Genomic DNA, 144,179 nt, shown 5'->3' with positions numbered 1-144,179 from the left:
TGTGGAGCCACTGTCCTATCCCTATCGAGGCTGAATGGATGGTACAGGCAGATATTTAATAATAATTAGCTCAGCATTTAGATGTCTAAGTCATAATCTTTAATGATATGCAGCATTTGCAGTGCACCCACGAAGCATCTCAGTAAATCTGCAAGCTGTGAACACGTGGCTGTAAAGGTGAAGGTCATTTCACGTCTGATTTACAGCACCTGCATCAGGGTTTGAAATGGCAGGATATTAAATCTGCAGTTCATCAGAATTACAAAGATGGGAGCAATGATATAATATCAAATAAAGCATGAGAGGAGTTACTTTCTCCTCAATGTAGTTTGGCTGTTTTTCAGTAACTGTGCAACAAAATAGATCAAGTTTAATTCAGATGGATGTCAAGTGAACCCCCTTCTCTCTGATTGGACAAACCAATTCATTCACTTTCACAATACTCCTACTAATAATAATAAACAAAAAAAAGAATACTCTTTAATTATATAGCACATTTAAAACACAGTTACAAGGTGCTTTACAAGTTAAAAAATGAAAAGTTGAACAGTTAAAAAAGCAGACAACAGGGAGAAAAGGCAACTTGAGCATCACACAGCATTAGAGCACAAATACAAAAATAAATAAAATGTTACAGATGAGTAAAAACGAGGGGATGACTCCAATTCCCATGTCTTTAAGAGAGATTAAAAAAGAACAACGTACGGATGGATCTCCTCAGGGAGATCTTTCGTCCTGTTGATTGGCAACAGGACCAACAGGGCCTTCGCTGAGGACCTCAGGTCACACCCGGGCTTATAGTGTGTCAAAAGATCTCAATTGTTCTTAATTGCAAGTCCAGAATAAATTAAAATCAATACTAAAATTTACTGGAAGCCAATGAAGAGAAGCTAAAATCAGAGGATTGTGCCCTCTCTATCTTGCTAGATTTGCAAGACATTAAAAACATAGCTTCACACTGGCTCAAGCAGCCAGTTGTTGATCCACTGCTGTTTGCCACTCTTTGTTCACATGGCTGGGAAGGTGACATCAGAGTCTGTCCACTGTCTTTAGTGACGCTAACTGTGGGGTAATTTGTCCTGGGATCTTAAAGCCTCAGTTTTATGAGACGTAAATAAGTTGTTCCAAAGTTGTTAAACTACAGGGTCGGGATTAGAGGTTTGGAGGCCCGGCAATGACAGGCATCTGCAAACACTTCATTCAGGTCCTCGTGTGGACCATAATTTTGTGCTAATCAGTGTGTGTGTGTGTCTGTGTGTGTAATGTCCCATGATTCATAAGGAGCTGCCTGGCACACATCACCATCCGTTCCTGCGCTGCACCCTGTAAAAGACAGATGCTTACATGCACACACACTCTGGACCAACCCAGCTTAACAAGGCTCTGTAGACGAATTCACAGGTTCAGCCTGAAAGTTCACAGACATTTATTAGTGCAGATGCAACTGAGTTTGACCGATTATTATTGTTAATAATACAATTTACATTTTCTTGTTAATTTTATAATATTTGCTTATTTATTATTAATATTAATAATGTTATTTATTTCGCTTTGTTTTATTAATCAAGTATCGTGTCTGTATTTCATTTTATAGCAACTTGAAATTTGAAATATCAACAGTCAGCAAATAATGTTTTATCTGTATTAAGTAATTTATTAAGAATGAATGTTTATCTATTAGTCAGTCTGTCATCTGCATGAAAATGGTATTGTTTTGCCCTTCAGATGAATTGAAGTCAGTTTGTTGGTCCCTGAGATCTTCATCTAGCGCCATCGTCAGGTCCAAATTTTGCTGACCAATTACTGACCAAATGCGTGTGTTAATTTTCACGTCACACACTAAACTAAGATTTGAACATAAATGTTAAATATTACCATGTTAGCATTGTCAGTTTGAGCAGGTTACCTCACTGATATGAGCATTCAGCAAAGCACTACGGAGTCCATGATTGGAATAAATGGATTTGGCCAATGATTAAGAGAAATGATCCTGTTTATCATCTTTCAGTGATTTTGTGCATTAATCTACAGAATGTACTTGATGTAACTTCTAATCAAGTAAAATGTTCTGGCACTTGATTTAGTTTCAGTTCACAACAGAAAACCAGTGTTTGAGTGGCAAAAGGGAAAGTTATTTTTTAGTTGCGAAAAAAACATGACTTTCTCTTCTTTTTTTGTGATTGTGGGAGCACAGAAAAGATGCTGAGACCTCCAAATGCAATAATTCCATTTCCACTCAGTGAGTGTAATCTTTCAGGTCCATTCTGTTATCCTGCGTCCTCCCTCAGATAGCCAGCTCCCCTGAGAACGCTTTCATACTCTCACCTCGCTGCCTCGCCTCCGAAACTCTCCCCTCCTCAGATTCCATTAAAAATCAGAACTTCAGCTCCTGAGGCTCTGATCAAAAAAGGGCAGCTAATGCATTTTTCCTGCGTTTTGATTTTTTTTTTTCCTCCAATGTACCTCATATTTACATATAGATTGAGTATTTATCAGTCTGCATTTTAAGGCCGATTCACTGTAGTCCACTTTATTAAACCATGTTGGATTTATGTATATTTAATGAAAAGTTGATGTAGGGAGTGTAATTCTTTGAACAAGGGAGTGTACTTGGTATGTGGTGTCGAATAGTAATGCAGCGGCTGTGAATAACTGAACTTGGGAGTTTTGAAATGTTTTGGCTATGGTTTGGTCAGTCGTGTGTCTATGCTGCCAAGCTATTATACATCATTCTGCCCACTGAGTGCACAAAAAGCACATATCAACACTTCATCAAACTCCTGGGAGGAGAGCAACCTAACTTGTATTCATCATGGTCCTCTGTCTATGTGAACGCCCCCCCGCCTCTCGTGGTGTTCATGAAATCTGCCAGTTCACGAGTTGTGACACGTTTATTGACATTTTCCAAAATCACAGAGGCAGAGATAGTTTATTTTAGTTGGATAAGACAATATAAGGTAATTTTAGCAGTATAGAGATTTTCTACAGAAATGTATTTCTAAAATGTTTGTATTCCCTGTAGATGGCCTCATCTTTTCCCTCAATCTTTATACCTTTGCATTTCCTGCATTACATTGGCGTTAACTAATTTGCTGTTGCTTAGTAACGGTGTTCTCACGACTTAACTGAAACGGCAAGCTCAATTCAAATTTTTATAAACTTTATTACATTTCATGGATGTTCTATCCTCTTGTGGATCATTTTGTAACTTTTTTAAGAAAAGTTCCACACAAATAAAGATGAGTATGATCATGATTATTATGTTGATCAGGATGATTATTATTATTATTTATTATTACTTCCGGCAAGCTCACAAGTTCCATTTAAAGGCAGCAAAGGTAACAGTGTTACTGGAATTAGAAATGTGATTACTGTTTGTTTTTTTCAAACTGTATTGTTACTGTAGTTTTATTACATAATTAATATTATTAAGTATTGGCTTCCTGCCCAACACAGCCCACATCTGTCTGTTGAATATAAAACCAGAGCCAGGAGGCAGTTAGTTTACCAGCACCTCTAAAACTCCACCTGGCAAATTCAGTAACGTCCCCATAAAACCTTAACTGCTTTTACACTTAAGTTTTTGTATAGATTAAATAACAATCATGTTAAGTCAGCTTTGGAGGAAGTAGATTTTGTTTCCTCGGGATAGAGCCAGCTTGGCTAGCTTTTCCCCCATAGTCTCTATGCTGGGATAAACTAACTGTCCATGCACACAATTTTTTGTTTCTTTATATTGTGCAAAATAACTTATTTGATTATTATTGCAGCCCTGTCCCCCGACTAGAGTCTCAAACTCTGTGTAATTAGACTGGATTATTCATTAACATACATACTGGACCCTGGGAGGTCTTTAAACTACACAAGACAATTGTAAAGAGAGAGAAGAAAACACAACATGTGACTAAAATGTGTCTTTTCTGATAAATGTTGTCCAAAGCCCTACAAAGGATGTCCTCACTGTGCGCTCACAGCTTCGCTGGCTGGAGGCTCGAGGAATCTGCTGCTCTTTGTTTGCATGCAGCATCAGGTATGAGTGTGTTAAGGGGACTTCACAGGGGCCGTGAGAGTCCCTTTATCACCCAGTCACCGTGGCTTCAGGATGTCAATGGCTGAAAACCCCGTGGGTTGTGAATAGGGAGGCTGACAGGACAAATGGTGCACTGCAGGCTGGAATGTTGGGGGAGATGAATCAACAATAGGGACCAAATAATGTAGTGCAAACAGTGTAGCACCCTAAAGACACGGGCCATTTCCATTGTGCAAGGTTTTCGTTTTGTATTTCACGGCCAAACCTACAGGTGCAGGTTTCGTTTTACACTTTGAGTCATATGGATAATATTTTATTTTTACATTTGTCTTCCTCTGAGCTGAGGAAGAGTGGAGCATCACTCTCACCATCTCCACTCCTCTAAATAAGGCCTTGATGAGATTTTGGATTTAGTTCAAAGAGAGGGACAGATGTTCCCTGAGGCCAGATGAACTGGAAACCCGGTGACATCTGGATCCAGAGCAGGTAACCCGCCTTTGATATCGGCAGAACCTTTCGTCTGCAGGTAGCTGGCCTTGGCAGACAAGACAAGGCCAGCTAGATCTCAGGCCAATCCCCTGCCAGGGTCCTGCAACTTTCCCAGGGTCTGAGCAGACACAGGACGATCATATATATATGCATCCATGACTCACAACACGTTACATATGCAGCAATGATGGAGTTAACATGGCCCCAGATGAAACTTGTGAGGAGGCCTCCAGAGTGTGACGTCATTTTGTGCGGTCGGCTGTGATCTGCTGCTCTTCTCCCGACTTAATCCTTGTCACTACGTTTGTTTTTTCCCAGTCATTTTTTTATTACTTGGGGGAAATATCCACACACTGTCTCTTGAGCAACATGATTTACTCTTGCTCATACTGTACAAGCAACAGTTTCCCCCTGCGGGTTTGCGCTCCATTATAAACTGCAAGAGGGGCTGAGGTTATGCTGATGAGAAACATCTGTAGGTAAAGCTTGCTCAGTTAAAGCAATATGAAAAATAGCACTTGGACAACTTTTGACCACCTGCCTGAGCATATACAAACTTCAGATACAAGCGGCCTGCAGAGAGAACTACAGAAAAGTGTGCTGTGAGACAGTAAAGTCTTACTTATACATGCTCAATGCTAAATTTCACTATGACGTCCTTTTTCCCTCCTACAACACGTTCATGTTTTCCACAATGTATTCTCTGTGCGTGAGTGTAATGGATTTGTCCGTTTTAATTTCACCCGCCTGCAGTGGTTTCCAAGTGGCAGTTTTGCTTTAGCGTGTTGTCGTTGAGACTTTTCCAAAGCAAACTTTCCAGTCATTAATTCCGTTGCCATGTTTTTGTGCGAGGGATCGCCTAACCAACCACCTCTGTGTGTTGTGGTCTAATTAAAGAAGTGTTCGAACACGATCTGATGAGGGAAAGTGTTTGGATACACAGGGGAGGAGATGAGGCATGGCAATCACAGCCGAAGAAAAGAATCGCATTCTTTGACGTAGTTAGCATGTCCTTCGCACTCACTCTGCTGCCAAGTTAAAAGCATTTCTGAGAGCAAGATTAAAGCTTTCGTACAGCGCTACATTTGAGCGCAGCGACTGCATGTCTTTGGGCAGAGGGTCATGATGAAGCAGGACTGGAATGCTTGCTATTGTTTTACAGGAATGCTGTTTCCTTGCTGTTCACATCTGACACTGAAATGAGGACAAGTTGCTATTTCTGGTGGAGCACAGCTCCGAGTCACTGTCAGCTCAACAGGGAAGTCAAGACATAACTGAAAACGGACACATTGTGCTGTAGCTTCTGATTTAATAGCTAAAGGTGCAGTTTGACATTCTACAAAATAAACTTGTTCACACTCTTGCAGAGAAGCAGCTACAACTCGAATAACTCTTAAGTTTGTAGTTGCGATAACTTCGCATTAAAAACTGCAAACGGGCCACAGCTAGCACAGCTCAGTCCAAAGTCAATAAAATCCACAGACTTCCACCTCAAAAGCTTTATTTAATTAACAAATTAAATCCAATTTCCAGTCCCATGCATAAAAAGGAAGTGTAGAAATTTGTGGCTTTATTAGGGAGGAAAGAAGCCAGTGCACCTGGCTGAGAAACAGTTCTTACTGTCACCACATCATAACTCCACCAAATGTGTTGTTTTTTAACTCCAGTGTTTTTATGGTTTAAAAACGAGATCTAACTTGTTGAATTGTACCTTTGGACAGAGCCAAGTTGGCTGTTTACTCTTAATGTCTGTGTCTTCTTTGTGTATTTATGCTAAGCCTATATTACACCAACTGCTACGGGTAACTCGTGAAAGTTCAGACCAATGTTCAAACAAAGTTTCATGTCTTTGTTAGATTGTAAACATTTAACCCAGTTAGTTATAGTTGTTAGTTACTGTCGCCATTACCTACGTGGGCTGAACGTCCTCATTGTTCAAACATTATATCGTCTGAGTCGAAGACTACAAGCTAACCTGCGAGTCGCTTCCACTTCTTTTCACAATGTCCTGCAATTGGTCCAAATGTCCAACCCCATTGCACATTGCAAAATTGCAAACAATCCGGACCATGGTTTGATTGATCAGGACTGAAATCATCTCTTTTGGTCTGAACTCTTGGCCTGTTGGTCTGAACCGTGGTCCAAGGCTCCTTTCACACATGTTCTTTTGGTTCGGACTCCAGACCAAGGTAGGTGCCCTTATTTACTTCATTAGCTTAGAATCTGTGGCTTCCACAGATTCAGCAGTGGTACTGATCTGCTTTAACTTTCTGCACGAAAGCATATACCTTCCAATATTTTTTTCAACATGTTAATTATACAAAATCAGTTTAATGTATCTTTTTTCCACAACAACCTGACACAAACCAGATGCCGGTTCAAAAGAAGGAAAGCCCTCCATAACTCAGAATAAATCAGAAACATCTCCACTGAGGTTAATAATGAGACCATTTATTGGAAAGCTTCCTCTCTGGCTCAAAAGCAAATACAATATATGGCTTGCATTATTTGAATATATTTAGCACATACAAGCTCTTGTAAAATATTAATAGAATCTTCTGTCAGAATCAAACCATTTTTAACCATCACCAACCTCCTGCTCCACTCCACGATTCTAATTCTGGGTAAACAGAAGAGGGAAATTATTGTTTGTCCTTGTGAAATTGGTTATATTTCCTTTGGAGGGATACCAGACAAGTTCCTGGCTTGAGACTGCGTTATGAAGCTGTGTGGGTACGGACAGAGCAGGCGGAGAGAAAGAGAGAGGTTGTACAGTGGCGGCAGTGAAGAGGCTTTTCCAGTGAAGAAGTTTGTCCTGAATAATTACATTTACAGTACGTGTTCTTACCTATTTTTAAAAGAGGTGTTTTCCATGCATCCATTCCTGTGGCTATTATGTGAAATCACATCTCCTGTTCCGTCTGAAATCGTGTCCCGCGTTGTACCCACAAATCCTTTTTTAAAAGGAGATTGGTTTTGTATTTCATTTCCCCTTGACACTGGCTTTGTGTGCTTTTGCACAGTTTTGAAGTGTGGAATGTATTGTGTGACATTTTCAGTTTTCCATGGCTTATTGCTCTCTCATTGTGGCATGAAGGGTCTCTAGTGTTGGTCTGTTGGCTGCAGCCGTGGTGGTCTTCTCGGTAAGAAATGTGTCGTGTACCCGCCATTGTCAACTGCCATCCCCACCCCCTCAACTAGAGACACCTTAACAGGCTGCATGTCACGCAACCCAACAAATGTTTATGCACGATTCCTCCAGAGAGGGTTCACAAACATCTTTGTGACTCCAACCGCTGCCTCTTGAGAGCAAGAGGCTCGGTGCATTCCTCCAGCGGCTGGTCATTGAGTTGTCTCCATTGAGGCGGGAGAGCACGAGTCCAGCTCTCCGTCTCCGCACTGATGGATGAGCTGTCTGACTTTATCTGAGCAGGACGGACGCTGCGTTGGCTGGGGCCCAGAGATTGTCACTCCTGACTGCTTTATCAGGGTCTGACTTATAGAGCTGTCATCCTCTTAGAGCAAGGTTCCCAGGCACCTCGTCCAGCCACCCCCCCTCCTGTCTGTCACGCTGCCACCCAGGGACCTTGGCCTGCTTTCCTGCTTGACTGGCCCGACGCCTGCTTCACACCCACCCAGGGACAGATACATTGATTCATCAGCTCCACCCTTGGGTGTAAGGCAGCCTGTTGTAAGAGCCTCTCTCTTGCCAAGTGGCATTACCTCCTGATGAGGCGTGGCTGTTCTTATTTTAGAAACACATAGGCTTAAGGGTCGATAAACTATACTTTCATGATACTTTCACAAGATGTCCACTTGTGTCGTATCCTCCTCGTTTTGTGCATTTTAACATTACTGCTGATGTGCCTCTGTATCTCCCATTCACACAACCAGTCCCTGAATGAAAAGAAAAAATGAAAAAGACGGCAATTTTTCTCTCAAAGGTTGAGCCCTTGTTTGAGCTTGCCATGAAACCACAGCAGAGTTCTTTCCTTATTCTCACTTTGATGAGCCATTGGAGAGCTTGGGGGGGGAAGCCAAGTGAAGTCTGGGGCCTCTTGCACATTCTGATGTTTTGTTTCAAACAGAGCAGCTTTTGTTCAACTGTCAGAGAGGGAGCGCTCCGCAGTGTGTCGGCGTGTGTTTAGTAACCACAAACACACAGCATGTGTTTATTTTTCTAATTTAGTTTTAACCACAGTTATATAGACACAGTTAGGCGTGTGTTTTCATACAGTTTCATCAGTCCAGAAATTATGGGATATTATGTGTTTGTGTCGTTAAGGTGAAAGGGTTAACATCAGGATGACTTCCAGCACGAGACAAGAGGTTGAAAGATCAGATAGAGAATAACATCTTCAGATCTCACCTCTGACTCTGCTGTGACAAACAATGACAGCTTAAAGAAACAAATTCATCTTTTCTCAGTGTATCTGCTCGAGCTGGAACAAGCATAACTATGTAATTAAATAAATGTAACGATGATAGGTTTGTTTCTAACTACAGTAGTGGCATGTGTAATGTCCCTAACCATTGGATTGTCCTGAAATGTGGTGCACACATTCATGTCTCCGTCAGGGTGAATTGTAATAACTTTAATGATCCCATGGCTTTCTATATCATCAGGTCACATTTTCAATCTGTTCAGTACTTTGATTTATGACTAAATATCTGCAAAACTAATGAGATTCACCAACAATGAACAAATAAAGTAGTGTTCAGAGCAGGGGTGGGGGAACTCAGGCCTCTGGGCCATTACGGTTTGGGAGACAATTTGATTCTGCCCATATCTGAATTCCAGATGATTCATTAATACAAAAAAAAAAAACCTCTCAAAACGGCAATAATGTTTTTGCAGTAAAATTAGATATTAGAGGTGGTTTCTTCTGGCTGTATGTCTGTCCTCTTAAGTGTCTTAGCAAGCATCGTCCCAACTGTTAGGAAAGAAAAGTAGAAGTCAATGTACTTGCATTGATGAAATAGGCCAATCTCACTTGTTATTACACCTCCGAACATGTGGCTTCACTCAACCTAACATCATCTGTCCTCACCCTGAATATCTGATTATCAACTATATCAGTTAACTCTGGGTTTTCTCAGCTGCGAACGCATTCGTGTGGAACAGACAAAGTCTTATTATTATTAGCAACATTGTCATAACTAATGTCATTTTCAATGTAATTAAAACAAGTTCTAATACATGTTGGTAAATGTGGCCACATTTAAATTTAAATTCAAGAAAGTGAAATGTAAATAAGATTTGATAACTAGAATAGAAAACAACCACTATAAATAACTTCAGTTAGACCAATTACAGGTACAAGACATCAGAGGATTTATTGTTTATTTCAATTTATTGTCTACTCATGTTATTCTGAGCTGCAGTGATAGAATAAGACAGTTAAAGCATCTGTCTGGAATCAAATAATCTTTGTTGAATTAAAATGAAGAGCTAATATTTCTCTGTAATAAACTCTCCCTCCATTTGTAAGAAGCTCTTGAAACCAGAGTAGACAAATGAAAAGTCTGGAAAAGCAAAACCATTCCAAAAATAAATTGTAGAGTGATGACTCTGTCACTCTGTTCCAGTTTTCTGATTGGTCAGTAGTTGGGCTGTTGACAGGTTTTGACCTGGTATCATAAACTTAACCTGATCCAAAGCAGGCTCGTGATTCAGCATGAGTTACCATGGACTGAAACCCCCAAATTAAAACTGACGTTACCATGATACCCACAAACCCTGCTGCGTACATGCTCTGGAAAACCTGCTTTTAGTAGCATCATCATCATTACCATCGGACATCAGTGCTCTGCAAAAGAGAAGCATTTCAACCATAACACCGTGGAAGGTAGTGATATAAGTGAGATATACGGGTTCAATAATTTATTATGGCCCTCGAAGGATGTGATAAATTCAATAATTTATTATGGCCTTCGAAGGATGTGATTGAAATTGAAACGCCCTTAAACAGAAAAAGCCTTTCTCGTACAGAGCATACAGAATACTCACAGTAAAAATATATATGTTGCAATTTATAACATTGCATGTTTGAGATGTGGGTGTGTTATATGAGGATTTGTGAATGAGTGAACAAGTTCTTTTCATGAAGAAATGAAACACATCAGCTCTGAGATCGTCAGCACTTTGCTTTGATGCTAATTGTAAATATCCAAACTGAGACAACAGGGACTTGTTAGGGCCACTCGGCAGTTTTCTTACAGATGTCAGCTCATCACAGTGCATCACAATCATATCCCCAAGAGGCTGCTGTGTCGAGGGAGCAACTGACTGCAGGTTGTATGAATGACGATGGCAAAGACAAAAGGTCTTCTCCTTTTCCAACCTGTCATCCATCCATCCATTGATACATCCATCCATCCATCTATACATCTATTCATCGTCATGGTCACAGGTGTGTTAATCTGGGTGTTGCTGAGTTATTAGTGGGTACAATCATGCATCATATATCTAGCTGGATGTGTGGATATCTGAGACTGCAGATACAAAAAGGGTTTCTCATGTCCAGTCCTGTTCCACTATGTGGGTCAGCCCGGGCCGTTACGTTATCACACCTTTATAAACATACTCCGACCCTCAATTTAAATTTGATCTACAACACTGGATTAGATTTTGACCATCAGCGATCACACATACCGTCGGGCCCCCGGTAATAAACCTGCTTGTGGGGCTGAGAATGGAGCCCAGAATGGGGCCAGTGTGTCAGCCAGAGTCATTCCAGGCTAGCTGGAGTCTTTCCTGTAGCTCCCCTCCACAGCTCTGCTTTCTGTCCAACACGGATCATATGCCTTTAATAGTGGGTAATCTCTTAAGGGGTGAGACGTGTGCCCTCCCACCGTGGAGTCGGGGCTATAGGGATATTTGGCAAGAGAGGGAAGAAACCGGCTTTGGTAAATTTGTGTGAGAAACAATAACAAAGAAGGTACCTATAGTCCTGCATGTCATCTTTAAGCACACAACGTTTAGGAAAGACTTTAAAGAGAATACAATGAAATAGGTGAACTCATGTTTCATTTGTTTCATTCTGTGCAGGTACAAAAGGTAACAGATGTAGACAGCTTGGCCATGAGCCTGTGGTTTATATAACCATTCTCAATAGCTGTATTGTGCCTGTTCCCTCTAATTGCTGCTGTGATGGTTCTGTGAAACTTGGTATTGTGTTAGATGATGGAATATGATGGGGACAATACACATTTTGTTGAACTTATGAAAGAGCAATATACCCGCTGATGTATGATATCACTCTTCAACGGGTCGATATTGCTCATAATCTTTGACAGACTGGGTAGTTCTTCAATAAGCTGCAGTGTCACTGGGGCATACAGTCCTGTATATAAGCTCTGGGAAATCAAGACCAGATGTAAACCAAATGAAGAGTTGAATATCTTAATGGAGACAAGCAGGATTAAAACCTTTAAGAATTGAATGTGTCATGTTATTTAAGGAAACACTACGCAACTTTTTACCTAAAATAGCAGCTTCAAAATCAGTTTGATGTTACACTGACATGGGAGGGAGAATAGTTCTTTCCCACCGCTCATCCCAAGTGTCTGTTCTTGCTCTATGTGAATCTGAGCACAATCTTCTGTGAGAAGTGTGTAACTGAATGATACATTTAGATATATAGATTCGCAGATTTAATTGTCAGAATCAGGCTGAGCAAGTTCAAGGGTAATGCCAAACTGTAGATCAGTCAAAACCACTGAGAAATCATAAAAAATCTGAATTCAGCCAATTTCAATATGCAGCCAGGAATATTTTAAAATATAAAGAATTCTAAATACAGTTTGGTGTATTTGTTATAGCAGCAGCTCTCCTGGTTCAGCCGGGGTTCATGGGTAAATATTCAGTTGTGTTTCAGTTCAGACAGAGCTCAGGCAAGAGATTGATGGGCTTAACTGCTCATACACAGAGCCCAATAGAATTAATAATAATATTTGGCTGCAGGGGGCGCTATTACTTAGGAAAGGTTGTATAGTGTTTACTTTCAATTTTAGCCATTTTAACAGTTGAAATTCTGAAATGTGCCTTTAAGACTGTTTAAAGGGCAGTTATCAGTTATGAGAGGAGCAACTTTATTAGACTTTGCTTTTCCCCCTACATTACTTGGAGAAAGCAGATGCAAGCCAATGAGCGCCTCTTTTTCTTTTGTACCTCAACTCAGGAGGAGAGTTTCAGTTACGTGTGGTCTCTGTTTTATTCATATACGACAAGATGAAGCTGTCCCACCAGGCATTTATAAGGTTACAGTGTGTTTGGGTCAAATTAACAAGAAGTGTTGTGGAAGTCGCAGCGCATGTGTGGATGTGTGTTTGCCTTTTTTGCCATTCTCCATGCTCTCTTAACTGCTTAAAGTTAATTTAACACGTGAAAACAAATGTATAGCTTCACCAGAGATGCTGTGAGGCTGTATTTATACACAGACTGATGTTTGGCAGGTGTGATTGTCAGGCTCAGTATCTTTGCAGGTATTTGGTCACAAGCTAAACCAATGGACCAATTAAAGACAATGGCGCAACATGAAAAGTCAGGAAATCATCACAGTAAAATTGTTTTTCATTTCAACTCATCTAAAACTTTTGAAATAAATCAGTGAAGACCAAAGCTCTAAACTGTCTGTTGCCATCCCTAGAGCCTCATCGCTAGTATGTTTCACATAATCCCTATTATGTAATGTAATAACACTTTACCCAGAATTAGTTATATTGTTGTAATGTTCCTGTTCATTTGTCAACTACCCGCTACCGTCACATGCTGATTGCTCTTCCTTCATGTTGGCAGGAGACCTCATCTGCATCTGCAGCGTCTTCACTGAGATCATCTCTGTTTTCACCGTAGAACAAATGAAGGACGTAACGTACTAATCCAAACCAGCCTGTTGAGCTGAATGAATTTAATGCTACTTGTAATCTCGGTTGACAGCCCATATACACATCACTGCAGGCAGACGTCTGGACCTGTAACATTAACTGGGATCGTCTGAGCATAACTTGTCCTTAATGGTGCATCCTTCTGAAATTCAAGCCTTTCTTGATTAGAGCTGATGCATAAATCACAGATGGCTTTATCTTTTGAAAAGCAGCACAGACTGGATGAGCTAAAGGTTACTGGAGTAATGGCAAAGGCAACAGTATTTATAAGCCTGTAATGCTTTTGATGTCTCACTTAATGCAAACGTCATGATGAAGGGCTTCATCTATCACCTTGGGCTGATGAGTTTATTCGGATGAAATACTGTTTAGAAGACACGCCATAAAAGAGAGCTGCATTAAAATTCATTTAGCTTCGCTCATTCTGTTAAGCTGAGGTCAGACTTTTAAGTTGCTGCAGGTGTTGTAAAATAAAGTTAGGAAGCTATGTAATAAATCGGATTGATTTATGTTTTGTTTGCTTCAAAGAAATCCTTGTGATTCACACTGGAGGGGAATCACTGTATTAGCAGGGTGCTGATGTACATGATGGAACATTTAGATTGAGATTAAATCCACTTTTGATAACTGCGTTGATAGGTTTCCTAATTTCCCGCTATTTCCTAATTTCCTAATTTCCTAATTTCCTGTCTATGGAGTGAGGAAAGGAAACCAGAGCAGGAGTCATATTTCCTTAATTAAGCTGACCGGTCAACAAAGTGCAGTACAGACAGTCACGTGTCAGGTACAATAATACTTCTTTGTATTTAGGGTGCTAACGTATGTCATTCAGTAGTTGTCATCTGGACAGTAAGCTGCAATGTATGTATGGATACTTAAATTGTTTTTGTGAAAAAATCCCTCTATTGGAATATTTTCTTCAATATCCTTTGAAAGAATCAACGTGGTCATTTCTTTTCCTGGGGCTGAGAGTGGTACTTTCATACTTTTTCACTGAGTTCACAGAGATACTATACAACCAAGACAACCCATGTTTTCTTATTGTAAAGTGAAAAAAAGGAAAATCAATGGAAACAGTCCTCACACAGAACACCATTATTAAAGTTTTAATTCCATTCTTCTATAATGTTTGATTTTTGTGTTGTGATGCAGTCTATGTTGGAACTACATAGGAATATGTTGCCCAATGTTCCTCTATGGGGAAATTCTTTGCTCTAATTTTGAACTTGTTTTGTGCGTTGTCCAGGTATTACTCGTGTTGTGGGGACTTAAATCTGTCACACAGTCACATTATGGGGACTTGTCTTCCTTACTTAAATCATTAAGTTTCAAGAAGACATATTTTAAGGTTTATGTTAAGTTTAGGTTTAGGTTATTATTAAGTTTCGAGTAAATCTCCAAGAAATTAATGTAAGTCAACATCTTTGTGTGTGTGTGTGTTTTAAATTTCCGTAAATGTAAAATCCAACTAAACACGATATAAGAACGATTTTTTTTCCATGTTCGTATTAATTACTACTTCTGGACTGCTGAAAATAGTCACTTACTCTGTGCAGTGACAGTAAAGGGAATCAATCTATAACTATAGAAATGAATAGTATTGTCATTTTGCCATAATGCAAGTTGTTTAATGATCGATGGTCTTTACTGTAAAGCATGATCCACACCACCTGTCTGTGTGTTCCTCTGCTGCAGTGTCTTGTAACTGAGGTTGCTTGTCTGTCCACAGATCTGACCTGATCTGATCTGACTGAGTGCCCAGGCAGACAGTGCCACCCTCTACCAAGGTGACCTGTCACCACAGGCTTTTACACAAGCCTGCCATGGGTCTTATGTTGCCCATGGGAGCTGTAAAAGTGTTAACACCATGCTCACTCAGCGTACTGGCATTAGAGAAAGGCCTGGTTACAAGAATAGCCACCTGTTCCCCTCTGGTTTGGGATGACTGCCCCAACTGTCCCCAAGGACCCCAACTCCTACCAGAGCCACCGCAGATAGACTCTGATGCTGCTACCGCACATGCACTGCAATCGTAAACCTATTGAGACATTACTCAGAGGAGCTGTATGTGTCAATGCAAACGTTTATATCAATTTAACTGGTCATTAAATGGACTTTGTCACCTCCATAACACAAAGTCCCTGTAATTTCCAATTGAATCAATGTGTATATACAGCAAGCCATTGTCCAGAGAATTCACAGTGAACTTCTTCTGCCTCCTGCACGATCTACTCAAGTAAACTAAATAGAGTATTTCCAATAGGTGTGAATGTGTCTCACATGGACAGTCTTTGGTTGTGTCCTGCATGTGTGAAGGGGCAACTTCACTCCAAATGTTTGGACCTGATTTTTAAACATTATCATGAGTCCATGTGCTTCAGAGGAATGGCAAAGTGAAACCAACACATCACCGAGTTTCACAGTAGACCTCAATTTGTAGATTGCCACTCATAGTAGGTATTTCAGTGCAGTCTGTGAGGCCTCCAATAGAAAACACAGAGACCTATTCCCTAAATCAATATTGATAAAACCTATTTAAAATCAAACATGAAACTCTTAATGCAATGACCCCTCTATGAACCCATCCCTCAAAAAGTCATTGTTCAAAAGCTTAGCAGCTACAACCAGGCACATCAGGCCTGCTAAGATTTGTCTTTTTCCACATGGTGCTATAGGAAGAAAAGAACAGAAAGAGTTTGAAATAATGGTGTCTTTTATTACCTTTTATAAACCAAAATGAGAAATCAAAAAAATGTGATGAATGAATGAACTAACACTGTGTTGTAACCTGTAATCTTACAGCTTATTAGCACAAGCAAAGGCACGTTTTTCCTGACAGCAGCGTAACAGTTGCCAGGAGCATTTTTGAGAAGCCCTTTTTCACAATCATTCTCATGTAAGAATTTGAATGGCACGCAATGCGTATAACACTGCCAAGGCCCAGTAGTCCCCTTAACGCTAATGAATCCGCACCAAATTTCACACACTCATAGAAATCCCTCCAACTCATTATTGAAGAGTTTCCCTTCAATAATTTATAAAATAATAAACTGTATCTCGCAAAATAAAGAAACATCAAAACTTGCTGGATCTGCTCCCTTAATTGAATCCCAAAACGAATGGCATCTTCTTTGGCCCACACATCAACTTTCCACCAAGTTTCAAGAAAATAGGCTCAGTAGTTTTTGCCTAATCCTGCCAAACAGACAAATGGCGCTGAAAATACAACCTCCGTTAATATCAGCTGAAATGGCCTTTTCAAACGGAAACCCCCATCCATACTAACACGCCTGAAAACACAAATCATGTGACCAGGCATGTGTGTGCCGATGTAAACAGGAAGCATTTACTTGTTAGTTGCAGAATTGTCGCAGATTGCTCGAATATAGCAATTAGGCCTTTAAGCAGTTGTATCGTTACAGCTGTTGGCAGAGACCACAGGGTCAGCAACACTTGTTATCGGTTATCCAATGTCGTTTTCTTCTTCTGGAGGGGGATATGTGATAGGAGCCTGACGAATCAGCGAGCGCTCCATCATGACTGAAAAGGACCAATCAGCAAGCGCTGAGCATCTACCTCATTATTTCCTAACATTTCAGTTTCTCCCTGTTCAGAATAAAATGTTGCCCTGGAGTTTTCAAACTAAAATCAGGCCAGCAGCATTTCCAAACTTGATATTAGAGGCTCTAAAACTCCAGAGTAGTGTGAAAACTACTATGAACGTAGCCTTAGTGACATTGTCAATCAAGACAACAGGCACATTCACGGCCATGACATGTCATCCTCCGTGGGGGGGCTCTGTGTACTGGGTCGAGCTTCACTGAACTTTGAATGGTTTAGAATGGGCGCTGCACTTATTCATATACAATTGCAATCCCATCATCCGGAATGCATTTGAATGCATAGTGTGAATGGGGTAAGACTAACCCGACAAAATACACATTAAGACAAAGCCGCTGAAATAGTCGTGTCATCTCTGGTTGGCAAATACCTGAATGGCTGATGTCACCACCAACCCCCCCCCCCCCCCCCCCCCACCCCTCCTCCACATTCAAATAAACATACAAAAGCGCTCATCATGTTTCACGTGGACAGCTGCAACAACATACAGATGTTGGCAAAACCTCTGGCCACTGAAGCTCCGACTTAATTGTTTCCATTTACTTTTCAAAATAAAGATTTTGAACTGTGTTTATTTTATGCATGATGGATGATTGTAACGTTGCCTGAGAGTAATGTATATTTAGATGACTGACCTGAGACTGAAGCAGAATTTCCTGATTGTTCCTGGGATTTATTATCTCAGTCTCTTAACTGTGTCATTAAGCTCTTTGTCAAATCCACTTATGGACGTCTTATTGGCTAATTGTTCCAGCTGTTTTTCCATTTCAAAGACATTTACAAGTCCAATAAATAATTAATCTGCACCTTTTTTCATGGAAGGAAATACATTTAATCTTTCTGTCATCACCACTGGTTTTCATGAATGGTGCTTTCTGGAAAGTTTTATTACAGAGGAAAGGAAAACACATTTTCTAAGCTACCACACCTTTCCTTTTAAAGTGGAAGCTTTTTAAATGTCACCTTTAAAATCTTGTAATCATGTGCAGCCCCTCAGAACTGATTGTTTCTATACTAAACTACACCTAAAAGACTGGTGACACATCATTAGTATCCTGTATGAAATCCTTTAAAAGCGTTCCAGTCTTTAATATCCCAATACTGACAATTTGCTGGCTTCAGAGGGACACTTTTTTATTCTGTTCCTGTGCTTTCTGAGTAAATAAAAAATGGATTCATGGGCCCAGTGAGGGTGCAGTCCCTTTTAGATCCCATAGTCTGGAGCCAATGTCATCCTCGCTGCAGCTGTTGGTGGAGACCTTCCTTTATAGCCTATTACCTCATCATAACAGGGTTATGAAAATATCATCACTCAAGACAGAGGGTGGCGCTTCACTCGCTGCTAAATTGAGAGTAATGATGGGTCCTTGCGGTCACCACTAGCTCTGTGTGTTCCTCGTAAGAATAAGAAAGCTTATAAAGGAACAGGAATGCAGGTTTTGTGCCGACTTTATATTTGAATTTGAAAAGACTCATTTCCATTCCTCTGTGGTGCACCTTGATGCCAAAATACTCACTTTCAGAAACAAATTGTTTCGTATAACCAACAGTGTTGAAAGTGAGCGTCAAAAGGAGTCCGAGTTTCTCTCTGTCAAAACATAACAATAACAATTTTTTTTTTTTAAATTGTCTTCCACGTTTTCCCAGCAGCTGTTGAGGGCAATTACAGCTCTTGAAAAGACAGAATGAGAGAGAAAAGGAGAGCAGGCGAAGGGCCCAGGAGCCATATTTAGACATAAAACAGTGAGGCGTATGACAGTTACGATACGTGCCTCATGAAGAACTAGCATCCATTAGTTATAGTGCAGTGTTTCAGTGCTTTGCTGCTTTCCTCCAAACCTGTTCTCCAGACATGTCTCTGGAACAAGCCTTTGAAATCTTTTTTTAAAATGTTCCCGACCCTCTCCTCCCTCGCTAATTAATGTCAGCAACTGCCGCGATACGTCTCTCACTGTGTGGCACACAACTGTCCCGCACCTCATTCCTGAACCTCAGAATTATAGACTCTCTCCGTCGCTTTCTGACCTTTTTTTTAAGTTTGCACCACGCAGGACCTCAGATTTCAGTAAAAAGTACGAGTTTGGTGTCAAACCACTAATGCCTCGTCTTGTCGCCAGCTTCCACATAAACAACACGAGCAGGCGCGTGGCCTCGCGGCACAGTCGGGCATAAATTAGACAGGGGTTGTGATCTGGGGCCCTGGAGGCCTGTCAGACGTGGGAGCGAATGTGTGCTGGAGCAGAGGTGACTAATAGATTGTCCAGAGGTGGAGGGAGACAGAGAGAGAACGAGAGACGGGGGTCAAAGCACGCTGGGGCGAGGGTCCAACAACAGACAGCAACAGGCTCTCTCAACATGAGTGTCTATGGAGTGAGGAAAGGAAACCAGAGCAGGGGAGCAGTGAGAGTAAGTGGACCCCAGAGGCCGCTGAGCATATCCATAATGTTCAGTGCTGTTGCTGCACAAACTAAGGAAGTGTGTGCATGTGTGTGTGTGTGTGTGTTGGGTCCTATTCGTTGCCAATGGTTGTGATAACAAGTGATCAGATGATTAGACAGGTTGTTGACAAGCCAGCAGTTTATCCAGTTTACTGTGTTTCAACTATATGGCATTTATTTGCTCCGTGTAAAAACCAAGTATGAGATGGATGCACAGAACAGCCCCCTCAGCCCCTTCCCCTAAATTTTTCTGGACAAGAACTTCATGAATCATACCTGCCACTGCTGTCGATGCAAAAAGTCCATGTCGCATGTAGTTTATCCACTATTTACTTGTGTTAGGAGCATTATAGAAGTGGCTGGCTCCATACACCTCTTTATTCTTGACTTTCTTGACCTTCCCTACACTACAAAATTAAAATCCTGTTGTAATAAACTGGAGTTGATCTTTAATTTAGATTTGGGTTTTTTAACATTTTCTAAATAGATAGCAGTTTTTGTCCTTAGTAATAATAAAGAAATCTTGATGTTTAAACCTTTGAATCTGCTGACTGGTTTGTTAATCTCTCTTGTATTTCCAGTCGTGGTTCGTGCTTGATGGGGATTATCAGAACTCAGTTCGCTTCCCGTAATCTGCTGAAAACAAATGCCAGTGGAATTATACTTTCAGCCATTAAACAGATTGAATTTACTTTGGAACATGAATGTGAACTACATTTGCAGGCACATGCGTCCTCACATGCACAGTGAAATTAGAGGAAACCCTACTCTCACGACTCATGTGCACAGGTCAATTACGCACACTGACACAAAAACAGCTCAGAGAAAGGAGTGGGTGCAAAAACATCACTTTATGAATCACCTGCATTTAAACTCAGCCTCATTTCTTTAGAACTGTATGACTCAGATATATCCTATGTAATCTAAGCCAATAATAATGGCTTCAGCTGGGTCAGCCAGGCTTGTTGGTGAATGAAAGTGGGTGATGGGACCTCGGGGCCCTCATTCTCCCCTCTCTCTTGCATGTGACTTGCTTACTGTACATCCATCACCTGCCATTGGATCATGTTTATCACTTCAGAGTTGCATTACATGCTGGAGGTGCCTTGTTCTCTGCGATTGTCAGTTTTGCCGTCATCACGTCCATGTGCAAGCAGTAACTGCAGCATTCCTTCTTTACTGATGTTGATACTCTCAGTTTACACCTGACAATCATCATGCCACCTGTGGCCATGACGCAGCTAAAATGACTCTAGTCAGTGTGGGATAGTGATGATATGACTCTGTTCCAAAAGACCACCCAGTTAATAGACATTATCGCCTGGGCCACACTGGCTGCATAGCACATGGCGGCACAGCAGGGAGTGTGTCTGCAGCAAAGGGAGGTTTCTGGTATGATTACTGTATTTCCTCAAATAAAAGTTGGGTTATGTACTCATCTAAATGCCAGGGCTCTACGATATGAAGCAGAGCATCTTCCGATTCTGCAATAACAATAAAAGCAGACAGACATCGAAACTCTGGTGAAAGATAAAGAAACACACAGGCAGTGTTGCCGCTCTGACCTGATAACATGGGCACCTAAAGGAAAAGCATGTCGTTCTGCAAAGCACACATGGCACTCATGCAGCCAGTGTGGCCCGGGTGTATAATGATGAGCTTTTTGAACAGCAGTAGGTCTGTGCTACTGTAATCAGATTGAGTTTGTGCTCTGTGTCCCCCCACAATGCAACATGGTATGCACCTTAGGTCACTGACCACATGAAAGTCAACCGGGACAATGTGATGTCACTAACTCTGTGTGAACAAGATACTGGTTTTAAAGTATTTTCTTTATACTTATCTCTTGGTTATATTTCATATGTCATGGTTTTGGTGGGACAATAAGGAGCTGAAGTGCCTCTGTCTCCTTTTGTTGTGCCATTGTGTGAAGTAGAATCTTAACTAGATTGGATCCAGCATCCTGGAGACCCATCCATCCAACATGAGTGTTTGTCTGACTCAAAATGTTTGTCCTCATCACGATAAGACAAAACAAAAGATCTCTATCTTTTTTTGCATGATCTCATCATGGTCCACACTGATTAAGCCACCCTGCTTTGTATGAATTCACCCAGAGACAGAAGAGTTACATATTCTACATCTTTGTGTGCATCTTGATTGCAGCGAGAGAGAATCTCTGGTCTTTCATGTCTTTGAGCGACATTAGGATGGTACCAGTTTCTATGTTCAGACTGAAATCAGCAGCATCTCTGTAGTGGTACGACTGTTGGAGTGTTTGTTTACCTTAAACATTCTCCTGCCATCATTTCAATTGCGTGTGTCGGATGAGAAAGTCGCGTCTTCTGGATCTGAGACCCTCACATCAGCTGATTAAACGTGTTACCACTTTAGAGTGGAAAAAGATAAAAGTCAAAACAGATTAAAAATAAAGACTGAAGTGTGCTGTGCTATGTCTGAAGAATGATCCTTGAATAGACAAACACACAGAGCTTCGTCTGATGCTGTTTTGTTTAGGCTGCTATGTTGTTCAGATATAAGTACTAACAGCTATGGTATTCCAAAAGTATCATCATTGTGATGAATGAAATACTAAAAAAGATAATAAATTATTAACAAATCAGGACACTGATGGCTTCAGACAGGTTGAAACCTCTATTGTTTTCAATGTCAACTCTTTGCCACTGGATTTGGAATTTAAGTTGGTTCAATGTTTTAAGTATTCCACCCTGGCTTGCTGTGTCACCATGGCAACCAGAGCATGGAAATCATACAGACGAAATGGTCCTCGGGCAACAACAGCTTCAATGTCTAATTGTCTGGTTCAACATGAACATTTAATAGTAGTTAGCAAAACCTGCTGCCGCATTCGTGTTATCATTACCTTTAGTTTAAACTACACCGTGCTCTATATAGCGGTAAGATGAACTCCCACTAGGTGGATAACGGCAGCAACCTGTTGCCTACAGGTTGATAGGACCCATATTGCTCTGACTATCGATGCTGTCAGGCACCAGCCATGGTGGATAACCGCTCCCTGTCTGAAAGCACCTCCAGAGTGCTAGCAGCTCTTTGAGGCTGTAGTTGGGCACTGTGCTGCTTTGATTCAAAGGCAAAAGTCAACATGCTAAGGTGCCTAAAAATACAACACTAACATGTTTGTTATTTTATTTTAAAGTGTTACCAGGCAAAAAATGTTCAGCCCTAAACACAAAGTACAGCTGAGGCTAATGGGAATGTTATTATTTCAACTGGTATTTGATCTTAAATCAAAACAGGTTTTGACCTGATGTTGGGTCGAGGTGAAAAATCAGGGCATCACCAAAGTTGTTATGGTTCATTCAGAGGTGAACAACAATAATCAGCACCGTATTTCATGTTAATCAGCCGAGTAGTAACTGAGACATTTTTCACTAAACCGAAAATATCAACCTCAGGGTGGTGCCATCATGGTGAAAAAGGTCACCAAAGCCCATAGGATTCATCATGTGGGAACCATGAATGTCGTTACAAAATGTTGTGCCATTCCATCTTGTTAATTTTGAGGTTTCTCACAGGATAAGTGAAACCTTTAACCTCCTGATGGTGCTGGAACCATCAGGGGTTTACCACAGTCATAAGAATTAATCCTCCAGCCAACATGGATACCACATTCCATGACAACCGTTCCAATATTTGTTGACATATTTTGGTTTCGACCACAGCGGTGGTGAGATATTGCCATCCCTACAGTAATATCACTAGCATGGCTATGAAATATAATAATGTCATAAAATCAATGTAATAACTTTATTTTACTGGGCCGTGTTGTATGACTTGACACTGAGAGTCATAAGTCAAGTAGATGACGTTAAAGTAACATTACTAACATTTAGTTTTACACAGCACAGTTTTCAACTTTATTTCGTGTGTGTGTAAAAATTTTTCCCACAGACCATGAAGTGAGTCTGAGTGAGACGAACCACACAACATGAGAATAAAAAAAATCTTCAGCACTTCAGCAGCTGAGTGATCATTCCGGCACAGTTGGACCTACTGGTGCATGGAATGTCATTTTGTCCGTCGCCTGTAACCTGTGATTACATGCTCTGGAGTGAGGCACTGAACAGGACCCTTCTCCTGCAGGGGCACCACGATTTTCCGTTATTAAGCCAAAGTCAGAGAAGAAGACGGATTGTGCTTCCCTCACGTTGGAGGACTGGTGCCAGGCATGACTAACTCTAAGTCATTTATAGATTTTTTTCTTATGTGTGTGTTCACAGTATGAGCACATACTGCACGGGCATGCACAATCTTGCACATACTGTATGTTAATTGAGACATAGTTTCATGCATACACAAGGAGCAGTGTTACTTTGCACGCATGCACAAATCGCTCTTTGAAAACCTAATTAGGCAGTCACTGCAAGGTAAAGAAGAAAAATCTGAACTGTGATACAAAGCAAAAGTCACCCCGACCTTTTCAAACTGTCAAGCTGTTTCAGCCACACCTATTATTTTGAAAGTATGCCAGCAGTTTCCTACCCTGTTTGGAACAAATCTGACATGCACTAATTTATGCTGCATTATAAATGTTATAATGGGATAAAGAGGTTCTCCATTGAGAAAGGATGGATTTAAGACCGGATTTAACCCTTGAATTGGACCATACAATAAATGCTTTTTTTCATCTCCAAGCTGCTTAAAGAATTTTTGAGAGGAGTGGAAGAATTTCAATTTCCAGAAATTTAAACCAACACATGAAACGACTTCCCACTCCTCCCAGCCCCCTGCTGGCCAGCTAATAGGCTAGGAGTGACTGGCAGGATGGAGTCACGCCTTCTGACTCTCAGACTTCTCCTTGTTAGGATGTATGGGTTTCTGCTCAGTTCAGTCTTAAATTAGGACAGCCAAGGAATGTGGATAGCAGTTTTCTCTCTGAGACGTATAATCCTGTTTATTTTTGGCTACCAAACTTTGCATGTTTCAGCTTTAGTTGAAATTTCAGCAAGTAGATAACCATTAAAGGTCAGATCCAGAGATGTTTCCAAGTGTCAGCTGCCTTCATGCTCTTTACCACTGGCTGGTTTTTCCATCTCACATGCACCTCTGTTTCATTGCCTTATAGTGTGCTGCCTCCAGATGTGGGTCCCCACTGGTTTTGGGGCTCCACACTCTTATTACCTGCTGACACTAATCTACACTGAAAGTCTCCAACCCCAACAAGACCCAACAGCTTGCTGCAAAAAGCTTCTCAGGCCCCTCTGTATGTGCATTCTTGTGAACACACATGGGACTGTCACATGCTTCTGTAATGTACCTTACATGTCTGCAAATATGTCCTCAACAAGTCTTAGAAAATCTCAATCTCGCAATTTTAGGTGTTAAATCCCAGATAAGTCATTAAATGCTACTACAGAAAGACATTTACTTAAGATTCATATATATTCAACTTTCAAATATACTATATAGTGTCCAAACACATTCTGTCTGTAATCTCCACAACTGACACAAATGCCTGTAAACACTGTTCCATGGCTGCTGAGCAAAATTCTACAAGGGTCAAACTGCAAAGGCATGATTTGTGTTTCCAGTTGGGACAGCCAACAATCTGATTTAAAGACACTCCTCCTTGTCTCAAAAAAAAGAAAAGAATCCCTAACAGAACACTTCAAAAAAACTGCAGTTGTAAATATGTCAGCGCACATAAGTGGTGCTCACAAGCATCAGGGGAGGGGTCGGCAGAGAGAGCAATGTTGTGAAATAGGAGAGATCGTGCATGAAACTGGTGTTATATCATCACAGTTTGGAAACATGTTGAAGCTCTGTTTGCAAACACTGACTCGTATGAATCCGTCTTTGGTCCTGAAAAAGTCTTTTGGATGCCATAAGTACAACAAGTCAATAATGGCACTATGGGAAATAAAACCCTCCTGAATTAATCATAGAGGAGTTGCAGCATGTGCCAAAGTTCAGCAACAGCCAATATTTTGGGGCTTCTGTGTATTCAGCAGATATCCAGGCCAATACTCCATCTTCTGTTCAGTGTTTACAGACCGACAAGTTTCTTTTATCACGCGAGTTGAACGTTTCTCCACATAAAACACAAACAGCGATCCTTTGTGTGGGTGTTTTAGGTCCAGATGACATTTTGGCTAATGTCTAATAACAGCTATCTGCACATGATTGGTCAAACTAGAAAAGGAAACCAGAAGGCTTCCAGCCCCAAAACATTGTCCCTTGCAGATTTTACAGAATCCGTTTATAGAGATTAGCTAGGAGTTAACTTAGAGTCGTAGGCTATGATATGGGGATGCAATGCTAAATTGGTGGAGTATGTGTATAAAGGCCACCAGCAGCCGCTTTGAAGGACCAAAAACACATCAGGCCGGGAATGTACAGAATTTAAAGAATTTGTGAGCCTGAAACATGAAAGAACAAAAGCAAAGATAAAGTGATTTTCAATGGATTTTGGGCCATGACTTCCTTCGGTCCCAAATACTGTTAAAATATTATTCCTTGTACTTTGTCGAAAAGTTTGGGATTTTGGTAAAGTCCTTAATTTACCCAAAATTATATCACAGAATAAAAAGGTCAAAGCAAATCAGTGAATGTGTTGACTGTTCCAAACGTTGGCTTCAGATCACAGATGCAATTGGAGCCTATTTTGTCTCGGCAGAGCTCAATCAGCTCGGGGCAGAGGTATGTGCCCCCTGCTGCTAACTACCTGCTCCACCTCTCCGTTCAGCCCAAGTGATTTAGTCCTAAAGAGGAAACCAAGGAGAGGGAGATTACATCAACAGGCACTGCTGCTAATTAGAAGGGACTGACAAGCAGCCAGGTTAATCCAGCAATCCCAGCCTTGCATAAAATGTCCCCTTGAGCGGTTTTGTGCCCTGGCTTCAGTCCACCCAGCTTCTGAGCACATGTGGCATCCAGATGTGGCTCCCGGGATGGATGCGGTGGGGCACGTGCATGACTGTGAAGTCAAGCACTCAGCACGGACACAGTGGTTAAAACACTGACACAGTCACATCCCTCATGTGCGTCCCTCAAGGGACAGTCGTGTTGGAAGGATGCTCGAGCTTTCGAAGAAAAGGAAATGTGGACAAGAGAGAAGATGGTTGTCCTACGTTCTTCCAACACAGCTGTGAACTAGAGAATTATACCTTCTTCAAAACCACTGATATAATGTCATGTAATCATACAGTTCACGTTATAATGAGTGTATTTGCTTCTGCACCTGGTCTTACAAATGTTATTATACACAAACCTCCTCTGGCTATAGGTAATTAGTAGGATAATAACATCAATGTTATGATGCCGCATGTAGCTCTTAACTAAAATGGCTATTTAAGTTTTATGGAGCCGGAGCAAAGCTGAGCAAATAATGATCCAGTGTAAAGAATTTACAAAGTCTTTATTGTGACAGCAGGGTTATGGTTTTCTTTTAACCCATTATTCTCTTAAATAACCCATAAAAGCCAGATACATTTAGATAATGATAATAATAGTAATAATAATAATAATCGTAGAATAGGTTATTATAATGGTTTGTATAAATAGTTTACAATCCATGTACATGTATAGAACGCAAAATAAAAGCAAAGATGACATTGTTGTCACTGCACTTGCAAGGTTTTAACAATGAATTGATTAACATTATAACAATATTAAAATATCAAAATCCTTTATCACTGTTTTTGCATTTAGGAACTTTTATAATGGTATCACTAAAATGTGAACTCCAATATGGGTCACTGCTTTGTCTGCAGTGAAACATGTGATGTGAACAGGCCAAAGTTAAACACAGACTTTTGTTGTTAAAAAAATAGGTTAAGACTCATGTTTCATTTGCTCTACAGACTTTATCTAATCCTGTAAGTGAAATGGGGCCAATATGACTAGAACACCCAAAGCTATAAAATGCATAATTGGGATTTTAAGACATATTATTCCCATATTCAGGTTCACAATTTTAATCAAATTTGTACATGCTGTAATGTTCAGAAAACTCACCACTCTCCTCACAGTGTTCATTACTGCAACTCCTCCTTTCAGCCGCTGTCTGAAACACTTGGTTTTAGCTCCTGTCTCTTTAAGGCCCTACCCCCTCAAAGCCTAGTCTTTTCTGATTGGCCAACTGGCCCACTCAGCTGTGATTGGTCAAAGGCTTCCAGCTCATGTTAGAAATGTCTGCCTCCACTCTCGCTCTACCTGATTTCATGAGGGGGGGGGGCCAGATTGGCTGCTAGGTGTGAATTATGCAAAATGTGCGGCATTGTGATGTCACATGATATCATGATTTCCTGGAGGTGCCGGCCAGACTACTGACGAGATGTATCAGGAGCAGTGCTTTCTGTGGGGGGGAGGAGCTCTACCATGGACATTGAGCTTTTTAACATTGCAGACATTTTACATGAACAAAAAAACTATAAGAGGATAAAACTGAAAGAGGATATATCTTCTTAAAATTTTAATGTCAAAAGCTTTCAGAATCTTCATGTAGCATCTTTGTATATTGGCTTTTAAAATTCCATTCACTGTAGGAATAATATAACTATAAGATATGTGCATACTCACCATATACAAGGACAAGAGCCTCTTTGTGCTATATCGAGACCTTACTAAAATAGTAGGCAGACTGAATTTTGTGTGTGTGTCAGTACAGTATGTGTTGGCCCTGCCTGTGATCCTGTGGTCAAGGTTATTAGAGGCAGAAGTGGTCCCGGAGGCACCGAGCATCACCAGCATCCACACTCCTCACAGTGTAGTCGGGAAACTTCCACGATAAGTCAGTGATTCTGCAGCCAAAACCTCTGAATTGGAAAAGTACGGGCTTCCCTCAAGATATTTACCTGTGGTCTGCCGCAAGAAACGCTCTGCCACCACACGGGTTAGTGAATAGAGGGTGACAGGATGTACTTCTGGTTACATCCTACCAGAGGGCGGTTAAAAAGAAAGAGGAGCTGCAGAGAGGAGAGGACAAGAGCAGGGAAGAAAAGAATTCAGGGAACTTGGCTGCTTGAGTCTAATAGTTTGCAGGGTGCCCTTTAAAACTTTCTTTACTCCAGGCAGAGAAAACTTTGCTGTTGTTCATCGCTGGGATAAGAACACAATAAGAATCTTGCCTCTCATCCAGACTTAAGAGTTTGGACAACTGGACAGCCGACTCAAGTCAGAGTTTGCAGCTGTGTTTGATCTATTCATGCAGTTTTTGTTTACCCTGGAAACACTCTGAGACATCTTCGCCACGTGGGTGCATCCCTGTTTGCGAGGAAAGAGCTCACATATCTCTGATCTCGACCGCAATCCCCGGAGAGCAGGTTTTCATCTCTGTTCCTGATATATCTCTGAACAAAAACGAGAGATTCGGATACTCTTCAAAGAAACTGAGAAAATCTATAAGCCGTCTGGGCGGGGCCTTTCATCAATATCACATGAGGATCTCGCAGTGTTCTCATGTGAAGCTGGCAAGGGGGTTTTGTTTTTCTACTCTGGCTCAGACTGCAGAAAGCAGGGGTTTGTGTGGAGCTGTGGGAATGTGGCAGCAGAAGAAGTAGTGTGGACACCGAAAACAAAGTAGGTCTTGACAGGTTGAAGGTCCCGCACAACGAAAGCATTGTGAGTTTCTGTTGTTTTAATTGGTTGAAGCTGGATGGCAGCGGCAGGCCTCTCGCTGTTTAAACTCACGTTTTTATCACTACATGGATGGATGGATGAATGGAAGGATGAAAGAAGGGAAGGAAGAAAAAAATGTGGAAGCTCCTCCTCCAGAGCTATCAGATCCTGAGGGAAGACTCTCTTCAGCTGCTAAGTGCTCCACCATGTTCACCAGCTATGGCTTTGACCTTTTTCAGTCTGCTGTTTGATGCCTGGCAGCTTACAGTGCCTGCTGCATCTGGAAATAGTACCGATGAGAGAGAACAAAAATTTGCAAGTTGCCGCCTATAAAACCAAAACATTGACGTGAAAGAGCAAAAATGTTCTGCAGGTGGAGAGGGTGATAATTATATGTGCGTTTGTCACTCGAAGTGACTGAAGCAAATGGCAGATTGTAACTTTTTTTTCTTGCTTGGTGTTAAAACCCGTTAAGAGGTTCGTTTATTTATTTATGTATTTTTGGGTTGAGGTATAGGTTAGGTGTGGAGTGGGTCGGGAGGGAAATACTCACACCCCAAGCGGGGAAGGAGGGGTTAACTCCCTTTTTAGTGTACAACCAGACGCACCTGGTGGCGTCACACACCATAGACACCCGAGGAGTGCAACGAGCTGATGGCGGGTGGCGACCCGACTGACCTCCGGTCAAAACAGAACCCTGGAGACAGTAACCCAGAGACTCTTTTCACTACTTCAGCATGCACGGGGTAACATCCCCATCACTTCTGAACTGAAACAATATGAAAGTGTCTGAACTGGCCCAAGCTCGGAGCTTGGCAGGGCTGGAGGCGGGGCCCAATAGAGCGTGTAGTGGTTCACAGGCTTGATGTTGGAATTTAATAACGTTATAATAATAATAATAACTTTATTTGTACCTCACGTTTATCTAAACAAGGTTACAAAGTGCTTCACAAAATACATGGCAAAAAACAAATGAATAAAAGGTATTCAATTCAATTTTAAGCGCCAAATAATAAGAGAAACCCAACAGTTCCCACAATAAGCAAACTCTCTCACTAGCAGAACTAGACTCAGTGTGGGAGGCCATCTGCCTCTACCGGTTGGGGTGAGCAGAGAAACATGGGGAAGAGAGGAGAGGTGGTTGGTGATGAGGGGAGAGATGAGAGAGAGGGGGAGAGAGAGGAGAGGGAGACCAGGAACGGTTGTGTACACATCATATTTAAGCTCTGTCAGACTAGTTGTTGAATGAAAATAATAATCTTCAGTTGTGCCTTGGCGTCATCAGGTGTTTAGGCCTTTTAATCGCCAAACCTGTGGGAACGCTGAGGCTAAAGGTAAATCTGACTGGCTACTGGCTTGTATGGCAGCACCATGAAAGCCATGTGGCCCTCTCAGTAGATCAGACATCATTAACTCTATGCATTTGTAAATGTAACACCTGCTGTCATAGGCAGCAGAGTCAAATATTATTATGTTGGAGTTTAATATGTTGAGAAGCTCATAAGTCGTATAGTCTGGTTGCACATAGGTAAGTGAGGGATATGATTCATTTAAACTGCATCCACTGTAGGGACTGACTTAAAAGTGAGCGTGAAGGAGCTAGCCTATGAGAATAAGCCTATAGCATTTGAAAATAACAAGATAGGTAGAGTTTAGTTCATTTCGACATACTGACTAGTTGCTCATGGTGACTGTTGGTAAACTTATTTTTGTCTTGACTGAAATCGGTGATAGTTCCCTAATGTTATGACCCCATATTGGCGCAACTGCATTTTAGCATCCACTAATTTCTGACCACTAATACCAAATATCTGCTCCTCTGTAAAGGTTACATTGTCTCACTTTGATAGTAAAAAAAAGTCGGTATAAGCAGCTTTAATGAAAGAATTTCATTTCACGTCAAATTACAGATACCAAAAAAGCTATTTCTCTTCACAAGTAGGGGATATTTTAGTCCTTTCCACTTGGTCTGTATGCACACATTAACAAGCTTCACTACTTTTTGTTGCAGAACTTATTTCATATCTTTTTTCATTAAAACTTTGTCAGACAGCCTTGGTAATTTCCTGCATCACAGCTCTGCCTCTGTTAACTCTGCTGTTACCTGTCAGCCCACAGGAGGTCAAGTACTAACTCCATCTCTCAGACTTGGCAGCAGTGCTCATCATCAACAGCAGCAGTTACACTTCAGTGTCTGTCGGTGACCTGACCTCTGTGCACAAAGAGACACAACACTCACGGAACAAACAACTTCATTCATCTTCACTTGCTCTCCTTCACCTTCCCTCTTTTTTCCCGCTCTCTTTCTCCTCCTTCTCCCACAGACAGAGAGAAGGTCGTCATCTAGCGGAGGGTTAAATGAGCCATTGCTGACAATGATGAAGATCACAACAAAGCTCTCATTACAGGAAGCGACAGTGCAGTGGACTAGTTTGGGTCCCACCGCAGGACAATCTGGTTGGTTGACCTGGAACTGATACAGTAAGAAGGAAATCCTTGAGCCTTATGGAAACAAAGTGAGGGGAAAGTAGTGCAGGGACTCGTGTCAGATTTGCTCTGTGATGGTGAACATTTATGTTGCAAGAGATCCTTAAGTCTTCCTGCTTGAGAACACTTCCTTTACGCTTCGCTTTGCACATTGTGATCAGTGCAGATTAAGCATGGAAATAAAAACAGCACCTGACCACACATTGTATTCTGCATCACACATTCTGTACAGTGTTGCTTCAGTCATGTTGTGTCCCATGAGAGAGAGGGAGCGGAGGGCACTGATCCTGTTATGGAAGAACAGCGCTTGGTATGTGCAGAAGTAGTACAGCAGTTTCTGTCTGAGCCGTGGCTTGACCTCTCTCTGGGTCTCATCAGGCATCTCTGGGCCTGAGACGAGGAGGCAGGAGGGGGCCGACGCTTCACCCCGGAGGAAATGAAAGAGGCAAAGTTACCCAGTCCCCGCTGACCTCTCTCCCTTTACATTGTCACTCAGAGCGGCCCCAGAAAACCTGCCGACAACATGTATGCCTGTCAAAGGGGCCCCCCTCTGCATGTTTTAAATACTTAACTGTCGCTCATTTAAAGGTGCATACAGCACACACTGTGGTGCTTTCAGATGAATTGGATGGGAGGAACAAGCCTGCTGTCTGTCAAAATGAACATTTCCTCTTTGTTTGACACATGACAAAGTAACACCTGGGTAATACAGAACAGACCCCACGGCCTTTTCAAACCATCATGCATTTAGGCTGTTTGGATTTACAATAAACAAACACACCTATGGTGGCTCATGTGCATGAGAGGTGTTCAGTACACGTATGAATGAACCTTTACCAACGACTCTTCAAAGTGAACTGACTTGTCACCAAATCAAGCTTTTGGCAGTGTAGCTCCACTCACTGGTGACCAGAGTGTATACAGTGGCATGAACAACACGCCTACTTTCTCTACGGGAGATACGGGTGCCACCATTTTACACCATCATTTGGAACCAGAGTCTACACTGTAGTGATTGTGGTGTAGAGCCACGTGTCCCATCTTCTAACCTGGATGAGGCAGTGTTTATGACCTGTCCCACAGGCAGCCACCAGGGGTTGATCAAGATTATTTTGGCTTCATTTTTGAGGAGCTCGTCTATATGACTGACAACCACACTAAGTAGATCCATGCAGAAGACAGAAATAAAGAAGCATCACTGTATTGTACTGTATGTACAGTTAGTCATGACTAGGATTGAGGAGCAGTCCAAATGTGCAGGAGAGAACTGCATTTCTCATGATATAGTAGCAGATTGCCTCCTTGTTAGAAATAGAAAATATAACACAAAATAATACACACAAATTATTTATTCCTTAGCCTTGGGATAATATTGGGTTATCTTACCACTGTAGGTTAGCCCTGCCTTAAAAACCCAACCTCTTGGGTTTTGGGTTTTTATTTTTACTTTTTTAGAAAGGCTTAAAAAAGCCACAACCCAACAAATGCTTTCCATACTAAGTAGAACCCCTTGAGGAGTGTTTTTGGCGAATAGTGATACTGTTTATGCACAATGCTAAGCAAAGATCTCATACAAAATATCCAATACCCAAGTCATCTTGAATCTTGGCTGTGATGAAGCAGCAGGTATCAGCATTATGGGGGTGCCATCAGGACAAACAAGGCAAGCACTGTGTGGCCAGCTAAAGCAAAAAATAGCCATCAAATAGAACAACACCTCGTCATACATCTCTGAATAGCTATTTGTCTCATATGTGATATTGCTTGTTTGCGTACATCTTCAAAACATCACGAGACACGACGGGCCCTGAACTTAACAGAGATTTACTACTACCACCACCGTCATGAAAAGGTGTTATAGTTTTATCCAGGTCCATTTTTCTGTGTAGTCGTTTTTTTTAGCTCTGCTCGTATATATTTGTAAATGTCACCACACACCACTGCTGTCAGCGTATCGTAATGAGTAACATAGTGAGTCAGGTTATATAAATGTACTATAAATTGTTTCTGTTCGGTGCAATAGGGTAATAGAGTGTAAGAATTGAGCGAATGGTCTTGCTATGTGTGTCCCTGAGTAAACACAGAGTCATTAGCTACTTCCTCTGTCTCTTCTGCACAGCCATGCCCACTTGACCCTCGTAAAAGTGATGAACAGTGCGTCTTAAGATGCTTACTCATGTTAACACTCCAAAAAAAAGTTTGACTTTCACCTTTTATTGCTGGCTCTCCTCTGATTGACAGAGACGGACAATAACTCCTCAAACTCACATGAACTGTCTCTCAGTGCCTCCTAAAATCAATCAGCTTTTAAAAGCTCTTCTGCAGTCTTCAAGTCGCGAATGGGTTTTAAGACGTCTCAGGGTGGGACGGCCCACTGCTCAGTAAACATATGACATTGGTTATTGCACAGCTAGGATGTTTTCATGGAGTTCACCGTAATGTAACACCACAAGTTGGAGGGCATTAACTCTGCCTGTGTGACTTTAATGGAAACGAGGGAAAGTAGCGCTTCCTCCTCCGAGCCTCTGCTTTCGGCAGCGTGTGTTGGCTAACAAGTCTGTTCAAACATTTTCCTTTCTTTGCTTCCAAAGAACATATACATTTACCATCAGTGTCTGCTAACAATGACTTTTATAGATTAGAGTTGTCATTAGGCTGTTCATTGGTTTATAAACTGTTCACTCTCAGTTTTCTTTAAAACCTTTCACATACTTTGAGAGTCTATGTTTAATGTATACTACAAGGCTCAGCATTGATTAATATATCAGTCACTATGGCCATACCTTCTTTCTTAAATAATGTTGCTAAAAGAATTAGAAACAACCTGTCTCATTTTTTCATCTTATAACATTGCAGATTTAACTGAACCTAATATTTAAAAACAGATTCTGCATGTGAATATATAGAATCTGAGGGACAAGGTTTTGGGTCCGGAGGCCTTCTGGTTTTCATTTCTAGTTTGACTGTATCTTTTGAACAGTCTTTGGCTGCGTGTGGGTAAAGAGTCTGTGTAGAGAGCAAAACACATTGACCAAAACAGATATTCATATGCAGCTAGCTGTTAACAGAGATTAACCAAAATTTCATCTGGATCTAAAAGACCTACAAAAAGTATCACTGTTTGTGTTTTGTGTGGAGAAACCTTTGACTTGTGTGTTAAAAGAAACTAGGCGACCATAAACAGTGTATGACGAACGGAAGAGAGTCTTGGTCTGGATATCCGCTGTCTACACCGGAAGCCCCATAATGATGGCAGTTGCCCCCAGAGGCTAATTTGTTTGGCTTTCAGATTGACCTGAAGCTGACTGGGTAAGGAACATCATTGAACCTGGTGGTTTTGGGGGGGGGGGGGGTTAGGTTTTGCCTCTTCACTTTATTGATCGATCCTTTCACAGGGTAAAATTGTGTGAATGTAATTCAGGATTGTGGCAAGTGGGATGATATACAGAGCAAAGCCTTTATTTTGAAAAGGAAATGCAGCGACACACTCCCAGGTAGCTGCACAAGCCATAGTAACACACTGACCTGACTTTTGTTGCTTCATTTTGCAGCCAAAGAAGAACAAGTGGCATTTCGATTCAAAATATGATGATGTTTAAAATGTGCGTCAAATAAAAATCCCACCTTTGAAAAGTTATGATGGCTCCAAGTTTCAAGCATAGGAGAACATTTCAGAGAAGATGGGGATGTTGTGATGGTTTGTATTCCAATGTCTTCCATAATCTTCTAATCAGCTGCTCTGCACAATGATATGTAATCCTTTCAGTGATGTATGCTCTACCTTTACAGTTAGTGTTAAAGATGGTAAACAAAAAGTGTCAGACCTTAACACCGGTCATCGTCCTATTACACATCAGAAAAGTTTTATTTCCTCATTTGAATTTAACTTGGGTCAGCAATGGACCACACTATGCACACAGTCTGCACCGCCCACTCCTTAATTGCCATCTATCACTTTAATGGTGGAGTAACCTAACACTAAACAGCATAGCCAATAAAGACAAAGTATCCCCTCCCTTACCTGAAACCCGTAAGCAGGCAGTGGTAGCAGGGCTCATTATGGCCTGCATGGGGCACAGTGTCATACCATGACTCATAAAAAAACATGGCCACAGCAGCTGCGGGGGCTATGTAGCTCACTTACACATCAGGCATTATTTATGCTAGGGTTGTGCAGGGGGTGGGGGGGTGGTAAGGGTGGTGTGGTGCCCCGTCTGTCACGCTGCTGGAGGGGTCCAACCTGGGATCTGTTTTACAAGCCTTTGGTGCCAGGGGCCCCAGCTCACACCGCGTGGGAAAGGAGGCAAACCATCAGGTTATGGGGTTGTTTTTTTTTATCGTGCTTTGTCCAATGGAGGTGAAGATGTAAGTTACAAAGACCATGACCTTTGTGACCTGCGTGCACACATGTGCATAGCCACATATTGCTCACAACCACAACCACAAACCTAAACACTTAAACACAGCCATTCCTGTTAATTGTAACATAAGCAAAGATGGTAATTTATGTGCATGTTGGACCTCTTGATTGTAATGTTTTGTTGCTCATCTCTCGCCTGTATCGGATGTATTCTGCCAGGATGTACACAATGTGTGTTTTTAGTATGAGCAATGCATCAGTGGGCTTCACAAATCCACATCTTAGAGCCTCTGTAAATCTGCTCCAGTCCACTGCTGAATCACTGCTTTCTTGGTGAATGAGTCAGCTGTGACCAAAACTGCTGTACCCACATTTTCACTATGACGACCAAAGAGTCATTTCGCGTCATAAACTATGGGGTTTGGGTTTTTTAAAGACTCTTTTGCTCGGTTAATTTTGACAGCCGTATCCGTATAAAGTTACATATATGTGGCATTTTAACAGCATTTCAACATATCTCCCTTGTGAGCGAGGTGTATGAGCAAACCTGAGAAAATCCGGTTTCGGCTGAGTCATCTGCTGAGGCTGATGTGTAAGTAATTAGTTTTGTGAGCGTTTACTCATAAACCAGTAGTTAGTATGAATCAAATGTTGACTTAACCTCAGGGGATCAGCAAAGTCATAAGGATTCATGCACAAGGGAAATAAATGTCCTTACCAAAATGTAACCCACTACCTTCTGTAGAGATACCTCACTGAGTGACTTAACATTTAGATTTGTGGAGCAATACTCACCAAAGTCGAGTCAATCATCTGGGAACCATGAATTTATGTACTAGATTTCATGGCAACCGATCCAATAGTAGTCAACTAACAAAAAACAAGTTGTCATGAAGAGAGCTAGAGGAAAAGTCAGGGAATCACCCAATCAGCCGGTTCATCCTCTGAGGACCACAAATGTAAAAACTTTGGGAATCCACTAGCATGGCTAAAAACAACTGTTATAAGCCTCAAGCTGTAAATGTGTATGTGAGTGTATAACAGAAAACCCAGAAGAAGCCTTTATATTGTTGAGCTGAGTTCTTCAAGCACTCATCCACCAAAGAGTGTAATTTTCTGCTATCTGACAGATGGATTTCTCTTTCCTCGGGCCTTTCACACATGGTCAACAGTGGTTTAAAGGTAGTGTCATGATCTCTGAAATACAAGTACAGCAAAAACATAACACAAGTTTTAAAGGCAGCATTGCAATTACAGTCAACTATAAGAATAACTGTAAGTGTTGTTATAAGACTATAACAACACTATTTGTGTTTGTTAAGTGATTTTGACCACTTCATGATCACTGTTGAAAGGAAAAAAAAGTGTGTTAAAGAGTAAAAAAGTGTATGAACAGTTCAAATATTTCCTATGGAAATAGATTCATGACCAGGAAGCCAAAGTAAGCAACTGGAACAGACATTATGTAAGTGCGTGTGCATTTTTTTAGTATCTGTCAGAAGGTAAAAAAAATCTGGAAGAATTGAGTAGCCTATCTGACACCATTTACCTCATGAATGTACAGACCACTTAAAAGTGATACACTCAGTTTAAAGCGTGATTTATATGAGAAAAGTGACATTTTATTGGAATAGGAAGAGAGGACACAGCGTCTGTGCTCTCCGAGCAGGTGTCTCGTCTTCTGGCGTCCCCATATGTTCACTCTATCAAAACTTAACATTTGGCTCATGGAAGTGACCACATGTTGTTAGGTTCCCAGGGTGGAGCATGAAGAAGCCTTTAGTGGGTGGTGTTCATGCACCTGTTGGGAGGACACTGGGGTGTTAGTGTGTGTGTGTCATTTATTCAGACTGCTCAATGCACAGGTTGATGTTGGGAGACATTTCTTTTCAGGATTTTATTAGATTTTATATCTGTTCACTACTGCTGGGTATTTGTAGTTAAAAAAAATAGAGCCTCCAGCATTTTATTTTTATTTTGTGCTTAGATCAACATGCAATCGGATCAAATATTACATAGTTGGAACATTTAAATATGCTGAAATTCAAGTTTTACCCTGTTATTAGATTTTTAATTAGCATCCAAGCAAGCCCCATTTCAAAAACTTACTAAATTTATCAGCTGATCTGCAGATATTTATTCTGAGTAAAAATATTCCTGGCAGGAGAGTTTTTAATTTTGAAAGGTTAACAATTTCAGGTTTTTGAAAAACATCAACAGTCGCTCACTTGGAACTTCCTTTTTTCTATTATGTTTTTGTCATGCTCATTTTTCGCCACACACATGCATCTTCTAATAAAGTGTAGGAAAATGCCTTTGTTTCCACAGATGTTTCACATGAGCCCCATCTGCTGATCTATATTACACTAAGATAATCCTGCCAACTGCCACTTATCTATTCCTTATGCTAAACAATCAGAGATATCCCCTGAGCTTTTAATTCATCTGCGTTGCATCATGGCACACATCTGGGACCGGTTGTTTGTGGCATTTGAAGCCTCCCGATGAGCGGCTGGAACCTGAGACCGTGTACGTTCCCATGAGTTCATGATGTGCTTCATCTCCCCTGCTCTACCATGCTGCTGTGCCCAAACCACAGCAGATGTTATTGAGTGCACATTTGTAAATATTTACCCTGGTGAGGAGCCTATGAAACTGAGGGAGGCGCATGAGCGGTGGCGGCACCGAGAGAGCGGCAGATATTGGCCACTGAATTGGTTTTGTGTTTTCAATCTCAGAGAAGGTGTTGAAAAGATGCCGCAGCTTCGCATCAAATTCCAATTTTTACAGAAAAGGCTTGGAGGAAGTCTAAAAGCAAATATAGGAGGGAAACATTAGGTTTGGTTTCAGAACTGACAGTTATATTTTCTGTAGTGAAGCTAAGAGACGGAGGAACTTGAGTGGAGGGAGCAATAAGCTGCAGATAAATGCTTTCAGCACCCCCTGCAATGATCTCTCATTACACTGTTCCCTGCTGCGCTTTGGGTGGTTGAGATATACTGATATACACTTAAATAGACCTCACAGATGATTAGGCTGATTTGAGCAGCTAAAATTGGTTTACAACAATTTTTTTAATGAATGGAAGGGTTTAGCAAAAACCTTCATTAAACCTCCCTCCAGAGAACTTGCAATAAGCGTGTCCTCTTAGAAAGAGGAGGAGGGGAAGGAATAACTTTTAGTCTGATATGAAGCCTGACCTGCTGCCAAGTGATGTGTCCCAGGAGAGAGGGGTCAAAATGTGCCTCGGTGCTCAGCCCCCTTCTTTCTAATGAAGATAAAACAGGCATGCTGCACTGCACTCTGCCTGGATGCAAGCCATTACCACAGTTAATTGGTAATTACCAGATTAATCAGCAGAGGAGGAACCTTTCAAAGAGTCACTCAGAGGCAACTTGTGGAAGTTTAGATGAATCACATATTTTGGACTTCCTCTTCTTGTTTGATACGCTTCAAGAATAATATCAGTACAAAGTTGAATGGTAAACCAAACCGTACTGCTACTTTATCTCATGTTAAATGTCTCTTGAATACACAAACACCAACTTAGATGGATGTCGTTTCTCAGACGAGTGTTCTGCATGCCTCAGCAAAGCTCGGAGCATATCTGAAGCGCCTACATGGTGTCAGACATGATCCCGCATGTTGTATCCATGTAGCTGGCAGAGATTCCTTTGCTTGCTATCGCGAAGCTCCAGAAGGGAATAAAAGCATTAATAATGAATCATTTGAATGATTATACAAGCATACGAGATTAGGAAGTGCAGTGATCTTCCATGTTGCAATAACAGCCTGCCCATGTTGGTACAGCACGTCTCATTAGCACCATTCCCACAGCTGGATGTGGGCTAACAAGATAGCCGACATTCACTCCCTAATTAGCTCCTCTGGCACCCTGCATTCCCTTCTCAGAGCGTGGAGCCGGGCTTCGCTATCACGGCCTTGCTTTGCTTTGCCATGCAGGGGGTGAGAGATATTGATTGTGCTTCTTTAATGATAAATTCCCTTTGTGCTACGGAAGCCAGTTAGTGGGGTCTGTGGAACTGGGCAGACCTTATCTCCATGAAATGGTTTTGGTGAAGCGAAGAAAAATATTGTGGTGTATCCTTGGAGTTTTGAGTCAAGAAAAATCTGACATATCTGTGTGTTGTTGGAATTGGCCTTGGGTTTTAAAGCAGCGCAGCACTGTTGGGATGAGGAGTTTGCTTGTGCTCAGTAGGAGGAATATTTGCAGTAAATTCTCTAAAGTGTTGAATTTTAATGTCATATAATCAAGACTGAGATGTTCATACGTGCACATTAGAGTGTGGACACCCCACCAGAGCCCAGGACCAGAACCAAACCTAAATTTGGAAATGAAATTAAGGTTTGGGTTTATTTTTTATCCTGCATATGCCTGTTATCTGGGAAAACATCAGACTTGGGTCGAGTTCGGACGCATAAAAGAGAAAGCTGTTTTCGTTTCGGTTTGGCTCAGGCTCGGTTAGCCTTCTCTTGGGCTTGGTCAGATTTGGACCAAAAATTTCAGCCCAAGCCGCATTTTATCGCACATTCATACAACCGCTTGTTACAGAATGATATCCCTGTTAGCGCCAGGCAACCATGCATTACTAGTTAACAAGTAGTTGTTGGCAGGTCAGATCTGACAGGAGCAGCAATGGTGGAATGATGGGTCCCACAGAGAAAAGGGAATGAAGGGGTTAAGAGGCTACAGAGAGGGTCAGAAATTGGTTGCTGTGAACATCTCTGGGTGAGCAACCCTTTCAGCCATGGTGTAGAGTGTCTCCACGCAACATGCCAGCGTTTATTTAGCACCAGGCCACAAGTTGTAGGGAAACCCAATCTTGTTGCGGGCAGCCAGCCGCTCCTCCTTCAGAAAGAGCCGCCCTGATCTTCGTGGCGTCTCCCCGCTCCCTTGTCTGTCTTTCCCTGCATGATGTCCCCCCGTTAGATGACGTGGGAAGCCTCTTTTAGCCCACCACTCAAGCTTTTCTACCAGAGCCAACTTGACACCTCTCGTGTTACACAGGATGGTGGACACTCTGTCAATGATGGCCCAAGGGCAGATGCAAAGTGCTGCGTGAAGTTGTCAGGGGCGAGGCCATCAGGGGCGGACATCAGTTAATTTCCAAGTATGGCAGTTTGAAAATGCTCCAAAAGAATGGGAGCTGCTGGTGAACCCTCCTGCTCTATGTGCAGTCTGGACCTGCTTCAGCAGATGGAACCAAATGCGACCACAACGCTCAACACTACACAGAGGAACACTTTGGCAGACCAAATGATTCATGGTAGAGATGTGGTACAGTTTCCAAATGATCTGTGTCCTATTTTAGGAGAAGGTAGTGACCTCTTGACTGAATATTCAATATCAAAACCTCCACAGAGCCAACATTGATGTGGAATGACATAATTGATCTACGTTAAGGGGGGGGGGGGTTCTACGTCTAAAAACAGATTTCCATTACACAATATTGACCATAAAGTGGAAACAGTGGGTGTTCTGGTCAGCCATCACCCGGAGCCTGGACAGGAATGACTGTTTGGCTCACTCATATCTCATTAGCATGCTCACGCTGATTAGAGAATATCTGTGCAGCATTTGAGGGCTTAACTGTAGCGTGGTGTTGTTTGGGGCGGCATGTCAGGCGCATGCAGGGTCCCGCCTGGCCTTCTTGATTAATGATGGGAAAGGTCAGCCAAACAAGCTCCCGGCTCTACATTTCCAGACAACAACCAGAGGTGTAGGGTTCACTGTTTTCAATCAGTGCCGGATTTATCAGGACTGTGTTATCATCGCTGCATGTTGCAAGTCTCGGGGTCATGGATGTGGCTGTAAGTGATGACCCTACACAGGCATTTAAAATTATGGTCAGAATAAAACCTGGGTGACCTAATTTATTATGTCAAGGGTTTCAGGTCCATTTGTCATTTGTCATGCGTTATGCAGTGTTTTGAGTGAAAAACAAATATGTCAGGTATTTGGTGTTCGTTTTAGTGTTAGTCAAAATCATTATATGAGCAGTACTGTCTGCTTTGCAATGTATGTGATAGTTAAAGATCCATCAATGTCAAGCAGATAAATTAGGAAGGCTGGCTCTGTGCTGGGGGCTGCTCTGGAGCCACTGGAGTTGGTGGTGGAGAGAAGGATGTTGCACAAACTGCTTCATATAATGGACAATATCTCCCACCCTCTGCACAATCTACTGGTGAAACATCAGTGCTTTCAGTTAGAGGCTTCGCCAACTGAGCTGCAAAAAAGACAGACACATGGAAATTGCCCTTTATAATGACTCCCCTCTGAGCAGATAGAGGGGAAATATCTACTGGGCACTCTTTTACCTTTTTACCTTTATATTTGCACATACATTCGACACACTTTGCTTTTGCACCTACCCCAGGTTGTTTTTTGTATATATATATATATATAAAGCATTCATCCATCCATACATACTTTCATCGATACATACATACATCCATACATAAATAGCAGAAGGATTAGTAAACGGTGGCATCTTTAGAGACATTAGGGACATGGGATGTCTCCTGTTGTTTGGTCAATCACGTTGGTCCAGACTATAAAAACGAGTCTCAAAAACATTTGAATAAATTGAAATTGAACTTTTTATAGAAATTCAGTTTCGTTTACTTTTCCTTTCCTGGCATCAATCAGTTGCATGACATTTTAGTTTAAATGTAATATTTAGATAGGTGGATTGCCATTTTCTAGAAATTAAACCTTTTTGAGAAAAACCTTTGAATTAATTTCCTAAAACTTGCTGCAGACATTCGTGTCTCCCTGGGGATGAATTGTAATAACTTTGGTGATCTCTCAACTTCTCATTTGGCTCGATCAAGTCAAAATATGCAAAACTAGGATGGTGGCCACAGTAGATATTGAATCTTGTGGTCACATCAGCCTTCTAATGTCTGTAGCTCAAAGCGCCACTGTGCCTAACTACAGGACCACAGTGTGTGTGTGTGTGTGTGTGTGTGTGTGTGTGTGCGTGTGTGTTGTGTGTGTGTGTTGTGAGTGCGTGTGTGTTGTGTGAGTGTGAGTGTGAGTGGGTGTGTGTGTGTGAGAGTGTGTGTGTGTGTTCAGTAAAAAAGTATGAGAAAAGTATAAACCAAATTAAAATCTTCATTACATGCCACACCAAACTAAACATTGGTCAATATTTAGTCTGGTGAAATGTTTTTAGAAAGAATAAGTACATTGTAGTTAGTGCTCAATGTGGCTAAGCAATAATATTTTTATGTCGTAACATTTTCCATGCCTACAATGGTGGTTCACAATAAGCCTGTCCACATGTGTGTATGTATTTATAGCAAATAAAAAACAGACACGGAACATCCTCCCAACTTCCAGCACAGCGCAACAGGATTTTCATGCCATTTTCATGTTATTTCTTGGTGTCACTTCATCAGCACTTTGTTATGGACCAATTCAAAATCATGAGCCCCATGCAAATTATATTTTCGCCTGATAATCTGCAAAGCGACAAGCCATTTACAGATTTTTTAATGGAGACCTGATACTGTCGATGTCTGTGAAAACATCGAGTGCAAACAGTTGTGTGATGAAAAGCAGATGCACAGACACAAAACTAAAATTGAGCTGCAACGATGATGTACAATGTGGCAAAGCCCTTGTGGTCGAATGAACCGTGTGAGTGACACACGGTAATCGCTCCAGAGGCAGATAAGTGAGAGGCCTGCAGACTGTGCGTGAGCGGTTTGGTCAGACAGGCTCCATGTGCGAGTGATAAAAGTGTAAAACCATCCAAACAAAAGGCACATGAGATGACATCTCTATCTGTGAGGACCTCAACATTTTCACAATAATGATAAGAGCGGGCCCCCTGCGTGCCTGCATCAGTGTCTGACAGATGGGGGTCATCTGCACCATAAGTCATTATGATATACAAATGAACCACATGTAATTAGACAATAATCATTCTGAAAATAAAGAATCTTTTGAAGGAGGCCTTTGATTATTTCCTTATCTGTATAATGAGGATTTATTTCAATGTAACTCAATCACTATCACGACAATAACAATCACCACCATGAAATATCTTTTTTTAAACCGTGTAATACTATATGATTATGGAGTTATGATGCAGAGAAATTATTAATGCTTGCGTTGAGAGCAATGCATTCTACTGCAGAAGTCTGCGGAGAGCTGCCTCAAATGGTGTGTAGCCACAGCCCACCGGCAATCAAGGAGATCTAAGTCAAATACCCCTATTCCCCATCATGGCACAACAAAGCTTTTCCCAGCATCCACTTGGCATTCCGTGCGGAGAACTTGCGTGGAGATGCCTCGACCCACAGGGGGGGGGGTGAGGCCGATCTCTTTTACATCAGCCTTTGTTTTACATATGTCTATCTTTTGTTTTGGAGTTGAGAGATTATGCCTCACCACAGAGCAGGGAATCCACAAAGCTGTACAATTAAGGAGATTAAATGATGAGATCAATTTATGAAATATGGTTGTTTGATGGCAGTTATCTCCGGGGATATAACTGGAGGCTCAGGAGACATGCAGGTAATTAACAGGGCATGATGGGTGTAAACACCGAGCAGTCACACGGGAGACACGCTCAGATGGAGCTGTTTTGTTCCTCCACTCCCGAAGGCTGAAATCACAGTCTTGGTACAGACCTAAAACATACGGCAGATGTCTTATTTATTATTGTTTGTTATCAGACGTTGCTCCAGTATTTACATTTAATGGCAGTGGATAAATACCCTAATCTCCAGTATTTTATCTCCAATCCACCAGGAGAAGCCTCTTTTCAGTCGACCGTAGACTTGTAGACTGCTTTGTTAGTGGTCAGTGTGGGAAAAACAGCTCAGCCAACTACAGCCGTTTTCAGACATGAAGTCTGGAAAATGTCCAGATAACCTTGGGTCCGAACGTTGTGGGTTTATCTTTCACATATGAAGAATGCAGCAGGAGATTCTTTGGTTGGACGCATTCACAAACAGGCAAATGTCCAGAGCGTTCAGGCGATGGGTGGCACAGCATAGAGGAGGAAGGATGTAACATATAAATTCTGCTGCGGAGATCACATGTTTTTATTTACAACACATCAACACCAATGTATCACCCATATCACCAAAAACTCTTGAATCTTTTTCCCAGTTGACATCTTCATAGGTGTCTTCTTCGTATATAACACCTCCTTTTCATTCCAAGATATTTTTTTTTTTTTTTTTTTTTTCAGTTTTGCATGCGTCACGTTTTAGAAACGTCATCAACGTGCCCTCCGGCTCATGTTGAATCCCTCCGGGCTCACTCGGACATAATCCATAGTTTTTACTAGGGGGCCTGCTGGAGAAACTCTGGAGATTATCCACAGCAACTGACTCAGAAATTTGCGTTCTCACATACAGCCCCTCTGGATAATTTCAGGAGCATATCCGGAGTTCAGTGCATGTCTGAAAAAAGCTTAATACTAACTGCATTGGTTTAAAAAACAACTTGATGACTAGTAAATCCCCACAGAGCAGAAGTTTGGGATATATTTAGTATTTGTCTTGCACTTTGTTGCACTCGGGGGAATTTTACACTTGCAATCCTGAGAACTGTATCTATCAAGCCCAGTTAGTCCTTCAGCAGATTGTGGACTTGATTCTTGTAATGTTAATGGGAAGAGATCCACTTTGAAAATCCAACCAAAACAAAAGAGCCAAACAGGGTTAGCTAGAATGAAACATGATCTTACATTTTCTCTTGTAAAATATAAAATACTGGTGAGGATGTTTTGGCCGGGATTTGTTTCAGTCTTTACGAATGTTAACAATGTGAGAAGCCTTCAATAATCTCATTTTAAAATCTTTCAATCAACTCATGGAAGAAATGTTACAGCTTAAGTAGCTGGCTAGCCCTCAGCCGATTCTGAAACAGTCGACATTTCAGCTGTTAAAAGTGACCGTCACAGACTTCAGATGAGCAGCCAGCTTTTCTCCAAGGTTCAACAATCAGCCATTGTTTCAAAAATATCTAGAATTTCCAGTTGTAAAAGTTTGACCCGTATAGCAACACCAACTAATGGTGACATCTATCTTTAATGGCAGGATTGTCTGGCACATACACTCCGATGATCCAATTCCAGTTGGAAAGAATTATAGTGAGAAATATATGGTTAGGATTCACCTCATTTAAATTACGGTTAAACCCTAAACTCCTCTGTTGTGTTCCCGGAACCTCCAGTAATAAAACCCATAGGGTCTGCTGGCCTGTCTCAAAACTGTGTTCAGAGCAGAAATGTGCAGGTCACGGACTTACCATGAGTCCATGTATCACAAGAGCACCAACTGGTTTTAATAAAATCAGGATGAGGCCAAATCCATTCAGTGTGGGCTGGAAAAGTTCAAGAACCCTGAATATGGAGATTTGATTCCCTCACTGTTAACGATTAACGTTTGTACGGTAAAGCTTAGGGAAAGAGTTTAGGCGAGTTCATTTGTTTCTCAGGTTTTCTTGTGGAAATGTGTAGATTCCAAACGGGACAACTTTATATGTTCATTGCTTTTACTTTACAGATGTACTGACGTGTTGCACTTACAAAAGAGTGTGAAGACTTTGAAGACTTTTTTGTTCCTGAGGCCACAAACAATAAAGATCCACATTAAACGAAGGCAGTGTTGGACGTGTGCCTCTGTGCTGCTCACAAATCTTATCTGTCATAACAAACTCATATTTCTTTAATAAAAGCTCCAACAGTATAATAACACGTATTTAAAAATAACCAGGCCAGAAGCAGGGGATGACCAAACTGCCACGTTGTGAATCAGGTGGAGGTTGCATGCAGAGCATCAAAAATACATTAGCGTGCCTTGGATTCAGTCTTGAGTTGTTTTGCTTCCAAGAGCACGCCTGTGTGATAAGAACAGAGAGCAGATAGTTAAGATAACTGTAGTCCCAGTTCAACAACTACAGCTGCTCCATAGAGGCTCATCTGGGAAAACTGGGAGATTTCACAGACTGTCCCGTTACTTGCAATAGCTGGTTTACATTGAGGAGGCAAAGGGTTATGATAGGAAGCTTTCAGACATGACCTGTGGGTAAAGTCCGGAGAATTTGGTATGGACTTTATCCAAAGTTCACACATGCACAACACAGCGGGAGATTCTCTCCACAGACGCGTTTTCACAACAGCATCAGATCCTGTGCATTATTCAGGCGAGAGGTGGAGCAGCCGGGTGCAGCAGGCAGAGGCAGGAAGTGACGGAATAATTCCACTGCAGAGATTACATGATTTTCTTGACAGCACAGACATCTTCGTCGGTGTCTTCCATGTCTGGGGAGGGGTGACGTGTTTGAGTGCACCTCACGCACCCCTCCACTGGCATTATGGTGAGTAGATTATGAGAGAATTTTCAGCTTATCCATTTATAAGTCAAAACTACCATTTTCTCACCACATAAAATTGTAGTTAATTACCCTAAAAAAACTAAATCGATTACAAAGAATGGTTTTTTTAGGACACACAAGTTAACAAGTACATTTGTTTTTCATCAGTATTCTGAAATTATTTAAAGAGGTGCCAAAATACTGATATTGACAATTAAGCATATTTAATTCAGAGACTAATACAAGTCTTTTCAGCTCCTAACTGGAGCATCACCATTTTCTAAGTGGTTATTGATGGTGATTGTCAGAGTAGCTTCGTAATGGCTTTACTTTGAAAGTCACACTGTGCTTGTTTAACATGCATCCCCCACCGTCATTCACAAGGTACTAACAAATGAGCACATAGAAAGGTTCAGCTGACAGCTTACACTCTACTTTGAAATTGTGTCCGTGTATATATTTATCTTCATGAGACAGTGATCAGGACAAGTTCACAGGTTTCCAAGTAGGTTTCACCACCTTTGTATAACTGACTGACTGCTAATCTCAGTTATTATCATCAAAATAAGAGCCGATTAACTAGAGTGATGCTATTGGTGGAGTATGAGAAAGACCTGAATCCCAAACCTACACAACTAATATTAATGCATTATGCATTATTCAGTAGAACATCTTATATGGAAGCCTTTGCAAATATTTCCATGGGTGGTATGGGACATGGGACTATTTGTTTAGCTTGACAAAGATGGTGAATGATTTCGTTTTTTTTTTCTTTGTGTGTGTGTGTGAGTAAGTGAGAGTGCATTAACCAGAGCCTTGGACTTGACAAGTCTCCAGTGGACGCTCGTCTGTAGAAGCTGAGGGTGGGAGAACAGGGGACCGAGGCCTGTCACTGCACATTCAGCTGCCACCAGCTTACACTAAAGTCGGCCGAGCTTTGCTCCACAGCCACTGTGTTTAACACCACAGACTGCAGGCAAAGGTCAAAGTCTAAAAAGGCAGATATCCGCTACACTGTAATATGATGAACCATAAAGAACACTTTCCTGTGAATGTGCCACACAGAAAGCAGCCCCGGCTCATCTTTCCAGTCTCACGGTGTGGAGTTTCTGCTCGTTCCCTGATGAAAGTGGGATGTAGAGACCAACTCATCGAAATGCTCGGTCAGGCCTCCACCATCGGAGCTGTTTTTTCCAGCCGTCTGCTCATCGTGACCTGGCACTCTCTTCTTTAAAAAGCTCTATTCAGCCTCCTCTGGCGTGGAGCTGTTGGACCTCTGCTCTAGATCACACTCTGTGTTGCCCGTCCTGCCCTTTTTATTTCACTCATCTGTGACTCTGAATGCAATGTGGCCTTTTATAGCTGTTGGGGCCCCCTTTATGTTGCCATTCATCCCCCTTCCTAATCATACTATGTTGTTTTGCCAGCGGTAGTGTTTCCCTACATCTGCTTCTGATTCCTCGAGGGGAAGCGGGAAAATAAATGGGTCTCTATCAGTAAAGATTTAGAAGGAACAGGTAATTGAAATACAGAGATTCTGGTATCATGTTACTCCTGTAGAAGTATTTATTTTTGGAGAGAGTAATGGATTACTTTCACTCGTTTTTTTTCTCCGATGTATGTATTTGATCAAGTATTTGTGAATCTTTTTATTTTAGTTCTTGTCACACTTCACACTGTTCTGCACAGTTTTTCCTCTCTCCTCTTTGTTGCCCTTTGCGTGACACTGATTCTTGGTTATATTATTCTATTTGGACCGGCTTATGTTTTCTATTAAGGTAATGACGATGTTCTTAATTTAGGTATTTGGCAGGTAACTGACATTTGGCGTATTTATAAAGTTTACAGGCAGTGTATTAGTTTTCCACAAATATTTCCAATCTTGCAGGTTAACATCCAAGTGCAGTGACTCCAGCATGATCTTATTTTTTATGGTCATGTTGAGGCCCTTGCAGCTGTTGGTTAAGGTTAGAGAAAGATCATGTTGTCATGTGTTGATTAACACTGTGTTTATTTCATTCAACCCAAACCAAGTTCAATCTAAATCCAACCTCTATCCAAATGCTCTTGTCACCTGAACCAGAGAGAGGACTGTGGATGGGGACTTCAGGCTCTTGTGGCTGGCTGCTCCACTGCTGTTAATGAATGGAGGACTTCATTCACTGAACAAAGTGTTGTCACTGGCCAAAATCTAGAATCATATCTATAATGTGTCTGTCTGCAGTGGGGTTATTGCTGGTTATAGATATAGTTCTACATGTATTTCTTCATGTGTTTTTAGAAGATTGATAAAATTGGCCAAAATTGACAGGAAATAATCCACTAAACTATGTGCAAAGCTAAATATTGCTTTCCTCAAAACATTGAGTAATAGTGTTTGTTTAATTGTGGTAAATATATAACACAACTTTGCACAACATTATTTCACAAACCAGAGGTAATGAAAGAAATTTGTGCTTTTATTATCATGTAAATGCCTAAAAGTAGAAGGATCTTCATATGATGGGTCATTTTCCGTCTGCTCTACCCCTTCTGTGCCACGCAGCCCAGAGATCATTGGTTTCTACTGAAGAAGGAGTGACATTTTACTCAAACAGGAATAAACTGTGTATTTGTTGGGGACTATTTTAAGTCAGTTTATTGCTTTAGGGCAACAACGTGTTATTTGAGGGACTGAAGCAAAATATACAGCAGTGTCTGTAAAACGCTGTGAAACACTGTGTGGTTTATTGGTGTGTTTTGGACAACACTTGTTGGTTCGAACAATTTATTGTTAGATTCAGTCTTTTAATGAGATTACTTGGAATCAGGGACAGATCCAGGGGTGGGGCCAGGGGGGCACTAGTCTCAGCTTAAATCTGATTGGCTGTTGCCTCTGTTTTGTCAATAACTGACTCACCAACAATACTAACAATAAATATGACGATTTGTTAAGAAATGTCATTTTTAAAGCTTTTTCGAAGCACAAAATGTGTTTGAACAAGGAATGGTTTTAAAAATATATTTAATGATGTGTGGCTTTGCTCAAACCTATAGAGGTAACAGTAAACAAGGGATGACTTGAATATACACCTTACTGAATCAGGAATTGTACATTGGTGTTTGGACATATATTCGGCCCCACTGAGTAAATTGTAGCCCCTTTGTAGCCCCTGATTTAGAAAGATCTTTGTTCTGCCATTGCTTTGAGGTGACAAATAAACAGACACACCTAAACGTGTCATAGTTCACACATAGATGATTGTCTCAGCACACGGATTATGGAAAAAAAAGGAAAGCTCTAAAAACATTGGTGAGTGTTCTGCTATTTTTGTCATGATTATAGTATCACAGTTTAAATCCTCTTTTTAAAATGACTCGAGGATGTATTACCTTTGGTTTGCAGAGATGATGGAGCTCAGGGGCGTTGCATTTGTAATCAGTTCTGTGGGAAACTGGGAATAAAGTGAGGTCTGTTTGCTGCAGACCCTGCTGTACATCAGCCAAAGTGATCGTGAAATGTTGTCACGTCGAGAAAATAAGGCAACTCCTTCCACCGCCGCTGTTTGATGTGGATCGACGCCTCTCGAGTCACTGACCTTTAACTTGACACGTAACTGTGAACAACCATGACCTTATTGTCATTGATTGATTTATTTACCTGCGGGTCATGGAGATTGAATTTTCTTCCTTTTGGTTTATTATACGCACTGTTGAATTATCAACGAAGATGGCTTCGACCAAAGCACCCTATAATATCCACAGGCTCCAGACTCGGCAGCACCATCCTGGTATTAGGGCTCATTACTGCATGACACTGCTCCCGATGCTGCTCGTAATTTTGCTCAGCAGTTGTTGCCCTGCCGCCACATGCACATCTGTATTTGATGATGCTTTCAAGCTGAGTTCAAGGTAAGGTCACAACAAATTACAGGAAAGGTCACCGCGTTTTATTACAGAACGACAACTGGTATTTTAACTGAAGACAGTGACTTACAACCATGCCTCCCATCGAGAGAAGTGGGATTCCTGTGCTCAGATATTATCTTTTATTGGCCATTAGATATTTCACCCTGAGACCCGAGCGCTAATTTCCACCAACCGCCGCTCTGCCCACAATACTTCAGCCGAGGATGTTAAGTGTTTCAGTACATAGGGACTCCAGCCAGTTACCGCAGTATCCTGTACGGCTTCCCCTGTGGAACCAGTGTGGCTTCTAATTGCGCCCAGGAATATGGGCGAGTGAGGGGACTCAATGGAGCAGTGTTAGCCGGTCCCCTTCGCCAAGCAAGTTTAGATGACATCAGCTTGTTCATTTTAATTATCCTCTAATCCTCTGCTTTGAACGGGGCTCACACTAAGCCTGGCAGTAATGGGCTGTCATAAGCTAAAGTAGACAATGTTTGGACTTGTTGGGATAATCAACCAGCTGAGAACGAACGGAAAAAACTCAGGGAGGAAGCAGGCGGTTTTGTTTTTTCATTTGAACTCCCACCAAGTCCTGTAGTTTCAGTAATTCTGACCCTGATTTGTGAGTGAGTCAGTGAGAGTGACATAGGAATCAATTATTACAAAGAAATCAGTTTATACAAGTTACTAAATCTTATATTGATGATTTTCACCTGGCAATTAGTTTGATGCTAGGTTTATTTTTTTTGTAAGATTGTAAGATCACACAAAAACAGCTGAACGGATTTCCATGAAAACTTTGTGGAAGGATGTGGTATTGGATCAAATATGGGATTTTCTGGTAGTTTTTCCTGACACTTGTTGAGGGTTAGGGACGGACGATGTTGCACCTTTGAGACAAATAGATACAATTTGATTGATTGATGATTGACTGGACATTTTGGTGCAGATCCAGATCGGGGGGTAGATCCATGAATAATTTTTCATTAAAATTGTGAGATTGAGCCTTTTTCAACATTTTCACAATTTTCCCAGGGAATAATACATGGATCTTGATCAAATAAAATCAGGCACATAGATATCTGGAAACTGATATAACTATGATCTATGAGTGAGGGAAATTCGGTGCAAGTTGATTGAATTTATCGGGATTGTTGGGGCTTTGCGGAGGGATGCGTTCTACCGAGAGCTATTCTAGTTTAAGAATGTAAATAAAGGCCAGTTTTCTTTGAACAAGAATGATTCTTCTGTTAACTTTACGATGGAGAAGAAAAATTAATATCAAACTTGGAGCAACAGGATTTGGATGAGAAGCAACTGATTTGATTTCTCTTCAGTGGTACACAGCAGTTCTTAACCTTGCAGTCGTGATGACTGACTGCATTATGTTTAAGCTGTGAAGGCCTAATGACACGAGAGGAAGAGTTCTGTTTGACATGTTTATTGATCGCTGACAGGAAACTTGCTTTGACCACCTACTCTGTCAGAGGTTCAAGAGAAGTGTCATGACAGAGCAGACATGTGCAGGAATGTATGTACTTGTGAACTGGGTGCATCATTTCCTGTGAATTTGACTGACTCCATAAACATCCCTTGAATCTCTATTGGGAAACGTCTGACTCCACTTTCGATCACACAAATGACTGTACAGAGCAGTAACTGAGGTGTATTGATATAATTAATGGCTACAGCAAATTAAATCTAAATAGTATCAAAAAGTTGGGTTTGACATAATGAAATGTTGAAAAGTTGATCATTTTTAATTAGGAATCTTAAACCAAATCTACTGAATCTACTGAACTCCAGATTATCTCCTGACATTCTCCAGAAGGGCTTTGTGTCTCAGTGAGAGGCTCCGGAGTTTCTCCTGCCAGCCCCCTGGTTAAAGCTCTGGAGAATGTCTGAGTGAGCCCGTGTGAGAACGCAGCAGGATTTCCTCTGGAGAATTCACCTCAAAGCAATGATGACATTTCTAACACGCGAGAGACACAAAAATGGCGGAGACAAACGGAATATGAATCAGGATGAAAAACAGCTGTCAGACACATAGAAGATGCAGACGACGATGACAACTTAGAAAGAGATTGAGATTCAAGAGCTTTTGGATATGATGTCTGATGTACTATAAACAAAAACTCTCCCTCTCTCTCTCTGAACACAAATCTCTGTAGCTGAGTTTTTATGTTTCGTCCTGCATGCTGTGCTGCCCCTCACAAGAGATTTCCCTGTGCTGTGATCACGTCTGAGCAGAGAATCTCCTGCTACGTTCCTCATATGAGAAAGGCAAACTCTGGAGAGAGTTCGCACCCAATTATACCGAAATTAAGAGTTTATGTCTGAAAGCGGCTTGTAAGTCATCCTGCTGATAAAAGATAATGTATTTGGTTATAAACTACAGCATGAATGTTACATCAATGAAAATGAAATGTTGTATTTAATCAGGCTTCATTTTAAAGGTCAATATTAGCCCAGATGCTGATACGCTCAATTACATTTCAATGAAAAAAAGACACAAATTTGACTAAAGTCCAAATTTGAGAATGACTCCAGCTGCAGTTACAATGGGTGCTGACCAGTGAGACGGTTTATTGTAGAGACACAGGAGGACTTTTTCAAGGTGAATTCATACGCAGATTGTATGTAAATGTAGTTTTTTAATGTTTGATTGCTAAGTGTTGCTTGACAGTGTTGTGCAATAGGACAACTGTGCGTAATGTGTCATTCTGCATGGTTAATGATGAGAGAAGTTGTGTTTTACCTGCTTTTTGAATTTCACAGAAGTTTTAATAAATAATGAGGGCTTTGACTTTTAACATTGTGAATGAATGCCTTCTGTTTCTGATGTAAGAGTTGTGCTTTGGCCTCAACAAGTCATAGCATGCACTGTGCAGTAGCTACTGTGGTTTGAAAACATTGCAATAAACATGTTTGTGTATTAATGAGTCTTTTAATTTCAGTGTTGGTGGAGCTGGATTGGGTGTGGTAGCAGGCTTTCTATTCAGGTTTGTATGTTTGAGCATTTTAAAGATTTTAAAGAGTCGACACATTCATCAATGTTTCTTTAACCTCTTTAACAGAGGAAAAATGACCCAAAAATGAATCGACTGAAGATCCAGTAAAAGCAGACGAGTCCAGTGACAAGAATTTGACCTCTGTGAGGTGTTCGCCTGAGATATCGTAACAGCTGTATTCATCTTCAGAGTGAATGTGAGAGCGATCCTGTCTTTTGAAGTGTGAAGGGTACAGAGCCCGTCAGGATCTGCAGGTCAAAGTAATTACAGAGCAGCTTAAAGAGAGCGGGGCCAGAGAGGTCAGAGAGAAGTGTCTGTTTTGGACTCATATTACGACCTGCTTCAGCCTGACTGCCCACTGAAGTCTACTGTTAATACTGGCAATGCATTTTTCTGTGACATTAAAAGCCTGTTTCCACCACAGTGTTTTTTGACATCATGGAGAAACCGCAACAGTTTTATTTGCACATGGATCTACTTTTACATAACAGGCCACACAGTTGGTTTGACATGGTTCAAAATACAATAAAAAACTATTTTCTTTTTTTATTATTAAATCCTTCTTCTGTGAAATAGTCGGTGTCACTATGACTACATGAACTTTTTAAAAGGTATAAGAACACAAACATGGCAGAAAAGCAGCTGTCACACACAAACCTGCCTGTGATGTAGACGTCTTTTCTTTTTTTCTAATTTCTACCTTGCCCTGAATTGTTTGATACTTCTCGATGCTGCTGTTCGTGCCCTGAGGTGAGGTTTCACAGCAGAATCAAGCCTCAGAAATCCAAGACAGATGTTTTCTTCAGTTGTGGAACACTTGTACAATGTCATGTGGCGTGAAACATGTCTGTCAGCCCTGCTTGTCACTGCTAATTTCACATCTGGCATCTCAGAATATACTGCTAATGTCCAATTTACAGCACCATGACCAGTGAGTTATTCATCACAACTTGCTCGTAACAACTTATCCTGTAATGCCTGTCTGAAGTCACTAATTATTTAAGGGGAAATTAAATTTCTTTATTTAATTTTTTAAATCTTAAGTAATGTGAACAACGCGTCCCCCCCAGGATTAAACCGAAGTAAATGATAAGTTTCTATACATCAGTCTATGAATGAAAGTGAATATCCAGGAGGATTTGATTGGCAGAATATTTCAAACATGTAGATTAGAAGAATATATTTTTTGAGATTGAAGTTTCATCGCCAATTTGCATCAATATCATGTAAATGCCGATGTTGAAATACTGATGAACTTGGTTCATCCAAATAACTGTAATTCATGTTCAGGTTCCTGTTGTTTCTGATCACTTGGTTGTTAATGTCCTTCTGTGTGGCAGAGCTGCGGCTGCTCCACAGCTTTCTCCTGGTCTTAAGACGCTATGATGAAACACTGTAACATGTGGGCCAACTTCGGGGTCAGTGTGTGGGAAAGCGTGTGTGTGTGTGTGTGTGTGTGTGTGTGTGTGTGTGTGTGTGTGTGACACAGATTCTACGAATCCCATCACACGCAGCATTTTGGCACATTCACAAATCAATTGTTGGTTCAATATCACACAGGTTTTCCTATTCTAACATTATTGGATGTTTTCTGAAGCATTCTTTAATAACAACATAGTTACATTACCAGACAATGGATGTATAGAAAACCTCGCTTCTACCTGTTGATGGTGATCTCAGTCTCAGACAGCCAGATGACATGTATCACCAGTGGCTGAGATGATATCAGTGACTCTCCATCTCTTTTTCTCCATGTGAGGCTGATGCCCATAAAAGAAAGAGCAGGTTTGGGCCTGAGATGAAAGGGGATGTCCGTCAGCGTCTGTGACAAGGCTGCCCACCTGCTCCGAAAACCACATGACCACACCGCTAATAAGATACCTGACTGGATTAGCAGAGGGACGCTGGAGTACAGTGTTTCATTAAGGGTCACTGCCGCTTGGCTGATTCCAGTCCAGCTCTGGTACAGAGCGGTGGCAGGACATGGATGCAGCACAATGAGGTGATTATATGTCGCTTGATAACGATGCCAAATACCAACGGTGCCATGTTGATTGAGCTGCTATCAAATGCCTACATCTGTGGCTCTAGGGACCAGGTGGTAAATGCTTATCTGAACCTCAGGAGACCTCTCAGGTCTGTCCCGGTCTTCAGATGCCTGTCTCATATAGTATTTAACAGAGTACTTTTATTCTGCTGTGCACTAAGTAGCCCTGCTGTCAGTCGTCATGGTGATATGAAACACAGGTCTACAGGCTCTTCTCGACTCTCAGGTGTTAGAGGCCAAGTTCAAAAAAAGTACTTGTTAAATTATTCTGAACTTATACCCAGCACTTCGGAAAAGGTTTTAATGGCCATGAAATAAAAATGTGATATATTTACTGTGTCTTGGCTCTGGGTTTGTTCTATGGAAACAACATAACCACTTGATCCACATCACTTTTTCCAGGCCATGTACAAGAACTTTATGTTAAATTTCTATGACACGACCACAAATGCTGAAAACTACAGAATTAAAACGATCCAAAATATCTTGTATGCTGTTGGGAAATAGCCTAATTCTCAGTGTGTATGTCCGATTGACCTTACAAATGGGGGTGGCACAGTGGAGTAAAGGATATCACTGTCTCCTCACTGTACGAGGATTTCTGGGTTGGAACCCTGGTTTGGTCCGGGTCGAAACTTGTGTGGAGTCTCCTGCCAGCGTGGGGTTTTATCCAGCTTCCTCCCACAGTTCAATGACATGCAAATTGGCGTTGGGTTCATTTGAGACTCTCAGTGTCAATGTGAGTGTGAATGGTTGTTTGTCTCTACATGTCAGCCCTGTGATGCGCTGTGGACCCGTCCAGGGTGTACACCGCCTCGCCCCCAATGTCAGCTGGGATTGGCTCCATTTTCACAACCCTCAAAGGATACTTGGTAGAGATAATAGATGGTTGGGTGGATGGACTTCCTCCCAAGGACCAAAGATGCAAGTTAATTGACAACTCTAAATTGCCTATAGGTGTGAAAGTTAATGTGTGCCAGCCCTGTGACAGACCAGCCCAGGGTGTACACTGCTTCTCGCCTATTGATGACATGTGGCTACACCATATCATTTGAAAGTGCAAAGTCAACATAGAAGTTATAGATCAGTTTAAGAACATGTATCTAAAGCCCCTTTTCCACTGGTCAAAAAAAAAACTAACACCCACTAACACTTGGATTTGTCTGCAGTGTGAATGTATTCACTCCTGGGTCAAATGAGTCAGCAGTAGGCACAGGTTACTAATCGTTTTTGGCTCCTATGGTAGTGAAAACATGACATTGGGATGAATGCGTCTATTTGGCAAGACAGTGAGGTGAGAGAGCGCCTCAGTTTTTGTCACATTCATGATGTCAAACATGACGCAACAGAAATGCAAACTCCTCTGGGAATGCGAAAGGAGTCAATCTGCCTTTTTTTAGCAGGTTTACCCTTGTTTAAAATATCTACTCGCTGATTTGGTGTAAAGAGGTACACATCTGAATTATGGTGCATTTAGCATCTAGGTGTTAACAGCTTTATTCTTTTACTTGAAAACACATGTAGAGATATGGTTCACAGCTCCCCACAGTCAGGGCTTGTTGAGGTCATTACACCAAAGACACAGGTGCACCTCCATTACCTGTTTGTTGGGTAAGATAGTTGAGCTGACGTCAAGTTCAGCTTGCAAAGATTTCTTTAGGGAACTTATGGCTCATTTCCAGCAAAAGCAGATGTCATTTGGGGTTAAAAGGAATAGGTAACAACTTGCTGCTGATGGCTGCAGTTAGTAGATGAGCCTTTAGACATGAGCAGGTGCTCCAGCGTACAGTCAGCTCAGACTTGGACTTTGGCCCTTTGCTCTGTTACCTTCAAGCCCCAGGGAGTCATAACTTATGTTTTGTTTCATGTAGCGAAAGGCAGTTGCGTGCTGTCAGTATTCTTGGAAACACAACAGATAAGTATATTTGGACTCAGACCACAACTTTCAGCGACTGTAACCAAAACAGATTACGTTTTATCACAGTCCTTTGGCTGAACTGATCATTTGAACTCTGTGAACCGATGCTAATGCAGGAGGGAGACTGAATTACTTAAAATATTAATTCTATGCTTCTGTTCACCTGATAGAAAGTGAAGAGCTGATGGTGACATTATGCGACATAATATAGTCAGATTTTATTGACTCTATTATATATCTGTTATACCGATGGTGAAACCAGATATTTAGCACATTAAAACAACATGTCTGAAACAACAACATCTGTTCATCCATGTACTGTATGTACTGTATGGCAATTTAAACACTTTTTAATCATATATAATTTATTCACACATTTGAATTGAAATGGATTAGTTAAAAAACATAGTTATTGTTATTATTATTATTATTTGGTTATCTTTGCAGAATCTATTATGTCTTTATGAATCCTAATTGAAATCTCTCTTGGTGGTGTCTGCTCATGGTCAGGCTGAGTGTTTGGCAGGGTACTGAGATGACAGGCTGCTGAATAATAACTGACACTTCAGCTCTTCAAGACACAAACAGTAAATTGTTTTTATTGTTTTTATTATAAGGATTATAAGTGTTTTACATAATCTATAGATTAAGTGTTGATCTCTTTCTGTGACTGTGATTGTGATGTTACATATTTAGAGTGTAACAGTGACCTCTGTAAGTTTCCTATTAATTTTATCCACTGACATTTCGAAAACTCATTACAAAAGGAGTTTGAAGCCTGGAACTGACCAGTGACTACTAAACATCTAATTATTTAAAAAGGTACAAGTCATTATTTGTTAAGCATGAAGGAACTACGCATCCCATAATCCATTGCAAATTATCCCTTTCCAACGACTTCCAGCACTTCTTCTTGAATTTCACCTCGTTAATGTAGTGTTGCAATGCATTGTAATTTGTGTCTTGTATTTTTGTATAAAGCAGTTCATATGGTGTGTAGTGTAGTAACCTAGTGTATTGCTGAATGATTCAATCGTAGCCAACATGATTTTTGGGTAGTGGTAACATTTCCATGGTAACAGCGGCCCCCATCAATCAAAAACGATGCTTTTACACCTCAGGATTGTGGGTAGTATAGTAGTTGTCCTTGACATCGCGTTTTTCTTAAATCGCAGTTGATATCATAAGGACTTGTGGCTTCGACAGGAGCTTACAACATTGTTTCAGAATCGTGTTGCCTGTCGTTAGTCTACTTTGGATGGTTAAAATATTATGGCTGATGATCAAAATCTCTACTCAGGAAATTAATGGGATTTTACCTCTGGAACTGCGCTGTTGAGCTCTATAGTGTGTATGGGGTGATTGACAGAGCAGGTCTGCATGACGACATTTAAAAATACATATAAGCCTTACTCCATCAGTTTCAAGAAAGGCTCCATGTTATTTTTGAGAGCTGTCCCTCTTACCCGTGAAAGTGTGATTTATCTGTTAGAGGTAGAGGTAGACGCCATGAATGCATTAACACATATGTTTCAATCTGATATGAATAATTCACGTTTCAGTGCAGGCTTGTGTGAGCTGTGGAATTTGTGAATTGCTGTGGGCTTACATGTGCAACAGTGTAAAAATGATTTGGATCACTGGTGAGTGAAATAGCTGCTCAAAATACATAAAATTATTTTTAAGAAGTCACACATTGCTGACACAAACAAGCATTCCAAAGTAAGAGTATGTATACAGTTAATAAGCTGCAGTTTCAGTTCAAGTCAGCATCTTATCAATGAGGCCATTTGCTGTCAAATTGATGAATGATAAAAAGAAACGCATATCTGAAATTGGCTGAAATCACAATAAAAGGCTGAAGGTTTAGTGACCTTTTGGTTTTGGCATTGATTTTACCAAAGAAATAAAAAACCAAAAGTGTTTTTCACATCCATCAGTTGCTATGGGCACTTGACAATTAAATAGAGGCAGAGCTGAGTGCTGCTAACACAGCCCCCAAGAACATTAGCATGGCTCTGATCTAGCACATGAAAGCTAGACGCACCACACTGGCTTCGGCTGCACCCAACTGGAGATACTTACATGGTCTAGACACACAATGCTGGCAGAGATTCTCTTCCCTTTAACTATGGGGTGGTCACCATGGATACCGCATATTCAACAGCTATTTCTATTACTCTCCACATGGCACAGTGTGAAGGCCACGCCACCTCAGAAATCTGACTCAAAGCACGAGGAATGAAAGCTGCGGCTCCTCACGCCGATGGAGGTCATGATCACACTGACAGTTATTAACTTTGTCTTGTCATGCATGAGTCCAAACCGAGGCTTCGAATGAGGTGAAAAATTGAAGGTGTAACTGGATTATGGGGGATGTGAACGTAACTCGAACAGACCTACTGGTATTACCACAGCAGAGCTTCATTCACCAGGTCTCTGTGCATAAACACAATCCTGTGCATACACTACAACCTCAGAGCGCCTCAATAATTCACAACCCAAAGTTTCCCTGCCTGTTTCTCCTCTCTGGTTTTATCACATATTCCTTTTGCTTGGTTGCTCCCCCGAGGGCAACAGTGTAAGGCTGGAGAATTTTCAATCTGGTTTATTCATTTTCCCCCTCCTCCATCTCCATGTCAGTCTGGATCAAACAGTGGCATCTCGTCAGCTCCAACTGACCCAACCTGCCACGGCCAAAGTTTCTTAAAGAGTTGGCTTGGTTGTTTTAGAAAGCAGCAGCTGTAACAATTTACCTGAGCATTCTCTGTTGCTTTGGAGGTCAAGAAGACAACTAACTGGGGTATTGAGGAATTTTGTGGAGAGGTTTGCATTTTGTTTTGGACAGGACTTTGGAGCTCAGTATTTACCATAGAATCAATGCGGAATTCTTGACTTGTGCCAGTCTTAGAGCATTTTGCTGGATGTTTCATAAGAAAACATCAGTCATTTGTTTACACTACATTATAGTCACATTAAAGAGGCATATACATCAACAGGACAACCTTGTATATAGCCATGAAGCAGCTGTGCTTTGAGCTAACTGCTCACAATTACAATGTGCAACATGTTGATGTTTAGCATAGGGGCGGGGGAACCTCTGGCCTCCGGGGTCTGTAGAGCCCGTGAAACAATCGGATCCAGTCTGTGAGACAAGTCATAAACACATAAACACTCTCATGACGGCATTCTAGTTAGTCAGGGTGGTCCCTTCCAGGCGTATACCCCTCAGAGCACAGCACCAAGCTTTTACGTGTCATCATTGACAAGCCTTCAACCAAAGACAAGTCTGTTTAAAAAACTCAAATGTGGTTTTGTTTCACCATTTTATTTGGAAACAGCTGATGTGTGTGACAACCTGTCCCCAAAGAAATGGTCAGAGCATTGCTATAATAAAGCAAGTTATCTTTAAATACATATGTATACATACAATACATGCTCTATAATTGTTTATAACTTAGTATTTCAGTAATTAGTTCTGTAATTTTGATGACATCTGTGGATGTACGCAAAAAATGGTGCCTCTTGCAGAATTTGAATGGCCCTCAGCACAGTCTTCATGGGTACACAGCTGCTAGTGCAGGGAAATATGGACATATTTAGTCACACTGTATTTCATGACGACTTAAACTGACTACTGCATGTTGCACACTGAGTTTTGTTATTAGGTAGCTTACGGGCGATAAGGATCTATTTAATCCTGGGCCAACTTTTACTTCAATACACTTTTACTGTCCCTTCAAAGTAAACTCACCTTGCAGCAGCGGTAAAAGAGACAAGTCATGTAATATGTAAAAGCCAGCAAACAAGACAAACAGAGTTAGCAACCGATCCTGGAAAGAGACTTTAACTGATCTCTGTGTGTTCCTGTCAATAATACACCATTTTCTTTGACAGGCACATTTCCCTGTCAATGGACCACCAGTGTCCTTAAGCTTCTTGTGATGTAAATACCTACAGCAGGAAACTCCAGGGGTGAGCTACAGGTAGTGATCAAATGAGTGTGTGTGTGCGTGTGTGTGTGTGTGTGTGTGTGTGTGTGTGTGTGTGTGTGTGTGTGTGTGTGTGTGTGTGTGTGTGTGTGTGTGTGTTTGTGTGTGTGTGTCTGTGTGTGTGTGTGTCTGTGTGTGTCTGTGTGTTTCTAGTGCACTGTATGTACATAAGAAAGAGAGTAAAAGAAATGGTGAGAAAGGACCAGGGTCAAAGAGAGAGAGCAGGACTGAATTGTGTCGGCCTCACAGGCCAGGTCAGAGTTCACTGAACAACATGCTCATTACAACCTCTGGTGATGTTTGACAGTGTTTGTTTGCTCAGCCTGAAAATGGATTCAAGGGTCTGTTTCTGTAACCTGCAGGCAATTCTTCTTCTCTGATGGTGGTGGGTGTGGTGGTGGTGTGTGTGTGTGTGTGTGTGTAGACAACAAATCTGTTTAAATCTGTTTAAATCTCCATCATTTTATTATGTTGATGGTTTACTCTGTGTTCACATATTGAGGCTTATAAAAGCTTTAAAAAGTGAATTGCTAATATTGTAAATTTGATGTATTTAGTATTTCTTTATTGTCTGTATTGGCACTGTCTACAACTTGTAGTCCACTACGCAGGACCACATTTCCCTCGATGTGGAGTCACCCGTTCAAATTCAACTGAGGCTACATTGAAATAATACATACATTTTCCGATAAATCACTTTTGCCATATTTACGTCTGGCGCCCACACTACTTTGAAGTGTTTGAGCCTCTAAAATTGAAACAAAAGCTCCTGAATTGTGTTTTAGAATCGAGTTTTGGAATCAATGACGCACTCACGACTTGACTTCCAGTGGCGATTGCAACATGAACAAGGAATTGCATGTGTTGCTAATCGGTAGTTTGAGTAGCCGTTCCACCTCATTGTCCATCAAAGAAAACAACTAACTAAGTAACTAATCTCTATAAATAGATTCTGCATATGAAGATGAAGAATCTGTAGAAGAGGGACAATATTTTGGGGCCAGAAACCTTCTGGTATCTGTTTCTATCGACCAGTGCAATTAAATGGTCACGTAATACACATTTTCTTTTGTATTAGTATGTGTTGATGAATTTTTGACCATCCTCACACATTACTGTATTATGCCACTATATATTATGTATATATTGTATATTACACTATATCTGTACAGGAGAATAGTGCCTGCCTAATCCCACAGATACTCCCTTCTCTCTCCAAGCAGTACCAAAGGTCAGGTTATTGATAAAGGGTATTTACCTGCTTATGCCTTGAAGAGGGTCTCAAACTGAAAACTTGCAAATTAAAAAATGATCTTTGCACAGGTTTGAGTGTGTGGACACTCCTTTCATTGCATTTTATATCTTTTATCTTCTGCAAGCTACTCAGTCTAATAAGATGTAGCCTATAACATTTTTGTCTCCCTATGGTGCTGTCTATCACAAATGCTCCCACCTCTCCTGACTCTTTTGCAGTGTGTCTGTGAGACTAGATTATTTTTAATCCCCTCGTCTTTTATCTCTCCTTCCTCATCGCCGAGCTGTGTGCCACTATCCAGACCTCCATCAGAGAGGTGCTTGCTAATACATGAGCGCTGCCAGGCTGCCTGCTGGGATAGGGGGATTATCTGATCACCTGTTCCACGCTGCATTCCCTCGCTCTCTATCTGAGAGAGCTGCAGGTAGTCGCAGGTGGTGTTTTCCTCCTCAACCCTCCCTCCGTTATATATATCTCATTACCTTTTCTCACCTGCTAAGTAGGGACAGTCCTCCAATTACTCACCATTGAGGGTCTGTTGGCACCATAAATTTGAATGCATCCCTGCAGGTATTTCTCACGAGAAAAGTGTTGACAGTCAGGAATCCCCTCCATGGCTAGAACCTTTACCTTAGAGCCCACTCTCCGTGGCAACAAAAGAACCTTTCATCCTTTCTTATTCGGGAGGGAGCTGGCCTTTGTGCCCTGGAGACATCGCTAACACTTTCCTGGAGTGGGTCATTTCCCTCAGCAGTGCTTCCAATAAAGAGAGACGAGTGGTATAAACACTTAAGCCAGATGGCAAACTATTACTCCACAGCTATAAACAATAGCACTGTCCTCTATTTCTAAGTCAAATCTAAGAACACTGCAGTCTAATCTGGGACTGATCTCTTAAAGGCAGACCCCAAGACATGCAAACAGTGACCCCCCCCCTTAAATGAGAACCAGGCCGACATGCTTAGCCGTTGGCTCCAGTCTGGGATGTTGTGAGCTCCTCATCAATCACATAATGATTTAAATCTGGGATCAGGTCATACTTTTTACTTTGAGTGGATTTATTTTTTCCTCTTTGTTTTACTTTTTAAGAAGCGTTTATGAAGCGTGATAACCCTGTCATCAATTTCGCCTGGAAAGAGCTTGCGGCGAAGGATCCACCCTTGCAAATAAGTGCTGTTTCTGAGGCCTGTTTTAATGACCTGGCACCGGTCCGACTGGGTGACATGCATGTATTGTCCTTAAAGTCTCCTCACTTGTGTGTGATAATTAAATTTACCCCGGAGGCACTTGCAGAAATATGTTTTTCCTTTTGTAAAACCCGGAGTGAGCGCTTTGAAGTTGCAAGGAAAGTGTTTTCTAACTGTGGGTGAAAGGGTGTTTTTTCGAGCGTGAGTCATGCTAACGTGCCAGAAGTCTTGGTAAATGTTGTGCATCGGGCTAATGTTGATGCCAGGGAGCAGATCAGCGCTGGAAACCCCTCTTGAGGTGACACTGCCAGTGGGTTGTATAAGAAGAGCACAAAAGAGTTTCAGGGAAGGATAGAAATGCAGCCAATCCTTGAAACCAAAACAGTTTGTGGTTCAAAAGGTTCACGCAGAGTGCTGTTTGATGAAGACTCCTGCGCTTGTTTGAAAGTAGTGAAAGCCAGTGTCATTTCAAACAGCACTTTACATAAAGGATTGCTGTGTTAATGCTAAAATGAAAACTATTATAGGACATGACAGATGGTTTTTAGGAGAGTGTGGGGGACCTATTTGGCATGGGCCTTCACATAACTTGCTCATGTATCATCTTAGTCGTGAGTGATCCTCTGTAGCACTCATCGCTATCAATAATTAGAAGTGCGTAATGTCTAATGACTTCGTCACCTGGAGCCCTGGTTGAAACATCTGTAGCATCAGAGCACGAGATGTTATCTGATCGTGATGTCTTTTCCTGCTGTCTGCTGGGACTTCCACCCGCATCTGAACACACTGTCAGTGGGTCTTCTTTATTGTTGCTAATGGACAAGAATACAAGTTTCCCTTTGATTAAAAGATGCAACTAGTTGAAGTGAACCCTATTTTAACCCTAACTTAGCCCTAACTCAAGATGTTAGTTATCCAAAATCCCAAGATAATATATTTTCTTACTGGGTATCTATGCGTGCCGACAGTTTTTGGATGAATTTGTTCAGACTCTGTGTTATCTTTCTTTGTGATTTCTGATGCCATTTCAATATCACAGAGGTCCAAAGAATTACGTGTGTGGTACGCATAGCCTTGAATTGACAGCAACAACTCTTTCCCTGTCCACAGAACTCATTGTCAACCGTCAAGGACTATTTCTTCTTTCTTGAACATTGTGAGAAAATAGAAACATTTTCAGATTCCACTAGCCGTAAGTGCACAAATGTCCAAAAGTGAAAAAAAACCCAGAAAGATTTAACCCTGTTCGTAGCCAATTCGCAATGTCAATTTGCGAAACATGAAATTGGCCAATCACATAGGTTTAATGCTCACATTCATTTATTTATAACATGACCAACATCATCTTGCTGTTTTGGTTAAAACGTTTGTTGCAGTGACACATTTTCAGGGCTGTAAACTCTCATTAAAGTAGATGGTATATGGCACAGTATATGGCCTCTGTTGTTCCATGTCACTCCCAAATACCACAGGCTTGCACATGGTATTGTATACTAGTACAGTTCATTATCAATGTATTTTGAACTATAGAAGCACTATGAGATTCTGCTGTTCAGTTTCATGCTACAGTCGGGTTACTGTGGCACAGTACATGGTTTCTACCATGATGATACAGGATTACTGCAGAGGAATTGTTGATTCGTCATGCAATTTCACGGTATTGCCATGATACTTAACCTTTCACTAATGCTCTGTTACTCAACAGAAACTTCCTGGATTATATTTCATTGTCTCATTGGATCCTGAAGCAACATTCTCACACCAACACAGCCCCCTTTGTTTTTAACCCAGTGCGGTTTTTGGTCTGATAATTCTTTGGCACTTGTCACATCATTCGAAAAGTGAGGAAGTGTTATTGACGACATCCAGGGGCAAACAATGTTCAGCTCAGAAGCCACTCCCACCATGACATAATTCAGTCCCACTGGGTTTAGTTTACGCCCAAACACAATCGAGGATTAACGCATTACAAAAGGATTGATCGTGTTTGTATAGTTTTTGTGTAGAGTCCATGAAAAGTATTGTAGTGATTAAGGATGAGACCTTGATCGAAACTTTGAAACAGTTTAGTGATGTTGACAGTGATACTCAGTTCCCAAAGAAACTAATTCAATCCAGGCTTTGGCCTGCAGGCGCTGTGTAGTCTACACAGTGAGAAGCAGAGAGCAGCCCAGACATGCAGCGCCCACAGCCCCTGCAGCACTATGGCAGACAACACAAGTACTGTACCTGACATAGAGACCAGCAGTTTTTCAAAGTACGTAAAACACATTGTTACTAAGTCACCTGTTTCCCTTAGAACTGCCATGCAGGCATGTATCTGAACTGTCCCGTACGCTGCAGGCAATGTGGGCTTATTGTGTTCAGTATGAAGGACATCAAAGGTACGTATAAGCCCTGAAAACGCTACAGTCAGAGATGGTTCTAAGATAATTTTGAGAATGCCTGTGAAAATCCTTCCTGCTTGCCATTATTTATGATTTAAGGGTGAGTCTGATGTGCCAATAAATGTGGGGTTTTTTTGTGTTATTTCCCCAGACTCACACCTACTGTATTTCATGCTCAGTAGCACAGCAACAGAGAGATAACATGAGTCAGCCTACGTGGATTTGGCACAAGAGAGAACAAGTGGTGTCAGGATGTCGTGTTGTAACAGTTTATCCCCTTCGTAAAAAGTTGAGTTTCCATCATTATTGGGTGGTGTGTCTGCAAGTATAGAGTCACCCACTAATGTGTGTAAGACACACCCTTGAATATTGGAACTGTAACCATGGCAGTGGTGTTCTGTGAGGTGGTAGAGAGGAAAGAGGCAAACGTCATCAGGCAGAGGAGCATAAGTTCAGCATCTCTTATTTATGGGATTATTATGTGATTTAATATAACATCCTGAACTATTCTTGTTAATACAACTTTTGATGGTGAGAAACAGGGGGAGTCACCAAGGAGTACTGCAACTTTGACATGTTACAGGTGATTGGCTTACGGTGAGTGAGCCAGGCTGTGATTAGATGAAAAGACAGAATGAAATGATGGAGCCTGTAGAAATAGCAGGAACTGTGCATGTGACTTAGGAAGCCAGTGTTCCTGATTATACTTTAGCTAAAACCTTCATTAGTGTTATGAGTTTTGACAGTGATCCTTTTCCATTACCACAGCTGGAGCCATGAGAGACAACAGATGCTCCATCTCGTCTCTTGTGTGTGAGATATCCTGGTGTTCAGATGATCACATATTGGAACGGTTGTTTGAGTCTGATGTGTTAAACATTGTTAACTTTGTCAACTCTTATATTCGTGATTTAGTCGCAGACAATGATGATAAAAGATGTCACCGTGAAAAAGTTCTTTTAATCACACACAAGGATCTGAATGATCTGGCCCTGGAGTATAAATCCCCCCCGTACAAAAAACCCCACTTAGGCCCGACTGTCTGAGTCTTCCAATTGCTTTAAAAACAGGAGAATTGAACCTGTACAGGTTCTGGCTCCTCAGCTCCGGATCAGCCGTCCACTGAGAATCAGGTCTGCCTATAAATCTTTTTATTCCTTTGAATACAATTTCTGTTATATTATATAAATATTTTGTCTTTAATTAATTAAATGTTGACTATAGTTTAAGATTTAATTTCCTTTGGAAATCACATTGTGCTTATTGCTTGAAAAATGCTGTAATAAATACAATTATTATGATTAATTATCATATTTTGCAGAGTTATTATAATGTAGTCACTGTTTTCTGTTGATGCTGCTACTGTTTCATTGTTGGTCTGTGATTGTACATTGTGATTAAATGTATTGTTGTGTCTCCTCTTCACCTCTTCAACTGTTTTGTTCAGCTCTTCTTTCCGCAGGCCTTTCACCAACTGGTAGGGGACATGTCTGACCTTTCTTCCAGCTCATGTTGACTCTTCATTTCAAGGCAGAAACAGCAATATAAAGAGCAGAAGAACAAGATCATCTTGTGAGGAATGTTGAACCCTTTGTGTGATGCTGCATTCTGGTCTATTGAAGTTTACAGAGTGTGAAGAAGTTGGTAACTCAATATGACATTAATAATACAGAGGTTCCCAAACTTTTCATCCCCTGACAATAAAGAAAATAACGGTGCCTGTGACCTCAACTATCCCAAATGACATTAATTTGAGCGAGTTCATCAGAAGTCACCAATGTGCACATGTTCCATTGTTTCCTGTGTTGCTGTGATTAACCTGCTGCAACTGACGATGTCACTAATTTGTCATAATCACCTCCGGAGGCACATGGAGACAAAGAAAATGATGGCTAAAATATGACATTAGAATTGATTTTAAATCATATTTGATTTCTGCAAATCATCTTGCGCCTACTGAATCGTGTGACCCCCAGGGGGCCCCAACCCCTAGTTTGAAATAAAAATTGTAATAGTAGATATTAAAAGATTGTGATTTAAGTTGCAGGGTTGGCCTACTGGGATCAGCATGAGTCATATTAATTCGGATGAGAGTCTTGGGATGTATTTTTTTTTTTTTACTTCATGGGTGGGATGGGTGAGGGTGTGGGAGAGGGAGGGAGTATCCTGTCCCTGTAGAAACAATAGCTGTGCGAGCCAGTGCTGAGAGTTTGCATGATTAGTTCCCATAGAGGGTTCGAGATAACCTTACAGCTCTGGCAGTCGTGGCAACTCCCAACGCCTCAACCAGGCCAGTTTACATGGTTGGCATGGAAATATAGAGACACAGTGAAGTATCAGCTCGGGAGAACAAAGGTGGCACAATGTTTGTGGTTTCACTGGGTGGGTTCAGTCTGCTGTGGTTGTTGCTTTGAGTATCGGCAAAGATTTCTCTGTTTGGATGGAATAAGAAAGCACTGACATATATCATGATATATTAGTATTACTTAATATGAAAAGAATGAAGGTTTGTTGATAAATCAAAGTGAAAGGAGATATTTGGCTTCCACAACAACTCAAATTACAATGCTGAAATATTTATTGTGTTTATTAGTCCTTTTATTCGTTCAGACATTTTAATTCAGCGTGATTAATTAGGTATTTTTAGGGATTGGGCCTTCAAGCTTTTGTTCTGTCTTGACAATATCACCCGTTTGAACTTGTCTGTATTGGCTAATGATTTCTGCAATCAAATCACGACTTGTTCGAAAGGTACGACTGGCGGAGCAGGCTCGAACGGTTATCAATTTTACCCCCAGCGCTAACAAGACCGGAGCTCAGTCAGATCAGTGGATCTATTAATATGGGTCAGATTGGAGGAATCATGACCTCAGTGTCCGTTCAAAGGAAGTGACCGAAAGCCCAGAGGAAGTGATGCACTCTTATCCACTAGGGGTCCCGTGACATCCTCAGGAAGAGAGGCAGTGCCAAGCTACCAGCACAATAGATAACGAGGAGAATGGGAGGGAGAGAACGGATTGTTTATCATATCACTGGTCTCCACCTTAGTGACAGTCGTTTAGGTAGAAGTTGAACTGTTCAGAGGAGAACCTAGGCTTTTCTGTTAGCTGTCAACTTTAAGAGGTGCAGCACATGATCTGCTGACAGAGGCACAAAGACAGGGAGTCGTTATTAGAGCGCTGGTTGTGTAATGGATTTGTGGTAAGTGAGAGTTCGAGCGGTTGTTACTGCAGCTCTGGGAACAAAGGAGGTGCCATGTGGCCTGTTTTTTAATATGATCAGCACAAGATGAGGCAACACTTCAGCTGCAGAAATGTGAAATAAATCGGCCGTGCAAATAACATGAGTTATCCATCCAGCCATTACCAATAATCCTTTAATGGAGAGCTGGGACTAATCCCAGTTTACTTAAGGCAATAAGAAAGGTTGCCAGTATCACAGGGCCAACATATAGAGGCTACTTCGACGTTACTACATTTTCGTTTGAAAACGCATCTCTGCAACGGATTCGCCTGGCGTCCACACTACTCCAGAATTTTAGAGCTGCTAGAACGGAGAAGTTTGCTACTGACTCCGTTTTGTGTTGAAATCTCTGAGGCTGCTTTTTAGCCTGGACGGGCAGAAATGATGAGGTAGACACTCACAATCGCTTGCCGATCTTTAAAGTCATGACATAGCCTTTGCTGATTGGTCAGGCTCCTATCACATGACCCCCTTCCATTAGCCTCAGCTACCAGTGTGGAACGTAACATGGATAATCAATTACAAGTGTTGCTGACCCTGTTGTCTTTGCTAACAGCTGTTGTGCAGATACATTCTGCATTTTACAATACTACAACTGCTTACATGTGTAGGAGACCAACTATTATTGTTCTAATAAAATCCATGAAATGCTAGATAATTTTCTGTATGTATTTCGATTTTTCGATAGACCCATTCTTCCAATCATCTTCAAACTTGGCAGATCTATTAATGATCAAAGGATATGCTCTGTGTTGTTTTTAGATGGTTCTCAAGAAAGCTTCAAATATCACTTTTCTTCATGAATGAAGAAAAAGGCACAATAGGAGGCCAGAGCAGGACCTGGACAATTTATAATGTGCACATGCAAAGGTTTTAAGAAAGGCAGAAGTCAACAAAGATGGCCCTTTCTATACCATCACCCACAGAAGAAGAGCAGGAGGGGCAGCCAACTCCAGCAGTAACAGACAAGTTCTTCTGACTGTAAACACTTTTGCCAAGAATGCCAAGTAATCCTCCCGCTCTGCACTGGTTTATTTCAGTTCTTCATTTACTTGTTTATGTTTGTTCAGCAAATATGAAACTGGAGCCAGTTATCACAAAAAAACCCGACATGTTGTGGTTAAGAAAAGGACTTTAACCACCCCACCGCACAATCCACTCATCAAAGATGCTAAATGTGCATCTAAACACTTCAGTGGTTCACTGATGTAATTCAGTTTTCACTTTTTCTGTAATGGTCAACATACATAAACTTTCTCCTCATTTGGAACCTCCCAGAAAGTTAGTGTGAAGATGAAGAATGACGCACATTTACTATGAATCATGTAAGAACCACCTAGAGGTCTTGGTTGTGTTTCTTTTTTGTGTTTCACGAGTCTTCCACTCGGTGAAATCACCATGCAACCCTTGCTAGATGGATTATTTGTTCATAAGCTGTACAGTGACAGCCAAGGAACGACCCCAGACAACCAGCCTCGGAGAACAGAGCTGTATTGAAAGCCTCAAAGTGGGTTCGCCGGTTCTCCCTCGGCCAATGTCGCGGTTTGTGATTTTATTCAATTACAGAGTGTTTACCTTTCGCATAATGTCAACGCTGATGTAGAGCAGCGGTGGGTCGAAATTAACTCACCTGTTCCTCAACACACACATTATATTGTTTCCAATACACAGACGCTGTGGCAAGGGTTTATTATTTCAGCTCGGTCAGGACCAGCGTACGGCCCTCGTTTCTTTCCTCGACCGATGTGTGAAAAGTGGAAGGAAATCAAAGCCATTTCCTTCATTCTGGCCGCTGCGGCTTGTGGTTCCCTGGGGCTGCCGGAGTGAGACTGGCAGTAAAGTATTGAGCCCGCGGAGTCTGGGAAGTGTATGGAGCGCCCCGCACTGCCAAAATCAACAGAGGAAACTGTTGCTCAAAGGCACCAACCACAGGTAGGGGGAAAAGGAAGGTGGACCAAACACTGAATTGTAATCACTGCTCCGAGGAGTCACATACTTTTATTCAGTGTGATCACAGAGTCTGAAATCCCCTTCTTCCCTTATCCCCCTCCTAATTTGTTCATTTGCTTGTTTAACCGACCCACTCACATTCCGTCACTCAACTCAGGAGATGAGAAAAGTTTCTTTTTAACACTCTTGAGTAGTTGAACAAGTTTTATACTGTTGAGTAGTTCTCCCATGATCTAGATATGATGCTTTTCCTTTCTCATTTAAATGCTAATAACTTTGAGGACATCATCTACAGAGAGTGCTGGGAGCAAAGCTTTTCTCCTATCTGGTCACAGCACAAGGTGAGCACCTGCCTCCTGAATTTAAAATATTACTAAACCTGGATTTTGGCTCAACAAGGCAGCTGAAGCTTTGTTTGATAGCATTGTGCATGTGTACGTGCACCCACACATGTGGCTGTGTTTGTGTGTCAGAGTTACTGTGTTAGTCACGAACATAATACTTTCAGGAAGCATTTTACCTTCAACTGTCAGAGTCAAAGCCAAAGTGAAACAAAGAGTACATTGTGGTTCAAATAAACTTTTTTATGAGGGTTAAACGCTGCATTAATGTGCTGTTCCTATGGGAAATCATTCATATGAATTTAGTACATGTATGTGGTTTTAAGTTGGAATCTGGAATTTGAAACATTTAATTGTTAAATTCAGTAATTATTGGCAAATTGATACATGAAACTGTATCACTACACTAACTCTTCTTTTCATTTATAGATGTCTAATCGTGCGCGATTCTTTTGGCCAACTTTCTGAGTTGCTATTTCCAACTTAAAGGGATAGTTCACCCAAAAATGAAAACTCACCCATTATCTCCTCACCACTATGCTGATGGAGGGTTGGGTGAAGTGTTTGAGTCCACAAAACACTTTTGAAGTTTCAGGGGTAAACAGTGTTGCTGCCAAATCAAATACAATTGAAGTAACTGGGGACCACTTCTTCTAACATACAAAAAAAACATAAAAAGCCTCCATACTGCTCCTGTGGTGTCATCCAAGTGTCCGTAAGGCCCGACATTCAAACGGTATCATTTACAACAGGTTTTATACTAAATGTCCACTACTGGAAGTAGCGATGCTACCGGAGCTAGTGATGCTACAGGGATGCTTTGGTGAGAGTTTGTGTGCGTGCAAACCCGAAAACAGCACTAGAGGAGGATAGCAGAGGACATTTCGGCTAAAAACATTGAACAAATTTGAACGTGAATATGAAGATTATTAGTGAATTTTCATAATTCTGTGAACTATCCCTTTAAGGGACATACACATGATTTTTCCCAGTTGGGAAAGACTGTCGTGGAAACAATACCTCAGGCTGTGATCAAATAATTGTGACTTAGTAACAAATTAAAATGTGATTTATTTCTTTTAACAACAAAGATTCAAATTAGAAAATTGGAAATTACATGACCGAATTTAATCCCAGCAATTAACTATTACTTTGTCAGTTAAAGACTTGACTTATTGTGAGTTTGAAGTTAGGGTGGAGACAAGCTGAAGGTGGAGACAATATAAGTTCAGGGATGTGGGGAGGTTAGTCATTCAGCAAGAAACAAAGGTGAGTAATGCAAGCAAAGTAACAAGTAATATGATAATTAGTAAACTTTACTTTTGTTTTCAATGAATAAATAGTCAATTGATCAACACTGGTCCTGTAACATATTTTGATAAAAGAGAATCAAGAAAGAGAGAAAGCCGGAACGTCGTGAAATAGACAAAGTAGAGCAGCAGCAACAGAAAAATCTTATCGCTCCATGTTTTTCCAGATGGAACCTGAAATCTTTCATGGTTTTGCACAGCACAATTCCACAAAGCAAACTCTGCAGCCTGCGCAGTATGTCACATCTGTCTGCTCACACTGAAACTGTGACTGTGTTGCAGATGTTCGCCTGAATTGTGCAATAATCACTGATGCCGATATAACACCTGGCACCTGTTCATGCCCCGCAGACAGAGCCACACAGAAAGCACTCACACGTCGGCTGGAATGCAGGTTCTCCTGCGGAACATTAAAACAACTTCATACACCACTTAGATAGATGTCAACTGCGGCTCGGAGTCATACGCTGCCAAGATTTTTATCATAAATATTACGGTTCAGGCCCACTTAGGAGCAACACATCCTTCTGGGTAGAGTATACACTCACCTTGGATTCTCATCAAGCAGAAAAACGTATGCGCAGATGGAGTGCGGGCCTGCCAGCTGATTGTCTTGTTCCTTTCAGGGAACTGGACCTGGTGAGGAATGTGCTGCGATGCGGCTTTGGAGGAGCTGAAGGAACCAAAAATGTGCCGTGTCTTCGCTGAATAGATAAGTTGTCCAGAAGTGGAAGAAGTCCACTTGGAGTGATCTGACGGATCCTTTTCTATTTGACCTCTGCCAAGTCACTTTAAAAAAGAACCTTTATGCTGGGTCAGACTGCCGAGTTAAGGCTGCGGAGCCAATGTCATGTGGAATAAAAGTTGAGCGGGACAGCTTCTTTTGACCCCATTGAGCACTCAGCTGAACACCTTACCAACTGTCTCCCTAGCTCATTGATGGGCTTAATGGTGAATCCAGCGCACACAATTTAAAGCCCCAGATTGAATGAGGTACAGATAATGCAGGTGTGAAAGGACACTGAGTGAAATATGATTAAAAATGCATAAATGTTTAATTTTCTCTATGGGCTTTAGAAAATCTTCGCAGGCGCTACCTGGGTGACTTTGAAGCATCCAATCAGTGTGTGAATAGAGGAGCAAATTAAGCACTTTAATCGCCATTTTCTGTGTACCATCCAATGAACTACATTTCCCAACCTTTTTCAAATCAGTGGCTAGAACCAAGATAAGACTTTTAATTTCTGACAAGTCGGAGCTAACAATCATTGCATTGTCTGAGGTCTAAGTCACTAAAATTGACTTGGCAGGTCAAATATTCAATGGGGTGAAGTCAGTGTAATGCTGTATTAAACTTGTAAGGATGAAACTTTCACCCAGTGAATGGGAAAGTTAATATAAGTTATCTTATCTATCTATTACACAATTTGAAAAAGTATTATTAAACCTGAGCATGGAACCAGATAGTAAAAAGATTTATTTTGAAGCCACTCACTTGTTGATTGAGGGGAAGGGAACACACGGAGGCTCCATTTAAGCCTCCACACCTCATGTGTGGGTGGCAGATGGTGGCTCGCTGGTTGTCACAGCGATAGAAGATGAAAATACAGTCGACTGATCCAAAGCAAGCAAACACCTCCTTCGGGAAAGACACGCTGCCGTACTATAGCAGCTGCAGGAGGAATGGAAGACTTTTTTTTTTTTCCCTGTTAAGGAAAAGAATTATGGTCCTAGAGTGCACCTTCAGTTTTCTGTAATATAAATCAGGGAAACTCAAACCTCTGGTGTACGGATTTTTGGAAAACACTGACTGACACCATATAGCACACATGGATCCAAATGTGTGCTAATGCTGCTCCATATCTTTTCAATGTTTAACCAACTGTTTTCCAGTTCATTGAGCATATCAGCATAGAAACTAACAGATACCCTCGGGGACTGTTGTGTTTATAGCTTGTTTAAGTGTCAAGTTGTGCAACCACATACTCACCTGCATGATCTGGATTTTAATATGTGCTTGTAGAGATAACATTTGTGAAAATTTGGCATGATTAAATATACATTTAAAATATAAATAAGAAGAACTTTTTGGGTTGCAAGGTTGTGAGAAATTCCTTTGACGTAAGATTATTTGTCCAGTGATCTCTGGAAACCATTTACTGATGACCAATGTTTACAGCTGTAAGGTTGGTTATTAAAACCATTTGCTTATTATCCATGCATCCATCATCCATCATCCATCCATTATCTATGTATCACTTTTACTTTAGCTGCTTTCAGACATGCTCTGAACTCTGGAGATCCTCAGCATTTCCTCCGGAGGACGTGTACGTGTGAATGCGTATGCCACAGAGCCTCCAGGGTTTCTGCAAACTTTCTCTGCATGGCCCCCTGGTATAATATCTGCAGAAAGTCCAGAGGAGACGATGTTAGAACTCAGATGGAGATCCCCGGCTGCATTCACAGGGAGCAAGTGGGGAGGGTGGGGGGTTGTTGATGTTTTTAACACGCGACAGATGCAAGAATGAAACAAAAACAAAAAGTAAAACAAATATCTCTGAATTAAACAGCGGGGATGAAGACCCAGACGAAGATGTCAAGAGAGTTTGTGGTGATAAGAGCCAACGCCAGTTTCGATGTGATGTAAACAAAAACATGTGATCTCTGCAGCAGAATGAATACGTTACGTCCCGCCTCTGTCTGCTGCGCCACCCATCGCCTGAATAAGGTGGAGGATGTGTTTGCAGAAAATCTGCATCATTGTTCACTTGTGAAAGACAAACTGCCGAGAGAATCCAGACCCAATTCTCTGTAAAGTTCCTCCACAGGACAACAGCTATAGAGAGACCCTGGCCAAGCTGGGCTTCGAACAGGGAACCTTTTTGCACGAGGCAACAGTGCAAATCACTGAATTATTATTATTATTATTATAATTGCTATTATTATTACTATTATTATTATTATTATTATGATTGGAACCTTTTTTTTCTTTGTGCAATAATAAAGATGGTCAGATAGATTCAGAAGGATGCATGTGTCCCTGCTCCCCCTGACACCACAGTACAGTAATAAGACTGTCTCCCTGTCCCTCAGCCGGCTGATGGGCGGCTCGGCTGTGCGCTGCCCGCCCTGTGGGTGTGTTCAAGGCAGATCGGCCTGTGCATCCACCTGCTGGTGCCCTCCTCCCTCCCCGCAGTCAGTCAGTGTGTGAGTGAGGAGCTTTAACTTTCCCGAGGAGCGCACGCTGCATGCCTGGACCTCTCCCCCCCCCCACAGGGACTTTAGTTCTCAACTGCTGCTTCTTCTCCTTCTCTTCTTTTTTTTCCCCACGAGATGTTGATCGCTGCCGTGCGACCACAGCCGACTCGCGGTCTCGCACGAGACTGAACTAAGGGAACATTTTCTCACAATCCGCTCAGCGCGACAGCTCCGGGGCCACTAACAGCGCACAGTGCGCAGGTAGCTGAACACCAGGGACTGATCCCGAGGCTGCGCCCGGATTCTCTGCTCTTATTATTGGTCGTTTCTACTTGGAGGCGAAAGTGAGCGATCTGTTGGAATTGGTTTTGTTCAATGACTTCTAAGCCTGGGTCTGAAGTTCTATTCGGGGATCTGTAATCTGCAAGGTAAGCTTGTCCTGTGTCTTCGCTTTCTATTCTTCTATTTCATTTATTTGGTGGACAATATAATTAAATCTTTTATTTCTCATTTGATCACCTGCAGCATGGTCCGATGTCTGTTTTAATTTCTATTATAAATATTTAAATTATATATAAATCAAATTACTAATACAATCAAATAGAACGCAGCTTTAATTATTTACCATCGTTAGTATTCTTTTAATTGCTGTTCGGTTTAGCGCGCGCTCCAATAGCGCACCAGACTGTTTACAGTTCTGTCGTCCATGTGTGGCCAAGGCTGCCAGTCTGTTACGCACACACACACACAAGCACGCACACACAAGCACGCACGCACGCACACTTACACGCACACACACACACGCACACACACGCACGCACGCACGCACACACACACAGACTTTAGACTACTATGTTTCAGGATTTTTTTTCTTCTTCACTTGATCATGCAAAAGTTTGAAATCGGTGCCATTGTCAGTGTTCACACCAGAGAAGGATGATTTGTATTCGTCTCAGTTGTTGTGAAATGTAACAGATGATCAGAGTGGATCCTTTATTATTCACTGGATAAACCAGCCGGATTCTGTTGCAGCTTCACACACTCAGCGCCTCTGTCTTAGGTCATATGCTGTAACTTTTAGTACCTGAAGTATAACCTTATACTTCATATACTGTTATATATATATATATATGTTCAATAAAGCAGCTGAGAGCATCAGTGGCTCTGATCTGCTTTTTTCCCCTGAAGATTTATTTGGATCAGTCTGATCACATATTTGCATAACTGCTCCTTTTGTAAACTTGGAACATACAGCATGCATTAATTCTACTGCACAAATTGACTCAGGGGGGAGTTGGTGTGTTCAGCTTCAGAGTGTAATGTGAGTGTAGGAGTCTTTCACAATCCCCAGTGTCTTGTTTGAGTTCATGTGCTTGTGTGAAGGACTTGGCCTCTGTCTCAGAATAAACAGCTGGATGGTTAACAAATTGTCAGTAAACAGCCGAGGTTTAAACAGCTGCTTATTCTCATAAATCCACTGCAGCCAGGCCGCCTGCACGACTCTGTGGCTCCACCGACGGCTTCAGAAGGTGTGTGTGAGATGGAGACCCGGTCCAAACGTCCAGTGTTTGTAGAGAAGAGACGTGGCGAGACAAGATGTCTGGAGTGGATCCCAATGTGAATTAAGTGTGGTGAGAGAGAAAAGGGTTTTTGGGCTGTAGAGGTGGCAGAGATGATAAAATGGACCAAGAGTGGTTTTGATGGACTGTGGCCAAGCATCAGAGGTGACCAGCACCCTTGTGATCTGTGATGCATGTGTGGATCACTGTGGCTACTCCCTGCTGTCTGTCGTTCATTGACTCTGAGAACCAATTAAAGGTCACCGTGCATTGTTTGGAAGTCTTGTTAAACGGTCCCATCAGCGTCCCTCGTCATCTGTAAACCATTTAGCAAGCCTTTTTGCTAGAAGTTAATATTTTATCGCCAACTGCACCGATCAGAACTCGGTGTCTACGTGTGAGGACGTGGTGTGACCTGGCGTTAGGTGAAGCCATAATTACAGAGCAGCGCACAGGTATGGTGTCACAGGGCAGGAATGTGTTTTGGGTGTGTGTGGAGGGGAGCTGAAGCTCAGCTCAGCTCACTGGAGTCAGCGTGGTGTTTCCATCAGTTCGTCACCCTCTGAAAAACAAGCATAATTCTTACCAAATGGAAGAGCAGGCACGTCTCTAAAGAGCTTGGCTGCTCTGCATAGGGACTCATCAGTTTCAGAGACGTGGGTGTACACTCTGCACCTCGGAGCCCTGTCACCGAAACTTGCATCAATGGGGCCCTCGGGAGCCATTGATTTGACATGACACATAAATTCAATATTTAGAATTTGTTTTTTTTTTAGCATTTAAAAGTTGCGAAAGCATCTTCTCACATGTTTCCTTTTGTCCCTGCAGAGATTTAAAAAAAGGAATCAGTCTTTGCGTGCTTCTGGAGGTTGGTCCACCATGCAGCTGGACGGTCTGTGGACGGTCCACACCCTCCTGGCACTGTCCAGCCTGGTTCTCGGGAACCCAGTGGGCAACGACTCGCTGGCCGCACCTCGCGTCTTTATCTCCTTCAAAGGTAAGAAGCCATGACCCTCCATCCTCCCCGCCCTTCGATTCCTGGTTTGGTGCCGCAATGTTTCAAACTCTTCATATTCTTTGCTGCTGTCTCAAACTCTTGCCATATGCTCGCTCGCTGAATGACTGATGATGTGACAGATTTGATAACTGCTGAAGGTTTCTGCAGAGGAAGAACTTACAGTATCGCCACGCTCTCGTGTTTCAACGCGGAGCAGACCGCAAACAAATCATGCACTTCTCATTTGCAGCCCCCCCACATACTCTCCTCAGACCTCCAGGCATTGTAATAATCACCAGATGCGTCCACTGGCCTTTATCATGCAAACAATTAAAAACACAAGCAATGACAGAGCAGATGCACAAAGCGAAGGTGTAAGTCTCGCTCATACGCATTTTGAAACATCATAGGAGATTGTTGTTTTAGTTAATCAAATGCAGCGTCTTTATCTTCAATCATCTTCATTGTGGAATCCCTAAATTGGCCACCACAAAGGGAGACGGGATAATGTGGAGCATGTAATAACTCTATAGCCATTATGTGATTATTCCCATGGTGAGGTAGACGTGTATTCAGGGGGCTGTGTTGGTGCGTTTCATCGGCCGCGCAGATTACATGACACGGGTTGCCTGGTTCTGAGGGGTGCATTGAGAGAGCGAGAGAGAGAGAGGGGGGGGGGTATTATCAAGAGCAAATTGCCAGGATCAGCCAAGCAGAGCGACGTCCCCGAGGCCTGTCCCGCTCGGAGATCAAGCCTTTGATTAGCATCCAGAGAAAAGCCGAGGGAGCGAGCGAGCGAGCGGCGGCGGCGGCGGCAGCAGCAGCAGCAGTGCCCCTGTTTGTTTTGCTTTCCATTTCCCAGCGCTCCCTCGTACAAGTTGACTTAATTAAGTGGACTGGCACCGTTCATTGTTGAAGGCGTTTTCCTGCTTTAATCAAGTAGGATTTAACACATCGGTGAGCGCGCACACAGAGCTCAGCAGTTTTTCTCATTTCCCAAATATCATTTTATTCCGTTCTCAACACAAAGGCTGTGTTGTTTTTTAGACAACGCTGTAAACTGCGTAATCTTTCTGCTCTGTAACGTTTTTTTTTTTTGCTCTATAAGGTTTTCTGCAGACAGGTTTTTGTATAGGTGCATCTTTGGATGGCTGACCTCACCCGAACCACACGCACTATTCTCTGCTCTGACAAGCAGGGGAAAGAGCTTGGCTCTCCTGCTTACCTGTGTGTGTTTGCCTCTCCAGTCAATATGAATTTCACAGTCTACTGCTGCTGCCTCTCTCACAGGAATGCACCCCCCTCTCTCCATTCAATATTATGACTCTCTCCGCCTTAATTGCTTTTTGAGAGGCCCATGCAGTCCTTACCTTGGCGAGCTGGCTGCACTTTCCCTGGTGCATCGTGATGTGTTACGTTGTTTTGCTTGAGCTGTTTGTGGAAAAGGCAGTTTGCCTCTCAGCGGTGACTTCAGTGGAGCACAAGCCAACGACAAGTGTGGACAACATGAAGGTTTTTAATGTGCGACTGAGGGAAAGAATGTGTTAATTATCAGTTCCCCACTTGATAATTATTGATCATTATGGCATCGTGGCACACTGTGAGGAAAATGTCAAATTGCCGCTATAAAGCCTGAATGTTTTGCTCCGCGTTGAACTGAACACATGTTTCAAACTGATTAACTCGGTAGCTGAGGAGCGAGGTTAAGAACCATGACCTCCATCTGGGAGGCCCTCACGTCCCTATTAAAGCGGGCAGAGTAAATCATGGGACCTAATTGCTTTGCTTTGGCTTCGTGTAGTGTGCACAGCTTTTATGACAGGGACAACACCTCCTGTGATACTGAAAGCCAAACCGCTCTGAAAATGCAGCGAGGGTTTAAGTTGTATCTACTTACACATACATACACATTTCAGTGAGATTAGAGTTTGTAAAGTCTGAGGGATAAACCTTGGAAGTAGACTTTGTTCAGGCTTATCACGTCTTCTGCGCTGGTAAGCCGAGGAGAAAGCGCAGAGTTTGCAAGAAGAAAGAAATCTGACTGAGTTTAGATGGCAAATGGTTGTGATCAATGTCAGAGGAGCAAAGTGGAGAAGTGTTTTTCAGGATGGAGAGCAAAGCAATTCTGCGCAGATAATCAATTGATATTTTAAGGTTAATTGAGACAGTACTATGTTCGCCAGGAAACTCAACCAAGACAAGAATCATATCAAATTCTATTGGTATAGTTAAATTTCAAAAATCACTATTTGCCTTATAGGGCTTAACATATCAACCTAACCACCTGGAACTGCTGAGAAGGGGTTAACACACGATCTCCCATTGTGACAAACATATCAACGCTGTCTGCCTGCAGCGAATTAAAGACACATTGAATTATATATTCAGTGTTTGGGAACAGAATGATTTATGATTTTCTAGTTTCAAGTATTCTTTAGGTGGATCTGTGCATTAAAAACTAATTGGAAATTGAAAGAAGAAACTCTATATGATTAGATTCTAATATTGCCTGAGGTGGAAAAGCTCCTGTATTACTCAAACTGCAACTGTAGCCGAAACAGACTGAGGGGTTTAAATATGACGTACATGTGACATACATGAAACTTGTGACTCAGATGCGTCACTGAAGCTTCAGGTGGAGGAGACAGATCTGTGTGGAGCAGTAATGAGACTGCAGCCTTCAACAAGTGCCACATTTTCATCATGTTTTCTGCTTTCATTTGAGGCTCTGCTGGTGCTTTTCAATATCATCTTCTTCAGTTTATGTGCCATCAATTGTTTATGTCAATACACACTACTCCTATTATTTGTCATAACTGTGGGGAAAACAAACCTGACCTGAATGAGCTTTTTCTTTTAAAGTTCTCCGACTCCTGTGTTTAACTCAGTGACTCTGATGGTTTAAGTGTTGTAGACAGAAGTTAAGCTGTAGTATATGGTGAAGCCATTATTTATCATTTATTTGTTACTGTAGTTTAATCTGACCATTTTGTAAAGCTGTCCATCACTGAATTAACATGTGACCGAGCTGCAGAGCAGCGCCTTTCTGAGACTCTTAAGTCAAGCAAGTGTATTAAATCCTGAGGTGAACAGATTTACATGTGCAGTTTATTAGATCGTGACGTACAGAAAACAGGAGATTTTTCTGAATGGACGAAACACTCCAGGGGACGTTTTTGCAGTGCCATGTTTTGCAGAGGGTGTAATATTACTGCTGCTGGCCCACATTCCCTCTATGACATATTTGAGTTCATGCATTAAGCAGATCCAAATCTAAATCCATGCTTAAGGTTCTACTGTTTCAGGTCTTACACTAAACATGAACCCTGTGAGCCTCACATTCGTTCACTTAAAATAATCACAAAGCATCTTTTGGCTACAGTACATGTCAATGCTTTATATTGTGGTGTTTGGATAGGAAGTGTAAAGTGGTGACTGAGAGCCTTTATCTTCGAGATCTTTTAAACAAGAGCGTTTTCTCATTCTAGATAAACAGACAACAGCTAAACACTGGTACAGAGTAAACAGAGGCGCGGGGTCAAGAATCTCCACGATTGTAAATTCTCACTCCCACACAGACGTCCTCTACGGCTGTGGGTGGAGCCGTGTCCTGTGCCACGAACGGCATGTGACACCTCTCACTGTTTCTCAGTTGGTTTTAATGACATCTGAAGCGGCTGCTCTGAAAAGTCCAGTGATGGAATTATGGTGTGAGAGGACAAAGGTAAAGTCCTTTAAATACCATAACATCATAAGGATTACTGCATGACCCCCCCCATCCCACTGCACCCTCCTCCCTCTGAACACACACAGGGATGACGGCAGGATGTGGGTCAACTTTGCCACAGTGCGCGCACCTAACCACTGCGAGTGCAGGTGGCAGAGGAACGAAGCGTCTCTGGCTCATTATTAATATTCCAGACTTTACTCATCTGCACGGCCTCCTGTGAACGGCTAACAGCACACTCCTATTTTTACTCCTCAGCAAAGTCTTTAGTCTATATCGGGTTTGTGTGTGTGAGGGTGTGGCTGAGTGTGTTTTGTTTAGGTGGGTGGTAGCGTAGAGATTTAGAAACTCCCTTTTGAGTTTAATTCTGCTACACTGCGACGCCTTGTAATGCATTTGTAATAAGCAATAAAAGCAACTAGGGCTGCAAATAATATTTTTCCTTAATGTGTTGATTATTTTCTTGATTAATCGATTAGTTGTTTGGTCCACAATATGTCAGAAAATGGTCAAAAAAAAATGCAGATCTGTGTTTCCCAAACCTCAAGATGTCCTCCTGAAATGTTTTGTTTTGTCCGCAAACCAAAGAAAATCACTTGACTGTAATTAGAGGAGCAAAGAAACCACAAAATATTCACAGTTAAGAGGCAGAATTTATAGATTATTTTATTTAAAAAACAGTTAGTTGAACCAATTAGTTGATTATCAAATAGTTAGTAATAGGCAATTCATTTAGTAGTTGATTACTGATGGATTAACCGATTAATAGATGAGGATTCAGTCTGAGAATGCCTGATAGCTGAGGAGTGCATCCATACAGTCAGGTATTTATTTTGATAATCAGCAGTTTGCTATCAGTTCATCCGGGGCTTGTCCTTTTTACTGCCCCCCTGCCACTCATACTAGTCAATGTTTAAACAGTTATTAGCGTTTTTTACACAACGCCTTCCTGTGCTCACTTTCTTCTTTGCGCTCCGGAGGTAAACCTTCCTGGTCAGACTTATCTTATCTCTGACCTGATTCACTATGACAGCATGCATATAGGAGGCAGGAGTGTTTACTCAATATTGGCTGTTTGAGTGAGGTTGACTATATTGTGGTTTCTCTGACTAATTGTTGTACTACGAAGAGCATGCAACCTGAACTTCTTCATCGCCGGAATCCTCCTGCTGTTTGCTGTTGCAGATCTAATTTGCAGGATACTGGTGCACCTTGGACCCTACTATAATATCACAGTGTTGTTGAAACATGTGTAGAAGCCACAAAAGCACTGCCCCAATACTCTGCTGATGTTTGGCTGGGATCTGTAATTACTGTTACGGCAGCAAAGTAATGACTGACAAAGCATTGAAAACCACTATTACTTTGGCCATGTCCCAGACCTCAGCTTGTCTCCACAGCAGCTAAGCCCGGTTATATTTAATGTTAAACTCTCCTCTCCCTCTGGGCTCACAGCAGTCATTTGTAGCTCTGTGGTTAACCATTGAACACAGTCGGCAGGGTGGTGATGGTGGTTTAAGTGCAAACGCAGCTTGGTCCAGCACAGCTTGCGCTCTGCTGCGATCCAGCTGTCAAGAGCGTCACTTACTTGCTAGGTGCTTGAAGGCAAAAAGCCCTCCTCATCTGTGTAAAACAGTCGAAATGTTTTTGAGTGTGTGTGTGTGTGTGGAGAAGATGGTGCATGTTGACACAAAGGGAGGCTGTGATGTGGGGCCTGGTCTGATCCCAGTGGTGCAGAAATGGTGTTAATCCAACCACTGTGGTGTACATGACCTAACAAGTGGAGAGTCTGAGGTGGTGTGTGGGTTCGTTTCTGGCATTTAACACAGCAGCAGCTCTGCAAGCTTCATTGAGAGGAATAAGTGTCACATTTAAATCCATGCATCGCTGTGAAACAATTTAAAATCCCTGCTTTCACGTGTTTATTGGTTTAATTGAGCGGAAAATGTCAAAATAGTAAAGAACAGAATGCTAAATTTGTGTTCCAGCACTAACTGTCACAGTACACGTCATTGCAGTTCAATCAAAGTCATGCAGTAATTGCGCTAAAATGAAACACGATTGCCGGTCGGCCACAATCGGGGATTATCTAGTCAGAGATAATAACTTCACTGTATATAAGTAAAATAGCCTGAGATTGACAGGTTAGGAATCAGGGTTCGATTAGTTGAGCCCCTGTTCCCTCAACTGTGCCCTCTGTTTGGTGGATGACTGATAGATTCCTGATTGCATTTTATTTCCAGACCAGTTGCTCGTTGTTGTCATAGTGATGCAATGAGGATGATAGTCACAGCTGAAGAAAATACAGTTTGGGTTTGGTCTAAAGTACAAGTCCAATAAATCTGTGTGGATGGTGTTTCATTGTTTCATCCGAACACAAATTCTGCATAAATTCATAGCGCCACGTTGGTTGGTAAGATTAATAACAAAATCGATCAATTAATCAAAACATTTTATTTTAGCATTTTTTATACAAGTGCTGGATACAATCAGCATTCACTCCAGGATCATTTAGAATATTGGAAAAGATGTTGAATATCCCTTTTTAAGGTCTTCTGCACAAATAAGGTGACCAAATGAGTCTGCGGTAGACTTTGGATTTTCTGTCTCCAATCAGCCTCAGTTTTTGCTGTGTTTGTGACGTTAAGCATAACACACCGGGGGGGAAAAACAGAAAGATAAACTCCTCTGCTGGCAATGGCAAAGGAGCCAATTGCCATTTTTAGCGGGTTTACCCACCAAAAAAAACTGCATATACCCACTTATTTTCGTGTAAAAGAAGTATTATGGACATTTTCACCTTTGAATAACAGCTGGGGTTGATCATTGTGATTGCCCAGTGAACATGCACACTATACACTCTCCTGATTGACAAGTGCACAGAGAGGGCAGGTGTCGGCCTGCCTGCTGAGAACTGTATGCCCATGGTAGGATTGCACATAAAGAAAGATGTTATGCTATAAATGTGGCGCAAATAGATTTCCGTAAATCAGAAGTACTTCCACATTCACTATTCCATTCTCTGTCAAAGCTATTCGCGTGGGACAGACGTGTGATTATCCCTCAATAAGATGACTATCTTGGCACCTTTCAGCACATTACCCCTGAAACCGGCAGTGATCTCGAGTCTGGTGCCAGTTTCCGTGTGCAAATAAAATTGCGGTCGCAGTGTCATCTCGTAGCCGTGCCAGCCACCCATTAGTACTGTCTGCGCCTCCCACCCAGCGCTGATGTTTCTTGAGTATCTTCTATCCGTCCTTCCCATGGCTGTTAAGCACACACAAGCCCGTCTTTATGATGGCCCATGAATCGAGTCATTGTTTTTGAGTGGTATAGAATATATTCGCTTGGCACCTTGCTCTACTTGATTCTCCTTCCATATGGCTGCAAGGTTGTAAAGTGTATCGGCGGCTGCTTGGGTGGTCCTAATGTTTGATAAAGACGAAATGGTGCCAGTTTATGGATTCTCTTCCTTCGACATCTGGCCAATGGCTGCTGGATATAGTGTGTGCAGGTGCAGATGTGTTAGCAGGTAACAATGTTCTTATACATCTCCAGGGGATTATTGTGAGTTGGGGGAACTGAAGGTGACAAAGTGGCATCTAAATATAGTCTAACTCATCTTAGAATAACTGCACTCCTGCTGCAGTTCTCTCTGTCTTCCCTCTTCTACTCATTTCTCTTCCCCCGACATGGGAACAGCAGTAAATGCAAAGGGGTGTTTGGGATTCCTGGCATGGCAGCGCCACTCTCTTTCACCATCTGCAGAAAGAGGGATATGTTGTGTTGAGAGCGTGCTGTTCCCTCGGAGTTTCACCTGTGGAACAACCTCCTGAGTCGGGTTACGGCCTCTGTCGCTGCCTCGCCTCCAGTGAAACCGAGATCGTCTCTCAAAAAGACTGAGGACCCAGTGTTGTCTGTCCGTCTTCTCTTTCACGGGCATGTTGTTGCATCTGTTGCCAGCACCCCCCTCGAGAAACCCTCCTCACCAGACTGGAAAATACCAGCCAAATTGACCAGATACTGAGAATCACTTTCTCTGCACTGGAGCGGCATCTCCATCCATGTGTTTTTGTTTTGTGGAAATACAATTGTTCTTCTTTTCCGGCTTTACATGAAATGACCAGAGTTACAGAATTAGAGCAGCCATTACAAACAGAGCGGTGCTGACGCAATTATGTCTTTTATGTCAATGCAGAATCTAGGGTGAACATGTTGGAGCTGTAAATGATTCCACATGTAAAAACCAAGTATTAAGATGGTACTCAGTTATTTCCTGTAATCACAGAAGCTGCCGGGGTGAGGATTTGCTGTCAGTCTGGTAGCTGCAGCCTGTGTCAGTCACGTCGTGGGAGCCCTGTCAAACTTTATGAAACTTTTCAGTGATGTGGAGAAAACTGTCAGTCACCATCTTTTGTTATTGTACCAGCCCTTTGTTGGGGAAGCTGCTAACAGATAATGAAGTAGTGTTCTCAGGCTTGACATATTGGTCGAACTGCGCAGGCAACCGGATTCTTCTGAGCCTGCGACTGGGTATCTGGAACACCTGCCAAGCTTCAAGGTTGGTCCTTTTTCTAGGTGGCATAATTAAAACTTCCTGTGGGATTTGGTTTCTTTTCTCACCTGTGAAAACAGGGCATTGGTGTAGACTGGATAAACAGGTTGAGGACTCAGACAAGCTTTGTCTCTGAACCGCTGCTGGGGATGAACACTGTATATTCTTAGCGCCAGTGTTTCTCTTGTGGCAGATTAAGGTGTCAGGTAGAATAATGGTCCAGATGGATTAGACTCGTTCATGGATGAAGCTCAACGCCGCACCCACATTTCTTTAAGGGTTTTAGAGTGTGATACAATGATGCCTTCTCTAGATGTGCTACTCGAGAGAAAAAGAGGGAATTTGGACAATTTGACCCGAGTAATCCTTTAGCTACTCACAGGTAAATTGTCATTACAGGTCAGAAAAGAAATCATTTTTGATTCATTAACATAAGGACGACATTGGAGTCAGGGCTTCAGCATGGAAGCTAGTCTTGTCAAAGATGAAGACAAAGCATTGATGTGTCCAAACCTCAGCAAAATCTCCCGAACTGCCTCCCTCCCTCTGCTGTCTGTAGCTTTATCAAATGTAAGTCCAGTGCTTGCCTTTCAGCATTTGAAGGGATCTGCAACCTTGAGCTGCCAGGCCTGTGGTTCCAACCCTGCAGACCACGCCTGCCACGCCATCACTTGTTAGCTCATGTTCCCTCCTTATGACTCCCCAATGGATAAACTAGGAAAGTCACACCCTTTTGCGGCTGTAGCTTTAAATTCATCTTCTCAGGGAGCCCCTCATCTCAGCCTTCAATCTCTGAATCACAACTGCTGTCATCCCTTTTGCTCAAAGAAATTGCTCTGAAAATATTTAGTTTCTGTATCTTAAGACTGGAGTTTACTGCATCACATTTTTTCTCTGCTTTGCTCTGATTTATTTGCCTTAGAAGAAGAGTTATTTCTCTGTTCCACACATTACTTGTCCCTCTGGTGGGTCAGCATCTAGTATTTATTCGTAAATTTTGCATTCACGTTTGTGGCTCTCTTATTATTCCATGTGTATTGTCTGTGGATTTTGTTCTTCCTAGCCAATAAGAGTGCAAGTAAAGATTTGCCTAAGGACTGTCTCCATGGCTGTGTAGCTCTCTGAAGGCATGAAGTGTATGGGAGCTTCACAGAGGTCAAGTGGGAGGTCATGACCCCGACTGGAGAGGTCAAGGCCACTGCCCCCACCTCTGATCTACACTCTCTTCTCACCCTCTGTCCATCAGGGATTCAGTTTCAGGTGTGTCTCTGCTGAGAGTTCTAACCAGGGATGGATGCTACACTAAAAACAACTGTGTGTCATTTACAGACAATTTATATGTTCTGCATGTAGCAAGTACAGCTGGAATTCTGTGCAGGACTATTTGTTTGTGAGTAGCTAAGGCAGAAAAAGTGCACACATTAATGGAATGTGCCTTAGTAAAAGTAAAGATATTTGCATTTTTTTTTATCTTTTTTGATTTTCTATGGATAACATCTTGGTCAGTAAATATTTTATGTAACAATTGAACTCCATCACATCAGGGGAAGCTGGACGGCTTACGGCTGAAGACATAGAAGGTTCTTAGGGAACCAGCAACTTCATGCACTGGATTAAAAAAAAGATTGTTTGCAGTTCTCTTGCACTTAATCTTTGTTTCACGGCAATCTTTAAAACAGCTGATTACAAATGTTACATAAACATTATGTCACGTAATTGATGGTGAAGTCGTTTGTTGACTTGTGGATTAAGTATGTTCAAAACAGAAAGCTATTGATGCAGAGAAGAAAAGAATGGAAAACATTAATCAGTTAAAGCTATTGTTCAAATGTAATTTCTCATGTTGTGTCTGATTGCTTTTAATCAGTGCAGTGTGATGTATTCATTCGGCTGGGGCAGGTATTGGATCACAAGCTAAAACTGACTGGTGGCTTCATATTATAGTTTCATAAAATGAGACACGGTGCAGCACCTCTTCTCTTCAGTGAGACATTATTGAGACATAAGCTGTTTTCAGACATGAACTCTGGGTTCAAACTTATGATAAATACATGTGAAAAATGTTTGTGTACAGCACATCAACACAGGCGTCTGCCCCTAGCACCCAAGCTCTCTTGATGTCTTCGTTTGTATCTTCTGCGTGTGTTGCACCATCCTGAGATATTTCTATTCTTTTGTCGTTTTAGCTACCGTTGCATGTTTAGAATTGTCATCAACACACCCGCTCGCTCAGGGTGACTCCTCTGGAGGATCTCAGTTTTACTCTGGGGTCTGGCAGGAGAAACTCTCGTTTTCTTAGAAAGTCGGAAAGCAGTTTGCACCAACATCATATTCTTTTTATTGTTTAAAAGTTCACTCCAGCGTATTGAGAGTACATCGCAGTCAGCATTTTCCCCCCAACTTGCCCCTTTCAATCCTTTCTGCATGTTTGCCCCCTATTCCTGGTCAGTGATGAGGTCACACACTATTCCACTTCGCCGAGGGGAAATGAGGCTGTTTGGAAGACACAGTGAAGACCTTAGCCCATAAGAGCACTCAGGCATCAAACAATGCGTGCACTTTGATGCCTTTGTTGTGTCGTGGTTTTGAAATGCTGATTTTGGAGATTTCCCCCATCGCCGCCTCCTCCCTGCTGGTGGAGTAGGTGTTAATTGCAATGTGTGGGGATGGACCCTCGTTCACATCCATTGAGGCCGGGCCGGGGGCAGCGGTTTTTGTCAGCGACCTATCCTTTCAGGCCCCCTCCTGTGGCGGTGCCTCCTTGATTGGTGTCAGAGTGTAAAAAAAAAAAAAAAAAGAGGAACCCTGGCATGCAACGCCCCTTGTTGTTGTTTGGCGTCGCCCACACACTCTTCCCCTCTGTGAAGGTCCTATAGCTGCAGGGGCGTTTGTGTAGGTTTGCCACTTATTCACAGAAGTTCATTCACATTGTGGGAGACCTGGGGGTGGGCGTCAAACTGGCATCAGGCCATTTTGTCAATGAATGCGGCGCGCAGCATCCCGCAGGCCTTTCTCTATGCTGCCTATAGATGCCTCAGTCCAGGTCCAAAGGGTCTGCAAAGGGAGGACAGCGGTTTTAGAATGGAGGTGAAAAATGAGGTCCTGGCATGGAGGGGAAATAAAAGTCAAGAGGAGTAGAGGGGATTGTTTACATCCTCCTCTCCAACCTGGAGCCTTGCCAAACCAACAGTGGGCAATGTGCTGCGGTGAAAGGATTATGAGCATCAGGGGAGATGTTTGTAAAACTATTTAGTAATGCCCTAATGTTGCTCCCTGAGTTCAATCACTCACTTCTCCTCTTTGATTCTCTGAGCAGGATGTACATGCTCCTGAGCTCTGCAAGTCCTCTCATTGTTTTGTAAATCTTCAGATGAGGGGGGTGGTGTTACTACGTGTGCTAAGTCCCTGTCTGACTTCTTAACCCACTTGCTTGTTTTCCTGCTTATCCCTTCTGTGGAGGGTTAATAAATACTTTATTGCCACTCTACTGTGTGGATTAGTGGTCGTATTTAATTTCCCCCTCGGGACGTCCTGTGGCGTTTCCCAGAGTTTCGAAGGAGCCTACTTTGCATTTCCTTTCTGTGAGAAGACAAACGGGCCCAGGTTCCACGATGAAGCGCCCTGACAGAGGGAGGGCGAGACAGAGAAAAGAGGACAGAGGAGGACGAGTGGCAGGCAGAGCGCTGGCTTGGATTTCACTCCTACTTCTTTTCCCCCCAAAGTCTGGCTTGGTCCAAGATCTCTCTCATGGGCTACAGTGTGGATCAGGTTTTAGTTCCACTTCTCTTCTCCCACCTTCCCGGTTTTGACATGCTCATGTTTTATCTTCCAGAGAGGAAATAAACGACAGCCAGGGTGCACAGTGAGGAATAGAGTTGCAAAGAGTGTGGAAGGAGTTGTTGGATGAGCTTCCCAGGGCAGTAGGAGTTGCACACACAGAAAGTCAGTAACTGTAGACTATTGGACACGTCCATATTCTGTCACCTGACTGCAGATCAGCTTCGCTCGTGTGTAATCAGGCAGCTCTCCAGACATTTGTCTCCATCGCGGTTGTGTTTCTGCTGCCTTCACTGCTAGAACAAACTTCCCAACTCCCCCTCAGGTGGCTAATGACTGATATCATCACCCACCTTTACAGTGTTTCTCCTCTTCTGCTCATAACTCGGTCAGACAGAGCTCAGTATTGCAGCTCAACTGTGACAAGTGTTTGCTGTTTTAAGCCTCTAATTAAGTCAGTTAACCTCCCCTTCTCTCATACTGCGAGACCGGAGAGTGGGTCCAGGGGGTCCCAGAATCCCCCTCTGTCACGCGCTGGACTCCGAGGTGAGCAATGGCTTTTTAATGGAGGCCTTCCAGCTGGAAAAAAAAGCAAGTGGAACCAACCAGGGGGAATATTTAAAAGGCCGGCAAAAAGAGCAGCAATGAAAAAGCAGGAACTTCCTGTTTTCTTAAACGTGAAAGCAGGATTGGGTGAAGGTAATTGATTGGAACTAATTAGCGGTGGAGAGATAAATGATGGGTAGTTGAGATGCACCGTATGCACCGTGGAATTAACTCTTCGGTGACTGCGAGACAACTGTATGGCTCATGTGTCTGTGGGTTGATCTCCGAGGCACCTGAGGACTCACTGGCTACGCTGTGAGATGTGAAATGATATCAGCACGCGAGAATAAATGGTCGGATTTAAAAATTATAAGCTGTTTGAGTTGCATAATATTGACTTGTTATTTCCTATCACCTTGTCGAAACAGGGCAGGAAGAAAAATTACAGAATAAAAAGATCCAGGTTGTGACAAGTTCTAAAACAGCTTCATCACGCAGACAGCAGAATCGCTGATAGATGCAGCGCTGAGTCTTTTCACAGCTGGCGCCGACCTCTGTCTTCACCTTACCTTCTTTAGCACGTCCCCAGTTCTCTCACTTAGCAACATGCCCCGGCTGCTTGGCAATGGTTGCCACTTGAGATGTCAATAAAATTCACTTTCATGCGTTAATCAGAGGGGAAGTTTGAGGCAGCTCTGAAAAGAGCTGTCATGACCGCGGACAATCACTGACACACCTGATAGTTTACCTGTCAAATAGTTTCCCCTCCGTTTTCATTCTCCTTAATAATTTGTGAGGTTATTGGGACGGACGCTTTCATGTGATGTTAAATGTGCGTTGATACGCCTGTGGACATTATCATTCATCTAGTCTCAATGGCCTTTGTTTCACTAAAGGCCCACTGTGAATAATCTCTCACAAATCTGATTTAATTAACTGCTATTTGCACAGGAGATGTAAGAGACACGACTGTGCCAGTGGACGTATATATTCATACTGTCTTTAATGTGGCACTCAGTTGAATTTATCGGACATTATGGAGTGGAAAGGGATGAATGTTAAGGGAAGTGCCTCCATTAAATCCGTCGTCTCAGTGGAAGCCAAAGCTGCAGTCTTAGTTCAAACTCCTTCCTTCACATGCTTGTTAGGAACAAAGAGGCCTTGAGGTTGATTGTGATAAATATCGTCTGCAAAAAAAAAAAAAAGAGTCCTCTCCAGCAACACTGTTCATCATTGTTAACCCCACTGGGCTGTGAGTGAGTTGGTTATTTATGACTCATCTCTCCTTCATGTCAGGAACACCACTTGGAAGAAATGCAGCTATTAAAGCTATACACTATCCTATCTGGGGAATAATATAAAAATGTGCTCAATTCTTGTTTGCACAAAACTTATAATATGATGAAGACTGTTTCCATATCTTTCATATAGTTTTTCTTGTGCATAACAACTTACTAACCCTGAACCAAATGTGATTTACGCGACATGGATAACATAGTGCATGTGTTTAAAGGCTCATTCCAATGCTGGATGTCTTAACTCCCTGCAATAAAAACTGCATGCACTGCAGTGCTGACCATGATCCAAACCATGATGATGTTTTACTGATTTTTGAATCTATTTTTCATGCTCTACCTTAAACCCACAAACATCAGCTTATTGGGAAAATCAATTTGCACAGTCTTGAAAGTTGTTGGCAACTATCTCCACTTTGATTTCATTCAGATTTATTGTGTTTTGTAAATGCATTTATGGACTGGTTTCAGAATAGCATCCTTTTCCTACAAGGAGGCCATCAAATTGACATCTCAGAATAATTATTTCAAAGTTTTAACTGAAATACATTTAGAATGTAGAAATGAATGAAAACCTGCTTGGAAGTCGATTAAAGCTTGACAAATGAACAATATCCATTTGCAGGGTTTGGAATAACATTTGCAGTAAATTAACGAATGCATCATTAAATGGACTTAAATATACCCAAGCTCTGGCATGACCCATTAATGGTGATTCATCAATTAATCAACCTCTGTTCCCACTGTTGATATACTGCAGTTAATCACACTTTGTTCCCAAATATTTTCTTTGCAATGAACTGTCTCTGGCTGAGATACAAGCAATACATCTCTGATGAATACCCCACATTCTCAAGACAAACTCGCCTGGGGAGGCAGATTACTCTCTTCTCTCAGGGAGGCTCCAGCAGTGCTCTGTTTTGACTTGTCTCGCTTAATTGCTGTGTCAATTAAAATGTTTTTCAGAACCATCATGTGGGTGGGGCAGGGGGCCGGGGAGAGTCGAGAGAGGCTCTGTCTTGTTCACAGCTGTGCATCGCCTGCAGTGTCGTTACACAGAGAACGGGAGGTTGGGGAGCTAATGTGCCAACTCCTGGCGTTAGGTGTCTGTTCCTGTCCAGATCAGATGAACATTTTCCTCTGAGATATCAGTTACTGAGACGCACATTTGTCAAGATGTACAAGTGTATACAGGGGAAGATAACGCTTATAGCTGGAAGTCCTGTTAACTCAGGGAGTGTGGATCCACTGGCAAATAAGATGGATAAATGTGGGAAAACGTCAATTTTCAACCAACTGATATGAAAATGAATTGTAGCATCCATATTGAAAATGATGGGATTATATCAATGATATCTCTTCTGGCTCCTTGTGATTTCACTGTGTCTCAGTGGGGCCAACGATAACATGCCATATTAAAAGCTGATTTATTGGAGCTGAGTTTTGTTCTGTTTGGCAAAGTGTTTCAAATCCATGAATGTGGTCCCCTTTGGGATTAGAAGACGGGACCAAATTGACGCTTAATTGCTGGTTGCTGTAGGGCCATGAAAGAGTGTGAGAACCAGGAAGTTCTCACCCCACAGTGGAGTTCGCTTGGTCCCTGGTTCATCAGAGGTGAAGACCAGAGCTTGCATGTTTATCGACACTTCATGGGATACAGTGCAGACTGATTGGTAGAGATTTCTCAAGCATGTTTATAAAAAGGCTCAGTTATCTTCTCCTTTTCAGTAAGTCACATCTAGCTAAGACATCTTTCCTGCAAACCTCTGCAATCACTTTTTTTTGGGGGGGGGGGCATATTGCCTTTGATAGCCAGTTTAGAAAGAGACAGGAAAAGAAGGGAGAAAAAAAAAGACGGATTTGTCACAAAGATTTCCAAAATGAAACAAAATATATACAAGCGCATGACAGGATGATCAAAGGAGGTTTGTCCACCAAAGAAAAACATCACTCTACTGTGTTTGCTGGTTGAATACGTGTATACACACATTCCTGACATATTCTGCCATTAACCTCATCAGGATAGAGCCACCATTTTTCCAGCATGTGCTGTGTTCTGGCGACAGACTTCAGACTCATGGATCTAAAGCTCATACTGAGTTTGTAGAGATCATATTTTGCCTTTATACCTGTAGCAACACGCCTCCACCCAAAAGCTCACTGTTTTCGGTCTGAACACCCACTACGGTCTTAGCTCCAAAGAGGTGCCCTCAAGGTCCGTCAAAGCAGGAGCTTGCCTCAAACTGGAAGTTGAGCTAACTGCAATTACCCCCCCCACCCCCCCCCCCCACCCCACCCTACACCCCCCACCCAAGACATTCCTTCCTTTTCCTGTACCTTTTTTTTTTTCCACTCACTCTCCACTCTGTATATCAATAAGCAAGCGGGTGCCTTATTTTCAGGCCTCCTCCCTGCTGGTTTCTTGTCTTTACCATCTAGGAATTCTCTCCGAACCAAAAAGTGTTTCAGCCACTTCGCAGTCTATACTTCCGATCCTCTCCCGTGGCTCATTACCTGCTCCTTGAGTTGCTCAAGAGGAGGGCTGCGGGGTCACAGAGTCGGATATCCTGCCTGTCAGTCAAATGTCAGGGCTGTCAGGTGTGTCTGGCTGTGGCGGATTTTAAAACCAAGCGGGGGAGAAGCTGGTCATTAAGATTTCGCAGGGAGGCCGAGTTTTGATTTTTGCCAAAGCTCCTTATAGTTCCTCAGCTGTCAAGCTGTCTGCATGTCTGCTGCCCTGTGTGGGTGTCACCTGAGTCGTGAGTGAGTCGAGAGAGAGACAGGTTCCCCCAGGGCTAATGAGGAAGATGGAGGATGATGATGGTGGGGGCAGAGGTAAAGAGGGGTTTGCAAGTTGTGATTATCTCCTCGCTTCTAGAAGTTTCTTTTAGTAGACTCTCTCACACACATGCCCCAGTGCTGACCCCTGGTCATATGGGATTAATATTGTAACCAGTGGATGTATGGATGGAGGAATTTGATGAAATGAACAGGTTCTTCCCTCTGAGTAGATGCTCTACAGGAGTCTGAGTGGTTTTCATGCCGTGGCTGCACCACCCTTCCTCTCAGTCCAATGACCCTGAAAGAATACCATATGGGAAATGAAGAACATAGTAAATCAACAGGGTTCAGCATTTTAAAAACTTTTTATAAGCTTTAATCCAAGGACATATTGTGATGTTAGGTTTCTCTGACAAAAAAACCTTGTACCGCTAACCTCAGTGGCACGGGCCTGTCGGGGAGTGAGTCTGCTGGGAGACATGTAATGGAGTACAGTGAACTTGTTTGCTCCATTTAGACTTTTCATTGGCTCTTCCTCCTGTCGGCCCTCTCCTCCCCTCCCATTTTAACTCCCTGCTGCGTCCTGCTGTCATGCCAGCCCCAAAAGTTATAAATGGCTGTGGATTTGAGAGCCTTTCATGGGTTTGTGTAGGGGGAGTCCTTTTGTCGGTTTCAAATGTTTGGGGTCAAAGCCAGGCTATCATGCCCCCAGAAGAATTATGGATGTGTGAAGTGCGAGCTTGTTATTGAAATGATAAAAGGAGGTCCTACAGGGATAGTATATCACACCACTCCAGAAAAACACAAAAAACAACAGAGGAGTTGTTAGAGGGAGTGTGGACCTGTCAAATAAGAAGGGAGAGTGTTCAGAAAGATACACGAAGCCCTTTTCTCCACCTGGTTGCAGTGCGTTACCGCTGGAGAGCAGCAGCGCTGACCTCTAAGTGCACTCGCTCTCTCTGAGAGATTGCAGCCTGTGACAGACTGTGATGCCGCACCATTAGCTGAGATAAGGCGGGCAGGGATTGAGAAGCTCACATCAATGAGTCATTATGGGGAGTGCAGAGCTCTGGCCGCAAACGCTGCCAGAGTGGGATGCTTACAGTTGTGGCTTAGCGGCAACACTGCCCGGCAATCCCTCAACTGCTTCTCACCAACCTGTAGTGAGGCCGTCCTGGTAGAAAAAACCCAGAAAGATTTTCTCCGGATTAACGGCTGATTCCATGTCAAATATGCCATCCTGGAATAATGAGCCGGGGCATCAACCTTTTCACCAGACACTTTTTTCAGATTGCCAGAGCCAGCCTGAAGGTTTATTACCTTGATGTGGTTTACTTTCATTCCCATTTACGGATTCTGCTTTTCTGTGGAATGCAGCGGTTGCACATAAGGATTGGCTCTCTCCTCTGCCCCGTGGTCTCAGGTGTTCTTTCATGTGAGAGGAGGATTTAGCTGCTTTTGAAAAGAAAACTGGCTGTTTAAAGACACTCAACACATGTTTTCACCCAACTGAGAACACTTTTAAAGGATTTAAAAGATTTATTACAACTTTAATCTTGTTTTCATAGCTTTGGCCATCATTCCTTTGAGTTATGATAACACTGTGCTCAAGACATTGCTGAGATCTGGATGACATCAACATCTGACAGGGCAAGAAAATGTTGGTCACCCTGGTTGTAACGGTTTAGTCACGATTATGTGAGCCACTATATTTGAAGTTCAAACTGAGAGTAGAAAAACCTCCAAAATTTTGGCAATAATTCCTCAAATTATGGGATTACACAGCCACAGAAGTAAAGTAGGTCAAAGATGGAAAGTTTGCGGGATGATTTTACCCCACACTATTTTTACATTACATAGACGTGGCCTTGGAGGTTGTTTTCAACTTCTCTGACTTGCATTTGTTGTCCCTTTGGTATTATGTTGCTGCACTCCAGATCTCAACGATTAATGAGTATAAAGGTTTTATAACCATTTAAAATCTAATTGAAAGAATCTGAATTATTCCGTATCAGACTGTTCAGTTTTTCCTTACTGCTTTGCATTGTCGACCTGATGGCTCTTAACTGCTTAATGCTCATAATGAATAGAAAAGTCAGGATGTGCTCTAAACAGCATCATCACCATGCGAGCAGACAAAGGCCACTGGTTTGTGGTCATCATGTGGGACCAGCAACATTATCCTGACGTGCTGGTCTGTTGTGTTTCTGTCACATCATTAGTCAGTTAAAATGACGGTGTGTCTTTATTTTAGAAATGTGGTGGTGCAGTCTGGTGTGTTGTGTATTGAGACCTGTCCTTCATGCCATTCTCCTGCACACTCCACCCATTTAAAATGTCCTGGTCTCCCTGAGGCTCAATGCTTCCCTGAATAACCACTGCTCTGAGTTACTCTCTCACTACATTTTGGCTGATATTGATCAAACGTGAAAGGGGAGCCCTTAAGTGAATGTATAAAAAGTCCTGGTAATCAATGATTGACAGTTGGTATTTCCCTCATCAAGGTCACTTTGCCAATTTCAGTGCGTTAGAGGAGCTGCAGGGCAATCAAGTGATGAGTGCAAAACAGAGTTTGTTTTGTGTCTGTGGACTCAGCCGTACCAGAGGGAGGTTGAGTTGAGAAAATGACTTTCAGTCACAGTTGAACTTCAACTCCAAGAGCAGGACAGAACAGAGAGAGGAAACGTGGAAAATCGATCTTTGTGCCACCACCGTATATCTGCACCGAGCGAAATGTAACGCTGCACGGACGAGCTGTTCCTGTCATCTCGCATTACTGCTTCCACAGACATTCGTGGGGCGGTTTCTGTTAAATTCAGTCAGAATTAGTAAATCTCACATTTGAGCGTGTTATTCTTGGTCATTTGATTCTTGTAATGTAAACACATTGTTGAAAAGAAGATGTATGGCCCTGCAGTGAGAACCAAGCCGATTAGTTTCTAATTTCACCCCCAGAAGTTACTACATTTCAGTGTTTAACCTGGTTGCACCTGAAGCCACTAAATACATTTTGACAAGCACATTTCCTCCCAACGTGTTTAAATGAAAGCTGCTCTCTAAATGAGGTCCTGCTGGGCTGTCAGCAAAAGGTAAGACCCATCACGTTCCCCACTTAGCTCCGTGTTTAACATTACATGGTTGTATTATTGCTGTTGCACACAAGTTGAGTTCATAAAGGTCCCACCTCTTCAGATTAATTCTGTTTGGCTGGCAACGTGAGAAAAGTGAGGAGGCTTCCCCTGATTTAGAAAGCATATTGCCTGAGTTCGGAAAGGAATGAAGTGTTTATGGTGGGATAAAAAGAGGCCGTACTGGGCTAGAGGGAAGAAAAGGAGGATGCTTTGGCTACGTGTCTCTCTTTTCTCAGCGAGGGCTGAGGCTCTAGTGAGCACTGCCATAGCAAACACCTCCATTTTCCACCTCAGAGGAAACAATATGAACCTTTCACACGCTTCTTGCTTTCTCTGGTTTTGCACCTTCCATCTGGAGTTACCTCATTTCTGCTCAGTGTGTCTTTGTTGGTGTTGCACACGTAGGAGGAATTTCTGTAAAAAACACATTCAATTTGTATCCATTACTGCTGTGGTTCACAATCACATTGTGTTTAAATATCTCCAGCTGCAGTACACCACAACAGTTGTGTGCAAGATACTTATCTTGCGTGTGTATATGTGCATGTTATGCGTATTATCTGTACGACGTGTGTGAGAGAGATGAGGTCACTCGCTCACACACACAAACACAAACACACACACTCTCTCTCACCCGTTCTGTCAATCCATCCCCTGTGGTTATCAGGCTGATTTTATCACCCTGTTAGCTGCAGGGAGATTACCAGTGACAAACTGGGATGGCTAAATCGGCTTGGTAAACTCACTGACCCTGCAAACCACCGCCGCCCCCACACAAGCTACTATCTCCTTAACACCACCTTACATGGGCATTAAATGAGATGGTCTGTCAAAACAGCAATGTCAAGACAGCTTTATAACTAAATTTAAATGACAAAGGTTTGAAAAAAAATTAATCAGTTCTAGCTACACAGACCCTAATCCAGTGCAAATGTATTTGTTAAATAAAGGATATTGACTTAATTGATAGCAATTGCTGCTTCTAAACATGTGCAAGTGTTACGGTGATATAATATCGAGAATATTCAGGTATTGATGTGTACTTTCTAGTAGTGTTTTTACATCTACCGAAACAGAACTTCTGAAAAAACCTACAAACATAAATTGGTTAGTTGGAGAAAACCCCTCTCCGGCCAGATTGATTCCTCACGTCTTAAGGGAAGCTATTATCTCGCCCTGACTCAGAAAGAGGATAAGAAGGCAGAGCCTTAGAAGGCCCTTTAAAACTACCATGGTTTAGGAACACCAGGCTTAAAGCGTCAGAGAGCAAGATGGAATCAGCTGTAACCTCTGGATGGGTTTCCTTTAGTGCTTCAATACAATGGTTCAGAAGGGGTTCAGGTCAAGTTATGCTGCAATTGAACTAGAATGAAAAGGTGTTATAAATCAAATGTGCTGGCCGTCATAGTGAGGCCGAAACAAGGGCACACGTGTTCAAACTCCTTGAAGGCATTCATGGTTTTACACTGAAAAGTGAGAAACAGAACAGGAGAGCTGGATTGAGATCTACAAACCCTGGCTCCATTCTTACCTCAGCCCATCGGGCCAATCACGGTGTGAGGTGCCCCTGCATGTCAGCTGTTTTGGGAAATTTGTTCGACAAGTACTTCTGAGGAAGCACACTAGCGGCTTTAGCCCTGTGACCCTTTATTCCCATAGGAGCACATGTTAGGGGTGCAGCCCTCTTTGAGCTTATGCTGGTTAACAGGCCCAGTGCGGCAGCGGCAGCCGAAAACACAAAGCTGTTTATAAAAGGCTAATCGCCTTCAACTCAGATGAGTGCCCTTTGAAAAGAGAAAGGAAGTGATCAGGCAAAATGCAATGGCGCTGTTGACATACATGTGGAAAAATGGGATTTGTCCTCTAATCCTACTTCCTGTCCCCAAGGCCTGGGAATCACAGCCACATCGGAAGTAAACTGATCGTTTGTCTCTGTTCAAAGAGGGTTAGGATGAAGAGTGATGTCCCATCAGCCTCCTGCTTCCAATATCATCTGTCCTGTGTCAGGTGTTACAGATAATAGGCCAAAGAAGCTATATGTGGCAAATAAAACAGCAAAGCCTTTCCTTCCTGTGACTAACCAACAACTTCTCCTTAACCCTGCTCCCCTAAGAAACAGGAAGACAAACGCTTAGGTGGCGCGTCATGCTCTCCCCCAGGGTGAAGGAGCAGTGGGAGTTGGGTGGGAGGAAGAGACCTGGAGCAGAGCCACAATGGCTGCTGTCACAATCTGTCCTGCCTTCCTGTCATTCTCAGGAAGGGGCTAGAACAACTGGCCTCCCACACTGTGACCCCACACTGGCTTAACAAATAAGGCATTCATAAGCGCAGAGCATGATAGCAGGTCAGTGGTGTCACATACATTAGGTTGCCTTATCCTGTGTCTGTTCAATTGTAAATCAACCACTGGCCTGTCAGGATGCACCTGAGAGACCAGAGATGTATTGTTTGTATTGAGACATTTTTCAGCGTTGCCTGACATGTGGATTCTCACTGCCAAGAAATACTTTTCCTTTAAATTCACTGCTTTCAAAGAGATGTTGCTCCATTGATGCAAATAAAACTATGAGTTACTCTTCTCCTTTGGATGGAAACTACCTGGAAAGACTCGATAGTGAGACCACAGAGAGTACAGACGTACTTTAATGCAGCACAGCATGGATAACAGTTAACATGAAGTCTAAAGCGAAGAGAAAATTGAAAACCTCATTTTAAGCTTGCCATGGGCTTTTTTGAAGCCTTTTGAGGTCATTCATTGTTCTCTGTCATACCAGAAATATCACAGAGATCACCAAGTAAACTCCGGAGCATTCTTATAAATATAACGGATCCACTGTGGTGCGGCTATCACTTTGTAGCTGACATTCGACAACAGCTTTCAGTATGTTTGGATACATCGAAAATGTGTTATTGATTGCTCTGGAGTAGTGGATTAATTCAGATTGAATGGGTCAGTGGCCGTTAACGATCTGTCAATAAACCTCCCACTCCCATATTGCTCTGAGTTCTGTTTTCAGTTAAGCACAGTAGGGTTTCAGTACATTTTTCAACATTCCCATATAGCCTGCGTTTAAGACCTCTCCACTTTCACTAGCTTTAACATTTAACAGAGAGAGAAAAACCGCGAGAGATCCATCTTCATTACAACAAGGCTGTTCTGGTCTCATAACTGGTCTCCGAGGTGCGCACACCCTCTGGAACCAGACAGCAGAACCAGAGACGGCAGCGCGTGCGTCTCTGTGCGTCTGAGTGTGTCCACCATGTGGAGATTATGGCCTGACATGAAGCTGAGACATTCCAGGTTAAGATAAGGGAGGCTAAAGGTAACGGGGCTCTTTTAGTCCGAGCCTCATGTTTAGTCTTTGTGCTGCTGCTTATCAAAGTTGTTCTGCTAATGATGCAGGGCTGCGACTTCCTTTGTCCAATGCAAACTCTTGGGTGCGCGCTTGCCTGCTGCCTCCTCTGGCTTCTGTACTAAATCAGCATTAAAATGAATGTACCATACTGAATGTATTCAGGAAACCCAAGGAATGCACATTACTGTGGCTATACAGATACCACATTCCCATGACCCACTGGTTCACAGGGTGTTGTAATTCATTGTTGTAGTATATGTGGATCTCTGCAAAGCTGGAAGTCCGGGCTTGGAAGTGTTTGAGTGATGGCAGAGAGGTTGCAAACCCTGAGTCCAGTGAGTCGTGTTCATCGTACTCTCCACCTCTCTCCTTTACCCCTGTTGAACACTGCTGAAGGCTCATTGCGATTCTGGACAGGGCCATCCACTAATGCCACTTTACTCCAGGCAATCCCTGTTTCCTGATTCCACTCAGGCTGAGGAGAGATAACCCTGACCCTGAGCTAATCCCAGATTAAACCAGAACCAAAAGAGCTGCCACTGTTGTCCAGCGACCTCTGGCCTCCTCATGTCTACTGGTGCAGACTGTAGCAGCCGTGCTGACCAGCACTTGCAAAAGGATGGTTTTGTCCAAGCACAGACCAGAGCACATATGTAAAACTGAGATTCATCCAGAGAGCACAGATTGCTTTAGACAAAGGCAGAAACCAGTAACTTCTTCGGTGGAATCACTTGTGACTAAAACAAAACAGAGTAACCGATTTACAGCTGCAGTCATATGCAGGAGCTGCAGTGTGGGATGGGAACAAGGCGAGATTGGTCACTGTTGAGCTGGAGACTGTTAATAAAACACATGTCCGTTAAAACAGAGCCATGTTTGTGCAGATGTGTGCGATTAGATCAAGACTCTCTTGGGAGGATCTCCTTCCCTACGAGTTCTCCACTTTTCGCGTCCTCCTCAGCTGGACCTCCACTTTATACGTTTCTGCTGGATTGAGAGAAAAAGGTGTTCATTTTGTTTGGAGAGAGAATGCAAAGTAGGTCCGGCAGCACACAGAACTGACTCAAACCCCATTATGAGGTCTAGTTTGAGAAGAGATAATGGTGGTCTGACTGATTTAAAATTTGGTCATATAGACTTTATCACCGCTGTAATGTGGTTCAATTGATTCTCTACCATATTGCATCGTCGTTTACATGAAAAATGGAGACAAATGCGGACCACCCTCACCCCCGGTCCGATCTTACCGTCTCTGCCTGTCCATCAGCATGCTGGGCTTGGCAGGCAACAGGAGAGGGGCTTAGGTGATGGGAGCCAGAGGCCCAGTAATAAGGCCATCTCTCCGCATGAGAGCTCATCAGAGCTGACAGTGAATACAAATTGGTGCCATTAGCAAGGGGGGGGGGGTGGGGGGGGGGGGGGGGGGGGGGGGGGGGGGGGGGGGGGGGGGGGGGGGGGGGGGGGGGGGGGGGGGGTCGGGGGCGGCAGAGGGAGGAGGGGGGGGGGGTGGGGGGGGTGGGGGGGGGGGGGGGGGGGGGGGGGGGGGGGGGGGGGGGGGGCGGCAGAGGGGCGTGGCAGTACGGTGGTTTCTAATTATGAGGGGTGGTTGAGACCCCCAGAGGTCGGCAGGGGAGTGGCAGAGCACAGAGGGGGGAGTGGGTAACGAGGGCAGAGATAGCGATAAACAGCAAGGTGTCACATCTCACATTGTCACAGAGCATCGTGGTGCAACTTCTGAATACTATGGCGGTCCGGAGTGGTGGTTAATGATGTGTGATATGGGAGCGCTTTTACGGAGTGTCCATTATGATGGATCACATTGACATATGTTGAGACAAGAGGAGGGGTCACAACACTTTTCCCTGGCGAGGGTGATCACAGCAACAGAATACAAACAACTTGCCCATGAATAGCCAAGTACTATTACTGTTTAACAGCTGGTAAAGCCAGTTCTGGATCATTGTCCCTCTCCTCCACGTTTGCTTCATACACATGTCCTCCCTTGCATCCGTGCAGTGTGTAAGAGAGAGCAAAGCATCGTCCAAATGATAAAAAAATTGTGTTTAAACACAATAACATTAGGTACATTTCTGCATATCACACAGCCCACTGCAGTATGCTTTGACTGAAGGTGCACATCATATGGCCAGTTCCTAACTCCCTTTCACAACACCTTACCAACATTGGAATTGGAGGCAGTTGCTTTTTCACATTTAGTGCAGCACTAAGTACATTTGGGAAGAAATTGTCCTCATGCATGCAACATTATCCTTCTTCAAACCTGAATAACACCATGCCCCTCCCCATTAAGGCAGGCTTTTCTCCCTGCTTTCCAATTTGGTCTGTCAACGTTGCATTTTATCTTGTTTTGACCAACTTAATGTTTGTGACTGCAATCAAAATCAAGACGTTTGTTTTCTGACAAAGATGATCCATTTTTAAATAATATTACTGAACAGTGATGATATTCCCAGTAAAATAAACTATAATTTTTTGCAAATAACTGTGCAGAGTAGTTTTGTTATGCTCTTCTGAGTGTAATGGATCGTTCATTTCAAGGTTTGAAGTGAGAGGATGGTGTCTGAAGTCACTTGTGTTGATGCTTTGTATATATGAGGCAGGTGTTTGCACAGGCTTTCTGTTATGTCCTTGTTTTCTCTCCCAGCAGCGAGCTGCAGAGCTTGTCTCTCCTCTAAGAGGCATCGGCACACACACTGTTTGCAGCGAAGCTTGACCACGTCTCAGAGAGCGCATCACAAAAGATTAGCAGTGGGTCAGCTCATACCAGTGGATGCTGTGCCCTTGCATATATGTTATCTGCAGAGTGACATCTCCTATCTGATGTGACACAGTGGCAGAGCCTCTGACCGCTTGTATTATCCTCCATCCCACAGAGTGACTAAGCCGAGGCAAGCAGCTGCTGCGTTCACATGCTGTTATCGTTCCTTTTCATTTAGCAGCACAGCTAACCTCATACCCGCTCTCCAGTAATCACACAGGCATTCTTCAACAACTGTGTCACTTCTCTGCTGGCTTTGAAGCGTGCAGCTCACACAAACCCAAATAACTCATGTAAATGTTTGACATGTAGACAAATTGTGTTGAAAGACACTGATGAAGGAGAGTGAAGGAAGGCACAGTGGGCCGTGAGTGACTCTGCTAACAAGATAGCAGCGCAGGTGCCAGTTCAGCCTTCCAGCGGCCACACACCTCCAGATGCAGAAGAGGGTTCTCTAATCTCCATCAGCTCAGTGATTGCCCCTATTCTAGGCACTTCCTTATCCTGCCGATACAGGAAATCACAGTTAGAAAGCTGTGCTAGATTAAGATAAGAGACAGAACCACTGCCGCTCTCAGATACAGGCATCTGGAAATAAGCCAACTCCAATCGTACTGAGTAAACTCAGTAAAATCTCTTTTCTCACAGACACAATGTATTCAAAGAGCTCATTTGAAAAAGCAGTGTCATGTTAGCTGGTGTACAAGAAGACACTTGTACTTTTTGCACTTTTTACACCTTTGTCTGGACACTTTGTGGGGAGATGCAAATTACTTTACACCCCACAGTTAAATACCACACAGAAAGTCAATATTTGAACATTGAAGTTGCTACTTAAAGAGCTAATTGCTTTAAAATGTTTATGTTCTGTCAATAGGCAACTTTCCTCACTGATCAGACTGAAGCATCACCCACAGACAAGCCAAGAATATTCTCTGGCTGTCAATGACTGGCGTGTTTGCAGTAGATAAGTAGGAAATAGAATTCTGCTGAAGCAGCATTACATTGGGATGAAGACAGATTGACAGATCACACAGCAGAATAGTCTGTGTACTCAATCTCACCCAGATTGTCAGGTTCAGAACAAACAACTGTGCCCAAAAGAACAAGAGCAACACCTTCATGCAGGTTTACAAGTAGCAGACACTTGTGAATATTTCACTGACTCTGACATAAATAAATTAATGAGAAAGTCTTATATAGTAATTCTTGACATGTCGACTAAGTCTGTTAAACCTGCAGCATTGCCGCCACTCATTACTGCACCTTGTTAAAAGTTGACCCAACTGCCAACCAGGCAACTTTGCAATTTGTGAATGTACTTTGTGCAGAGCTCCGTCACTGCAGCTGAAATGAAGTGTGTCTTCTGGACAGGAGCACGGCTGTCTTTAAAGGGAGTTCTCCTCCTCTGCATTGACAGCATTGAAAATATTTGGCTGGGATTCTTAACAAGAGCTTTGATGTGTGAGAGCACGCCACTTCTCCCGCCCCCAGTTAAACACCCTAATTATCACTGCTGCCACTCTGCCGTGCGTGAACTAACACACCTCTTTCTGGCTGGTTGGAAACTGCCTCAGGACACGGCTCAGGTAGTGCAGCTTGTTTGTTATGTGCCAGAGGCTAACGGTGTATTTCTGTCACTTTCTTGCACTACCTGAAAAGACTGAATCTAACCCTAACCCTAACACACCTGAAAACACATATAATGTTAACATTCACGTACAGTGGTCATGTGCCTGCTGGTGTGATCGATCGGCAATGGTTAGCAGCATTTTGCATTCATCGCCGGCAGTTGTGACTGAAGAAGATGCCGATGACATTGTGGCATTGTTCCCCGAAATGTTTTGGTGTCTCCCCCCAGTTTTCAAACTAAAATGGGGTCAGTGGCTTATTCCAAACTTCCAATTGAGGGGTTTGAGAATTTCTTGAGAAATAGTAGCTGGACACAGCAGATGTAAACATAGTATAATAATGATGCGTTTGAAAAGTAAAATGTAGCTGTGTGAATTCTGCCTAAGAACCCTGGTACACTCCTGTCATTAGAATGCTTCTCACATGCGTCGTGACCGTGATTGGATCTCACTTCCATTTATTTATGCAATTAAAAACTAATGTCATTTCTCCTTGCATAGACAAAATTAAATGTTGTTGTTAATCGGTGGGGGGGGGGGGGCACAATGCACTGCTGTAAATTAAAAGAAGCATGGTTCTATTCATTGATCCGAACAAAACAAATTTCCCAAGATGTTTGAAATGTTCAGATTTTGCGGAGAGAGTCAGGCTATGCAATTTGAGAACGTGAATATGTACATACTTTCATTAACACAGAGGATGTCAGTTGAGTAGCTGGTCTTTCAACGTGGTCCAGGACACAATTGCAGATACACTGACAGAATGTCAGAAAGCCATATGTGTCCCAAACCACCTGTGGTGTGTGATTAGACCTCACTGTGTCCGAACATCTGTAATTAGAGCTGTCCATTTGTGATCACTTGAGACGCATGTTATTGCCAAGTATGAACAGGACCATAGCAAGTGTGTTGGAGCTCTAATGCTAGACAATGATCTGGTAGTGATCCCTCGACTGAGGGTCAGTGCGATGCAGTGGCTGCAGTTTCTAATTATCAGCCACACGTTCCACAAGGGAGAAACCAGTGAACTGTGAGGTGAGGAGGTGATTGCTACACACTTCACTCAACATTGCTCATCGCTCCCTTCCTGTTCAGTGTCAAAACAACAAACCGCAAACTTTTGTTTCTCCTCATCACCACCTCCCATCCTCCTCAGTCACGGCAGTAGTTCTCTCTGCAGGGAGCAGGGCAAGCTTCAAGCAGCAACACGCTCCGCACTGTCACTGGCAGTGGGCTGCACTTTTAATTCACCCAATTTGAAACCAGAGAAATATGCAGTGGGCTGGAACACCCATATCAGTGTCATGTAGCGAGTGTGTGCTGCACTGTCGAGTGCCAGGATGTGTATTTACTCCCTCTTAATTCTCTTTCTCTATGATGCTTTTATTTTAACACACAGTCTAGAGTTTTCCGTGATTCAATCACTTGCCCAGATCTCCTTGTGGATTTGCCAGGAAAGTTATATGTGGGGTGGGCTGCATACTATTAAGTCACACTGGATGCAGTTATCGGTCATTAATGAGAGGAAGTTCTAATGTTACCGAAGCGCATGGCAGGATGCATTAACAGCTGAATATGATACATAAAATACAGTCTCCTCTTCCCCTTGTGCCACAGTAAGGTGGGAAATCATTTCATATAAGAAAGTATTAACCAGTGAGCTTTCTTATTTCTGGACACGTGATCTTGAAAGTGCGCCGCATGCCAGTGAGCTTTTCCTGTCCAAACATATTTCCAAAGTAAACTCGGCCCGTTGGCTATTAATTTAAGATGGAGAGATATGCAATAACATGCAGGCCTGCAGCCCCGGAGATCACCGTCAGCAGCCAAGTATTCTCTCAGGAGGAGGTGGGCTGGCTCAGCCTGACAGTGAGGCATGTCCCCGCTCTACGTTTCTATACCTCATTTACCCAGGCAAGCATACAAGAAAACATTTTTTTTCATAATGGTCTGTAGAAGCGCCTGCACTAGGATGGTGGACCACATCCAGCATTTTCCAGTACAACTACCATAATGGCCACTGACCAGGTGAGGGTTTAGCATGAAAAACTCTGCAAACATGAGTGCATGAAGTCCCTATGTGCACTGCAGGACAAACCAGCCTCATACAGTGAGAAGTCAGTGTCATTCTTAAGAAATAAATCCAATACAAAGCAACACAAATGCAAAGACCAGTAAATGAAATAAACCATCTGTGTACCTTTCACTATTTGGCTCCTTACTGTTGGCCCAGTTCAGTTCTAGAGGGAAGACTTCACTGCTCAGACAATCAGTATTTCTCAAGGAAAGACCATATTTGTAGTTGTGATTTTGCAGTTATGCATACAGGCCGAGAGATAAAACAATTTACCACTTAAAATATGAACAGTTAAGATGCCACGGGTAGTACTGTTGTGTGTGAGACATCTCATGTACGGTGTGTGTGTGAGGATTAAGGGCTTTTTAAAGGCTTTAAGAGTTTCCCTGGAAGCTTCTATACATGTATGTACATGTATGTCAAAGATCCTGAAAAGATCCCCAACCCCTGAGTATTAAAGTTGGTGCAGAGAATCAACATTTCTAACCACAAACATCCTCCAATATGTGAGATTTTTGGTCCATGAATTAGTATTATTGAATTGAATAAAATGGAATAAACTGCAGCTCTTAATGTTCCTGCCCAGGATAAGAAGGGGCATGTAATGCATAGATATGGTTAATGCATTATTGAATAATAAGCATCATCATTAAAAACGTCCTTATCGATAGTACCAATGCAGTTGAACTTAAACCCCAATATTTTTTGCTTGTGACTGGATTTCACTTTGCAAAACGCGTGACGAGTTATAAATAAGCTGCACAGCAAATTAATCAGCAACATTTTGTCAGACAAGGTCCTTTGGCTTATTCAAGGTGGTAAATAAACACAAAATTGAACATTATTGTCAGTGGAAGTACTATTCAGATCCAAGTTTTATTAAGTTTTTAAGAAAAAGTACGCAGGTGAGTTTTTCTAAATAAAATCTTGGTCATCTTGCGGTCAGCATTTAGCAGTTGGCTCTGGTACAAACGTTAATGTCTTCCGGACTTGCCGTAATCGGCGCCCAGACCTCAAAGACTGACACAAACTTTTCTTTGCAGCCAGAGTAGAAGGTTGAGTTGTGGGAACCGGCAGTGGGTCGTTCAGCCAGCAGCACCTGATGCTGGGAGAGGGGAGAGGATTGTCTGAGTTCAGCAGACTGAGGAAAATGGATCGCCCCTCATCAGTGGACGTAGAGGTTTTGAGCTGCCACTCCTGTTCACTGCTGTGCACACAAAAGACAAAGATGGAAAATGAGAAAATAATGAGAGAGATCTAATACACATGACCCCCCCTCTTCTTTCCGTACAAGTGCGGACGTGCAAGCATAAGAAAGTACGTGAATGAGTAAAAGGTAGAGACATGAGTGCCAGGATCAGGTTCCCTCCCCGGCTTACTTTCACCTCTAATAGAGCCATTGCCATTCCACCGGGGGGGAAGCGGTGCGGTCCCCGAAACAAAGCCTCTGCTGTGTGTGTGCAGACCCCCCAGAGTGAACCTAAACCGTACACGCAGTAATGGGCTTCTTTAAGAGTTTATCTGGCTCTAATAGACACACTTGTGTACGGCTCTCAGCCTCTAAATCTCCAGGACAAGTCTGTGTGTGCAGAAAATGCTGTCATGCCCTAATGTGGCTGACAAAGAACACGGCAGCTCAGCCTCTCAGAGCGTTTACTGTTTGAAATTGTAATCTCCTACAGCGAGTAAGCAGTTGTGTCTGGAAAACAGTGGATTTACTGTACAGCTGAATACGTCTGAGCTCAATAAAATGTGCAGAGATCAGGGATCCTTTCCAAATTTAAGTAACCATAGTTTCTGGTCATTTGAAACTCTTGAAATGTGTTATAGGTTCAGCAAAAGCCAGCTTCTGCTTCCTTTGGGGAACTACCAACCACTTTATCACACACAATAATCTTTACCATCTCGACACGTACGAGTCTCTCCTCAGAATCATTCTTGAGCAGCTCTGTCTCTCTGAGTGTCAGTCCAGGCTGATTGTGACTGAGTGTGTTTGCCTGGCACCAGTGTCAGTCCAGGGCCCTGCTGGGCTTGTTTCCACAGGCAGCCTGACCTCCAGAGCAGCGTAGGAGCCAAGCTCACGCTGCTGCTATTATACATCCTCCATCAACATTTCATACGAGCACCAAGCCACGTGCCCCTGCCTGAAGCAAAGGTTGACTTTCGGACTGAGTTGAGAGGCTGACAGAGTGTACCAGATATCCTACTCTCTTTGAGAAGAGGTTTCAGCTGTTTCATACCTGTGGTATCAGAGGGCTCAGTGGCATTTAGGCTTTAGCATGTAAATCCTGTGCAACATTACTTCCACAAAGCCCACGATGCTCTGCTCTGATTCATTCAGTCATAGGCTGTGTTTTCACTGCAGGACATTTCCTGAGAAACTTTGCTGGAAGCCAGGGTCTAAATCAAGTTTCTGGGGAAACCCATAAAGTCCCTGCTCGGGGGGGTAGTACTCTACGGAAGTACAGCAACCTTTAGGGTGAGGTTTGCATCACTGAAGATGCCTTATTTCAGACAAATTGTATTTGCTGTTATAGAGTTGCTCGATTTATATCACGTGATTAATTGTTGTGTAGTCCTTCCCACCACCCTGTGGACTGGAGTGAAGTCACTTTTTGTCACAGCCGGTCGTTCATACGTCAGCAGGCTTATTTGATTTATCCCCCTGGTGTTTAGACTGTGGTGGAAATTACAAGCGAATATCGGCAACGGCAAGAGCCTTTTAGTTCCAGATACTTTTGTCAAATTGTGGGTATAAAGCAAAGCACTCTGTGAGTTAGGCTACATTACAATTAGATGAGGTAGATACAACGTGAGGAAAGATTATTACAGTAAGCCATGTTTTTACTGTGGTGTAGAGTAGTGAACTACATTCAAACCAGTGTATTATCCGCTGATTGTGGGATTAGATTACATGTGTTTGTTTCTTAATGTGCAGCTCTGTACAGGCTGTGCTGTTGCTATGCACTGTTCACATTCCCCCTTCAGCTGACAGACGGTCCCATCCAGCTTCTCTCCGACAACAAACACACCGTGAGGACTCGCTGACAACCTGCCTCAAGGAAGACTTCCAATGGCCGTCGGAATGTTTGTGTGTGTGTACAATTCGTTGTTATCCGGTCCTGTGTGTTTCACTCTATCCACCCACACGCATAAACACGGCTCGAGTGTACTGGGACTCATCATTCAACCTCAGCCTCTAACACAAATAATCACAGGGTCCGGCCACATGTTGCAGCTCCACCGCGCGGGGCTTTGACAGCTGTCAATCACTCTGCCGACCTGTAAACATTCCATTGGTGGGCACAGTTATTAAATCAAACTGTACAAATATGGCATATCTAATGCTATTAATCTTTGGTTATTGACATAACCCCGTGTTAAATTTAGGTCTGGCTGGAAAGACCGGTAATATCAGATTCCATTGGGAGACTGTTTGAAAAGGTCTCTTGATGGTGTTTATTTTAAGGCCCAATGGTGGACATGTGGATGGCTTTGCATGTGTTGGTAATCTCCTCCTCAGAACCACCTAACAACCTCACAGGAATGTTTCTCAGTAACTTCCAACACAATGATGACTGTGCATATAAAGCTGGAAAGAGATGTGTAGTTGTTGTTCAGCTGTCTGAAACATTTCCCCATTTTGAAATAACTTTCATTTTAAAAGTCTGGGATGTTGATTGAAAGGTCAGACACCCCACGTTGACTACATTTCACACTTCCTTCCTTTAATTACACTGGCACGCCCCTGTTCTGACATATGATATGTAAACAGTAAAAACAATGCTAACTGTATTTGACAGTTTATCCTCTGGTTTCTCCCCCCCACATTTTGGCTTCAAAATCAGCAGAAAGCAACTTGTTTTAACCTCGAAGTGAGATTCCTTGTGTCTTCTGTGTTCTGTCGGTTGTAGAATAAAGCCAAACCGTGAAAAGGGACTTTTCTGCTGTTGTAGTAAAACCTCAGTGTTTGTCCAACAATATGTGAATGCCACCCTCCAATGCCTCTCCCCTATAGATAGTGGGGGAGTGTGTTAGTCTATGGCGTGGCATGGGGCCTTTGCTGTCTTAGCAGTGGCCTCTCTGCCCTGTTCTTGGTTGCTGAACCAGGGAGAACATATCAAACAAACACTCCAACACAGAGTTGGAGGAAGATTGGGTTACTCTCGACATGAGGGAACGTGTCGACTGCATTGCGTTAGTGAAGGTACACACTCCCCTGACCTTCACAAAGCGGTATCCAAATAGGATTGGAGTTGTTTAAATACATCTAAAACTTTACCCTACCTTGTATATGGAAGGGATTTGTAGTAAACACAATATCTAGCCGTCAAAATACTGTGTTTTTTCCTGCCTGGAACTCACAGACAGCTGATGATGAGAGGCTTTCTAAATCTTCTGATCCACTCGGGCGGTATTAAACCATCAACACAGTGTGACAGACACTCAGTAGCACTTGTCTCTAATGTGCGGTGTTAAGTTACAACTGTGTTGGTGGAAAACCATCAGATAACTCCACAGGGGTATGCAGGAGTGGCAGTCGGAATGTATCAGTTGTGCATGCATATGTGGGTCAAAATGTGCATGTGCACCACAGCTGTCATTAATGGACATGTTTCTGTCTCCAAACAGAGCTGAGATCTACAGGCACCGCGCATCACTTCGCCTACCTCCTCAACACCACCGACTACAGGATCCTGCGTATGGATGAAGATCACGACCGCATGTACGTCGGCAGCAAGGACCACATCCTGTCCTTGGATCTCCACGACATCAACAAGGAACCACATATTGTAAGACCATTCCCATTCTCTGCCTCCCCTTTGCTCAAACTCTGGCCCCTAAATGGGCTGTTACACTGAGCTGAAGCTCTTACCTCAGCGTTCACAGCAGCTGGCCCCAGGGCAAAATGTTCTGCTCTATTGCCCCAGTGGCAGCCATTTTGGCTAGCTCACGTTAGTTTTTGTTGGAGAGCACATTTCTTTGGTTATTAAAACACTGTAATTGGGTTATGACAATCCTATCAGGACTAATATTACCCCTGGTGGATATCCCTTTTGCAATTTTAGCCCCCTATTCTCATAAATGCCAGTGATGTGTAACAGGTTGGACCTTGACGATGAAATTTCCTCTCTCCCCCCCTCCCCTCACAGATCCACTGGCCAGTGTCTGAACGAAGGAGGATGGAGTGCCTTGTGAGTGGGAGGGACGCCAATGTAAGTATTTGGGTGGACACCACACACAACCTTTGCACAGTTGTTCAGCAGAGCTATATCTGTTGGTTTTAATTGAAGGAACTTGTGTAAATGCCACTCACCTGTGGCTCGCAGACTTGGCCCAATAAAAAGTCTGGTTCCCTTCTGTCTGGCCAAATAGACAGAAATGGATTGAAGCAGAGAAGCTCAGTCAATCTCGCCCATTCTCCTCACTGCCAGGCTAGGGTGGGGGGCACAACACCATTGTCTGATAGTTTGATATATATATATAAATATATTTAGAAGCACAGTAATACTGGTATATTTTTAAATGAGAGGCTTAGCATTTGGTAATTTTGTAGGAGTTGTACCAGTAAAGGAAGGCTATGAAAGTACCTACTGGATGTTTATTGTGGTTTAATTCACCTCAATCCTTGTGTTTCTAGGAGGAGTGTGCAAACTTCATCCGTCTGATCGAGCCATGGAATCGCACCCAGCTGTACATCTGTGGGACCGGAGCTTACAATCCAGTCTGTACCTTTGTCAACCGCGGACGCAAACCTCAGGTTAGGATTAAGGACTCTCAACAGCTCTCTCTAATCTGCATCATGAACCGCATAGCTGGGCCCCTCTTTTTTTTGGCTCTACCAAGGTCCCTACTCTCCATCCACCTTACATCAGGTTCCCTTTACAGTGATTTCCCTCCATCATTAAGCCTGCTCATGGTACCTTGTCTCTGCATCTGGCAATGTAGCCAGCACAGCATCACCAGCACACAGCTGCCGTCCCCAATGAGCTGTTAAAGTTACTCTGTTTAGTCTCAGCCTTTAATGGGACCTCTTGAATTTCCTAAACCATGCCAGGCATCCCTACCTCGGCATACTCCCCTTTAACACCTCACTCTTCTTTAAATATCACACTTGTTCACTAATCATGACCTGGGGACTTTTTAAAAAGGGGCATAAATACAAAGTAAATTTCCCACTAGTCTCTCTTTGGGGATCACAAAACAGTTCAGAGAACTTGCAGCAAGCAAGTGCGGCTTCCATGTGTCCCTCGTTGCGTTCAGATCCCACATGACCCCTCGCTAACGAAGGGCTTCCATTCACTCACCTATCCATCTGCCCCGACATGCATCCATCCAGGCCTCCCGCCAGCCTCTACCATGTGAGACGTGGGCTAATTGGAAGTGGGAGCTCCCATTATGGGGTGCCAGTGGAATGTTCCAGTTCTAGTCCATTAATGAGAGGACTGTTTTTCTCTCCGTCACACTGAACGGACAGGTCTGAGTCGTCAATGACCACCTTCCTGAGCCGAGCCGGGGAGTTAACAACGTTGCAAGATGTTAGATGATACACTCACAGATGCATACACACACATTTTTGTTGTTATGAATTCAACATAAAGATGGGTTGTTGTCATTTGATTTAAGCCCTGCTTGGTCTGTCCACAGGGTAAATTCTGAGCCTTGTAGCGTTTGTAAAAATGTAATACTGCTTTAGCAGCAGTTTTGAAGGGAATGTATGTGCCATACTGTGAGAGCCTTTATTGACTTAACCACGGGATAGAGAACTATTATTGTTGCCTTTTCCACCATCTGGTCAAATAAAGCTATGCACACTCCCTGTACAGTCTTCCACACACACAGTTACATTTTCCTTATGCTCTTGCATTACATTAATTTCAATAGTATTTGTTTGAGGGTGATTCTTACCATGTCTGGAAGTCAGGACAAATTTAGTGTGCAAGGACAACAGGAAGGTCCTTGGTCCTTCCTCATCAGTGGCGTAACATTCAGTTTGTGTTGCTGTCTCCTGTTTTAGACGTCCATGTATCTACAGATGGCCCAGGCCAGAGGAAGGGCTAGCCGCGCAGCCGAACCCAGCGCGGTGCACGAGACACTCGGACTAAAGGTGCGATGTGGGCCCTGTCTGCACCGCAGCCCTGCATACTGCCTGGGCTCGTGGTCACCAGCAGCATGCTCCCTTCTCTTTGTGTCTGAGCACATTTTCTCAACATCATCTTTAACTTGGCCATCATTTGTTTATCTCATTCAGCATGCATCCTTTCCAGTCTGAGCACAGTCTTTCAAGTTTTGTGTCATCTGTGCAAATGCATGAAATTTCATGTCATTCTCTCTCACGTTTCACTCATATCTTCTTTGTGTAAGCCTCACCATCCGAGCATGCTTTCTCATCCACCATTGTCCTTCTTGTGCTTTGCGTTGTGCTAAATGCCACATTTTGCATGAGAGCTGGGTTATCAAATGGAAATGGCTTTTCAAATTTCTGTTGACTTTTGCTAGGCTCACATCTAATTAAGCAGGCTTTCACCCCTGTTCAATGCATGGCATATAGAATTTTTATCTTGCATATATTTCAATGGAGATGATGAACAGATGGCTGAAACATCCATTCCGCTTATCTGAGACAATGCAGGATGTCCCTCCCATCAGTCCTTCACCCCACCGAGCCCTCCACCTTCTGTAGGAATGTGGTGCAGTCTCTCCCACAGAGGCAGCAAGACTAGTCAGCATCCGACCCACTCCCACAGCAGGCACTGTTTGCCCAGAGCAAACACCAGCCATCTGTAGCCAACTAGCTGTGCAGGGGAAAAAAATTAAAAGAGCCACATACTTGAACATGTCTCCACTGTTTGAGCAGTCCAAGCACTTTGAAACACAGGACGGGACTTTCAAAGAACGTGAGGGCTTTAGGTGAAGTGGGACACTTTGAGAAAGTTGCAATTTTTTTTTTTTGTCTCGTGTCATGTCTTTTAAAATATGTTGCAACTTTTCTGACGGGGTCGTATTTTACAGCAGGGTTGTAAAAACATGTGCAGGGGGCAGATTCCCTCTGGTACACATAAATGTTTGTGACCGTTTTTTTACATGTCAACATCTGGCATGGCTGCGAGTGAGCTGCCAGCACCTTCTTATTTTCACAAGTGGTGATTTTAATCAAAGATGAGTAGGGAATTGCACAGGGTTGCGTGTATGATCCAATGAAGTGAGTTTGGCAGAGTGCCGTAAGCTCTCTCGTGCTTTAGTGCTGATGGACAATGACAGAGAAGTCTCCATCTCTGTCCCGGCTGGGAGTGAGAAAAGGCGGTCGGACATGCTCTGGTCTGTGAGGCGGAGCTACAGGACATGTCATCGCACGCCACTGATTCATTTTCCCCTTCCCTCGTACGCAAATTCCTGCCAATCACCTATCAGTGCCTGTGTGCGGGGTTGCCACAAGCGGTGAGCATCAGTCATCCAGCCTCCATCCCGGGCTTGTTTTCACTGTGCTGGATTACAGGTGTCAGCAGTGAGCCTGCACAGCCATAGGCACCAAGAAGCTGAGAGATATTTGGCATGCAGCTTATTATGCCGAGAGAAGCAGCCCATGACACATTGTTTTCCGCGGCAGAGTGGCATGGAGATGGATTAGAAATTCCTCGCTTTTTCCCCCATGTATTTTTCTGTATGAACGCACCCTCATTATTCTAATACTTCATCCCCCATCAGGCCATATGGGTCCCACTGGAGTCAGAGGGAGCACATACGCTGCCTCATTTACCCTACACAGGGGAATCACCATGACAAGATGAAGAGCGCTGAATTTATTTCTATCTCCATATGATTTTTCCATTACAGGAAGAAATCTTTCACTTGGAGCCGGGAAGAGTGGAATCCGGGAAGGGAAAGTGTTCCTACGACCCGAAGCTCAACAGCGCGTCAGCTTTGATCAGTGAGTACCATCTGAGTTTGGTCACGTGAGGAGACGGGCATGGCTTCAACCCAGCCCATCTCATTTGAGGTCCTCAGAGCAACGGCAGCCTCATCCCATATGCATCTTTTTAGTCTACTGTTTCTTTATGTGGCTTTTTATCTACTCACATTTCATATTTTTGGTCCAGAAAGTTCAAGCCTAGTTTAATTTTTTCATTCTGAGCCTATTTGCTACAGTGAGCTACTTATTCTAATCAGCCTAATCATTTAATCCTCAGGAATTTGACCTTGTTTGGGCGGCAATGGGCACAATATTGTTTTTATGAATATTTGAATCCTCTAATGCTACTTTGAAAATGTTACGAAAACATTTAGTGCTTATATGGGGAAAATAGCAGAAGGAATAATATAGGAAAAGATATAATATAGGAAAACCTGAATAAATCAGTGGAGAAACAGTGAATGCAGATGCTTCTATTACAGGGGAAGTATTATGTTCATATTCAGGCTCATGATTCAACCAGAAAACACATCACTTTCATCATACTGTCCATTGCTGCTGCTCTTCTTTTCACCCTCTGTCTGAAACACATGGTTTTATTTATTTATTTGTAATCATTTTTTCGTTACTCTGTAAACTGGCTTTGGGTGCAATATTAATCTGAGTTATTATCATTATTATAATTAACTTAATTTGTCAAAGGCGCTATCTCTATTTTCATTCAGTAACTATATGTGTCATGTTTCAGTAAAATAACTTCGGAAGGCAGCGTCCTCTGTTCCCTTTGACCAAGGTCACTCAGTCAGGTCCTGAACCCACAGTTGCCACCAGTGAAAGGCGATCTCTCTGCGGGGCGAGACAGCGGGTGTAAATCACTGCCACTGCTTTCCCACATTAGCACAGTGCCAGCTGACCAGTATGGAACCAATGCTGTCGTCCAAGATGGATTTACCTCCCACCTCCACCAGTCTGCATCATACTGGGGACACTGTTGTTAGTGTTGATAAGGATTAAGAACCCTGCGCCACAACAATAGATTTGCCACTGACCACTAACTGCTCAGCTCTCCACCGCATTAGACATCCTGTCATCCGTAGACATTTTAATGATATGTCATCAATCTCCATAGAGCACGGCTGAGAACCATGACATTGAATATAATGGTGGTAGGACAGAGTGTTTTGTTTCCTCTGTGCTACCTCCCGCTGTCTCTTAACTCCATCCTTAAGAGCCCTGACAGCCACACCTGCTCTCAGTGGGGCCCTGACAGCAGCTGGAGGACAAACACCTTGCCTTCCTGGGGCTTAACAAGACTGCTGTGTACATTTGTCAGTCCCCACACATGGATGTGCTCGTATTTTATGTCTTCATGAAGTGCGTGTGACAGTTGTGAAAGGAAGTTTGGACAACTTTTACTACGTTTATTTTTCATGTCCTGTGATCATTTCCTCAAAGTTTTATCGAAAGAACAATGGAAGTTAGGAGCAATTACAAGGAAAATAGAAGCTTCTTATAATTAACTTATTAGTATCCATGCATTAAAGAAACCAGAAAATGATATAGTGGTTATGTAGGTTTACAAGCAGTTCCTATTAATTTCTATTTATTTATCTTCTCTTTAAACTGGCATTATTAGGTTTTAAGCTTTGATAAAAACTGTCAATTCGTCAATGCTCCAGTGTTTTATTGGATCACATTTGATTGCTATGAATTCACAAGTTTGTCTGTTGATTAATTTCACTGATGATAACAAATAACACTTCCATGTCAGTTATTTTGTAGGAAATTGTAGGCTACTTAAGTAGATGATGATAATAATATCATCCCGACCATTTTATATCTAAACTAAGACTAATGTGTAGACCATGTTTACATTTTTTATGCTGATCCGCTGTATTGAGAAATGAAGAGTCCTGTGATATTCAATATATAAATATAGATTTTGAAGCAAAGGCCTGGTTAATTTAATTGCAAACTGTGCCGCTGGAATAATGTCGTAATCAAAGACTCTCTCTCTCTCTCTCTCTCTCTCTCTCTCTCTCTCTCTCTCTCTCTCTCTCTCTCTCACTCTCTCTCTCTCTCTCTCTCAGATGGTGAACTCTATGCTGGGGTCTATGTTGACTTTATGGGAACAGACTCTGCCATTTTCCGCACGTTGGGGCCAAAGACTGCGATGCGAACAGATCAGTACAACTCCAGATGGTTGAATGGTAAAACTCATGCCTTTGCCTGTAAATGATACATAAGGCTTTCATCCAATTTTTACATACAGCAGGGGCGGATTCAGGGGTGGGGCCAGGGAGGCACTGTGGTTAGTTGAAATCTGACTGCTGCCTGAAATGCCCCTTAAGCTTTTTTTTAATAAGTCATTTGCAAACAATAAATGTGACAATTTCTATTTTGTAAGATTTTTCGCATGACACAATCTGCTTGAACGAGGAACCAGTTCTAAATGTATTCAGTCATGTGTGGCTGTGCTCAAAGCTATAGAGCTCTCAGTAAACAAAGAATGACTTAAATGTGAACCTCATTGAATCAGAAATTGTTCACGGATTTTGGATCTTGTTCCAAATCCATTGCTGAAATGGAAAGATTATTGTGTTTGCCAGTCATTCAACAAAAAAAGGAAATGCTAACAGTATAATAAGTGATTTCCATCTAAGGTTTTCCCATTTCTTTCCTCCACCTAAACATCTCACCATCCCTTCTCCCCACAGACCCCACATTCATCCACGTACACCTCATCCCTGACAGCGCGGAGAGAAATGACGACAAGCTGTATTTCTTCTTCCGGGAAAAGTCCTCCGAGATGGGCCACAGTCCTGTGACCCAGTCCCGAATAGGACGCATCTGCCTGGTGTGTACACAGTCAGGAGTGTGTTTGTGTTGGGGTGTAAACATAATGAAAAGAAAACCCTGCATGGATATGAAAAACAGGCTGGAGTGTCCTGAGGCGAGTCACCCACTGTGTTTGAATGTTTACGGGCGCGGGACGAGTATTTGGCCAACGCTGACGTGCTGGAATCCACATGTCTTTAACCTTCCTGTCTACAATGCATCCCTCTGTCTGTGAGATTGCCCTCTGAGCTCTGACCCCGTGATCTCCTGACCTCTTCTCTCTGGCAGTCCTAAAACGTGACGCTTTAAGTTTACAGAGAAGAGAAAAACTCAGTGCCTTTAAGAAAACTCTCAGTCCCTCTCAGTTAAACCAGAGCTTCTTCACAAAAGCCTGTGTGCTTTTGCGAGCCATGAAAACAAATGATAGCAAATGTCTCGGAGGCACTGTGGGACATCGTTCTGAGAATGAGGCGTATGTGAATGTTTGCGTGCATGTATGAACATTACAGCGGGTATATGCGTACGGGCGTGAGTGAGAAAATGTAGCTGTGTGTGCTCATCGCCTCAGCTGTTCGCCGTATTTATTCGAGGGGGGGTCAGGCGCTGACCCGGCACACAAACACTCATCCCCCTCTCAGCGGGCTCTGGCCCGGCCTCCGGAGACCCCGGCCCTGTCTTTCTTACTCCGCCACACATCTGGACACTTTTTACTGCCGTTCTCTGCACCCTGCACGCCACCTGAAACACACTCAGCCGTTTACTGTAACCACACTGGAAAGTATAAAAACATTTCGACTCCCCAAACGGGCTTCATCAAAAGTGCACGACCTCCCCTTTATAGTGTAACAAAAAAATATGGATAATTTTTCATTAGAGCGCTCCATTTTCTGAAGATGGCGGTTGTGGAAGCACATACTGGTCTCAACTCTTTTTTTACTGGGATGGATTCTGGCTTCGGTCCACCGCAGATGGAAGTGTCTAAATAGGAGGAGACAGTGTTTACCATCCCAGCCCCCATCCCTGCTTTTTGCTTCCAACATATACTGTGTGTGTGTGTGTGTGTGTGTGTGTGTGTGTGTGTGTGTGTGTGTGTGTGTGTGTGTGTGTGTGTGTGTGTGTGTGTGTGTGTGTGTGTGTGTGTGTGTGTGTGTGTGTGTGTGTGTGTGTGTGTGTGTGTGTGTGGGTGGCTCCACCTGGGTCTGTTTTCAGTAGGAGGACACAGTAGGGTGTGAGTGTGAGTGAGTGATGGAGAAACTGTAATTTTTCTATTCTGCTCTTCTCCAATACAGAACGATGACGGGGGCCACTGCTGCCTGGTCAACAAGTGGAGCACCTTCCTGAAGGCCAGGCTCATCTGCTCCGTGCCCGGCGCCGACGGCATGGAGACGCACTTCGACGAGCTCCGTGAGTACAAACACGCCTTTAACAGATCTTGCTGTGGTTTCTCTGACTGTACATTAGCCAGTGTGGGCGGGGAGCGTTGTATAGACGTCCTTGTCAATCAAACACGCTGCCAGTACAGTGATGTGTTTGTAGGTGGTCAGTTCAGCCAAAGTCATTGTCACCGTTCTTCTGCCAGATTACATCAACCACATATTGGACTGCAACTAACAATGTTGTCATTTCAATCTGCTCATCACTTTATTGTTTAATGATTAATGATTTCATCTATAAAAATTCCGAAAAGGGATAAAGACAACTGCCACTGCAGAGTCCAATCTACTGTCTTCCAATTTCTTGTTTTATCTGACTATCAGTCCAAAATACACATTTACTGTCATTTATGATGAGGACAAACATCAATTATTGGTATTTTTGCTAATGGAATACATGTGTGCATATTCATTAGCAAATAAGTTGCTATAGTAATAATCAGACTAAATGTTCCCCTTATGAAACCACGTTGAAATTCTCCAGATCCTGATTTTTATTTGGCTCTGCTCCAACACTCATAGATTCATGGAACACTCATAAATATCAGTTCCCTAAACATGTCTGATTATTTTACTCAAGGCCCATGAATTATTCTTTGAGAAATCCACAAAAAATGATAAATGTTTAATGTTAAAGGAAAAAAAATTCCTGCATCTGCACCCTGATTCGGATCCACACCAGAATTGAATGAGCTCTTCCTCGGGTCATGCCCCACCCCTCCACACAACTTCAGTTGAATAGTTTTCATTATCCTGCTAACAAACAAACAAATGCAGAGTTAATAATGTTTTCAGCTCTTAATGCAAAGGACATCTATATGTAATGCAATATATTTTGACAAATGGGGTAATAAAATAGATATTTGAAAAAAGAATCTCAGCTCTTTCCCAGAAGTTCTAGTATTATTATCTGTAATTCAGCCCAAAAACTCTTGTTACACCCTGTTTTTTTTTTAAAGAAACTAAATCTGTCTTTAAGTAGTTAATCTTTTTGACAGAAGGTATCGAATAGCAAAGAGAAGAATAAAAGTGACATGGCTGGATTTATCACAGACATATTCTTTTTTAGGTTCCTGTCATGTATAATTACATCTGAAATATTAAGCAGAGAACAGTCTACTGCAAGCTCTGTTGTTATTACTACAGGACCTGCCAAGAGTGAAACACACACACGCACACACACACACACACACACACACACACACACACACACACACACACACACACACACACACACACACACACACACACACACACACACACACACACACACACACGCACACTAAAGTGTCTTTGGCCCATATTGGAGCCCACTCCAATCATATGGCCCATACAGCCTACTGTAGTGTGAATGACACACCCACACACGCATTAAAAACACACACACACCCCTACCGCTGTGTCATTTTCTTTCAACGTGTGTGTGTGTGTGTGTGTGTGTGTGTGTGTGTGTGTGTGTGTGTGTGTGTGTGTGTGTGTGTGTGTGTGTGTGTGTGTGTGTGTGTGTGTGTGTGTGTGTGTGTGTGTGTGTGTGTGTGTGTGTGTGTGTGTGTGTCTGTGTGTGTGTGTGTGTGTGTAAGGGGGCGGTCTGATGGCGGACAGATCAGATCACCCAGCAGGAATGTCTGTGACTGTGTGTGTGTGTGTTGGAGGAATCTCTTTTAGTCTTCCTGGTTTAAAATAGAGCCACAGAGTGATAAGAGACTGATGTGTGCAGCTATCGCTCTTCAACTAATCTCAAGAATGAAAAGTACTGTGACTGTTGAATCCTGTGATAGGTTTTTTTTGTCTCTTTACCTTGCGGACACACCACTTGCTTTTAACTCAACCTGCCTGCAGTCCAAAAAACAGTTTTTGGTTTGTTTGACACACAAGTGACATGCTCTCAGAATCTCTGCGTCCTTTTTCGCGTGTGGAGCCTCTTCACCTATAAAGCGGTTCAGAAGGGGAGCAAGCTTGCGTCGCCTTGACAAATGAGGCTTCTGTCTGTGCTGGTTCGAACAGTGTTGACACAGGCGTGCAGTGGCGTGGCTCTGTTGGCGGATCGGAGAGTCGTCATCTGCTGGCACTGAGGAGGATTTTCAGGACGTTGCCTGAATAAGGCTGTACATGTGTAGTGGAACAAACTAGTGAATGAACAAGGACGGGCATGTCAGCGTATGTCCAAAGAGAAGCAAAGACGTGCACATGCCAGTTTGCAGAGCAGTCGTTCCTGCCAAGGACTCCTAGAGGGGACAGTAAATTGGATATGATTGAGTTTCATGCTAATGGCTTCACATTTACAGTCTAGTTTGAATGTTTATAAAGCTTGCTCACTGAAAGGTTTGTCTTGACACACAAAACTTGAGGTTTTAGGATCTCACAAGGGGATGTGGGTCTTTAACTACTGCACATAAAAATGTAGGCCGTTAAATGATTAGTTTGACATTTAGGGAAACGCTCATATTTTGCTTTTTTTTGTTGCCGAGAGCTAGATGAGAAGATTGATACCACGCTTGTATCTGTGTGTTTGACATGAAGCTACAGCAGCAGCTTTTAGCAAAAACGTCTGAAAACCATGGAAAAAGCCTGGCTCTGTGGCTCCGTCCAAAAGTATTGAAATCCGCCTTCCAGCACCTCCAAAGCTCTTTAATTAACCTTTCATGTCTTGTTTGTTTAATCTGTACAAAAACTGAAAAACATAAAAACAACAATGTTTTCCTGGCAAGCGGCGGAGGAAGTGGCTGAGCCTCACTAACAAATATTCCCTCACATAACCTCCTGGAAAAACCACAAGTTGTGTGTTTTATACGTCGCATGGAGGGATTAAACAATCAAGACACATCCTGTTGATTCAAGAGCTGTAGAAGTGTTGGTAGAGGCAGGATTTGTTTTACCATTGGACAGAGAATATGCAACTGTTTTGTGCTGTTTGCCACAGACAGTATAGACGGTCATCAACTAACCAGAGGGTTGGTTGTTCGAACCCTGGCTCCGCCAGTTCACCTTCTGAAGTGTCCTTAGGCAACATACTGAAACCCAAATTGCCCCTAACAGCTGTAAGGGAATAGTAGTTTTAATATCACCCATACATTTATGGCTTGAACATGGCTCAAATTGCCTCCCAGTGTTTCAAACCATCTTGGACCTTACTGTGCCAACACTTACGTAGAGTGAACATTTTGGGACGTCTCTACACCATGATATTGACATATATATATATTTGAACAAGTTAATCAAAGGTGGGCGGCCCCTCGCCACAAGCAATCGCCCTTGAGTGGGAATCTGGAAAGCTGCGCTCCTTTTCAAATAGGAGCTTAAGGTGAAACATTACATAATTTACAATTAATTACTGAGAAATTTGTTGAAATGTTCAGAGCACCTGCATTCCTGTTGTAATGGTGTTATATAAAAATACTTTATGGTAAAGCACGTCTGAGGCCTGGGGAATTGAAAAACCTACTGACTCTGTCCTTCACCTTGTACCTAAATGACCCATTGTGATTTTAAACAGTGTTATAGTGCTTTTTTTACCCAGTTATAATAGAAGACACTACTGCATCTTAAATGAGGTTGTGCTTTAAAACAAGTCCCAATGGCTGGAGGGATGAAAAGTCAGAGAGAGAAAAAACATGTCATGTCTGGAAAGGGGGAGAGACGCAAAGAGAAACAGACAGTACAAACCCAAAGGTCAATCAAACAGAAATATAATTTTCTTTTGAGGAAATGGGATGCTGAGATTTTATTGCCATGAAAACATAGGGAAGGCAGTTGTGGAATCTGGATCCTTTCCTAGCTGTTACACGCTAGATCCCCTGGAGCTGTCACTGTACTGTCAGGATAGCTTTTATTGCAAATCACGTAGCCTTGTTTTCCTCCTTTGCTTTCATGATCATCTGTTTTTTTAGTGACTGTATGTGAGCTCCGTTCATGACAGCTCTATCTCGGCCTGAGCACTATCTTGTCTGCATTAGCATGCACTTGCGTGTTGTTGCGTGCATATCGCTCATTTCTGCAGCACAGCAGCTGTATGTCATGCCAGGGATCGCCTGTTGTGTGACACCCATGACAGACCATTGTGCTGCTTCCACGCTAACCCATGACCGTTCCATTTCTCCGGCTGTGGCAGCTGTGGAAGATCGCACGATGGTGCATGTGAGGGAGTGTATGGGTGTGACTTTGGGGAATCTGGTTGTCTACAGGAATAAGCTTGCAGTTGTGGATAGTCCCTGGACAAGACCAAACAGCAGTTCAGATTCAATGACAAAACTCACACCCTTCATGTATCAGACTATCTGCATATTAGCCTGACTGCTTATTTCACATATGTGGGACTGTGACAGCATAAATCTAAAATTGACTCTTTTTTTCCATCTGATCACTTCTTCTTCTGTTTCTGCACTTTCTTAGCATTAATAGTCATAATTTTACTTTTTCTCTTTTCATCTCTCGCTTCTGGACGTTTTCGGTTGTGTCTTTACTCCATGGTCATTTTCCTGCAAAACTAGGTTGGAGAGAACATTCTCAGTTTCCCTCGAAGGCCCATGTCCTATTGTAGGCAGTGAACATGCCTCCTGGGAGTAGTATTTAGGTCAGGTACCGAACAGGAAAGAGACTTATCACCCGTCACGTGTTTAGCTCCTCTTTATTTGTTGCTCTGGACCTTTCCTTCAGTAACAACAAAAGGATGATTTAAATCAGGCCGTGTCCGATGTCAGAGCCCTGCAGGACAGAGTATGTGAGCGTCCGTGATTTACAGAGCTTCAGAATTGGCTGAAGAGTATATGATGCAGTTCTCCCTCGGGACAAAAGAGATATTTCCTTTTCCTTCAAGTGGAAGACATGAACTATGGACGTAGGAGGAGGAGAATCCCTGCACATCATGGTCACATTTTCTGTCTCTGCAGGAGAAGTCTCAGGTGGTTCAGTAATCACACACTGCTGCAGTCTAGACTGTAACCAGTCGGTGTTGATACGAGGATAGGGGCCAGGGTTCTCAAAAAGTATCATAGGAATATGATGATGATTTTTCATGCTTTTTTTGTTCAGCTTTTGCATTAATAATTAACAACCATCTCTCTCTCTCTCTCTCTCTCTCTCTCTCTCTCTCTCTCTCTCTCTCTCTCTCTCTCTCTCTCTCTCTAATGCATTATAAATGATGTGTGATAGATTTTGGTTACTTTATGGTTCAATATTGCAAGTTATTGACAACCAGTTGTATTGACAGAATAAGAGGACCTTCACACTTCAGTGTGTTTGTGTGTGTGTGTGTGTGTGTGTGTGTGTGTGTGTGTGTGTGTGTGTGTGTGTGTGTGTGTGTGTGTGTGTGTGTGTGTGTGTGTGTGTGTGTGTGTGTGTGTGTGTGTGTGTGTGTGTGCGCCTATTAATATATTTTGAGGACCATTCTGAGCTTAGACCTCACAGGGTGAAGACTTTTTAGGTTAGGAATAGGTTTAGGTTTTGTGAAAGTGAGGACCGTGAGTTAAGTCTTGCTTTTAGGGATAGGATTAGAATTGAGTTTAGGTTTGGGTAAAGGGCATTATGCCTATTAGTGTCTTCACTCAGAAAGGAGCACAGGAATATGTGTGTGCATGTGTATTTGAGAGAGAGAGACACAGAGAGAGAGAGAGGTGGCAAAAGAAGTTTTACTGTAATCACAGCCTATTATCCATAAGGTTTCAATAAGTTTATAACAGAAACCTTATGTACTGAGCCTGTGTGTTATTGGTCATCCATTGCATCACTGCTTTGTGCTGAAGCATGTCACACCACTGGCACTTCAGAAGCCGACTTTTAGCTTCTCCGCACATGATGTCCTGGTGATGCCTATGACCAGTGATTGAATTCACAGCACTGCTAGCTCTATGTCAAATGCTTAGATTGAATTGCAGCATTTGGGATGGTTAGGTGAAATAGCCTTTTAATTGGTTATCTTGTAAATAAAGCCTTCACCGAACATATCCTTCCATCATTCTGTTCCTTGTTGTACAGTTGATTACTGAGGTTTTACACACAGGAACACGTTTTTACCTCTCTTTATTTCTAGACTGAATGCTAGCTTGAACCCCATTTTTGAACCAAATTCCAATGAGTTGTTGCTGTACTTTATATTTAGTCCTAATAACCGAATGTTAAAATGCTAGCAAACTAAACTAAGATTTTATATTATAGGTCTGTGTCAGTATTGTCACCATGAGCATGCTAGGATTCTGACATTTGCTCAAAGCGCTATACTTTTGCAGTCATGTTTGTGTCTTACATGATTCCCTGAACTTTATTCTTTGGGTGCAGTTATGGATTTCAGTGACTGTCAGAAGCTTTAAGACACAACCCAAGAGCCTCACTATCTAAATCCAGTAATGGCTACCATGTGTTTTCAACAAAGATGAAGGTTCAGCCTTCCAAGGATGTGTAGCCTAAAGGTCTATCTAGCTAAGAGTGGTTGGATTGACTGAAAGCTGTGTAAATATTAGTAAAGAAGAGCGCTTGTGCTGTAGAGCTTGATGTGTCCTTCAGTCACTCTTTAGACTGACGTGATTTCTCTGTTTCCCTCTGCAGGAGATGTTTACATACAGCCGACACAGGACACAAAGAATCCTGTGATATATGGAGTCTTCTCTGTCTCTGGGTTAGTGGACTCTAACAGATACTGTATTCTTGTATATTTCCAGCAACAATAATACGCTCTGTTTGTCTAACTTGAGATACTTTTTCTTGCACTTCACAGTTCCGTCTTCAAAGGCTCAGCGGTTTGTGTCTACTCAATGGCCGACATTCGCATGGTCTTCAACGGACCCTTCGCCCACAAGGAGGGTCCCAATTACCAATGGGTGGCCTACACTGGGAAGATCCCCTACCCTCGTCCTGGCACGGTGAGCTTCACCTCACACTGACCCCACACACATGAAAATCCCACAGGAAACATGGTGATTTCAGGCATAACAGTGATTCCTCTTTGACAAATAGAAACCATCTGGCACCATACATAACCAAAATGAAAATATAACTGCAAGACAAGCTCTTGGATATACTTTTCCATATGATCTATTTATTTCATGGATTTTTGAATGTATGTGCTTCGGTTTTTCCCTCAGTGCCCTGGAGGTACCTTCACTCCCAACATGAAGTCTACTAAGGACTATCCAGATGAAGTAATTAACTTCATGAGGAATCACCCGGCCATGTACAATGCTGTGTACCCAGTACACAAGCGCCCCCTAGTGGTTCGGACCAATGTGGACTATGAATTCACCACCATCACTGTGGACCAGGTGGCGGCTGCAGATGGCAACTATGAAGTGCTCTTCTTAGGAACTGGTGAGTGTTGTTCTAAACTTTATAGAATAAAATTTAATAGAATGGAGAGTTTTTGTCACCACAGCCGTTTTAGGGTTATTTATAAGTGACTATCGTGTACATGAAGTGAGTCTGAAGAAGGAACCCGTGAACCCTTTTGATCTGGGTGAGAATGGTGAATGACAGTGTCAGCGGGAAGTTGAATAATGAAGGAAAAAAATCCCCCCCTATGGAAATAAATCCCATGTAAATGGAGGGCTTGTCTCCCATGCAATCATCTATCATTTGGAGAAAAGCATTCTTTTCCTTTTGTGCTTGAGTGGAAATTTAACCGATCAAAGGGTTTGTACCTTGCACTGTTCACATGAAGTAAACAACAGGAGATTTGTACCTGGAGGGCAGGGGTGGATCAGTAAGAAGAAGAAGTAGTAAGATGTGGAGGAGGAGGAGGTTACAGCTAGTTCATCCATTACCTTCATCTTGTCCACTGATGTAAGAGTGATTATGTGTCCGTCTGCATGCCTCAAACCTTTAATAAGACCCCAGGATGACATTAGCAGCCACAGCACAATAATGCAGCCCTCAGAAGTTGCATGCAACGCCTCTTTACTGATCTCTTTGTTCATGTGTGTATTAAGGGGAGGACACGGATGGGTTTGTGTGCGGCGGCGGCCACTGTGGAGGAATGTGTGTCCTTTCAGCTGCTGTCAGATTCAACCATTTAGCCCTGCGCCGAGGCTCAATGCAGAAGTCATAATAAATCTCAGGTGTCCCACTCACAGGAATGTCAGACTCTTTACAGAAATCAAACATGCCAGGGAAGCCTGGAGGGTCTTACAGCATCCAGAATGAATAGGTGTGGATAAGAATGAAGCTGGGGATGACAGGAGAGGTTTGTCATGGTGGAAGCAGGGGGTACGCTAAGTGGAACAGAGCATCATGTCATTGAGGAAAGGTTCAACTGGAGAGAACCTAGGGACAGAGGTGAAGAGTACAACACAGCCTGTTGAAACGAGGATTATCCCTTGTTTGAGGTTGCTGAGGGAATAAAATGGATATCCAAGGGGCCTTTGCCAGGTGGACGGGTGAGAGGTTGCAGGTGTGTAGCTGACAGGTGTGCGTCTCTTCCACAGACAAAGGGACAGTCCAGAAGGTCATCGTGCTGCCCAGAGACGATCTGCAGACCGAGGAGCTGGTCCTGGAGGAGGTGGAGGTTTTCAAGGTAAGCGTTTTCTCTTCTTACTCTAATACCTTATACCTCATGCATTTCTAGTCCTTTCTCTTCTTATTTTCCTATTCTGCTAACGTCTCTGTGTTTTACATTGTCATCTGCAATGAAGATTACTGTGCTCACAAAAAACCTATTTTCTCCATAAAGGCCCCTACTCCTATTACAACAATGAAGATCTCATCCAAAAGGGTAAGTATGTCTGTGCAACAGATTTTCTTAACCTTTGCTGACATGAAGAGAAAAGCAGCCACCTTCCAAAGAAAAGAAATGAATGACAATTCGTAAAGGTCACAAGATACGTGCATACAGCTGTGCCGCCCTATTGCTTCATAATTCTTATACTACACGCATGACAAGGGCAGACAATGGGAAGAGAGATGTGGAGAAGACATAAAAGTTAGTGTTGTCTTTCAAAGTGATTAAAATACTTGGCCTTTTCTACATTTAATGACATCAGTCCCACAGACAGAGAGTTAGTATTACAGCCTGCCACACTGATGAATCTCAACAGCTGATCATGAAATTATGATGGTAACCTGATCGAGATGAGCTCAGTATTCTACCAGATGATCCACAGCCTGCTGCTGTTTCAGCACAGTGCAGGACAAAGATTTTATTCTTATCTCATTGCATTACTCTGGGTTTGTGTTTTTGTATGAGAGCAAATACGATCCTTGAAGATGGAACAAGCCCCTGGATACACAACTGTGAAATTGAATCACTCTCAAAACCAGCTACCTGAATGCATGTAGTCTGAATTGTGCTCTTTTTTACTGTTATTTTCAAATTGTGCAAATACAGTGACCTTATTTCCAAGTTATAAATTAGGCCAGAGCCCATTCTAAACCTGCCTGTTTATGGGCTGTTCGTTTGTTTATGTTGGTTGCAGTTTTCTTTCTGAAACTGTAAAAGGGACCTGCAAAGACTGGCTGCTGGCTGCTGAAAGCTGCTCCACTGCTGTTACGTAGCGCTGGTCACATGTTTATTCAAAGTTTATTAGTACTGAAAATAGTACTTGTCCAAATCGCACCAAATTCGACAATGCGCTTTATTAGGCCCTAAACAATGCATATGCCAAGTGTGAAGCTGATAAGACGAATGGTTCTCTAGATTTGTGAGCCACATAGAGACGGACAGAGATTTCTGGAATTAATAGATCTATTTTTTAGGATTCACAAACACAGATAGAAAACTTTCTCGCTTTTATTGAATGAGTCAATTTGACCAACTAGATTTTAAATTTTTAGCCTGAGCATACAGAATCAGAGCAATTTGAAAATATGTTTTGAACATATATACTGATAATACAAAATTTGAATTTACACTTGAAATTGACTGTTTAAATCTTTAATAAAATGCATTTAAATGTTGTCTAGTGTTAAGTTTTAACACCATTTCCCATCCTCTTTCTCTCAACAGCAACAGCTGTATGTGTCATCTGCGGTGGGCCTGACACAGCTGGCTCTCCACCGGTGCGACGTGTACGGCGAGGCCTGCGCTGACTGCTGCCTAGCCCGAGATCCGTACTGCGCCTGGGACGGCAAGTCCTGCTCCCGCTACTCGGCCTCGCAGAAGAGGTGAGCACCGGCAGCAGTGACGGCATGAGTTACACTAACATCACAACTAACTGATGTGTTGAATGATGCTCAGATTAGACTGCAAGGATCGCTGAATGGCTAATTTAATGGCATCTGTTTCTATCATATAGTCATCATGGTGTTTGGGTGAATTAACATTAGACTAATGATTACATACTATTATTAGTTTGACAAGTAAATGATGAAGATTTGCAGTAGATAATAACATAAGGGGGTTTATGGTTATTTATTTATTATAATTGATGTATTGTTGAATGGCTTTGAATGGCTTGCGGTTGCTTTATTATGTTTTCTCTCCTTATTCGGCGATACTGGTCTGACCCCTTTAGACGAAGCCGGAGGCAGGACGTCAAGTACGGGAACCCCATCCGTCAATGCCGAGGCTTCAACTCCAACAGTATGTTCCCCAGTTTACAGTCCTGCTTTTATTACTTCTGTTTGTTAAATAAGGACCTCAGAAGGTTAGAAATAACAATATGTCTCATTCCAAGGTTGTTACTGGCTTATTCTTGCAGCTTTATGGTAATCTCTGACAGCCATATTGCAAAAAGGACTTTGATTTTTACCACAACTGAGATCTTTGGTCCAAAGGAGCTCATGGTAATGAGTGTTTTGGTTGCCATGGTAATCCCTGTGTCTCTCTGCCCTGCAGCCAATAAGAACACTCTGGAGATGGTGCAGTACGGGGTGGAGGGAAGCAGCACCTTCCTGGAGTGTCAGGCCCGCTCCCCACATGCTGTCATCAAATGGCATCTGCAGAGAGACAACAGCGACCGCAGGAAAGAGGTGAGCCATCACATGGTGTGTTTCTCAAAGTTACTGCTTATATGAACATATTTTATCAAGGGGTAGTTCACTCAAATGCAAAGTTTAATGTCAACCCCCAAAAGTGTTGAATGGGTTAGTAACAGAAGATGAACATGAATTATTACCTTTGGACATTTCCTCCACAGTATTTCATTTCATGTTGTTGATTTGTTGCCATGGAGAGCAGGCGACATATATACGCGGCATGACATATATGAAAAATGAGTCCAGTGTAATTATCTGTTCACATGATTAAGCGACTCGGGCTCTGATTGAACGATTCCCGATTCCTCTTGCAGACCTCTGACTGTCCTCTGGCCCAGGGGAAGGACATATAAAGGAGAGCGGTGAAAAAAGCCCTCTGCTATGATATACAACTCGGAGGCACTAGTTAAAGTTTCATTGTGAAGCAATGTAGTGTTGCTGCCTCTCTTTTATTGACTATTCTGTTAGATGGTCTCTATTCCCACAAGCGAAGCCGACTTTGCTGCTGCCTCGCACGTCGGATTCGGAGCAAAAAAAAAAAATCTGTCATCACCTATTCAAGTTCATGGGTATAGATGTGAAGAAAGATGGAGTTACAACATTGTTTGATTATATTTAAATTGATCTTTTTTCCTTTTTTTAAAGGACGGATATTAATTCATTGTACAGGCCAAGAGAGTAGAGATGTGAATAATATGAATACTGTAAATCATCCAGATATGAACAGAGTATAGACTCTGAAGAGATAAGAGGATATACAGGGTCATAGGTTTTGCAGTGGTTGTCTATCACTGACCCATCATTTGACAGTTTGTTACAAAAACATTGCACTACTTCATATTTCTGTCAAATCAAAACCCAGAAACATCATAGACACTGCGAACCCACTCCGTTAATATATCAGAAAGAAAGCAGCTCCTTAAGACTTCATAGTGTGGCTCAGAAATATCAGATTCAGGAGTTTTCTTCAGTAATCCAGTTAGCTGTTATCTGCACAATATAAACAGGTTATACAGACAGTCCATGATACTGATGTGTATATGTATATGTATGTATGGATGTGTATAACATGTAAATAGGCTCTGTTAATTTAGGGAGCATCTCAAAGGTGCACAATGGTAAAAATAGTTTATCAGATTGTTTAATATATACATATATATATATATATATATATATATATATGTGTGTAAAGTATGATTCAATGAGATATTTTAATAGCTTTCAAAAAAATTTGTGTCACAGACATTTATTAACAAATTTACATTCATCCAGGTCTTCTCCTGTTATTTGCACTACCTCCAGATTAAAGTAACAATCATGCAGTAAGGTCCAATGCATTCTCCCACTTTCCTCCTGGACCATAAACAGATGCACTTATTGAGACTTTTAGTGAGAAGTACTCTCATACAGAATATACTGTATTTCAGTGAGTTATATATAATACAGATATGTCAAAATGTAAATAGACTAGAGGCTAAGCCCAATGTGCAGATTGATTAAATTAACCAGATTTGGTTTGTAGTGATGAATGTTCAGGATATGTTGCTAAGTAAAGTTATTAGCTATTTACTACTGAAGACAGAAACTGAGAAAGTGATGATGAAGTTAGGGAGAGTCTCAAAATGGTACCAAATCTACAAATGGTCAAACAAGCTTTTCAGATTATTGTCTTCACTTTTTAAATCAACCAACCACATTTTTTTATGCATTGCATACTCTATCAAAAAAAAAAAAAAAAAAAAAAAATTTATACAGTGTGGCCCAATGAGATATTATGGCCTTGTTTTCTGTTGCATGCCCTGCAGATTCGTGCACCATGGTCCAGGGCAATTCTGATGTGCAGTCTCCCACTTTTAAAACGTCCTGCTCTGTTTGGACCTGATCCATGAACAGTTTTAACAGGGCAGCTTAACTTACACACATACTGCATTTGAGGACAATGAATGGTTAATTGTCTGAGTAGTGTGAATGATTTCGAACAACTTCTCTGCAACAATCACTTGTGCTGTAACGGATGGATACACATGGTGACAGCTGCTTTGCATCACACCTGTAATGCACTTGTCTCCCTTGATGTGTTTCATGAGCTGTTTGTCTCTCTGACTCTGCAGATGCGTTCTGATGGCCGGGTTTTGAAGACAGAACAAGGTCTCCTCCTGCGGTCCCTGCAGCCCTCTGACTCCGGCATGTACCAGTGTACGGCCACGGAGAAGAACTTCAAATACACAGTGGTGAAGATGCAGCTGGTGGTGTTGTCGAGCAGGGCTGTCAACAGCGTTCTGGTGGAGGGTGGGGGAGGTCTGGTGCCGTCCTCGTTCCACTCCAGCAGCACCCAGTGGACCCCCAGTGCAGGCCAGTACAAGGACCTGCTGACCATCCTGAGCCAGCCAGAGATGAGCCTGATCAATCAGTACTGCCAGGACTACTGGCAGTTCGGAGACCCGCTACAGGGCGCCCTCAAAGCCAAAGACCTGAAGGAGCTCAAGGAGCACAAGAAGCCCCGCAACCGCCGGCACCACGGGGAGGGGGAGGAGAATGAGGAGCAGGAGGAGGTAGAGACATGAGGAGCCCAGCTTTGTGTCTGAAATGCCCTCGTCCACCCTTCCCCCTCCACACCCTGTGAAAACTGGGAGAGACTCATTGAGAGTAGCTACATGAAAAAAGTCCAAAAACCGGGAAAAAAAGCAAACTGAGAAAAAAAGAGGCTTGCAAACAAAACCCCACATACATCCTCTCAAACAGTAAGATATATGATACACAGTATTTATTGTAGGTTGTATATAGTATCATTCTGTGGATTTCTTTGTACTTATAGAAAAAACATGCTCTTTGTGTATAGGTACCTTTGGGGCAAATATTATTGTTATTATTGATGTTGTTAATTTTATTGTTGCTGTTACTGTCATTACAAAACTCATCTGTCGGCATCACATGACCGTTGGCGACTGTTTGGAATGCGTTAGTGGGCATGTAAGCTGTCAGGAGCAAACTACGAGACGCTCGCTCTGACGGGGAAATGAATTGTTGATAAAGGGTTGATGGGATCTCCTTTGTTTCTTGCTTGCTTTGACTCGATGCCAGGACTCTTTTTATTACTGGACACATCAGGAATGCCGGTAATGCAACCTCCTTGTGGCTGCTCGCAGACAGAGACTTGATATTGCAAGGGGACCATCGATACATGGTCCCAGTTCTTGTGGGGAAACAGTTCTTTCTACATGGGAACCCACAATATGTTGTAATTGGGCCTTTTAATAGCTGTATTTTGAACTGGTGCTTGCCCTTTGTTTTTTTTCCCTTCCTCCCCTTTTGATTGGAGGATTGATTGTTAAATGATGCAGCATCTTCGCTACCTTTCAGATGAGATACTAATTCAGATTAGTGAGATTTACATTTGCTAAAGAATGACAAGGTTCTCACTGTGTTCTGTGCCCTGAGTAACCTGTGGTTGCTTCTGGCCATGAATTTAAAAATGAGACAAGCATCAGCTTTTAATTAGATCTATCATTATAAGGGTTGACAAAATAATGTCACTTTAATGGTACGGTTCTTTTCAGCTGCAAACTTTGAACTCAGAGAGAGGTGCAATATAAGGTCAAGGTTTTGTACAAAGGGCATTATTGTTTTACTTTCAAGGGACATTGGCTGGGGCCAAATGCGACAAGCACACTCGGGCAAGGTGGAGTTTACTTTTGCGTCAAAACAAAACCAGTTAAAAGAGGAAAGAAGTGCCCACATGAGGCAGCACTCAAGACATCTCTCGTTCTTTCTTCCTTTGACATTCATGTGTGGAAAAAAATGTAATTGCCCGTATACACAACAGAGCATTGTAACAATGTTGTGACACTAACCAAAATTATTGGGAAGCTGGCTTTCATTGTGTGCATGAACCTGTATTTGTACTGTAATTCTGATAAGATACTGTGTGGTCGTTTTTTTCTGTTCTTTGTTTCTAGGGTTGTACAGTACAGTCTGAGGGAGGTTCTCAGTGCGGCTAAATGGGAAAAACAAATGCTTTAAAAATGTCCTGGTTTTAAATATACTCCTGTATAAAGCATGATGCATTTTCTTATTGGCATGAATTTAGTTCTGTCAAAGTACAAAGTGCAATTATCTTACCAATGTGTTTGGATAACAGATAATAGCATAATTTCAAAAAGTGCAAACAAGTTGCACATCAATTACAGAGTAAGGCAGAGTGAAATTGAGAGGAGTGTTTTTAAGAAGTGAGCAAACATTCTATTGATTAGAATGCTTATGCTCATTCTAGTGCTCTATGAAAAATATTACTACAGCAGTTCCCAAGAAGTAGATTCATGGAATTTTCATGTATAAGAATTTACAACTTTGGAACAAATATTTGGAAAAAGGAGAAATGCAGCATTATTATTATTATGACATTAAGTGACTTTGAATGCACATTGTTTAGCTCCCGTTCTAGCCTTATAATAGTTTGCATGAACGCCTATTGGAAGATGCATTAATAATTCATACAGGGTTTTTTGTATCCGCTCCTCAATTTGGAATTTTTCTGCATTCCCAGACTTAATCTCAGCCCCCGATCGTCTCTTTCAAATGAGACCAGGGATTCTACAGTAAAAAAAAAAAAAAGAGAAAAAAAGGTGACGAGGGGTTGTACAATTTGTTGGTATTTTTTAAAACTGTGTCTTTAGTTTTTGAGTGTTTTTGTTTGTTTTGTTTTGTTTTCTTGCATCATCAGACTTTATGAAAAAAGAAAAAAACACTAAATGCACAGAGGTGATGCTATTGTAATGACTTGTGTAAATTACTTTATCTTCCCTTTCCATTGTTGTTGCTGACTAATAAATTAAAGCTCTATATTTTATAAGAATGGAATGCTCCCCCCCTTCATTGTGATTGGCCTTATACTGAATGTTTTCCATGTTCTGCCCAGATCTCTCTGGATCCTTGGAATAAAGTTATACCTGTTAAAGAGATATGTATGCACATTTGTATAAAATATACACATTACATTGGTGTTTGTAATGAAGCCATAAGAACGTAAAACATTTTAATGAAAGAGCAAGTGTCATTAGCTCTGGGACTTATAGATATGAATGATGAAAGCTCCTAGTCCCCATCGGTTAATATGGTCAGATCAGATTTTAAAGGTTAATTAAATCAGATTTTCATTGTTCAGTAGATAATGAGAAAATACCTGTAGGATTGTTAATTAATAACAATGTATTAAATGTGTCCAAGGACACAGTGATAAATTATATTTTGAATTAACACAACTATTAATATAATTAAATGTATTTATTTCAAAATCTCTTATTTAACTTAACTTATTTAAAAAGGTTTCATTTCCTTTACAGGTTAGCAAAAGATGAGTCTATGTCAATGGCAGCCAGTACTTTATATGTCATGGTAGAAAGAGTAGTGAACAGGGCAAATGTAAAGAATTTAATAATGGCTGAATTACCTTAAGCTAGAAATGGGGAAACCCACATGGCCTCATGTATGTCTCCTTCATTAGAGGCCTTTTTTCCTGCTAAATTTATTTCACCTGATTGGAAATATTTTACTGTTCTCTTCTCAGGTCTTAACAAAACATTATCTAATATAATATTGTTTATTATGTAAAAAACACTCGCTAAATATTGTTCAATTTGTTCAGGCAGTGACCACAAATTAAAGAATATACCTGGTTGATGTGCAGGTGACGTCGGCCTCTTGGAGAAGCTAATAGTAGCTGACCAAAAAATGTATTCACATTAAGCATGATAATTGCAAGATAACTTTACTGATACAAATGTCCCTGCATACAGCAAATTATTTTTCATTTTTGCACGTTTAGCACCTTTCACCTTGCTAATGCTAGTGCAGCTTATTTGAATATTTAACTATTTATGTTACTTTGTTAGAGATGAGATCAGAATAAATTCTGTTTAAATCTCAGAGAGACATATATTTATGACGTATTTTTAAACAGGACTTACCCTTCTCATTCTGAAAGAGAATAAAAAAACGTTCAAGTATTTGCTACTTTTCATTTGAATCAAAAATGAAAGTAACTTTTGGGCAGTGACACTAAGGACCCCAGTGTCAGACCCCCTCTCTACGGTGGCCGAGACGTCTCATTCAAGGAAACAGGAATTCAAAAGTGACAACACAACTGCACGTGCACAACGGAAGCACAATCAAACGATGCCTGTCTATACTAGGTGCTACGGTAGAAGTGCTTGAAGAACCCGAGATATTGAACGGATGAGCGCACCTGTACCGTAAGACCTGAAATAGACACGCATCCTATTGACCAGTTTGACCGAGTTTTACAAACGACGATTCACCTGAACACAGTGAGTGACGACATTTCCAGTCATTTGGTTGTATTTCCGTTGTGTTGCTTTTGTCTTTGTGTTGTGGCTTTTGAATTTGTGTTGAGGATTTTTGTGTTTGTGTGTAGCTTTTGTATTTGGCTTTTGTATTTGTATTGTGCCTTTGTATTTTTGTAGTAGGTTTAGCTTTCGCGGTTTTGTTGTAGCTTTTGTATTTGTGTGGAGGCTTTTGTGTTTGTGTTGTAGCTTTTGTGTTTGTGTTGTAGCTTTTACGGTTTTGTTGTAGCTTTTGCAGTTGTGTTGTAGCTTTTGTATTTGTGTGGGGGCTTTTGTATTTGTGCTGTTTCTTTTGCGGTCATGGTTTCCCTCCATGCGCTTGGTTGTGTGAGACGTCTCAGACACCACTTCAGATGCTGGATCTTTCGTAGGAAGTGGCCTAACCTCTCCCAACTTCAGACAATGTGAGGGTCAGAGGTGCAGACTAAATGCTGACGATAGTCTGAGACAGTTCACCTAATATGTGACACCAAAGTCTCTTTATGCCTGCATGAGGCGTTAAGGACTCCCAAGTAATATTTCATGAAGCACTGTACTCTTAAGAATCCTCAGTTATTTTTTCCAATCTCTGCTGACTCCGAACCAGTGTGTGATGAGAGGTCATGAAGGCTCACAGCACCCGAGGGGAACCAGCTATATGTCGGGTCAGACTTGTGTCAGTCAACCTCATCAGTTTCTCTACTTCATAAAAACCTCGACAGTAAAGCTGACCTCTGATCAGTGCAAGGCTGACTCATTCTCCCACAACAATCCAGGTCGGGAGTAAAGAGTGTAAAAGAAGAAAATGGGCAGTAAGGACAGAGCAGAGGAGTCAAGGAATTAACACAATGTATGTTATGGTGGTATAGCTGTACTTCACAGTCTATTGCAGCACTAAGCTTCTGCACCACAGCTCATCAGCACTTTTTCAAGGTTCTTGGCAGGTACTGCAGGTTGTTGCAAGCATCCTACCACATTTCTTCTGTGGGTTGAAGTTGTCTCAGTAGCTCCTGTCTCCTCATGTGATCCCAGACTGACTTCATGATGTGAGATCAGGCATTTATGGGGGCCACACCATCAGTTTATGTTTCTGTCAGTGTCCTGCTGCAGAATGAACTTGGGACCATGGTTAGATAAGAATAAGGAGGTAGAGCGGGTCGTCCACTACTTAGGTCGGCGATTCTATCCCAGTCTCCACCATTCTGCGTGCCAAAGTGTCCTTGGCCAAGACACTGAACCCCAAATTGTCCCTGACGACTGTTCCAGCAGTGTGCTAATGATGTATGATGGAGAAAGTGCTGCACATAGCTGCACTCTATGAATGTGTGTGTCAATGGGTGAATAACAAAACTGTACTGTGAAGCGCTTTGGTCATCAAGACTAAAAACATGGTGTAAATGATGCCGTTTTGAGTCGAATTTGAATGTCTGGGCTTACAGACACTTGGATGACACCACAGGCGCAGTATGGAGGCATTTTCAGTTTTTTTTGTATTGTTTTCTTACGTCTGAAGAAGTGGTCCCCAGTTACTTCAATTTTATTGGATTTGGCTGCAACACTGTTTACACCTGAAACTCCAAAAGTGTTTTGTGGACTCAAACACTTCACCCACCCCTCCATCGGCATAGTGGTGAGGAGATAATGAGTGAATAAAAAAAATTTCGGTTTCCCTTTAAGCTGCTTTCACACATGCACTGAACTCCGGAGACTCTCTGCACTTTCTCTGGAGGAGGTGCATGTGAGAACACGAATGTCTGAGTGAGACATTATTCATCAGTCAGACCAGTTTATTGGTGGTATTTCCCCCTTCCTTAGAGTTTAGAACAACAAAAATATAGAATATATGACAGACATATCTTGTAATGGATGCTACTGTTAGTGCCATTGTTGTGCCACAACATTTTTTTGAAGTTTCAATAAAATTCAGTCCACTGGACTCACAATCCCATGACGATTTTACATCATTTTGTTAATTTTACAAAACAAATGCAGCTTAATGTTTAATTAATACACATTGCACCTATGAGCCTAAATATTTACCCAGTATAAAATACCATAACAAACTGCCACGTGAATAAGTAACAAGGAATACATGTTTTCTGAACTCTCAGAACAGCTCAAGTAGTTTATAATTCATGTAAGTTTAAAACATAATGAGCAAACTAGAAGAAGCACTGATACAAAAATGTTGCAATCTTGTTTTCACTTGCATGTATTATGAATAACAGCCAATTTGCACTCCATATTTATACTTGTTTACACACAGAAGGACATATCCTCCAAACACAACCTTATCTGCTCACTCGCCTCAATGACTCATTTTAAACGTGAAGATGAGCACATGTCGGGAAGCACCTTTTCAACCCAGTGTGGGTTTGTTTCAGGACACAAGACAATTGGTGAAATGGTTTGGAAAACCATCACAGGACATTCCAGCTGTCAGAGGACATCTGCTGTCCCCTTCATTCCTCCCCATAGACAGCGCTCTGTTCCCTCTGCTTATCTGATCCCTGCTGGGGAGCAGCGGAGCAGACAAGGGGAGTGAGGGCAGAACACTAACATTCAGGGTCAGACGCCTTTAACACTGCGGCTGTTAACATTGTATCTGCATCATCACCACATCACGTCTAATCCAGCCACCTCTGCCTCTGATTCAGAAACTGGCCCGAAACCAAGGAGCATGATGCAAATTTTGGAAATTCAAAGCTACCCACAACAAACACTGACCCTTCAGCGTCTGATCAGATATTTCTGTGCACTATTCTTCACAGCACAAGAGAGATAGCTGTGAGACATTATTTCCACTGGGGCACATCGTGTGGTATAATGCCAAGCAGGGGCATCACGAGCATCATTCTTTTGACTTTTCACATGTGGAATTGAGCTGGGTCTTATCTTTGAGTGTGATCTGGTGCTCGGGGGCTCCGAGGCAGTGCTGGCATTCTGTGGGTATTCTCTCCGTCTCCCTCACAATCAGAGCGGTCGGACACTCACTGCATTGTTGGAGCAGAGACTCTGAAGTCGGACAGTGAGAGTCAGTCTGGCATGGCAATGAAACTGAGGCTTTGTTCACAGGCATCCCTCTGAAGACCTACAGACTTGGCCACAGTCGGCCAACTAAACTCAGCTTATTGAAGAGATGATGAGCTGAAGTAAATTTAATGTCTCAACCTGGGATCAGTCACAAAGTAGGTTAAAAGGTTTTAGCTCCAGCCTCTCCTGGCCTCCATGGATCCCACATGTCATATTGTCAGACTCTCTCATGAAGTAACCATATGCAGGAGGAGACTCAGGGGAAAGTGTGGAATAATCATCAGCGCCTTTTAAAAGGACAATATCGAAAAGAGGGAGCAGCATTGCCCTCTGCTGCTTCCACTGAATCACAACCAGTGCTGTGCTTACAGCTGCTTTACATGTTGTGAACCAACAGATGGCAGTATATGACCGTCTCTACCCTACTGTTCACGTGGTGTAATTGGGGTTAATGAGGGAGGAGAAAAGTGCTGCAACACAAATCTGTTTAATTTGTTGAACTCTTTGTCTCTGCTGAACTGTCTAAGTTCATCAATCCATATTTCATAATATCCACCTTAATCATTGTGGATCGATTTTACCATGGATGCTTTTGGAATGTTTGACATTTTTCATTATTGGTGAAGCTCTGTTCTAATGATGACAGTAGATTGGTGGTTAATTACTGTAGAAGGTGAGATAGATATATTTACCTCAGCCAAGGAGGTTATGATTTCACCCCTGTCCTTTTGCTTATTGGTTTGTTTGTTTGTGAGCAGGGTTCTACAAAACCAACTGAACGGATTACCATGAAACTTGGTGGAACTAACTGGAGACTCTAAATTGACCGTAGGTGGGAATGTAAGTGTGCATGGTTGTTTGTCTCTATATGTTGGCCCTGCAATACACTGGCAACCTGTTAAGGCTGACAGTCTCTTGCCCACTGTCAGCTGGGCTTGGCTCCAGCTCCCCCACCTGCAACCCTTAAAGGATGGGTGGTATAGATAGTGGATTGATGGATCCGGCTCAGGGGGTGAATTGAGGAATTTATTGTCACTTTCTTTAAAAATAAGCCGTTTTCAGCATAACCGACAAGTAAAATCCGGAGTATTGGCACGAAGTTTACCTGTAGTCTGCCTTTCACACATGCACAACACAGCAGGAGGTTTTCTGCACAAACGCGTTCACAATAGCATCAAATCTTCTGCATTATTCAGAGAGAGAGGTGGAGCAGCTGTGTACTGCAGGCAGAGGCAGGAAGTGATGTATTAACTCCGGAGATCACGTGATCATGTTCACAGCACCCCGACACCATCGTCAGCTCTTATCACCACAAACTCTCTTGACATCTTCGTTGGTGTCTTTCATTTTTGCGTCTGTTGCGTTTTAGAAGCGTCTTCAACCCCACACTCGCTCCCGGTGAATCCAGCGGGGGATCTCCTGCTGTGTTTACACATTGACTTCTCCTGGATTTCTACTGACGTTACTAGGATGTCAGGCAGATAAAGTCAGCAGAAACTATATGGAGCATCTCACT

At 42.4% G+C, this 144,179-nt stretch overlaps 1 protein-coding gene across 5 annotated transcripts; it reads left to right on the top strand.

Annotated features, from left to right (window-relative positions):
- The first annotated feature begins 77,003 nt into the window (after window positions 1-77,003).
- On the top strand, window positions 77,004-138,250 carry sema3fb (sema domain, immunoglobulin domain (Ig), short basic domain, secreted, (semaphorin) 3Fb). Of its 5 annotated transcripts, none has more exons than XM_034585629.1 (19): window positions 77,004-77,431; window positions 79,391-79,559; window positions 113,847-114,007; window positions 114,368-114,430; window positions 114,856-114,975; window positions 116,233-116,322; window positions 118,050-118,143; window positions 120,216-120,335; window positions 120,843-120,982; window positions 122,253-122,367; window positions 128,934-129,003; window positions 129,103-129,247; window positions 129,470-129,692; window positions 130,805-130,893; window positions 131,050-131,091; window positions 132,322-132,479; window positions 132,830-132,897; window positions 133,153-133,286; window positions 135,404-138,250. In XM_034585629.1, the coding sequence occupies exons 2-19, from the start codon at window positions 79,442-79,444 to the stop codon at window positions 135,854-135,856; spliced, it is 2,403 nt and encodes an 800-aa protein (XP_034441520.1). In that variant the 5' UTR covers window positions 77,004-77,431; window positions 79,391-79,441; the 3' UTR covers window positions 135,857-138,250. The 5 variants fall into 5 exon arrangements, with proteins under 5 accessions (XP_034441520.1, XP_034441519.1, XP_034441522.1 ...); XM_034585628.1 differs by having other exon boundaries at window positions 132,815-132,897; XM_034585631.1 differs by lacking the exon at window positions 116,233-116,322.
- The last annotated feature ends 5,929 nt before the right edge of the window (window positions 138,251-144,179 follow it).

This window comes from Hippoglossus hippoglossus, chromosome 5 (genome assembly GCF_009819705.1).
Source record: "Hippoglossus hippoglossus isolate fHipHip1 chromosome 5, fHipHip1.pri, whole genome shotgun sequence".
NCBI classification, from domain to species: Eukaryota; Metazoa; Chordata; class Actinopteri; order Pleuronectiformes; family Pleuronectidae; genus Hippoglossus; species Hippoglossus hippoglossus.
The sequence above is the reverse complement of the archived record's forward strand: the minus strand, read 5'-3'. Positions and strand labels throughout refer to the sequence as shown.

Excerpts from the sequence above, each read along its gene's own strand:
- sema3fb (XM_034585628.1), top strand. The coding sequence starts at position 79,442 with ATGCAGCTGGACGGTCTGTGGACGGTCCACACCCTCCTGGCACTGTCC. Across the intron at positions 114,976-116,232 it reads ACCGCGGACGCAAACCTCAG|ACGTCCATGTATCTACAGAT; the intron begins GTTAGGATTAAG and ends CTCCTGTTTTAG. Across the intron at positions 130,894-131,049 it reads AGGAGGTGGAGGTTTTCAAG|GCCCCTACTCCTATTACAAC; the intron begins GTAAGCGTTTTC and ends TTCTCCATAAAG.